We start from the raw sequence: 101,611 nt of genomic DNA on the forward strand, positions 1-101,611 counted from the left end.
CTGTAACTGCAGTTTATGAAATGTCTCAAGTTTATTTGTTTTACTGTTTGGCTGCTGACATTAAAATTTCATTTAGGATCAGCAAACTCAAATGTTGTCTGACAGGAGCTGAAGATTCCAGAGGAGAAAATATCCAAAATCTTGTCAAGTTGTTCATCCTCTAATGGGAGACATATCTCCTATGCCTGTCCCATTGAATCCATTCGTACTTTGGTGATGCTTAGTCTGAAAACGAGAGAAAAAACAGTCAGAGCTGATAAAATTTGATCGTGTTCTTTTATGCTGAATATTAGGCCATTTACAAAGTAGTTGTCCTTATTAACCATCACCAGTCCTATTACTATCCTTTTTGATAAAGTCCTTAAAGCCAAACAACCTGGTATCAATTATATGTGGGAGACATACACACAGACATCATAGTTTTCATGGAGTTATAGATTTGTAGGTACAAAATACGCTGCAAATAGAAGACCACATTATTCACATTTACTATAAAGTCTCTCATTCTATTCTTCTACATGGGCATTAATGTGTTTTTTTCTGCTTGACAACTGATAACCAGGTATAAATCTGTGAGGAACTGTACAAATGCTACAGACATTTGTTAATTTCATATTCTAAAGCCTTAAAATTCCGTTCTGGTTAAATCATTATCATGGGCCTGTTTATTAGACATGCATCCTAAAGTGGCTGGTGTAATATTTGATAATGCGTTCAGCATCCTCACATAATCTCTGGTGAGAACATTATTGTGACAGCTTTGCTACAGTGAAGTTTAAAGACATTTTAATACAGTATTTATATAATAATAATCAGCCCATCATGAAGTGATTAGCTGCATTTAACACAGAAACAGCTTTGTTATGTAGTTACAGCTGTGTTCATTTGGCTGACATACTAAACCAGAGCAGTCTACAAGAGGTGCTTTCAATCTGACATGGAAAACAACAACAGATCCCCATTATAGTATGAAACCTCTTCTATGAAAAAAGTGCCAATGTTGATTACCAAAAAAAACCAATGCATTGTTTTGCTGGTTTGTTTGCTTATTTTGGATTCTACTTGTGATGAGGTGTAATTGGGTGTTGTGGTATGTCTAGAAGGAGTGCAGAAGATGAAGATGTTGTGACTTCAACAGGAAGATTGTTCTACCATTAGGATATGTGCAGTGAGACAAGTTGTGTTCCTGAGGAATATGCTCTTGGAACGTGCAGTGATGGAACTGTCACGTGTCTGGATGAGGCAGGGCAGAGTAGTTATGCCAAGATTTAAAGGCAGACACCATGGACTGTCAGTAGACTTTGATTAGTCTGTGCCCTTGTCCTTACGCAGTGCTATGATGTGGAGGTCAGTGGCTCAAAAGAAACGAGGGGATTCTTAGGGAACTTCACCCCCTCTTTCTACAATGGGGTCAGACATAAGATTAGGGTTGTGTCTGCTAAGTGGTTGATTACTAGGAATGAATACACTTCAGAAAAATAAACTGCACAAATATTACAGACTATACTTTCCAAACGTCCAATATTATAGACTATACTGTTCCAGAAAACGTCACACCCAGATGTAGTTATATATCATTATCTTACTTCGGTGTGTTGCATTTAATGTTGTGGCTGCAGTATCAACCACTAATTCAAAGGTAGAATTACAAGATTTAGTGCTATAACTGACCCTGATTCGTTTTCATCTCATTTTATGATAACCTATAAATTACTCGGGTGAGAGAGATAAACACATCAGGGGATAGTGCCTCGCCAAGAGAACGAGGCACACACAGACAGAATACTTTTCAATAGAAAGAGCTACTCCATAGCGTCAGTGTTTTAATTAAAGGTTAGTTATATCATTAGGGCTTGACGTAGTATACATTCACACTGAAGTCCCGCCTCCAGATCACTGTTTACGATTCGATAGTTCGCCGGTCAGATGCCAACGCCATTAGGAAGTTAGCTGACCAGTTGTCGTTGGTTTAAAGGGTAAGAGAACGCATAGACTATCAGGCAAATTGCGAGGCTAAGAGAAGTATTGTTCTTTCGGACATTTTGGAATTTGGATTCCAACTGGGGTTCTGCTCGCTACTACGCATCTAGTTAGCTACTCAGAAAGCTAGCTAGCGTGCTAGCGCCCTAACGCTGTTAGCTAACCCAGGTTAACCTGATTATTCTTAAGCTAGTCAGATGGTGATGTGACTGTACAAGGGAGTTTTCCACTTGTCGTTGTTATGTGTGTCATTTGGACAAATTAGTCGCGAACATTTCAAATAACAAACTCCTCCAGGTAGTTGTTTGTAACTTTTAATCATAAAATCTGATAATATGTGTTGTTTTAACCGAATGGCTAGCTAGACGAACAGGAATATTTAGTTTGCTAATACGCTAATTATAATCTTGTAGAGTCTGTCTCGGTTGCCAGCGTGGTCGTCGTTTTTAGTGCTCAGAGCTCAACTACGTGTAACTACCGGTTGCTGTATTACTTTCACACCATAGGTACATTTCAGCATAGATAGCCATAAGACTGAGAGTGAATGTTCAATTTCGTGAGGAACCTAAATGGCCACGTCAATGGATGGCTAAATCTGTTCGTGCCTTGATTATTCAGTTGTCAGTTTACACAGCATACACAGTTGCCGTGAACATAACTAAGCTCTGTTTAAAATCTCTGTAGTCCACGAACGCCAACGTTCGGTTTGTTTTTCTGTCACAGTTTTTAACGAACACTTGTTCGTAGTTATAGATGCATACAAATACCAAGCAAAGCCAGTCTTGATATTGCAGTGTAAAGCAGTTAAACAGGTTTGACTGGCCATAACGAGTTGTTCTCGAAGTTGCTATATAGAGAGGCCAAAACCTAGTAAATAGGTCAAAAATTGGTCTTGACCGGTATTAGTTATGTAACTATGTTATTATATGTACTGTATTTCACTGTATTCCCCCCCCCCCCCCCTCAATCTTATTAACTTGTTTCTCTCTCTCTGTTTGTGTGTTTTTGTTCCTTTTTTAGTGTGTGTGGTGCTGTTTGGCTTGGAGAGCAATCGGGGTGTGGCGTGGGGACTTTAAGTTTGTCTCCCCATGACAGCCCGACTCCATGGTAGCGATGGCTCCACCAGCGATGCAGAGGACCGGATCTCTGAGGACGACCGCACCAGAGATGACGTGGAACTCGCCGAGTTGGGACCGCTGCTTGGGAGTCCTGAGAGAACCAAAGACCTTAGGGTGCGTCTTTTTAATCGCAGCTCAAGAGAATGAGCAGACTCAGTTCAAGTGCATGCAAATCCTTCACTCTGAGTGTACAACTGTAATTTGTTGTGAAAGATTTTGCTGGTCATCACTGGTACTAATAAGGGGATCACCGGACACACACTCAAATCTTTTTTACAGCAAATCATGGGTTTAAAGTTTGACTGTGACGTCATAGTATCAAATGGAATAATGAATATGTTGGATGGACAGTTCCTTGAGTGTGGGTTGAGTTTCACAGCCCGCTTCCAGGAGTTCACACACTCTAGTGCACAGTCCTTGAACATGAGCTTGGTCTGTATTTGTAGGGTGCGTCAGCGTTCCCTGATAAGGAAGAGGAGGAAGAGGGAGAGGAAGAGGGAGAGGAAAGTCTGCGGATGATCACAATACCTTTGCAGGCGCACCATGCAATGGAGAAGATGGAGGAATTTGTACACAAGGTTAGAAGGGTCATTTTTTTAACATCCGTCACTCCATACTTTGGACTGGTATTAAGCACATGCACTAAGGTCAGATTCACTGAAATTTTATCCTATTCTAAACACAAAGCACGTTTATTGTTTGGTCTGTGTATTTACAATGTACCAACTGGTCGTGCACCTGCTAATGATTTTAACATGCGCTGATCGCTTTAGTAAGCCTTGCACAGGGAATGTTAAGAACTCAGTACAGGTCTCTTTTTTAAAATATAGTGATGTATTTCAAAGCTTTTTTTGGATTTGTGCATTGTTTATCATGTTGATGAACTAAATAATTGACACCCAAATTTTATTCTCGGCTTTAATGACTAGAGTGTATTTTGCAAAGTATTGCTACTCTCAGCTCATCTGTCAGTACAACAGTATTTAATATCATTTCATTTGTATTGACAGAGAAATGCATTCACCATTTGAGATTGGGATTGGTACAGTAGATTCCCATTAATAAAGGTGATGTTAGCCAGCTCAGTGATACTCAGTGTGAGAAACAGTGCTGACTCTGTTGCTAAAGATGTACACTTTAGGAGTGGTGGTGGTGGCGGCTGACATATGGTACCATCTGATATATTCTCTGTGTCATAGGTTTGGGAGGGTCGTTGGAGGGTCATCCCATTCCACCTTCTACCTGATTGGCTGAAGGACAACGACTACTTGCTTCATGGGCACCGCCCACCCATGCCCTCTTTTCGAGCCTGCTTTGGCAGCATCTTTAGAATCCATACAGAAACAGGCAACATATGGACACACTTACTGGGTGAGGGTTTTTTTGTGTGTGAGTTAAGTTGTTTTTTAAAAAAAAAAGGTCTTCGCAGCAGTTTTGTATGTTAACATGAGCCCTTTCTAAACCATGTGTGGGTTCTTTCTTTTTTTTTTAGTCCACAAAATGACCTTTTCAGCTAAAGGTTATTGCTGTGATTGCCAATGACTAGGTACATTCTCAGTTTTTACAAGCTCTTCATGGTTGCAGCTTCAGTGGGTAATGACCACATCCTACTTTTTCTGTAGTTCTCAAACAAATGTGAAATGTATAAGTTTATATTGGTTAAAAAAAAACTTTCACAGGTGTCGTAGAAACTAGATGAGTTTACATCAGATGTGCTGTAGAAGACAGTTAATCACATTTCACGTAGTGATCCTTTTAATGACCTTTAGATTAACTGGTTATGAAAAATGACGACACAACCTAATAAAAGTTTCATCTTTATGTGTGTCTCTCCACAGGGTTAATCCTGTTCCTGTGTCTGGGCACACTTACCATGTTCAGGCCCAATGTCTACTTCATGGCGCCTCTGCAGGAGAAGGTGGTGTTTGGAATGTTTTTCCTTGGTGCAGTGCTCTGCCTCTGCTTCTCCTGGCTCTTTCACACCGTCTACTGCCACTCTGAGAAAGTGTCTCGAACCTTCTCCAAGTGAGTACGATTACGCGCATACAGTTAACATATAATAATGCTGTTGAAATCTGCTGTGTGCGTTTGCATGTGTGTGGGCACACATTATTTTACGCCTTAAAAATGTACATTAACCATGCGTGTCATTTTGTGTGTGTGTGTTGCTCAGGTTGGACTACTCTGGCATTGCTTTGCTGATAATGGGGTCCTTTGTCCCGTGGCTCTACTACTCATTTTACTGCTCTCCACAGCCGCGTCTCATCTACCTCTCGGTGGTGTGTGTCTTGGGCATCGCTGCCATTGTGGTGGCCCAGTGGGACCGCTTTGCCACCCCACGCCACAGACCCACCAGAGCAGGTACAGTGCCCAAACTGGCCCAAACCTGTAAACCTCTCTAAAACGTAATGGAAACAGACATACTCAACAGCCTGGTCTACCTGTCATACTTTAGACCATTTGACTGTTTTGGTAATGCACACACTGGTGACAATTCATCAAAACCAGACAGCATAAACGCTGTGATTGTTATTTTGGAAAGACAAGAGGGGAATTTTAAAAAACTCTCGTTTTCTTCAGGTGTATTCTTAGGACTCGGGCTGAGCGGACTCATACCCACAATGCACTTCACCATCGCGGAAGGTTTTGTCAAAGCTACCACAGTAGGGCAGATGGGCTGGTTTTTCCTGATGGGTGCCATGTATGTCACAGGGGCTGGACTATATGCAGCCAGAGTTCCTGAACGTTTTTTCCCAGGAAAATGTGACATCTGGGTAAGACATTTTAAAACTCAGTTAACATAAATTAATACTGAACGCTGCCCAACGTTGCTTTGCTTTGGCGCAGACAACATTTGACAGCACTTGGTTCTGCACTGTGAATATAAAATGACCCAATTTTATGTAAAACGGGTTGAGATAAATGCATCATTTCTCTCTCTCTCTCTCTCTCTCTCTCTCCCCCTCTCGGCACAGTTCCAGTCACACCAAATATTCCATGTTCTCGTGGTGGCAGCTGCCTTCATCCATTTCTATGGAATCTCCAATCTGCAGGAGTTTCGCTTTGGCCTGGGAGGAGGCTGCACAGATGACTCGCTCCTATGAGCAATCACCTCCTTTTTCCTTATTGTCACTGCATCCCACCATCTCAGCTCTGGTGTGGCAGCCATCTCATCACTGGAACTCTGGAACACAAAATAGATAATATGTCACTTTGGTCACCTCACTAAGAATCCCAATCAAACACTGTAATTGCTTTAAATATTTGGATGATTTTAGATATAAAATGAACATTTTTTTGAGATGGTATGTAGTATTTAAGATACTATTATTATAAATGTACTTGAAAAAAAAAAAGCTATCTTAAGGAAATATTTGCTTCGGTTTTACCTTTGCACACATTTTCATTACGTATATTCTAAATATGCAACTGGTAAAAAAATATTACTGTCACACAACTGTGGGTATCTTCATTGGAGCTATTCTGTTTCTGCCTTATTTACACACACTTTGTGGATACTTAATTTTGATCTATTATTGCCTTGAAATTTCCATGATCTGTGCTTAGAGTTTGTGAATGTTACAGAACTCATTGATCAGTGATAGTAAATTACATTCAGACGTTAAGGGACTTTGAGATTGCAATGTCTTGTCTTGATTAGCTCTGTAATAGCATATTTGGCTAATAGAAAGTATGTGTTTCAAACTGGAATGACATTCCAGTCAACCCTGAAAGAACAGCTGATATGCATTAATTCATAGCATAGATGTTTTTCTTTGTTTTTTTTGTTTTGTTTTGTTTTTATATATATATATATATATATATATATATATATATATATATATATATATATATATATATATATATATATATAAAAGAGCTGACTACATGCCTTTTTTGCTCTTTGGTCTTATGACAGATACTTTACTGCTTGTGGTCTGAAATTCAGTGTGATCTTTGCAAACTGGCATTTAGCAGACACAGAAGTGGTTTTAGCTATGAATAATGTTTGGCCCAATGACTCTTAATCTGAAGATTCATGCAGTTACAACCTTTACCATTTAGACTTAGACAAGAACGTGACTATCGTATTAAAGTATTTTATCATTTATTTGTTCACTCAGGTCAACTCTCTTTATAAACCTTTAGCTACCCAGCCATAACATTTTCTGTTTTTATATGTAATTCTTTATGCCAAGCATTCACCTTGTGTATTTTCTTCACAAAATAAGAGATGTAAAACACACAAAGATTTGATCTCTCATTGCAACGTGTTGAGTGCCTCACTGATTAAAAGGTTTACATTTCAACAGACAAGTACTTGTGTATTACAGGTCTTGGGTAGCGTGATCTGACAGCTCAAGTTCTGTGTAGCCTGGAGTTGCATATTCATTTTCCCTTTACACTTCACTTATTCTGAGACAGCTATCTTCGCCCACGTCCATAAACTTTACAATAAGTTCTTAGTGATAGTTTTTTTCCCTCCACATCCAACTGATAAATTAGGTCATTCTGATGTAGTTGTCTAAGATGAATGACTCAGCAACTGAGCTGTACTCAGATGTTTATAAGAAGCAGTTAACAAACAACTGATCCAAAAAAATAAATAGTTTATGTTATGATAATACTGTGACATGCTTCTCTTCATCTGTCAAACTATTATACGTCAGATGAGCATCTGGACAAAATATACACAGTAGGGGTGGCATCGAATAGTCGATTATTTGATGATTCGATCTAAGGAGCCCGATTCGACTACCAATCTCACAGCCGAATCGTCGCAAAATGTGGTTATGAAACAAGGATTGTTCCATTCCAGCTATATGGGGGTGCTGAATGTCTGATAAAACAAACTCTTATGCCAAGTGTTACTAGAATAAGGGGTAGGCTGCATGAGAGAGAGGCACAGTGGGTAGCGCTGTCACCTCACAGCAAGGAGGTCTCAGGTTCAATTCCCAGCTGGGTGGCCAAGGTCCTTTATGTGTGGAGTTTGCATGTTCTCCCCACGTGTGCGGGGATTTCTTCCCACAGTCCAAAGACATGTAAGTCAGGCAAATTGGAGATACTAAATTGTCCCTATGTGTGAGTGTGTTGGTCTGTGTGTCTGCCCTGTGATGGACTGGTGACCTGTCTGGGGTGTTTCCCCACCTTTTGTCCAATGAATGATGGGATAGGCTCCAGCACCTACGTAAATGGGTGTTTTAACTCGTTTGTCTGGTGTGAAAAAATGGAAGCCAGTGTTGCAAATTAGAATGGATCAATGAGCATGAAAAAAAAGAAAACATGATTCAACGATAGGCATGATTCGACTATGTAAATTCTTTGTCGAGGACACCCCTAATACACACACACAACCCGAAACACCTGAAACGGATACCCAGACTTTCTGGCTAAAAATGTGAGGCCCACACAACCTTTACCTCGTGTACTGATAGTTTCAACAGTGCAATGCGCGTTCGTGACGCTGGACAGAACGCGCAAATGATGACGTCGCTCTGTTTTGCTGCCTGTGAGTTGTCTGAATCCAATGCCTGTGGATGTATGAGATACATGATCTTTCTCAACTTTCAGATCATCGTTTAAACGCATACTCCTACTGCTCAGAAAAACATTTTTTACAATACTGTATGGTTAAAGTGAACTTTGGACACTCCTCGTCTCCAAGCGGCTGGAAAGCAGCTTTTGTTCTGCTGGGAGTGTGAGGGTTTTGCAGGACCATGGAGCTCCAAGTGTAGCTGCTTGTAGACCTTAAGTTCTCGTTTCAGTTACCGGTGAGTTCAAACATGGGATTGGCTGTATAAGTATAGTGGTTTACATACCATACTAAATTTTAACTGTTCCTTTATTTCTGTGTTGTTGAAAGGTACATTCAGTAGTTAGCTTGGCTGATACCGTAACCATACTTGCCACGCTAGCCAAGCTATCCAGGTTAGCTAACTTAGAAGGTTAGCCTGTGGCAGTTTCTGCATGTTAACCTGTCGTTTGGCAAGCAAGTAGTCAACAAAATAATACTCCTTCACGACTTTTTAAATTATTCATTTCTGTTTCAAGTGCGTATGTAATGTAAGGCACATATTAGCATAACTGCTTGTTTTTAGCAACGCTGGTATGTGACCCTCCACTGAGTCATAGCTATCTTGGTTGGCGTATAAGGCTTGTGTCATCAAAAGTCATCAATAAATCTATGCTTAATGTTGCCAGTATAGTCAGCTAGCCTGCTCAACGATGATCGAATAGTGTCTGTTCTCTACAGAATATGCCAACCCGCTTAACTGCGAGTGACACATGTTTTGAAATACCTGAGGTAACAAGATAATGACATTGAACCTAGCAAAGGGGGAAAATCAGGCTTTTAACGGTAATGACCTCTGTAGACTGTATAACGACTCGTAGAAATGCAGTTGCAAGTTAAAGCTCTGTTCTCACGACCTTGTATGTTTGCAGTTGTGTAAAATGCATGGCTTCATTCAAGTGTTCATGAAAGCACTCTTGAATTTGCTAAGCTGTGTGTATGTGGCATTGTCACCCTGGAATTAAGAAACATGTTTGCACCATATGATGCACACGGTCACCTCTGATGACCACGCATTCATTGGCTGTAATTTTTTTCTGTGCAGAGCAATAAACAGACCTAACCTGACTCCCACGAGATGGCTGCCCATATAGTAATGGATCTACCACTGTTTTTAACAGTTGGGAATAGGCATTGTGTGTTGAAAGCTTCGTTTAGCCTTAGTCACCTATAAACCCTTTCATTTGTACCAAAAATTGTATAGGGCTGCTCATTAGACCATGTTATTTCTCAAGAATCCATTTAGGCATGGAGAATAAGCAGTTTCTTTACAGCAGCCCTACTGGTGTTTTGATGTTTAGTTTTTGTTAAGACTGGTTCGTGATTTCAAAATCAGTAATGTATCTTGTATTGGTGTAGACATAAGGCTACATATCAAAATGTTGCTTTTGACATTTCTTTTTTCGGTAAAAGCTTATTAGTTATTAGGATTGAAATTAAGGTCACACCATTTTTTTTTTCTTGGATATTTCCATTATTTTGTGTGCTGCTTTGTCATCATAATATGTTGTTTAGCCTGCAAGGAAGAAAGTTCATTTTTGGAACTCTTATAAGTGGGCTTATGAGTGGGTTGAAAGATGCTTCTCATCAGAATAGATTATTTGTTCTGCTGCTAAAATATTTACTGTATCTGCTGGCTTAAAACTCCTTGAAATCACGATTCTTTGATCTGCTTGAATAAGATCATTGAAGAATGATGCCAGCACATTCGTATAGGTTTTTTACCACGTTTGGTGAACAAGTGAAACTGAAATGCTATTAATTTTCATTGAACAAAATCCTAAAAAAAAATGTGCATTTATGTTGTGCTGACTGCCCCCTCCAACTGATCCTGCCAGCAGATCTTGATCCATCCTGAGGTGCTGGAGGCAGTGTCTCTCCCCCCCACCCGTTGCCATGGCTCCCAAAGACATCATGACCAACTCTCATGCCAAGTCCATCCTTAACGCCATGAATGCCCTGCGCAAGAGCAACACATTGTGTGACATAACACTGAGGGTGGAGAACACAGATTTCCCTGCTCATCGCATCGTGCTGGCTGCCTGCAGCGACTATTTCTGTGCCATGTTCACCAGCGAGGTAAATGTGGAGCCGTCGTACCTCTCGCCCCCGACGTGCAGGGGCAGTCTGAGGAGAACAGTAGTTGAGGGAACAGCTGAGGTGAATTTAGTTAGTGTAAATAGATTTAGTGTATATGAAAAAATCTTATTTGAAACAGTGGTCTGTGGTTTTGTGGTTGCTTGTGGAGGGCGGGAAAAAAAAAATGACAGTGAACAAAACAAAAGTCGTATCATACCTATAAATGTTTCAAGAAGTGCAGTCTAACCCTTATGCAGTTAGGCTCTAAGGTTTTGCACTTACAACCAAGCTCATTGTACCCTCAGCTGTGTAGAAGATCACTATCTCTGATTGGGGTAAAGATAAACCAAATATTTTTGCATCAATGGCCACCAAAGGGTTGCAGTGAGACTACTGTGGTGTAATTGTAGTTTCTGGGAACAGTTTGAGCCGAGGTCATTCATATTTACTTGGTTTACATGGCACACGGGAGTTGTGGAACATCAAACGCTGACAGTTAAAAGACGTACACTAGTGGGTGCCACTGTGCCAGTGTCTGTTAGGCCTGTCTCAAATACGTCTGCAGCCAAGGAGAGCAGAAATACCCCAAGGCACACTCATTATTTCTGCAGATAGTCCTAATGCAAATGCTTTCTCTGGAGCTCAGTTGACCTAGTTTATCTCTTTCTCTTAATATGCTTCCCTTTCTCAGAACAACCAGGTGAACATTTCCTTTTTGCTTATCAAAGATCAAAGCTAGACTTATCCCACAGCAACTCTGCATGTTAAAGCAACTTAACCAAGAGTATGCACCAGAACTTTCTTCGGTGTTCTGTGAATGTTTTTTTTTTTTTCTTCTTCTTCTTCTGATATTAGACTTGTACTCATTCTGTCTGTAGCTTGCTGAAAAAGGAAAGTCTTTTGTGGACATTCAAGGCCTGACTGCATCCACCATGGAGATCCTTTTGGACTTTGTGTACACGGAGACAGTCCTGGTTACCGTGGAGAACGTACAGGAACTGTTGCCAGCTGCATGCCTGCTGCAGCTGAAAGGTAAAGCCAGCAAAATGGTGAAAGGAGTCATGTGACAGGAAGCAGGTCCTACCACACGTCTTCTAACACCTTTGAGCTATGGAACAGTTTATCAGTTCTCAGTCAGCATTTGATATTGACAGGAAATGGCCCCATCACCAGTGGCCTTTGTGTTTCCTGAGCACAAACATAGCACATGGGTAAAAAGTGACAACGTGTGCCATGTGGTAACTTAGTAGCTTTGCTGTTTTTCATTTTGTCAAATTAATGTCATACTTTCCATGTAACATAGCTGAAAATGGCCCTGAAATTTTAACAACCGAAACGGGTTACTGAATATAAAAATGAGAGAATGTGTAGAGGCAGATGTGAACACTTTAAACTGTCGTGCATTTCATAGGGTACTTTGGGTAAAACCTTGTTGCGGCACGTCTAAACTATAAAGATTAGAGGAAGCTGAAGATGCCCACATTGTAAATAAATACCACTTCAGGAGAGTTGAGTCAGTAAACTGTTGAATGGCTTGCTTCCGTGAACCATCAAGATTGCACAGCACTCCATGAAAACCTCGACAAGTCACTGCCTGTTGGTTGCAAGTTAGAATTACTTCCAGCTATATGATTAACGCAGGACCAAACCAGTCCATCCAGTCCAACTGAACACACCTTTTGGCACTTCATATCCCTAATACTTTACCTTAGGAATAGAAATAGGAGTATCATCCATTCTTATGGCATTTTATGGTGTACATTCTGAACTCTGATAAACTGTTATATACAGTATCCTAAAATGCATCAAAGGGCCAGCCTAAAGGAAAGGATTCTCTGCAAGATGTAAATGTAAAAAATGTAAATCTCCACGATTGCACACACACACTGTGAACAGTGAGCAGTGAATTTGTCTCTGCATTTAACCCATCCAACGCACCAGTAGTGAACACACAACAGACGCAGGAGCAGTGGGTAGCATTCCTCTGCGCCCGGGGGCGCATTAGGGTTAAGTGCCTTGCTCAAGGGCACACAGCCGTGGGTGTTGGGCCTGGGAATCAGCAGCCCTCCAGTCATGAGCCCGGTTCTCTAACCTTTAGACCACGGCTGCCCAGAGAGTCCCTGTGAATGTAAAAAGTGGGCATTTTTTGTTTCTATTTACTTTAGTCAACTTCTCTATCCCCAGCTCAATAAATATGATCAAATCAAAGCTTAATGTTATAGGGCCGCATCTCCATTGCACTGGAAGTTCCACCGTAGAAAAATGGCATCGTAAATATTGCCTCATTTTGAGGTTTTTAACATGTGTGGCATCTAGGACGCTGTTGATGTTAACCTTGTGCCCTGTGTCCTGAAACATGGTTCTTTTCTCTTGTTCTTTCTCGTTGCTCTCTGTTCCTCAGGTGTTAAGAGGGCTTGCTGTGATTTCCTCGAAAGTCAACTGGACCCATCCAACTGCCTTGGCATCCGGGACTTTGCCGAAACACACAACTGCATGGACCTGATGCAAGCTGCTGAGCTTTTCTCACAGAAGCATTTCCCTGAGGTGGTTCAGCATGAAGAGTTTATGTTACTCAGCCAAAGCGAAGTGGAGAAGCTCATTAAATGCGATGAAATCCAGGTCAGTGTGTTGAAGAATTGGTATTGGATTTGAGTGGAATCAGCACTTAGTCTTCAAACGTAATACAAGCACATCTAGATTGCTGACTTTTTTTTATTTAAATGTATAGAGAGACACATTTCATAGAGTGTTGTTTAGGACTGACACGGACCTGTCTTAAATCTTAATCTAGTTTCAGTTTGCCTGCCATTTCTACAGTGTCAAAGGTTTTGGGTGGCAAAATAGTGCAAAACTACTCAAGATACAAACACTTTTGGATGAACTAGACTCTGAAATAACAATGCTTGGTGGTTAATCTGGTTTTGCCCAGTTTCACATTCTCAGAAGAAATTGCAAGATTGTTAGGGATCTGTTGGAACAGGTCCTTTTTTTTAATCCCAGCTGACCATCTGCTGTAGGTGACAAGTAATTAGATGTGTTTTGGATTCAGAACGCACTATGGCTCTGTTTGTGTGATCGAGGTTACACAGACATGAGTATAAAAGACAGTGTTACCTGGAAGAATGTTGACCAGATCAGACTGGCTTTCAGAGCATAGGAAATTTACCCCACGACTGGAATGGTTCATGTGTTTGTTTTTTGGGGTTTTTTTTTTCAAAACCCATAACGATTGAGAGGGAAAAGAACAGCTACAAGTTGAGACCTGTGGTAATCTTTCTTAATGCCTTTTCCCCCTGCCCAAACCTCATTGCCTTGACTTCTTCTTTGTGTTTTCCCTCTTCTTTTTGCGTGCTGGAACGCAGGAGCAGATGAAAATCGAGTTTTGGAAATTCCAATTTTCCAACCGCAGCTCTTCATCTCTCGGCAGGCATAATTGTAACCTCAAGACTTGAATTTATGGCCCTTTGTCTGAGCCAAGGGAATTTGCCCAGCCTATGCCATCGTTAAAATTGCTATGCTCATTATCATAGCTAACATCGATCACAATCTTAATTTTACCTTAGACATACTCTATAGAGAACATTAATGAAGACATTCTTTAGTTCACACCCTTTCCTTCCCTGTGTTTGTAAAGTCAACACAACTGCCTCACAGAATTGTTGATTTTGGACTGATTAACGTAGGTTTGGCACCCACTGTCTGACAGGTCACTAACAGTTTTATAGTAATGACAGAACAGGACATGCAGGGTCTTTTTTGGGGTCTTCACGTGTGTCTCTTTCAGTTTGTGTTTAAGGGGGTTTGTACTATATTTGTGTGAGCAGGTGGACTCTGAGGAACCTGTTTTTGAGGCTGTCCTGAACTGGGTAAAACACAACAGGAAAGAGAGAGAGCCTTACCTGCCAGACATGCTGGAGTATGTACGAATGCCCCTCCTCACCCCCCGCTACATTACTGATGTCATCGACACGGAGGTGAGACATTTCCCATGATTCCCCTCTGCCTTACGTGTCTTATCTCTTCTGTTACGGATGGTTCATTTTAAATTAGATCAGCAGATCTGTCCTCAGACATTGTACTGTTGTGAATCTCTAGGGAGCGATGGTTGTGCTGTATTGTCTCTGACTTGCATGCTTATTCCAGCCCCTCATCCGGTGCAGTCTGCCCTGTCGAGATCTTGTGGACGAAGCCAAGAAGTTCCATCTGAGACCAGAGCTTAGGAGCGAGATGCAGGGGCCTCGAACTCAAGCACGACTAGGTCTTTCTACCCTTTTCTTCGTAATGAGAGTCAAGGGAGACGGGTTTGACTAAAGTTTTCATCGTCCCTATATGGCTACATGTGATATTAATCAGTCCTTCTACCCATTTGGTTTTCTAGGTGCCAAAGAAGTTCTGCTTGTCATTGGGGGATTTGGCAGTCAGCAGTCCCCTATTGACATTGTAGAGAAGTATGATCCCAAAACCCAGGAATGGAGTTTTTTGCCTGTAAGTGATATATCGTGTGATCAGGGTGCCAAGATTGATGATTCATGATGATTCAAACTGTGAGATAATATTCCCATAATTCATAGGCATAGAGTTCTTATGATCTGTGATGTTTAGGTTTTGAGACAGTTTGGTCAATCTGCCAGTAGGCTTGGGCGGTGTCGATTTTTTCATACCATCATACCTTCTGGACATTTCAGTGGGGTATACAGTATATGACGGTATTTGTGTTAGTTAGCTTAGCTGCTGGTGATAGCAGTCAGAGACAGAAGTCAGAGACAACTCCTTGTCAAAGAGTTAGAAAGATCACCCTTTGTTTCTTTAAACAACAACACTCCAATGCTGAGAGGTAACCTAAAACTTTTATATAACTATAATTATCTAACTGAATAAGAAACTTTTGTACTCTGCCTCTCGGCTCATAAGCACCTACATTTTGTCCTCTATTCGATTCCACTCAATATGTGGGATGCGAAATGAAAGGTCAGAATGCTGTGCATTACAACGCAAAGTGGGACATCTGGTCACCCTGCCTCAACACAACATCTCCCTATCAGTTTAATAGAAAGAGGAACGTCTTTATTTTTGACGATATTGAAAATCATACCTTTGGGATTTCTAAATACCGTGGTATACCGTAATACCTTGATACCGCTCAATCCTATCTGCCAGTAGAGTAGAGCACGACTTTCAAGTGATCTTCGTATTTCAGAACATTACTCGGAAAAGACGATATGTGGCCACAGTGTCGCTTAATGATCGGGTGTACGTGATTGGTGGATATGACGGACGGTCGCGGCTCAGTTCGGTGGAGTGTCTAGACTATACTGCCGATGAAGACGGAGTATGGTACACAGTCGCCACTATGAATGTTCGCCGTGGCTTGGCAGGAGCCACCACTCTTGGAGGTGACATTAGTTTCTATGATTGTTGAATAGAATTGCTGTCACCAGATTTCATAATGTTTGTGATGTAAAAACGGATCAAGGAACAGGAAATAGTAATGATTCCTCATGTTTGCTCAAACTGTTGCTGAAGTTGGGGGGTTATATTTAGTTTTTTTTTTTTTCCAAAGCATGTATATGTTTATAACTCTCCCAGTTTACGTAAAATATTATAACAAAACAAAATTCTAATGATAGTTCCAGCCAGAGTGAACATTTCTAGATTTCATCTCACAGCAATACAGAAGAATTTGGTAGAAACAATAACCTTGGGGAGAAGAAGGTGGCAACCATATCTACCCGTCAGTCGAGTTTTCCAAGCCTCCACTGTGCTAGATGAATGTTGGAAATGTAGACCCATTGAAAACATTACATGGCTCAGTTGCTGTATAATCTTGTTTGCCTCAGTCACACATCATTTGAAGCCTTTTTTTTTAAAACAGTGTTGTGTTTATGTCTTTCATCGTCAAGCTTGTTTGTCCATCCACAGACATGATCTACGTGGCTGGTGGGTTTGATGGCAGTCGACGTCACACTAGCATGGAACGATATGATCCCAATATAGATCAGTGGAGCATGCTGGGAGATATGCAAACAGCCAGAGAAGGAGCTGGTCTTGTGGTTGCCAGTGGGCTGATCTACTGTTTAGGTGGGTGAGACATAAGCGTGGTTGAAAATATGTTCAGATTTGCAGTGTAACTAAGAACTATAGCCTGAATAAGTTGAGGAACTGTTACCATGCATTACAGGGGGCTATGATGGTCTGAATATCCTAAATTCAGTGGAGCGTTATGATCCTCACACTGGCCACTGGACAAGTGTTACACCCATGGCCACCAAACGCTCAGGTGAGTGATTCAGTCCAACCTATACTGCATAAATATTAAGCTACAACCTTTATGCTCTCTGTTTCCCACCAAACGCATAAAGGGGCAATAGGTGTTTTTTGTCCTTTTTTGATAAAATAATGAAAGCAAGTAATAGAGTGTGCTGCTTAGTACTAAAATTTACTAAACTTCATCTGCTCCTCATTAAAATTCGCATGTGTGTTCTTCTACCTTCAAAATCGAGTGAAACATAATCTTTTAGAGAGAACTGAGCACGGGTCAGTGCCGTTTATTATTCAGTTAAACTAGAAGCAGAACGCTCACACCCTGAGTTTTTGAAACTCACTGACTTGAAAGCGGCTCTAACAAGACTTGGCATGAAGTTTTACACGTTGAAATATTAAATTGTGTTTTAAATAAATAAACGAACAGGGGCCGGGGTGGCTTTACTCAACGATCACATCTACGTGGTTGGTGGCTTTGATGGCACATCGCACCTGGCCTCTGTTGAGGTGTATAATATTCGGACAGACTACTGGACAACAGTGGCCAGCATGACTACTCCACGCTGCTACGTAGGGGCCACAGTCCTTAGAGGAAGACTATATGCCATAGCGGGGTAAAATCTCAATACAGTACCACACACTCCATACAATCTCTAGGTAACAGAGAATCAGACATACATGCATATATGCAACAGCAAGCCAGTAAGCAAAGAATGCATGGCACAGTAGGAGTTTCCTTCTCTATTTTCACCAGTAGAAACTGGAGCATCACCAGTACGACTAAGTAAAGATCTTTCGGTTATAGTAATGCAGTATACTACCACCTTTTTACCTTTTCCACTTGTTCTGTGCTCACAACTTTTGCCATAAACCTGTTGTGACAGTCTAGTTCTTTCTCATGCTGATTAGCTTTTTCTTCCTCCCTGTGACAGATATGACGGCAACTCCTTGCTCAGCAGCATTGAATGTTATGATCCAGTGATTGACAGCTGGGAGGTGGTGACTTCCATGGCGACGCAGCGTTGTGACGCAGGCGTTTGCGTGCTCAGGGAAAAATGAGAAAATACTTAATGCCTTGAAGACATTTGGCTGGGTTCAGACTGAGGGAAAGTGATGAATGAGAGGAGGGAGCAGGGAGAGATTTGGGCAGCTAACACCCGAGCTTACCCTTCCACTTGCCACGTATCAAACCGAATAAGAAGGACGTAACAGACAACAGGAGACCAGCAGAGATCAGTCGCCAACACCAACCATCTTCACACCATCTCCAGCCATCTGGGAGGTCAAATGTTCTGTTGCTGTTTGAGATGCCATCATCTTTTCTGTCTTCTTCTTCTTCTTCTTTTTTTTTTTTTTTTTAAAAAGGGGGATAAAACAGTGATGCAATCAATTGGTGTGGCCCTCCTCACCCTCCCTGTGTGACTCTGTGATTTAGTGGTACCTTTTCACCGTGGTAACCTGTGAGATTCAAGTAGAGAAGTTGTCATTAAAAAAAAAAGTGCAATATTTATATCTACTGCTGTAACTGACTGAAAAACACAAAAAGCAGAAGGATGCACAGACCTGTGCTTTGGCTACTGTTGCTGCTATATGCCTTACTGCCCTTGTGGCTTACATTTCACTTCAATATGGGGCTTCTTACCAGACTCTGACAAGAAGAAGGAGCCACATTCATGGCCTGTCACTCCATTCAGTGTGATTGTCATACTGTGATTGTGATGTATGTGCTGCGTAGTGGCCGTCAGCCGGATATGTATTAGCCAGTATACATGGTGTGTTTTTGTAAGTCTGTTTTAAGTGCATTTAGAAACAAATAAATCACAGTAAATGTTGAGTTGTTACTGGGGTGCTTAAATCAGTGCAAGTACAGGCACTGAAGGGACCTCATCACCTGTTTCTAAAGGTAATCTTGACAAATCACAAATTTCTTTTGAGTGAACTACAGCACATTATGTAGTACAAAAAGAAATGATAGCTTGAAAGTTCTCTTTGCATTATATTTTTATTTTGGTATTGGGAATGTTTAACAGATTCGGTTTGGGTTTATTAGACAGCACCCTCCCCAACACACACACACACACACACAGACTACTGCATAATGTCACAAGAGGAAATTACTTTTTGGACCCCAGCAGTTCAGAACAGTGCCATCATCAATAAAATATGTTTGTGCTTAACTGTGATGCTTATATGTTTCTATGATATTTTACAGTCTTTTCAATGAACCCCTCTGGCACCCACTGTGACAAAGTTTTAAAAAAGAAAGAGAAGATTACTTGCGTTCCAAAATAGTCTGTCATGAATTTCGCAAGTACGACAGAATTTGTCCACTCGCCAGTCTGTTTCATCACAAACTGCTGACACAGTAGCCTACAAGTACGCTTATCAGACGCGTCCGTTTAAATGCACTTTGGTAGTAACACTTGTAATTATAATCTAGAGACAGCCCTGAGTCATCATCATTATTATGAAATCGGATAAACAATTTGGATAATTATGTGACTGGGTGATAACTGAACAGAAGTGACTCGGAGTGTATTGCAGTGTTTCCCGTTTGACTTCGGAATGTTTAGATGGTTTCAACGGCTCGACAAATTGGCAGCAATACCCAATAAAATCAAGTGTCGTGTATTTACCGAATATATCCGGACTGCAACTCTTGACACTGACATTTTCATGAAGCTCAGGTACATATCTGAGGAAACAGTGGCCGCCAAAAAAGCTTTCAGCCCCAACGACGCACTTCAAAGAGAATTTGAAATTTAACGAGTACCTCCCCCTTGGATTTAAAACAGACCAGAAATATGATCTCCATGCACATTTGCACTGGGGTAATGTTTAAGATATATACATATTTCAGTAAAGTGATATGTTCAGTGTGAAAAATTCGTTAAAAATTTTAAACTATAAAGTTGATTACACCAATAGAAACGCATAGAGGGTGTTCTCTCTCGCGTTCTCCAATTGCATTGTTCGACAGGCGGTCTCAGCGCAGTATAAAAACAATACGACGCACCTTTGCGCTTGACATTGCTGTGTTGGCGGAGACACGTAACGCGTCCATAGTCAACGGAGCCAGCCTATTGTAAAACCTTTTTTTGGCGACGTGTTCATATAAATCTATTTGCAGCTTTTTAATAGATTAATTGCAACCTGACGTATCAGAAAAATGGTAAGTTGATTTGTTTAATCTTTTGTTGTGAAAGTTTTTTGGGTGCCAGGTAGAAGGGCGCCAAAGTTTTGTGATTTGGTGGGTGGTTTTCCTGCCCTCCGTAGTGTCAATGCAGTTCCATAAAACATTTGTTTCTAAACTACACTCTTGTTTTATTCTTTGTAGCTTTGTCACTTTGATTGCTTGAATTAGTGTAAACGTTATTGTTCTTTAACTCGGCGAGCAGCCAAGATGTCTCATTAATGGCACATTTCCGAGGGCTCACGCCGATTTGTCCTTTTACGGCGCAAGTAATAGTATAGTCTTGTCATATTCTAGCACGCATAGCGCTTTAGCAGGTTAACAATGTAAGGCAATGTGATATGTGTGAGGTGGTTGAACGTCGCATTGCAGGAATTTGTGGAATCTTGCGAAGAGGCCCATGTTTGCCTCGGGTGCGGAGGAGGTCTTTAGGTTGGAGCAACGTAGGGGGATGGGTGGCTGCATTTATACGATCGCGTTGACTTTCTTTTTCCTGCATTCAGGTGGCCGTGGACCGGTTCCGCAAGGCTTTTTAAAACGTTAACCGGTTAAGCAGACTTCTATGGAGGGCGCCTATCTTGAAAATCAATTCTTGAATTTCTCTTTGTATAGTTTAAGGGGCTGTAATGGTGGGTTTTGTCGTCCCTGACCTTTTCCCCTTCATGCAAACATTTCCGGGAGTGAGCTGGGAGGCTGACCTATTAACTATTGCAACATTTTCCCTGTAACACGAGGCTTTCGAGTTTTTTTTTTTTTTTCCCCCTTTATGGTACCGAGACCTGGCAATTACTGTGGATTGTCAGTAAATTAAAATACTCTACACCGTCGCTAGACATCCCATTACACTAATTCAGTACGAGTAAATGCAATGATGGTTATAGCAGGTTTGATAATGCATAAGTTCACTCAAATCACATGTTAATTGTGGAATTACTTTCGTTAAATTTGGTTGTATTTGTGTGCCTGTCACATTTAGCTTCCGTTTCTTTTAAATCAGTGACCACAGAGCATGGTGTCGAATCCGTATAACATAATCCCCTGTTGCTTGGTCTATTAGGTGGGTTGGCAAGTGTACCCAGCGGTGTACTTGGCTCCTCACGGTTTACTCACAATTTTGAATTTGCGTGCGTCTTGTTGATATGGATGGGATTCGGTGTGTGTGTGAGTAACTTTTGTGAACAGGAGTTGCTTTGTTTCAAAGTTTGGATTAAGGGGAACCGTGTGATTATTGGCCCACAGCGAGAGTGCATCTCCATCCATGTAGGCCAGGCAGGTGTGCAGGTTGGCAATGCCTGCTGGGAGCTCTTCTGTCTGGAGCATGGGGTGGGGCCTGACGGGTTACTACAGGATATAACATTGCAGCCCAATACTCGTCAAGACCCCTTCAACACGTTCTTCAATATTGGAAGCTCAGGCCACCATGTTCCCAGGGCCATTTTTGTGGACCTTGAACCTACGGTGGTGGGTAAGCAGCCAGTTTAACAGTCTGTTTTGCTCTCTCCCCACCCCTGTCCCTGCAACGTGTGTGCTTGTGTAGCGTGAGTGCATCTCCATCCACGTGGGCCAGGCAGGAGTGCAAATTGGCAATGCATGCTGGGAGCTATACTGCCTTGAGCATGGTATCCAGCCAGATGGCAACATGCCAAGTGACAAGACCATTGGTGGTGGGGATGACTCCTTTAACACTTTCTTCAGTGAGACTGGCTCTGGAAAGCATGTTCCTCGTGCTGTGTTTGTGGACTTGGAGCCATCAGTCATTGGTAAGTGGTTTTGTAGTGGTATAAGTACATCCCCCTCTAACCTCTTTTCCTTGGCCTTTGTGGAAATTACGCCGATATGCTTAATGAATGTGGGGACCTTTTTTGTTCTCTAGACTGACTTGGGTCTCACTTGACTTGATTGAGCTCACCCCCCCCCCTTTTTTTTTTTTTTTTAAACAGATGAAGTTAGGTCTGGAACATACAGACAACTGTTCCACCCAGAGCAGCTCATTTCTGGAAAGGAGGATGCAGCCAATAACTATGCTCGTGGGCACTACACTGTTGGCAAAGAGATCATTGACATGGTCCTGGAGCGTGTTCGCAAACTGGTATGTGCAGAACTTTAAAGGTCTCTGTCAGGGGTACATCCTGGCATGTCAATTAAATCTAAATTTGCTCGAACTTGCCCTTCACCTAGTGCGAAAGGTTGAAGCAAATGCTTCAAGGTATTCAAAGTTGACATTTAAGGGTTAAGTTTACACATGCAGTATCTTCAAAATTTCATTAATTTGTTCTGATCTTTCTTAGACGGATCAGTGCACTGGACTGCAAGGTTTTCTGATCTTCCATAGCTTTGGTGGGGGCACCGGGTCAGGGTTCACATCACTGCTGATGGAGCGCCTGTCTGTTGATTATGGCAAAAAGTCCAAGCTGGAGTTTGCCATCTATCCAGCTCCTCAGGTGTCTACTGCAGTGGTAGAGCCATATAACTCCATTCTCACCACCCACACTACCCTTGAGCACTCCGACTGTGCCTTCATGGTTGATAACGAAGCCATCTACGACATATGCCGGAGAAACTTGGACATTGAGCGTCCCACTTATACCAATCTCAACCGGCTCATTGGCCAGATTGTGTCCTCCATCACTGCCTCGCTGCGCTTTGATGGTGCCCTGAATGTAGATTTGACCGAATTTCAAACCAATTTGGTGCCTTACCCCAGAATCCACTTCCCCCTCGTCACCTACTCACCAATCATCTCCGCGGAGAAAGCCTATCACGAGCAGCTAACTGTCTCGGAGATCACCAGCGCCTGCTTTGAACCGTCCAATCAGATGGTTAAATGTGATCCTCGCCATGGCAAGTACATGGCCTGCTGCATGCTGTATCGTGGTGATGTTGTGCCCAAAGATGTGAATGCTGCCATTGCCAACATCAAAACGAAACGCTCAATCCAGTTTGTAGACTGGTGCCCCACTGGCTTCAAGGTGAGTGTACAGTCAAGTGAAGTAGAATGGGGCCTTATAACAGCATCTCTACTCGTGTCTTATTTTATGCTATAATCCATCTTAACCAGCTTGTGACTTCTCTTCCCAACAGGTTGGGATCAACTACCAACCTCCCACCGTGGTTCCAGGTGGAGATTTGGCCAAGGTGCAGAGAGCCGTGTGCATGCTAAGCAATACCACTGCCATCGCTGAGGCTTGGGCTCGACTGGACCACAAATTTGACCTGATGTATGCCAAGCGTGCCTTTGTGCACTGGTATGTGGGTGAGGGCATGGAGGAAGGAGAATTCTCTGAAGCCAGAGAAGATCTGGCAGCCTTAGAAAAAGATTATGAGGAAGTTGGCACGGAGTCTGTGGATGATGACGAGGAGGGTGAGGAGTACTAATCTCTCGTGCCAAGCCTGCCATGCTTTAGCCTAAGTAAAGGGAAACATCCTGTTTTTGTCTGTGTACTTGTCTCTTTTAAATGTTTGTCCTCTGGGTTTCCAGACAATTGACACTTTTTTCCTGTTCAACTGTGGTCAATGTCAGTGTTTCTGGTTTGATGACTCTCTCACTGGCTTGCAGTTGACTTCAGTGTTCTGCCATAAATAAAATGTTTCAATATACTTGTGTATCTGGATTTTTAATTATCAAGTTCATAACTGATGGTTAAAGGGAATGGTTTTTATGGTAGACTGTGCAACATGTGCTTTATTCAAATTCTGAGGAAGGCGTGAGGTCTGCTCCCCAGCTCTTATGAATGACAGTTAGTGGCTTCCTGTCCTGTGTGGTGGTTGGGTGTTTTTTTTTTTTTTTTTTTTTCTAAATGTTTATAGTTGAGAACTAAAGGTGACTCCATTCTGTTGGAGCATATACACTCAAGTGATGTGTAGTTAGACTGTGAGCAGTGTATTGGTAAGATGTTGAACATACAAGGAATAAACTTGAATGCTCCATTGAAAATGGTTTGCTCTGCTGCACTTCTGAAGGCCTCATGAGCAAAGGTTAGAAAAGGTCCTTTTGAAATCTACAAACTGTTCTACACACATTTAGGCGTATAACCATTACCTCAACATGAGAATACAAATTAAACACAAATAGGTATGGTGTGTATATACATTTGGCTATAAATGGCAGTGGAGCAGAAGCCAAAGGTACCCTTTAGTTATAGCTGAATTTTAGGTTTAGGACACCCCTTTTCACATGTACCAGAACAGTTCAGTTTCCATCCTTCTGAGGTAAGGCCATTAACTGGAAAATAACCAACACTGGAAACTTCGTCTTCACAATCCCCAAGCCTTTTAAGAACGGTAAATGTTGCTTGGCAATCGACGATATCCGACAAAATGTTGATACCTGTCTTGCTTGTCACAGTCATAATAGTTTGTTCATTTACGAGGCGAATGAACATGTGTCAGTGCAAATGTATCAGGATCCTCTCTGTTCGCTTAGTTTTCTCGCCCCTTGTAAAATTGATGTGAAAGGACAATGAGGAAACCAATTTAATATACAGGGTGCACGTGACCGCAGAAGACAGATCTTAAAACTGGATTTAAACAAACCTTGAACATAGAAAAAGAAAAAGTTCGGAAAAACTGAATTTCATTTAGGCATAGAAAAATTTGAAGTAACACTTTGCTGCAACCAAAGGTTACAATGCGTCATTTTTCTTTTTTGTAGCTTGGATCTTTGTTCCGACCGACCAAATTTCAGAAAATATTCTCCTGGTTTTTGTACATGTGAGTACTGCTATCCGCGAACGTAGACTGGGATAACCATAAAGTTTCCGTTCGTGTGTTCGTGTTTTGTTTGACTGTCGTGGAGATTGTTAACTCTTCTAACGTGGGTAACACCACGCTGTAGTAGGCTAAGGAGAGGGCACGGGTAAAAGAACTTTTATCTCAAATGGGACACTGTAACACTGAAAATAATCGCCAGTATCGTTCTTTCTCTTGTAAATCTAGATTATATAATAGTTACTTTAAAGGAGATACATAGTTTCCATTCAGTCTTAAATTGAATGAACCCATCTCCTAAGTCTGGTAAAGCATGGACCACGACTCTCTAAACGTTGTGACTACATTTTAATATTTACTGAATAAAAGACATCAGACACTTATTTAACCTCATTCATTTTTAACTTTCACATCAACTGAATGAGACTTGTGCTCAACCCGATTTTGAGCGTTTAACCACAAACTCCTCCCACGTCCTCTACCTCGACTATCGTAAAGGATTGCATCCAATCAACAACTTCTTAGAGTCTATTTAAAGAACAAGTCCCGGTCACCGTGAGCTGTCACCTGGAGATATTCATCCGCGGAAGTAAACATTATTATGTACCATGAATACGATTGGTTTGTTCTCATGAATAGAGCGCTTAGAGGCAGAATGTCCCCTAAGATGGGCTGTGCAGAGATGTACTCGTGTATAATCAATGAGTGATTATTGTCCGTAATCGAAGCCGCACTACCCTAGCATAGATACTGCAACATCGACAGTATGTGAATGCACGACGATTGTAAATTAACTGAGATTATTAATTTGTTTATTAAAAGATGAACATTTGAAAGAACACTAGTCAGAAAGACATGGTTATTTCATGACAAGTAATGTGTCAGTACTTCACATCACAAGAGGCAAAATGTCAACTATTTAGCAATACAATAATTGACCGTGTCACCCGGTCGATGCGTCGCACTAAATATTCTCAACTAGTCTCACTATTGCAACACTGTGCTGTAAAATATCAATTTTGTCTCCAGAGGCACCTCACCAGAAATTGCCTTTATAATGTGTTGCATAACGAGGGCTATATATGTACTTTGAGGCCAAGGAATAATATAAAACTTACTGTATACTGTACATACAGCCTTTTCCCTTTTCTTACAAATACAGTTGCCAAGTCCCAACTCGAGAGAAATTATTGGTGAACTTGAAATTTTAGAAGTCCAGTTAAAAGCAATCAAAATCACATAGGTGAAAATTTCTTCAGAGTTTAGTCTGCAAATCACAAATTACGCAAATGTTGTTTAATTTCACTCCTTCAACTGTTTAGATAAATTTTGATTAGACTTGTCTGGTGTCTATTTTTTTAGGCGGACGTGGAGGCTGCCTAAGAACAATCGTCTCACGGTGTGTGTGTGTCTGTGTGTGTGTTTGACTAAGCCAGTCAATGTTGATACTGATTGTTCTAGTTTAAGAGAATTATTTTGGAAAGAATCACTGGGATTGACCACTGTGCCGATCCCAACAGTCTTTACTCTGTCACATCCAAACGACTCGTGCGTGCCTAGCTCTGGAACCGGACCACGAGAATGACCCAGCCACGGCCGGACGAGTTCAAGCCTCCTCCGGAGTGTCCAGTCTTCGAACCTAGCTGGGAGGAATTTAAGGATCCTTTCGCATTTATCAACAAGATTCGGCCTATCGCTGAAAAAACTGGCATCTGCAAGGTCCGACCGCCACCGGTAAGTCCGTCCCTGTGTATGGAATAGTACAAGATACACTGTGCCATGTTCCCTCGGCAAACACGGTTATGACATTTTGCGTTCGTGTATTATACTTGGTTTAAAGGGATTCTTTCAACATGGCGGCGTAGTAAACGCTAAGCCAGTTGGCATCCTATCTTTTGTGTGTCTAAGATTCTGGTAAATAGAAGTTGACGGTTTGCTAGATGTCAGTGATGAAGTAAATTTTATGTAACAGTGGTCATTTGCACATGTTAATTTTATCAAGAATGCGGTGCAGACCATAGATGCGCTGGATAGTAATATGAATGAGCGAGAAAGCATCATCAGCTAACATAGCTAACAACTAGCTGGATAACTACTAATGTTAGCAACTGAGTTACCCTGCCTTGGATGACCATCTGATTAAGATAGCTCAGCAAGGGTAGCTTGAAACTTGTTATCTTACTAGAAGATAACTGCGGCAGTAAGGTGTCCAGTTTTTACTGCCTTTAGAAGTGGCATATGGGTACGTTGTCATATGATTTATAATACAACTGATTGTCCAGTTAGAGCACTTTGTTGATGTGAAATTGCTTGTAGACAGTGACCGTAGTGATCAGATCCCATTACTCGTGGCTAGCCCGATAATCGGCTAGGGGTAGGATACTAATTAGATATGGCAAATTGGTTATTCACTTTAATCATACGTTTGTGGTGGACTTGGAAAGCAGCCTTCACGGGCAGTTTGCTTAAGCAACTAAATAAACGTTTATATGGTTTCTTTGAGATCTTGCAACTTCACTATGTGACTTAAAATGGTCTTTGTTACACAGAGAACAGTTAACAGAATTGGTTAGGCATCAACATTGGGCGGCTTGCTGAGCAGCCATTTAACGTTATGGTGGTTAACTTTTCAAGTTCGTTGTGGCTAAGTTAGTTAGCTAATTGAGGTCACGGATTTATTGTTTATTGCACAGTCTTTCACTCTTAATGCAAGCATAGCATAAGCTTTAATAATGACCATGTTGCCTGTTTATACGGTAACAAACTCTTCCAGACTATTATTGAGTCAGATTTGATTAAGTCAATCCAAACATTCCGCAGTCTCACGATAGTAGCTTATAACAGGTACAAAGAAAGCAAGCACTGAACTCAGTCAAACGCAATTTCTTTCGGTTCTTCTGACCACAGTTTGCTGAAAAGTTGTATCAGTGAAAACTGTGTAGAACTGTTACAGTTGTCTTGAAATATTATCTTATGAAGGCTATCCGACTCGAGCCAACCGTCGTAGTTATGAACTAGCTACCCACAAGGTTTCATCTTAGTGGTCGGAAAAATGAATTTAACGAATCTAGGCTGGTTTGCTCTTCCTCATAAATAGGTATAAGCAACGCCTATTACTGAAAGGTAGATTCAGGCTGTTCTAAACAGTGGAATTCATCGCCTTTGGTCAATGTTATCAACGACTCTTCATATTGAAGTGTTAAATTGCTCGAGGTTTAGTGTTGAGTTAATTCATATCGGTCTGCATGCGACACTGAATGGTATTACGTAAATCTTACACACTGTATCAAGCCATGTAGCAAAGAATTACTTAACAATGACCGTCTTGGTTTAACGCAGTGTGTTTGCTTACGTGGATGGACATGTTTTTTTTTTGTTTGTTTGTTTTATTCCAAGACGGATTTCTTAAAATGCTCTTTTCTCACATACACCCACAATGAAAAACACATAATTGTTTCATTTGCTTCCATGCCACATTGGTAAGATATTGTACATTTTATAAGCATTTCTTGTTTGATCTTTAAGATTTGGCCCTAATACATCAAAAAGTCCACAAAGCCATATCGCCTGCCGTGCGTTTGACGCCAACAGGGTAGTAGCTACGTGACTTATTTCACGCAGTTATTGTGATTACAGACTAAAATGATGACGCCACCGTCTGTGTAAAGATTTCGATAGGAAACATAGTCGATGTCAAATTGATGTTTAAAGCATTAAAGCTAAATGGAAGAGCTATATTGTTGTAGTCCATAAAACAAGTGTTGGGTTTTGCCCGCAGATATGTACTTCGTTGGTAAAGCTTGTTTTTTTAAAAATCACATTTCTAGCAAATATAGCTAAAGCATTCGAGGTTGTTTGCTCTTTCAAACGTTTTTCAGATGTGTTTTTTTTTTTTTTACCTACCACTAGCCTTTATTCACCAGTTCTTAGCAAACATATCACGCAAACATCTAATACAAAGCGAGTGTTTACCATGTGAAAGATTATTCAGACCCTTGATATTTAGGCCTAATAATTGTTTTCTCTCGAAACATTTATTCGATATAAACAAAGTTTTAATCCGTTTGTAAAGAAACCCACTCAACAGGCCTCGTTCCATGGGTGTTGTCCTCCATGTTGCCTTTGTGGTAAACTGTGGAGTTCACCATCTGGCCATTTTGTGTGTCTGTGCTACAATTGTTATGAACGTACCAAGGATAAAAATGTTGAAATATTGTGCATCTGCAACAATACATGCTTTTGCCTCCTTACTACTGAGACTTGCCATGAAGTTGTAGGTGGGTGGGTGTGGCATTATATGCTTAAAGCATAGTCACCGAGAAAAACGAAATAAATGTGCATATCGTAACTGCATCAGAAAAGATTTTTTTCCCCACTTGATGAAGACAAATGAACAACGTTTGCTTGTTTTATTATCCGCAGAGAAAATAATTTAACGTTGTGTAAGATTAGAGTATATAGTGTATACAAAGAGTCACTCTGTGAATTTCTTGATTAAAATCAAGATCTAAATAGTTTTGGCTCTCTGAAGTAAAGATGACTACATATATGTGTGTGTGTGTGTGTGTGTGTGTGTGTGTATATATATATATATTTATAAAAGGTAAAATGTTTTGTCACCGGTCTTTTTTGTTCTTTCTTTCATTCAGTTGCTCACTTATTATAACATTTGTGTTAAATTCAGATATTTTGCTATCATAATGACCCTGTATCTGCAAATGAACACAACAGTGATCCGTTTTGATGTCCTTAGGGTTTTATACTGGTTTGTTACATCACTTGCGTGCATTACGTCAGTTGTATATATATGGCTTTGCTTTTCACTGCACAAGTTAAATTGGAGCATTGTTTGCTCCATAGGTCTAAGCTGGCGCTCTCTGAAAGACAGAAGACAATTCGTGGGTGTATTTGAAAGGGACAGAGAGTGGGCCAAGTGATGTGAACGTAGCCCCCCCACCCTACCCCCTCCTTTTTTGCCCCCCAAAGAAAGGGCTTGTCTGCATAGTAATACTGAATTTTGGGAAAACCAGTAAAAGATACAGAGCATTCAAATTGATCCTTTATGTAACCGGTTTGTGTATGCAAAACAAAGATAGGGTAGGTAGCCCAACAGCAGTTTGTTGTGAGCTTGTGTCTAAGGTCTAATGAAAATCAAAGATGCAGTGTAGCTAATGATGGTCAGGTTTTTGTCTGTTCTCCAGCACTATGGATAATTCACTTAAAGTTTATTTAAAGCTTAGGTATGGTTTCATGTTCATCTCACTACATAGGACTGAAGGAATCAAAGCACATGATTTAAATGAAGTTTGTGACTGACATCTGATCACAATAAATGGATAATTAACACTATCATACATTATCTGTTCAATACCCTATGACAAGTGTTTGTTACCTATATAGTCTTCATTCCCATTTGTTTTTTAAACATTACACTGTTACCTATAAAACTGAAGCATGGGTGCGTCTGTGTTGCTAAAACTAGCGTATGTTTTCCTATTAAACATAGGGGTGTGAGTCCATCAAACAGACCTTATTCTAATGTACACATACTGACACAGCTATGCTTATTTAATTTATGTTGTTAGATATTGCATTAGTTCATGTTTTATGTTTCCCTCCATAGAATTTAGAGTTTGGATCTACTTTCAGTAGTGGTGCACTATATGCTGACATCACGTTAGCCCCATTTCCATTGTTATACAATACACCAGTATGCTTATAAGATTCTTCCTGCCCATGGACGTTCTGTGTTGTAATGTAATAAGTACCGGAGGGGATCCAGTAAGAGCATAGACTAATTGTCTTGACAGACCATTTATTCTTTTTGGAGCATGATGTTCTTATTTTGCTTCTTCAAAATGGGGTGTAGCTTGCTTATGATGATAATTTAGTGCCCTTATTAGGCCTACTATGTTCTTTAAGAAGGAGGCCCGCTGAATATTGAAGATTTCTCAATTCTCAGATCTCCTATTACATTGAATCATTTCATTGGGATTATGTGGTCAAAGTGTGATGTGGGCGTTTTATATCATAAATATGTTCCTTCCAGTGACTCGGTGTAGGAGTGTTATCTCAACCGCAGAGAAACTGTCCCTTCCTAATCAAAGATTCCACTTTTCACTGGGCGTATTGACCTCTCCACATGATATTTCTGAGAACACAGTTGCAAAATTTCAGAGTTTCATTTCAGTAGATTTTAGATTAGTAGATTGAGTAAATTGTTTTTTTTCTGTGTGTGTGTGTGTGTGTGTGTGTGACTGAGTGCAAGGTTTTATCTTTGAGTGCTGTGCTCTTACAAACTTTGCTGAAAGTTCTTCTGACTATTTTAACCTGTCTGGCTTTAGAAATTGAATTTGAAATGCTCTTGCTGAGTGCTTTTTAAGAATGGATAAGTCAGTTGATTAGTATGATTGCAGAAAATTACATATTAGTGAAAGAAGTAGAATTGGTTTGGGGACTTAAGTGACACTACCTTCTGTTAACTTGTTGGATTTCTCCTATTGTTTTCATTGACGTGCAGGACTGGCAGCCTCCATTTGCATGTGATGTTGACAGACTTCATTTCACCCCGCGGATCCAGAGGCTCAATGAATTGGAGGTAATTGAACAGTTTCTCTCTAAATTTCACCTTCTGCTGAATAAGTGGGTTTATTTGTGTGAAATGGTTTTGTGTTCAGGGATGGGACTTGGACGGGGGGGGGGGTTGTTTTGTTCCAACCAGAATAATCCTGCTAAGGCATTAAAGTACTTGGCTGTAGACAGGTCAGAGGTCACAGTCTGATGGACCGGTCAGCAGAATTATTTTCAGTATCAGTTACAACTCATCTAATAAAGACACAAAGGAAGGTTGGTTAATGGTTCAATCACTTTGTATTCATCTGATAACAACCAGGCATTTCTTTGTTACCTCTTTGTTTCTCAGGCCCAGACCAGAGTCAAGCTCAACTTCTTGGACCAGATTGCCAAGTTTTGGGAGCTACAGGGATGCAGCCTCAAAATTCCTCACGTAGAACGCAAGATTCTAGACCTCTACCTCCTCAACAAGGTTTGGGACTTGAAGGCTCTTCTACCTTACATCATCATCAGACCCCCCACTGGTCCAGTGTTTTGATGATGCTGCTATGTGTTTACAAAAAGAATTCCAACAATAGGTATTTAAATGGATTCCCAGAGTCCTCGATGCAGTTGTTAAAGCACTTAGAAAACACTGACACCACAGGTGGCCATTAGCAAAATCACAAGTGAAAAAGCAGATGTTTTACAGCCACACACAATGAGAGTTCAAGTGTAATTAGTGCTGTTCCTAATAAGAAAACATAAGCTATAGAGGAGAAAGTTTATTTGTAATTATCAGAGCCAACTGGAGAAAATCGAGGCACTTCCCCGAGGTATGGTTTCCCTTGTCCGTTTCACTCAGTACTTTTAATGTATCTGTGTGTTCTATGGGTACTTATAATTTATAGCTTATGTAAGAGTATTTTATGCCTCTAAACCGCTGGCTCCTTTCTCCAACCATCCATTAGCTGGTAACTGATGAAGGAGGCTTTGACACGGTATGTCGAGATCGACGATGGACCAAGATAGCTCTGAAGATGGGCTTTGCTCCAGGGAAGGCTGTCGGCTCTCATTTGAGAGCCCACTATGAGAGAATCCTCTACCCGTACAGCCTGTTCCAGTCTGGAGCCAATCTGCTGGTGAGTACGGCCAATGGCATCGTCGCTTGTTCTGTAGAACCAACTAAATGAAGTTATCTGTGTTGTTTGCTGTTGCAGCTAGCTTACGCGTCTTGGTTTTACCTTGCTTTCAGTGCTGCTATACTTAATGTCAGCTACACAGCCAAAGAGCATGAAGTTAAAATATTTTTAGTAGTTCCGTTATGTTTACCTGGGTTAGTATTACACAGGGAAATGTATATATTTGTCTGTAACTTGTTTAGTCCTGATCAGAAAATCCCCTCTTCACATCGTTCAAAATAGTTTTTTTTTTTCCACATGAGAAAGCATTTGCTGTCAGGTGATTGGATATGGGTGACCTCTAATCTGGAGGTCACCAAAAATTCTTGTGTAACTTTCCAAGCTCTCTCCTGTATTAGGAGCCAGAGCTAACAGCCAAACTGATGCGTTTAGAGGCAGATCCAGAGCTGGAGAAGGTAGGTTGGTTTCCTGGTCGCTAAGCTAAATGACCTCAGGCCGCGCAGCCATGGCTGTTAGGTTGTGAGTGATAGCTGTGTCTGAGCCCCCTTTGAATACACTAGCAGGGTTAGCCTTCATCTTCTATTGCTGCACCCATCCCCTGCTTGGAGCACATTGTTATTTCTGTCCTTAGCTTGTGGTTTACGTTTCCCCCCCCCCCTCCTTTCTTCCCACTCCACCATCCCAACACCGTTTATTTTTGTGTTACTGATGTGTGTGTGTGTGTGTGTGTGTGTGTGTGTGTGTGTGTGGTAGGGGGCACGACAGTTTTGTGATTGACGGGCAGCGCCCCGTGTTGACCTCTGTGAGCCTGAACACCCTCTGCCTTTTTCTCTTCAATCTTCCCCCGCAACCTCTTTCTTTTTCTAACGCTCTCTCCCCCGCCCTCCCTCCTTTTGTTTTCATCTCCTTTTCCTGCTCTCCCGTCTCCTCCCTTTCTGCTCCTATGCCTCCTCCACTGTGTTTTCTCCGTCCCAATCCTATCACTCACTTACCTGTGGTCTGTCACTCCTTCTCTCCTCTAACCTTGAGAGGAATAACCTAGTTTCTCTGGAGAATAAGCTCTTTAAACCGGCAGCTGTTGACCATCCGTCCCTGCCTCCCTCCTGGCCAGCTTTTCTCGCTCAAGCTGGACCTCCCGGGTTAAGCACTTCCCCGCCTCTCCTTCTTTTCCCTTTTCTCTCCTTCTCTCATTTTGTCTGTCTCTTTACCCCCCCTCCCCAACCATTGACACACGGGTCTGGAAGGTTAATAGTTGCTCATCTCTTGCGATATTGCGGGGCTTATCGCTGAATTAGAGTAAAATGTATTTTAAACTTCATGTGAGGTAGACTTTGCAGATGACCCCCCTGACGTGTTTTACCATTTCACACCTACTTTTTTTGTTTTTTTGGGTTCACTAACGGAATGAAAACTAACTGCCAGGCTATGGCCAGTAAAGCTTAGAAAGCTTAATCCATCTTTGTAATCAGTCCTTGTTCTGTCTTTCCCTTAAGTGCTGTTCTGTTGTCACGGAAATGGAAACATCTGCAGTCTTTGTTGATTTGAATGACAGACTGTAATCTAACGTAACCTGAGTATATGTTAATCTCACTGGTTAGGGCGTTGTAATAACAGTATCTGTTACACGGCATCAAACCAGTCATGGAATATTGGGTGTCTTCACGTCCAATTACTGTCCTTAGACTATTTCATTACACTGATCAGATCTGTTATGACAAGAATAATACCACATTTATCTCACGGTCATTTGTTTTCAATGTACTTTGTTCCATGTGTCATAACACGCTTAATTTGACATGAGTTCTTATTGCAAAGGATGACAAGTTTTATGTTACCCAACCTCTGCGATAATTTTGAGATATGAATTTAAGTGACTCCGACCAAATTTAAGTGATTCCATAGTGTTACTGCATAATTTATGAGCACACATGCTAAATTAGAAACAGATAATTATAATAATAATACAAAAACACGTTTTCCCCCTAGCAATTTCAATATGTGTTTTTTTTACTCCACAAAAGCCATCAATTTTGTGCATGCTGGGCTGGGGTTATGAGAACCAGCCAAAAGATTACTGCTACAGTGTTTGAGAGTAGCTAACGAAAAATGAAATCATTTCCTCATTGTCCTACTCCTCACAACGTGGTTTTCACATTCAGTCACGCTCATAAGGTCTTATTTGGTTCTAAGAAATGCATGATGAGATGCAACATATGTTCCCTTTAAGCAAAGTGTCACTTTTCATTATTACTCTGATATAGCTTCGTCTTGACTAACTAGGGTATTGTTCCCCCTTTCGCAGTGTGTCACGAAAGCCAATCTACCTGTGAACAGCAGCGATAAGGAGTATAAGTCACATGACCTGGTCCAGAGGCAGTGTACACAGACCACAGACGCATGCCCACCATCACGCAGGGCCAAGCGCATGAAAGCCGAGGTAAATGTTCCAGAGCAAGGCCTAACACATTCTGTCTGAAACTAGTGAAACAGAAAACACACGCTCACACACACACACACACACAGAGCAATACACTCTGCCTCTCGCATTCCTATTTTCTACTTCCCTCATCTACTTACCGTTCATACCAAACCTGTTCCCCTTTGGACCCATTTGGACCCAGATGTAGCAGATCTCTCTCTCCCCCTGAATAAATGCCTCTATTGTCGTCTCAGCTGTGCCATACTGACTCGAGTTGTAACGTCGAGAGAAGTTATGGCTTTAATTGCACCCCATAAACATGAGTAAAGTGAGCTCGGACAAGCTCCACTGCCCGTGTAGAGAAGTATATAACAGTTTTATAAGGCTGGAAGTACACTCGCATCCCCTCATTAGCCGTCACAGCCCATCACAGAAAATTACAAGCAAGAAACAAACCCAAACAAAAAACACCCCACTTTCTCAAATATAAAATACAAATGTTTTTCTTTAGGATTCATGATAAGCGAGTGTTGGTGTCTGAGACCCGTGTAACTGACAGTCTCCCCTGCTCTTTCTGTAGTCTGTCTGTGTGAAGACTGAGCCGGGAGAGCCCTGTGAGAACAGGCCCAATCTGAGGAGGAGAATGGGCTCTTTCGTAGCCAAGTCCGAACCAGGTGAGTGCTTAGTCTAGTCTGGTCCGTCTGCCTGACCGGCATCCTTCATACCAGCTGTAGAATAAGTAAGTGAGAAAACCAAGTGTTGACGGTCAGAGGCAAACTAGCGTCATGAGAGCCCGGCAAAAAGCAGACACAGTGGAAGCCTAGGTGAGGTTTCACTTGCGTTTGTGGTTAAGTGTTTTGAAACGCTGTTGTCCACAGAAAAGGAAATACCTATTCAAGTTAAGCAGGAGCCCATTGAGAGTAAAGAATTTCTGACAGAGACTGAGAAGAGCAAGCCAAGATATAAGAAAAATGCCCCACCTTCCAGCATAGTAAGTATGGACTCTTTTTGTTTTGTTTCACTTTTGTGTTTATCATGCTCCTGTTAGCACACGAAGACAGTGAAGTAGCTCTTTTGACATTGTATTGTGTAATAATCTGATTATTCTGTAATGACTGATTAGTTTCAAATAATACAAAAGGAGGGTTTTGTAGTTCTGTTAAATTACACTGTGCGTGTGATGTCTTGCACTGTGTTTCAGCTTAAAACTGTGGTCATGGTCATACTCAGGTCGTAGTTTTATAACTATGCTAGATTACATCCTTGTCAAAGGCAAAGCTGCTGAAATGCGGCTGTGTTGTGACATTCAAAAGCAGAGCCTCTGTGATCTTCATAATTAGTGTTTTTCTTTCATGCTTTATTTGACAACGGCAGTCAAACTTCCCTTGAGGGTGAGATTCTGCTCCTTTTGGTCCCAGGAAGACTCTTTTTTTCAGCTAGAAAATAATGAGGGCTGTTTTTTCTGTGTGTGTGTGTGTGTAGGTGGACCTGTGGGTGTAAAGTGTGGTTTTTTTTCTCTCTCTCTCTCTCTCTCTCTCTCTCTCTCTCTCTCTCTCTCTCTAGGTGGATCTGTATGTGTGTCTGATATGTGGGAGTGGCAGTGACGAGGACAAGCTGCTTCTGTGCGATGGCTGTGATGACAGCTATCACACATTTTGTCTGATCCCGCCCCTACACGACGTCCCCAAAGGTGATTGGCGATGTCCCAAGTGTTTGGCTCAGGTGAGAAGAGAAGATGTCTGTCAAAAACACCTCTCAAATGAGCTCATTTACAAACCGTTCTCTGTCTAGCCCGACAACACAGAGAGACTCCAGCTAATCACTACATGCTGAATACATCAGTAGCTTCATACAGCTTCTTCAAAGTGTTTGCAGTCAGAAAATTAAGTTTCTGTTGATGTCTGCCAGTACCTGTGTGATTCTCATGTATCAGTTGCTCATAGTATCCTAAGCATGCACTCTATGACCTAGCTTAATCTGAGAGATTGTTGTTCTCCTCTTGCAGGAGTGCAGTAAACCTCAGGAGGCATTTGGCTTCGAGCAGGCTTACAGAGACTACTCCCTGCGTGCGTTCGGAGAGATGGCTGACTCCTTCAAATCTGATTATTTCAACATGCCCGTCCATGTAAGCTCAAATTCCTCATCGCGGGTATCTTTCGATGACTCATTGTTATGCAGGAAGGGGTATCATAAAATCAACCATTTCGTCAGCCCTGTAGTGTTTTGAAGAGCGGGCCGCTAAAAGAAAAATCCAGCCACAATAGATGTTTTTTTTTTTTTTTTAAATTATGCGGATCAATAGCTAATTATGTGTCCCAGACAAGTTATACAAAAGTCAGACTAGACAAATTGTAGAAAATCAGATGAGAATGAATACAGTAATGAAACCTTTTGGTTCTGTGCATGTACATGCTGAGTCGTGTTTATTTGGACTCTGACTCTGTGTCTGGGTCTGTCAGATGGTGCCCACTGAGCTGGTGGAGAAAGAATTCTGGCGTTTGGTTGGCACCATCGAGGAGGATGTCACTGTGGAGTACGGCGCTGACATCGCGTCCAAGGAGTTTGGCAGCGGATTCCCCATCAGGAATGGCAGATTTAAGGTCGCCCCCCAAGACGAGGTGAGCCAACGCACCATCATCATCTTCATAAAAACTCACATCTTCACATTAGACACACAGTGATACTCCAAAGAGTCTTTTGTCACAAAGGATGTGATTTAGACAGTCAAATGAGTTTATAATTTTATATGTCTTTATAGTTGTGTCTACATATGCAATGTTACAATCAAGATAAATTGGGACATTTTGTGTAATGGTTACTGTAACCTTAACACATATGATTTATTTCTGTAGCTTTTACTGTATTTTAACTATCTAAGCGCTCGTAAGGTTTCTTCTGGTGAGTCTTGTGAATGAAACAGATGTAACCTGTTCTGTTGCATTGTGTGTTTGTGCAGAAATATCTGAACTGTGGCTGGAATCTAAATAACATGGCCATGATGGATCCATCTGTGCTGACACACGTGACGGCGGACATCTGTGGCATGACTCTGCCCTGGCTTTATGTTGGCATGTGTTTCTCTTCCTTCTGCTGGCACATAGAGGACCACTGGAGCTACTCCATCAACTACCTCCACTGGTACCGTCCGTTTCACCTATTTATTAATCCAATTTTTCTTACCGTCGCTAATAAATGTAATTCGGCCGCTACTGCAGTCGCTTTCCCCTTGGTAGTTGCGTTTGAGATGAGTCACACATTTTTCCCCTCACCTCAGGGGGGAGCCGAAGACGTGGTATGGTGCTCCGGGCTTTGCTGCGGAGCAGTTGGAGGCTGTGATGAAGAAACTGGCACCAGAGCTGTTTGAGTCCCAGCCTGACCTCCTGCACCAACTAGTCACCATCATGAACCCCAATACACTCATGGCCCACGGAGTACCGGTGAATAACGCACACGCACTATTTTTAGCTGTTTTTCCAAGCAGAACCTGCTGAACCTGAGACAGCATCACAGTCTGCATTTACAGCAAATGCTCTTCTCTTAAAGCCATTTTATGAGCCCAACCAACACCGTAGACCAACCCTCTTGTTTTCTTTACCTCAGATCTACAGGACGAATCAGTGTGCAGGGGAATTTGTCATCACCTTTCCCCGAGCCTATCACAGCGGCTTCAACCAGGGCTTCAACTTCGCCGAGGCTGTCAACTTCTGCACCGTGGACTGGGTAAGCTGTCCGCCTCACCTGACCAGCAACTATATAATCCACAGAAGCCCAAATGAGTGATTTTTCTTCATCTTAAACATTGCGTCCGTGTGTATCCGTGTCCGTCAGATGCCTCTGGGCCGACAGTGTGTGGATCACTATCGTCTTCTGCACCGATACTGCGTCTTCTCCCACGACGAGATGATCTGTAACATGGCAGCCAAAGCGGACAGCCTGGACGTGGTTTTGGCCTCGGCCGTGCACAAGGACATGCTTCTCATGATTAACGAGGAGAGCGATCTAAGGGACAAAGTCCGCAAAATGGTAAGATGAAGCGCGCAAAATCTCAGCCCATCAATACACGCAGGGCGAGGAAAGGGGTTGAATTTTTTCTTCTTTTTTTTTTAGTACTGGGGTTGGTTATCTTTTGTGTCTAGAAGATGCAAAATCTGAGTTCCTGCTGACTTTTTTTTCTTAAAATTCCGGATTGTCAGAAATTTGTCATAATATGGTTATCTGCACTTAAATTTGTCGAAAAAATGCGTTGATGAGCATCATCTTAGCCGGTCCTAAATTAACAGCTGTTCACGTGATAACAAGGGAGAGACCCTAATCTCATTAACACTTGTAAGTGTCTGTCTAACTCTCCTTTGTTCCCTCCCAACCCCTCCTTTCTCTTTTCCTCTCTCTTTGTTATTCTGGCTTTTCCCCCAGGGGGTGCTGCTTTGTGAGCAGGCAAAATACGACCTGCTGCAGGATGACGAGAGACAGTGTGGTAAATGTCGGACCACCTGTTACCTGTCTGCGCTAACCTGTCCCTGTAGGCCAGGCGCGCTGGTGTGTCTGCATCACGCCCAAGATCTCTGCTCCTGCCCTGTCTCCAGCTACACACTGAAGTAGGTCACGTTTGTTTCATCGCAACAAAAGAAAAAAAACATACCCTTTCTCAAAATATTCGATTACTGTTAAATACAAGTGATAAAGCCTCATGAGTTAGTAAAGTTGACTCGTCAGACATTTTGTTTATGTTGTTTGTGTATTTTCCTGAGAATGTTCTTAGGTTGAATAAACAAGTGCATGAGGATTGCGGTCTCTTTCAGAAGAACAATACTGTAGAGTTTATATATGTTCTCAGAGAAAAATTCAGGTGTATAGTCATGTATTGGCACATTTGTCATAAAATGATCTACAGTGCTGCTGTCACTATGGTTGGAATCAGGACTGTTCAAAATGTCTCAAACTGTCCGTTTTCTCGTCCTCCTCCGTCCTCAGTTATCGGTTTACACTGGAGGAGCTGTACCCCATGATGAATGCTGTGAAGCAGCGATCCGAGTCCTACGATGAGTGGGCTTCCCGAGTCACCGAGGTGCTTGAGGCCAAACTGGACAAAAAACGAAGTATGAATTATTGATTTTTCTTCATAAACACAGCGTATAGTTCTGAATGCTGTTTTTAGGGTTCAGCTTTTAGGATTGAGAACACATGTTGTGTGATGTCCTCTCTACACACCATAGTCTTCAGTTTATCATGTGCTTTTGCCCTCACCTCTGCAATGAATTGTATACAGATATAGTGCATCCATCTGAATATACAAGCCTTATCATGATGCCCGGTCTTAATGATCAGCATCTAGTCACTTAGAACTCAGACAAAAAAAAAAATTCCACACAAAAACTCATTAACAATTAAAAAATGATTTCAGAAATTCACTCTCGTGGTGCTTATGTGAAGCAGCTGAGTTCTCGGCGTCCACTAGAGACTGAACAGATTAGTTTTTATTTCATCTTCCTCTCTAGACCTTGCAGTCTTCCGTTCGCTGCTCGAAGAATCTGAGAAGAACGGTTTCCCTGACAACGACCTGCTCCGTCACCTGCGTTTAGTGACCCAGGACGCGGAGAAGTGTGCATCTGTGGCTCAGCAGCTGCTCAACGGCAAGAGGCAGACGAGGTACAGGCCCCAAAACAGAGAGTTATGTTTGGCACCGATCGCATCGTGTCATCACGGCAAATCAAGATTTTATTCAGAAATGCTTTACTTTAGCTAACAAGAAAAAAGAGTTGTATACCATGCCATGAGCAAATGTAATGATACATCCAGAGACATTAGAAAGCCTGGTTTTGTAAACAGAGATGAAGATCTAATCTAGATTGAACTGCATTTCCAGAATCCGATTCAAAACTCCATTTAGTCCGGGATAAGACTTCATCTTTCATTCTTAGGATGTGACTCATAGAGATTTGAGACAAGGCAGTAGGAATAAGTAGAATTGCAGCCCTGCTTTGATGTAAAAAAGCTTCGAACGCGTTCTGAACACGGTCGTTTGGTCTCTCTTTAGGTACCGGCATGGTGGGGGCAGGAGCCAGAACCAGCTGACCGTGGAGGAAATGAGGTCATTCGTAAGACAGCTGTATAACCTGCCCTGCAGTCTCACACAGGCTCCCTTACTGAAGGTAAGTCTGGATCTCCTGTCACAGCAAATGAACTCCATGAAGTAACACAGCGTTTCGATTAGTCGCAGAGATAAATTTGTACCTTAATTATCAGGGCACTGTTGATAGTCTTAGAACACAGTTAAATGATTTGGAGGACAGAGCTCTCAATTCCTAATGACTGACTTCATCACATTATGTGCATTTCCTGTAAACGTAGACTGAAATGGATTAAGCTGTGGTGCTTGGTCATCATTATGAACACTTAGTCCCCTATTAAACTGTCACTGCTCTCTGCATAATGATCTGAATAATTGAATATCCTCTTGTTGTCTGTGCCGTTCTTATTTTGGTAACTCTTCTGAAGAAGCCAGGATGGCTGGACTTATGATCTATGATGATTTATGGATTAATCTATGGATTGCTTGCAGGGGCAGAGCAGGGGCATACACGTTCTGCCCTATAGAAGTTATAGTAAGGCTCTTTAATCCGTGTATGAGCACTGAGGAGTACTGGAGCACGCATGCACTCTGTATGAAGCGTTAAGTGTTTGTGTAAGCCTCCAGGGTGGGATCATTTACAGAACCCAGACAACAGAACTGCAGTCTAGGTTGTGCTAAATGCTTAGTGATGAAGGAGTTGGGTTAGTAACCAGAGGGTTAGGGGTTCAACCGCCTTAGCAGGGCACCTTACTGTTGGTCTCAGCCCTAACTCTGAGCACTTGTTCTAGAGTAGCTTGGGACGGCTGTTGACAGTAAGACTTGTGAATGATTCCTGAGCTTCGCTTAAATAGCCAAACTTCTCTTTTACTGTTTGTTCTCACTGAGAAGTTCTGACATGCAGTTATGCTTTTGACCATGACAAGAAATGAGGTATGAAAACTGACACTTCCTATTTGTCTCTCTCTCTCTCTCTCTCTCTCTCTCTCTTTTATCTGTTCTCAGGAGCTGCTGAATCGCATCGAGGATTTCCAGCAGCATAGTGAAAAGGTATTGGCTGACGACGTGAGCCCGGATTCGGTGGCCGAGATCCAGTCCCTGCTGGACACGAGTTTCGATTTTGACGTTAGTCTACCTGAGCTGCCGAAGCTGAGGGAGCGGCTGGAGCAGGCACGCTGGTTGGAGGCCGTCCGGCAGGCCGAGGAGGCGGCACCTCCCCCGCACGGCCTCTCGCTGGACTCCATGCGCAGGCTGATTGACCAGGGAGTGGGTTTGTCCCCTCACGTCTCCGTGGAGCGCACCATGGCCCGTCTGCAGGAGCTACTCACTGTGTCTGAGCACTGGGAGGAGAAGGCGCACGGCCTGCTCAGAGCCAGGTGAGGGCAGTATTGAGCACTGAACAAGAATAGCTACTGCATGTACACTGCAAGTGTAATGTCCAGTAACAAGCAATCCTGGAAATGTTTACAGTGCGAATTTCCAGTGAATGACTGGTAAAGCAGGAATGGAAATGACGTTGATGGGTAGTTCAGCAAACAATAGTTCATTGGTGAAGTTTGATGACTTCATACAAAATTCTAGAAAATTCCAGGATGAAAATGGGAATAAGAATCTCCCAGCATTTGACCTCCCCACTGGTAATCAATGTTTCCAAAAACTCAATGCAGAGGGCTACTTTATTCAGCTTGCTGATGTATGTCAGTGAAACTGTCCCTCATCCTGCTCTATTTATATTCCAGCCAGTGCAAAATGCTGCCGCTAGACTATTCAGCAAGACCAGCACGAAGTGAGCATGCATTTTACACTGCAGTCCTGCCTACAGGCCTACTGGCATTCAGTACATTTACACTCAGAAGCACTTGCTCGCACAAAATACATGACCCTATCAAAACAACAGACTTTGAGAGGAAATGTATTATCTCACGCAATCGCTGGCCCAGACTCTGACTCTGAAAAAGTTAGTTTATCTAAACAAACAAGGTACAGGGAAAAATATGAAAAAAAAAAAAATTCAGTTAGGCCTCAGGATCTTTTCAGTGTCATTTTGAGTGTGATTAACACAATCGTGCTTTCAAAATTGTCTTATATCAACGACATTCAGAAACGAAAACCTCTTATCAAAACAAGAATGTTTGAAAGTCGACAGAACAGTAGGGATATGCTGGATGTGGCTTAAAAGTCTACACCATGTTTTTTTTAAGAGAGCAACATGAATATAGATGTGGATTTTGAATTTTAATCAGGGCATAATATCATGAAAAAACTTTATTTCACAGCAAAATTCATACAGAACTGCAGGCTGACGCAGTGAAACTAATTAAACTGTTACTGCATGTTTGTCACTGTCTGACAGTCACACACATCTGGCTTTCTGAAAACATGAATGTTATTGCCATTATTAATTTACCTTTATATATTGTGTGTGGGCACAGCAGCCACTTTAAAAAAGAGATGCATAATGTATAGAGACATTCCATTGTAAACAGAGAAGACGCTACATTGTATTTTGTGCAGTTACTGTGTAAATGCAGTGGTATAGAGGACACCTAGACCTGCTTTAGCTCTAAAAAGGCTAACCTTTTTTGTCTTCCTCTCTCAGACCTCCAGAAAGTTTGGAGACGCTGGCCGCCGCAGTGAAGGAAGTGGAGGGCGTCCCTGCCTATCTCCCCAACTGTCTCCAGCTACAGGAGTCCGTCAGAAAAGCCAGAGAGTGGCTTCATGAGGCTGAAGCTCTGCAGGTAGCTCACAGCTCTCAGAACTGCTTTACCTTTCATATCTGTAAAAGTAATGAGATAAAGAGAAATCCCATCAATCTAAGTGTCTCTTAAACCTCATTCACCTGACACTTGACAAACCTGGTCTTCAGCATTAAGATCCGTTTTGATACAATAATGTTAGGATGGGACCGTAACTGATTAACGTTTATGATGATTTATGTCTTTCCTCGTGCTCTCTGTAGCTCGGAGGCCGCATCCCTGTGTTAGATGCTCTGTCTGACGTGGTCCAGCGAGGACGAGCCATCCCAGTTCAACTGGAGCCACTCGAGCGACTGGAGGCACTGGTGGGAGAGGTCCAGGCCTGGAAAGAATCTGCAGCTAAAACCTTCCTCATGAAGAATTCTCCCTTCACTCTGTTAGAGGTAGCTACCGAATTTGAATAAAAATGAAATAATTCATTTGTTTTAAATTTGCGATTGTAACGTGTAACTGGTTTGCATGACAACCTCAGGTCGTACAGTGAGCTCATAAGAATTTGTCTCTAGGTTTTATGTCCGCGGTGTGAGTTTGGAGGGGGCGCTCTGAAGAGGAAGCAGAAGAAAGTGAAGGGTGACTCAGTTTCCTGTGGAAAAAAGAAACCAGTGAAGCTGGAGAGTCTGAGTGATGTGGAGAAAGCCCTGTCTGAGAGCAAAGACTCTGCCTCAGCTGTGAGTCATTCACCTGACGACACATCAGACCACAGTTACATAACACCCCTCAGCGGGCTGAGAGACTGAATTTTAAAATATCTGCATGGATAAGATCATTTACTGCCCAACGGTTTACATGACTATTGAATTGTGAATCATTTTATTAAATTTTTTTTTTTTTTTTCCATAAAAGCAAACCTTAATTCCTAAGCTGCTATAATCTGCAAGATAGTGAAGATCAGGCAAAAGCTACACCCACCTGAAAGTTGTTCTTCTTTGTCTTCTCTCACTCCTACAGATGGCTACTCTTGGGGAGGTGCGTTTAAAGGAGATGGAGGCTCTGGCCTCACTCCGGGCAGCTAATGAATCTAAGCTCCTCCCCACCGCCGACTGCGCCGACCTCAAAGTGTGCGTGTGTCAGAAGCCGCCGATGGGAGCCATGCTGCAGTGCGAGCTGTGCCGAGATGCTTTCCACAGCGTGTGCGTCCGGGGGCCAGAGGATCCCCGCGTCGCCCAGGCCTGGCTGTGCCCGCACTGCCAGCGCTCAGAAAAGCCAGCCCTGGATAAAATCCTCCCCCTCCTGGCCTCGCTGCAGCGGATCCGGGTCAGGCTTCCAGAGGGCGACGCCCTTCGTTACATGATAGAGAGGACAGTTAACTGGCAGCGCCGGGCACGGCAGGTTTCGACGACCTTCAATCTCCCGGCCCTTCAGGATCACAGCGGCAGTTCCCCGCCGCAGAACCGCTGGGGAGCTCAGTATCCTACCGCTAACACCAATGGAAAGGTCGGTCGACTCATCCTGCCTGATCGTTGTTCACACCTGCCGTTAATCTGCTTTGTTTCAAAATCGGAAGCGTTTGCGTTCACTCTTGGTTCTTGCATCTGAAAAACCTGGAATGATTTCAAAACCAGTTCTCAATGGTTCATTTGTTTATGCATTGTGGATATTCAAATGACATTCTCATAGTGATGATCAACCTTTTGTTGTGTGCTGTAGCACTCCTCTGGATCCTCCCCATCTCTGGCTCAGGATTGGAACAGGTCCATCCACGCCCAGACTGTCTTCTACACCGAGCAACGCTGTATCCCTCTGCAGGGTCTGTATATGCTAACATCTCTGATTGAAGCTGAACAACTGAGTTTCAGAAAAACAACAGGGAGTGCTGTTTTATTTCCCAACCTCTGACTGAGAGTGAAGTTTATAACAATTTGCTTTGCAAGTAAACAATAGAAGACGAGTTCTTCAGCTCCCTGCGGTCATTCTCACGGCCCCTAAACAGTTGTTGATCGAATGTTTAACAAAGCCTCTTCTCTGAATGGCAGGTCTGAGTCCAGAGCTGGAGGAGTTGATGGTGGAGGGGCTGTTGCTGCAAGTTTCTCTGCCTGAGATCCAACAGCTCTACCAAGTCTTACTGAACAGCCCCCCCTCCCTGCTCAGGTCCCCTCAGGAAACGCCAGACTGCGACAAACACAAACAGTACAACTCTCAGGGAAAGCATTCGCCTCAGAAAGAGGTGAGGTCCAAGACACTGAAAAGAGTTGTTGATGAAACAGGGACAGTTTATTGCGATGAAATATCATCAAAAGTGATTTAATCAGAATAGTGGTGTGCAAAGGCTCAAGTGATCTTGGCTACAAAGGTTAATGTTCTTGAGTTAATCAGAGGGGGTGAAAAATAAGTCAAGAGAAGTAGTATCTCTTTGAAAGATGCTATGTCAAGTCAGTGTGGACATTCTTACCTTTGTAAACTATCAGGTCTTTGATACTTGTGACTGAATTTCAATGCGAATTTGAAAGGTTTCTTCTGGACTCTTATCAAGTCATGTTCTGTCTTGTTATCTAGGAGAGTATCTCAGCTCTGAAGAAGGAGGCCACGACCACAGTGGAGAAGAAGGCCAAGCGACGCGTGGAGAGAGATGGGCTCGATACGGAGGTCAGGGAAAGGGGGATGAAGCCCAAAAACAAAAAGCAGAAAATGAGTAAAGAGAAGAGGCGAGAAAGGAAAGCTGATTCCACCTCTACCTCTCCTACCTGGCACTCTGATCTCTCCCAGTCGGACGACTCTGAGGAAGACATGGTCCTCTGCCCAGCAGAGCGCTGTCTACAGCCTGAGGGAGATGAGGTTTGTGTGTGTTCTCCTTTAGTTAACTTCAATAGCACAACCACATCTAGTATCATCTTTTCACTCACAGTCATATTATTCCATACGGACATCTCTAAGAGATGTTTAAGAGTTCAAATTTGGGATGGGAGCAAAACAGAGCTAAAGGCTGAGATGGTCACCAGTCATTGGAATGGTCCAGTGTATGTAACTGTGTGTTGGTTTAACCCTACAGGTGTTCTGGGTGCAGTGCGATGGCTGTAACCAGTGGTTTCACATGATCTGCGTGGGCGTGTCGGCTGAGTTGGCAGCAGAGGAGGACTACATGTGTGTCAACTGCAACATGAACAACGGAGGCCATCGGAGGAAGTGAGGAACGAACGGCGAGAGGTTCAGGGGGGCGGCTGGAGAGTGACCCGTTCCTCCAATCCTCCTTTCTTGCCACCGTTACGTTCCTCCTTACTCTTTGTAATACCCCTTCCCAGATGTGTAACTGACCGTACTTTACCCAGTCCCCTTTACCTTTGTAACAACGGTGCTATTTCTTCCTCTTTTTTTGGATTTGTTGTCCTGAACTATAATATTTGGTCACTTTTTTGTATTTTTTACAACTTTTTTCCTCCTTTGAACTGTATGTGGTTGTGAAAAAAAAAGAGAGAAAAAAAAGAGAGAGAAAAGTGTCACAGGATGTGGAGTGTACTGCATGGGTTTCTGTCACGGGGTGCAAAGTGGAGTAAGTTGATATGTGAACGTACCCCTGTGAAGAACAAGATGTCTTATCTCTTTCCTCTGGGACCTCTCTGCATGCAGAACCAGAGACATGAGGTGCAGGAAATAAACAAAAAGAACATATAGAAGAGAAAAAAAAAACAATTTTTCACCAAATACATTCAGTAAATAATAAAGAGATACTTATTTTTTGGAAACCCACTGTTTAGTACATGCATCTGGAATCTGGATAATGTAATCCCTGCCCCCTTCTTTTTTTTTTTTTGTAGATTAGTTTTATTTATCTGAGCAATAACGTCAGTCGACACTCAATGGCTTGACCCCCTATCTGAACCGTGTGTTGGTGCTTTAGCAAAGGTTTGATGTACAGAGGGCTCACAGTTAGACTTGTGGTCTAGAGATGTAGCAGACAGAGGGATTTGTATAAATTTACTGCCACATACTTGCTTGGGCTATATTGTGGGTGAGGGCTGTGGGTTTGAGCTTGTTTAAGATGTTGCAGTTTATAGTGTGGAATAAAAAAAAAAACCCTTTGTTCTAATATTATACAAAGAGTCTTCTTCATTTTCTTATCTCTTGAAGTACATGTTGCTTCCTTTTCATCTTAGGGGTTTCAGTAACCAGACACTCCAGCACTAAATAGAGTCGAAGCATTATCCTTATCGGTTTTACACTAGACCCCTCTCAAAAGAATGAAGCTGTCACTTTGGACTTTACGCCTTTTTCCCATCAGCCAGTACTGTACTTTTATGCAAGTATTCCGTTTCTCCAGATGGATGCGATTCGCCACTAGATGTCACCACGGAAATACATCTCTCGCACTCCACTACAGTTAGGTTATGATTGGAGGCATGCCTTTAAGTGAGATAGCCCAAAAATCTGGGATGCGACAAATGTGCTCGCCATATCTTACATCCCGCCTTTCTTATTGAACTTAATTATATTGCTTTCACATTCCCTAGGGACGATTTACATTTGGGCATCGATGGGTTTTACGGAATGGCTTGGCACAGGGATTGGAGTTTATGATAGGCTAGAGCACGCGCACCGTTAAGATCGGTTTCAACAGACGTGACCAAGACTCAGCTGTCAGTTGTTCGAATCAGCAGTTGGAAGTAGGGACTTGGGAGCATATAGACTTTTTTTTTTTTTTTTTTATCGTTTATGGACATTTTGTCCATTCCGGTTTGTGTCATTTTCTTGACAATCAACTTTAGATGAGAACAGTACCTAGATCTGTCCAAGATATTGTGGAATAATGTCGGGCGAAGATTCAGATATTGACAACCTATTAGATACTCTGTCGCCAGAGGAGGTCGAGGAACTTGAAAAGGAGCTTACTGTTATAGACCCAGACCCCAACATACCCGTGGGTCTCCGACAGAGGAACCAGACTGAGAAAGTGCCGTCAAGGGGATATAATAGAGAAGCTCTGCTTGACTACTGTGAACGGGAGACGAAGAAACTCATTCGGAGGGAACTTTCGTCTGAGGTAGTAAATTGCGCAAACCGTCACTTAATAACTGTTTATCAGTTAAATTTGCGTTGTCTCGTTGTGCATTTTTTAAAACTGTTATGAACCTTGACTACACATAATTTCCCGCGCATCAAGTGTAATTTAAAAGGGCCCTTTGGGTTTAGAAGAAGAATTCACCAAGTTTTACAGAACGGTAACAATCAAATGTAACGACATATGCACATCACAAATGGAGATAAAATGGTTATACAAAGATACCCGAGCGTACACTTCTGCACGGTAGTTTAAGGTTATGCTTGCAAAGGAAAGTGCAGATCCCTCCCTTCATCAGTGCTTCGGACCGTTGGCAAGTGGTGCTTAATAAATGGGACTGCAAACAGGACTGCTAGGAAAACAGGGAACAAGTTCGTACCCCCGCCCACGACAGCCAAATACGTGTCCCAGATACTTAACCACTTTATCAGTACTAAATACTTAGCATACTATAGGGATTCCAGGAGTCAACACGATGTCCACTCTATCTAAGTGTGTCCCTTTAACTGCAGCTCTCAGATAGTATATTTGAGGAGCATTCAGTCACACTGCTTGGATTTTATTTTTTTAAATGTACAAAACTGTGAGGGGCTTCCATTGTTCATGGTGAATTGAAAAATCTGTCTTGAATAGTTAATTAATACTTAAAGGGAAATCTTTACATTACTCAGTCACAAGGCAACAGAAGCACCTCAGTGGTGCTGTTCGTTGTAGACAAGGTCTAAAATTAGTCAAAATGCAGTTTAAACATAGTTTTGCACTTCGCAATAGCATGCTCCCACAGCATTAGAGGTAAATTACACTTGATTATTTTTCCACATGGTCATTACCACTGGGTAGAGGTGGTTTTGAGATAAGAATTTAGACTAGCAGCAAACACTAGGATGGTTTGAAGTGGTGCCTTTGTCAAAGCGTCTAAAAACTATTCCCTTCAATGAGGCACTCCTCTGAAACATCACACTGGTCAAACAGAAAATGTGGTCCTCAAATGAATCTACATGTATTGGAACAAGAAACTTTTAAAAAGCTCTACAGTTGTCCAGTTTAAATGAAAATACCATGTGTTACCAAGTTTGAATCACCCTGTTTAAGAGCCTAGTGGTTGTCAGCAAGTTTACAGTAAACTATTTACATTGCAGTTCTCATGAGAGAGGCCTAAGACAACGGTGAAAAGGGCGAAATGTTCCAACCAAGTAACAGTTGAGCCCACTGAGGCAAGTGAATAAACCAAAAGAGACAGTTTGTACACTTACAGTACGTGGTGATCAGAATGAGTTTACATTCATCTTAAGTTTGCACAAGCAACCTGATGAGTGCAAGTATAAACAGGTGGTTAAAAAACAGAACAAAAAAAAAAGCTTGGTAATATGATCTGTGCTGAACCGATTGGCTGTGTGGAATCTCCAATGAGACGCCTTGTTGTTTATTTGAAAAGTCTCCAGCAGTGCGAGGACATGGAAATCATTCCTCAAACAGACAAAATGTCAGCCACACACTGGGGCCTCATCACTCTTTTCATTGCTAGGCAACAAAGCCTTTCTAATAAACATTCTTATTAGTGGCATACCATCGAGGAGCCCAGTTTAGCAAAGCTAAGGTGCCATGATCACTGTAAACAATGTCTATCACTAACATACAAGGATAATAAATGTAACAAAAATGTTTGAGCTTCTTTGGAAGCAGAGGTAGTTTTGCTCACATAACACGAATGTGCATGTAGGTGAGGTATGCAAAAAGACTGGGTTATTTCTTTATAGGTGGGGGTCCCAAAATTTGAGTAGGAATCTGGATGATTTTTACTGTTATTTTTTTTAACCAGAGGCTGATATAACATGCATTCTGTCTTTACTCAGTTCATTAAATAGATGATTGGACGAAACAAAAGAAAAATCAGTTTGAGGTCTGTGCTTTAGGCTTGAAAAAAAAAAACACTCCTTAGAAGATCCAACTAGGGCTTCAACCATATCTATAAATAACCTATTGGTGAAACAGACACTGAAAAGAGAAGTCATTTTGCATCCAATGGTTATCAAATGGGGGAGTATTACTTAAAAAATGTAGTTGTGGTAAGATGGGTCGGCATCTGTTTTTGAAATTATGAGAGCTGTGGCAGAGGTTCTAGAAACCAGCCTGAATAAATTCCTTGCCTTGCTGCTCTCTTTTTCATTACCTTTTAAGGGCACGTCTGCTAGATCTGGGAGCTCTTCAAACAATGGCTCACAAATCAGTGCAGCACACTCATTCCAGTCTAATGGATGCTAAAAATGGCTTGCTATGTCTAACTCAAACTAAATGTAACCTGTGGTAGATGTTACTTGTGTAGCTTTTATATATTTAATACACACATGCTCTTTTGGTCATGGTATGAATATTGATAATGTTCATCTCAAATATTCAGCACTAGTCACAAAGTAATTGAATACAGTGTATGTTTTTGTGATGTCATTAAAATGGATGAAAGAAACTCAACAAATGTTGAGAAATATGTCATGAATGTTGTGATCTCCTGGGGCAATCAGTGCTTGTGTGAAAGCTAAACCCCAGATAAAATAACTGGTGATTTCAGAATGTAAGATAAACTAAGACTCGGTTCTTTTCTGGATGATGTGAAATTCTGAACAAGTATGTGGAATATTAAATTTCCAAAGCTTAATAAGGTAGTTTATACAGAAGCTGAACAAAAAATTCCCTGGTGTTACAGCAGTGGAATACACAAAAGACAGCAGCATATAAAGAAGGGATTAGGATGTGCTTTTTTAAAAAACTCAGATAGGTTTTACATTTAAAAAAACCCCACTGACTTGGATAACTAGCTATAGTATTTTCACAATAGTTTCCCATGAAGTGTTTGTTCTGTTTTTGTGCTGCAGGGGGAATCTAAAGGTGATGGTAAGAGGCAGGGTCGCCTCAGGAGAATGGGTCGCAGTCGAGACAAGAGTTTCTCTCGGTCAAACAGTTGCGAGAACCCAGACAAGAGTGACCAGGATGAAGAGATCGAAAAGGATGAAAGTCTGTCTCAGATGAAAGAAGACAAACCAGATGACAAAGACAGCAAGGAGGGAGAGCTTAAAAAAGACAATGACCAGAGAAGCTTTTCTGACAGGTTTAAAAGATCAAAGAGTAGGGGGGATGAGAGGGAGCATGATGAAGATGGGGAAGAAAACCTTGAGAGAGACATGGTGAAACAGAAGGAAGAGCAAGAAGAAAGGCCCAAAAAGGAGATAGGTGGCAGCAAGACATCAGAGCTCATCTCCAAGTTACAAGAAAAAAAGGAGGATAAGAGAGAAACAGAAAGAAGGGAAGAAAAGAGGGAAGACTCAAGAACAAAGGGACTGATATCAAAGTTGCAGGGACAGACAGAGAAAGAGTTCAGTAAGGACAAAGACAGAAAAGATTCTTCAAAGAAAATGGCAGAGAGCACAACAAAATCCTTGGTCTCTAAACTTGAAGAGTATAAGAGCCAAATTGAGCGTGGCAAAGTTGAAGAGAGGAAGAGCTTGATAAAGGACAAACAAGTGGAAGAGCCACAAAGTCGTTCCAGGAATAACAAGAAGGAAGATTTGAATGTGTCTGGTCAAGGGTCAAAGAACTCTGAAGGTGGAAAGACCCCCTCTCAGAAAGAGTTAACTGGAACAGAGAAGGAAAAAGACAAGAATAATGTCAGGAGTGCTGAGAAGACCCCCAGCAGACTTACCAAATCCAAGAGTGAGATCATGGAAGACTTGGATCCCAGGGATGACGAGTCTGTCCAATCTGATGATGAGGAGGAAGAAGATGAAGAAGAAGATGATTATGATGACGAAGATGAGGATTTGGACAGCGACACAGGTTCTAGTATGTTTGATGACCTCTTAGAGCAAGTCCGTAATGATGATCCTGACCTGACAGAGGTTAATGTCAATAATTCTGATGCCATCAAAACTGACACTCTCATCCAAATTGCTGAAGGCCTACGTGCCAATACTCATGTCAAGACTTTTGCCCTTGCCAATACACGAGCCGATGATCATGTGGCCTTTGCCATCGCTAGCACTTTAAGAAACAACACGTCACTCACAGGAATCAATTTAGACTCCAACCATCTGACGGGCAAGGGTATCATTGCAATAATCAACTCCTTAGAGCGCAATGCTACTCTAACTGAACTTCGCTTTCACAACCAGCGCCACATTTGTGGGGGCAAAACTGAGATGGAGATGGCCAAAGTTCTGAGGGACAACACCTCGCTGTTGAAGCTGGGCTACCATTTCGAGTTAGCTGGACCAAGGATGACCATGACCAACATTCTGAGTCGGAACATGGACCGACAGAGGCAGCGACGCCTGCAGGAGCAGAGACAAGCTCAGCAGCAAACTCAGCCAGCCCAGCCTAGCCAACCATCTAATGAAGACAAGAAGAATCTAGCAAAACCTTCTAAGCAGAAACCAACCCAGCAGGCCAGTCACATGGACAAAAAAGACACTCCAGCAAGTAGATTCCCCAAAGCAAGAGGAACCCAGTCAAGTATTAGCCAAAAGGCATCTTCATTTGAAAAGTCCTCAGCAGGCTCTGCTTCAAAGGTGATAGATAAGAAAGAAAGACTGGGCAAATTAAGTCCAGGCGCTCCCCCACCCCCACCTCCCGTTGCTCCTGCACTAGATGTGCTCTCACTGCGAAAGTCTCTCATGCCTGTCTCTCAGAGAAAACAAGATGACCGTACAGCGGGGCGTGGTGGAGAGAGGAGTTCTAGAGACCAGCTGCTGGCGTCCATTAGGGGCAATAACTTGAAAACTCTTAAAAAGGTAACCCCTTTACTCTTTTTCGTAAGACCAACCCATATACTTATATTTAGAACATGATATACATCTTGTCTTGAGGACAGTTTCAAGCAGTTATCTTTTCTCAGGCAAGTTTTGTCCCAGTGATTTGTGCTTTTTAATTCTTCATGATTATCAGTTCATCTGGGGGGAATTCCAGAAAGCGGGTTTAGTGAAAACTCTGAGTTAGTTAACTCAGAACAAGTAGTAAACCTCCTAATGAAGAGCCACATGGCTTTGTTGTGCCAGGAGAATGAAGCCATAGGGCTCTTCTATTAGGAGGTTTACTATTTACTCTGACTTAACTAACTCTGAGTTTTCACTAAACCCGCTTTCTGGAATAACCCCTCTGTAATATAAACAAAGTTCCTTGTAATGTCTTAAGTTTGTGAAAATTCTGAAATGTCTTTTTAGAACTTTCAGAGTTAAAACACCACATTCATAGCTGAGAAACCCAGTTTCTTTCTGTACTGCACATAGGTTGAAGTTCCAAAGCTTCTGCGATAACCGTCGGATGGGGATCACAAGAACTGAAGAAACTAGATGCAACCGAAGAGTTAAAACAACAAACAGCAATATGATGGGTCCAGTGCCTTAAAAAGAAATGAATGGTTTTATATTTTCATCTATGATGTCATCTCTCACTCAGCTATAACAGTACAGATTTGGAAAGAGATTTATGGATTTGGAGAGTGGATTTATTTAAACCTTTTTGGAGGCTGCTCTGTCAGATTTTTTCTGATGATACAGACATTAGGATGTGTTGAGACAAAATCTCAGATATTGTGAGGTTGTTCCTGATATGCATGTATGAATGCAAATTCATGAACCAGTGTTTGACTAACTCTATGTAACAACCAGCAGTTATGATTTTATCATTTTGCTGTAATGTTAAATCTCAAACACTTTAATTAGTCATTTCAGATCAAGTTTTATATATCTCATAGTCATACCAAAGAATTTTCACTTTTTCTTCAAGGGTCTGAATTGTGGAAAAACCTGGCTTGTAAGCCTCTCAGCACTTCAGTGTATACACCTCTACTCAAATGAGGTTATTTTTACCCTCTTCCTTAATTAACCTGATTTTAGAATGATTCTTTTCTTGTTTCAGTGGAATGACAAAGAGATTAATGTAGTGTGATGGAGTTCGTTTTTGAAACAGCTTAGGACATTAAAGTCCACCCAAGTGTGCAATTTACATCTGATTCCCAGTTACATATGGCACATCTAATCTCTGTTTTTTTCATACTGAACACACATAAAGCTTTGGAGATGAACAGAGGTGAGTGGGCAGATTTGTTTTAGTGCAAAAGCTCTTGTTTAATTATACAGTTCTCCTCTTTAACTCTGTTTAATACCCTGCGAATGAATTTTACCATGGTAACTTGAGAGACAGGTTGTTCTTTATGCAACCGAGCAAACTGATGCCCTAGATAGTAAAGAAGTGAAAACTCAGTGAACTGGAATTCTAGATTTATTAATTTAATATAAACATGGGGATATTAACACAGCAGATTTTAAAACCGAATTAGTCTAGAAGTTGTGGCCCCCTGATTATTAATTATTATCACCTGTTGTTACTTCGCAGTCTAATCTGTGGAGAGGTTTGTTCTTGTTGATCTATTGGCTCACTTTAAGGAGAAAAAAAACTGTGTAATTAAATGTGAATTTGTACTAAATATATCACAGAGATGACCAAAGACCAAGATTTAAAAGTTTCTTGTCTTGTTATTGACATTTTGAAATCCAAAAGAATATGAGTGTGCAAGTTTCACAGGCTGGCCAAGCAAAAATAGTGTGACGTTGTGTCTTAAAGATCAGTAGTAGAAGATGCTGCTCCATCCAGCCTCCTGTGTAGATAAAACAGAACACTATCAACCAGATTATCCCCTCTGACATTTACAAATCAATTGATTAACTGAAGTATCATCTGAGCCAGGTACTAGCCGTTTTTTAATACGCGTTCTTCTCTGTACTTGTGTTCTCATGGGCTTGTGAAATGTCATCAATCACGGCTCACTGTTCCAATTCAAAGTTCGCATCTAGCCAAGTACAGATCAAATATGTGTCCTGGATGTATCCTGGATTTGTGGCTTTAATCAGGAGGTGACTTTTGTAGACTTCGGTGGTCAAGTTTCCCAGAATGCATTTCACACATAGTCTGGACTCCTGACCTGAACGTAGCAAGTCCCAACTTCCAAGAGCGCGAGTCTGTACTTGACGTTCTCAATATTGAGAAACGGCTACTGACAAAGTCCTAGCTAAACATTTTTAATGAGCCCATATGTCAGAAAGGCTGAACATCCACTTTAATGTGGAATGGTACCAGCTTTCACGATGTTTTAATGTTTTGAGATATAGTTTGTCAAAGCCACAGAAAGAGCACAAGAAGATGTTATAGATTCTGATTGTGTGATCTGTTCACTTTTAAAGAGTGCATTTGGTTGCTTTTAAATGTGGTATGACTTTCTTAATTCCTTTGGAACTGTTTTAGAAGTACTCATGAATTGTCTCTAACTGATGCAACCTGTGTCAGTAATTTGAGTGGTCAAAATAATTATGAGAACCTGTATAGCTAGCAGAGTAATGTCTTTAAAGAGGAAGATGATGGTTTAGAATAAGGTACATATGCACTGTATGTGTTTTTTGTTGTCTTATGGTTGTATTGTGGGTGTCATGAAGATAATAATTGTTGAATTATAGACTGACCACTCTGCATGTGGAAAAGTTTGATTTTTGACACAATGTGTTTCACAAATATGTTTCACTATATCAAATCAAACCCTATCTCTGTTCTCAAACATGATTAGTGATGCTCACTTAGCTCTTAATATTCTGTTTGTAATGGAATACTGGAATGCCTATTTTAGCACGTATATTCCATTTTCAGTGACTTAATTCTCTTTTTAAAACATGTTGTCCATTACTATGCATTCAGTATAAAGCAAACAAAAAGGGATTCAGTTTGGAGGACATTTAAAAAAATATTTATCCAGATTTTCTTGTTTGAGAATCAACTTTGTCAAAATTCTTATGCGTATGAGTGTGCTAATGTGTCCTGTTAAAGTTGACACTGATGCTATGTGTTTTGGGGCCTGTTTTCTTTATTAGCCTTTATGTAAATCTGTTTATTTCTGCCTCCTTACTACTTATTCATCAATGAATATCTCTGAATGATTCTTTTACAGTTTTGAGGTTGAGTAAGTTGAGAGATGGAGGAAATTCCTGTCCATACACTGTGACCTGTTACAACTTTTAGCTGCCATCGGCTTATGTTTTAATTTGCTCCTTGGATATGACCATCTGTAAAAAAATGTAATGTTGTACTCAACAAGAGGACACAGTAAACACACTGTTCTAACACATCACTCTAGCTTTTTCTTCAGTTTTTTTTCTTCCAAGGAAAGGAATACGTAGAAATTGTAGAAATATCCATCCACAGAAATATTCATAAATATACACCTGCAAATAAATAAATATACACACATGTACAGAGTATAAATGTACAGTGAAATACACATACACACATACACAGAACACAGATCTACAGAAATACACTCTACATACAGAGAAATATAGGTCATGCAAAACACACCACCCTTGTTCAATATGTGGTCATATGCACACAAATCTAATGTATTATTGTCTAACAGTGGATCAGCATTAGATCTGAAATCCCACATATGGGTAATAAGTGCGCAGTTTGCGAAAAATAATCAACTCCTTGCGCTAATGTTTCTCATCATTTAGGAAATGGCATTTTGAATTGAGTACTTCAGACAGCTTGCTGATGAATTCACAGCCTTCTCAGTTTCCTTTGTGAATGCATTGCTGCCTGTTGTGTTAATGTGTTAATACTGGTCTCTTTGTAATATGATAACAGCAAGAGTTAACTGCTTTGCTCTTGGTGGGCTACACCTGCTCACAAATGACAAGACATCTTGAATCTCTATACTGCTTTTCTAGAGAGAAGATCTGAACTCCCCCATTCTTTCACAAATATAGCAGTGGTCATAGTTACAACTCTTACCTTGGACCTCATTCATCTATGAAGTCCTGAAAGACACTAAGGATGTCATTTTATTAAATACTTAAAAAATAGGAAATATCCAATGAGTTATGTACGAATGCTTAGGGTCTGTCATGACTGAATCAAACTGAAATTTTGACACTTGCATGACACACTTAAACAAAACATGTTCAACTACCAGTGTTAACTTACGTACTACGCTTAGCACATGGCGCCATTCTGACATCAGTGCACTGATAATGATTCAGGTGCATTTCTCAGTTTGTGTAGTAAGTGACTACATAAATGTATTTTTATCTAAACCGGTGTTCTATCAAATATGACCAATAGGCACAATTTACAGTTGATATGAAAATACCAGCTCAACCTTAGTATTGCATGTGATATGAAAGTTACTATGGTTTCCATAGCAGCATCTTAATAATGGAGAAGCTGGTCAGAGACTGATTTGGAATCCAGGAATACCCAATCTGAACTCAAAGCCTGATTCAAATAAAATATATTTAACATATTGTGGTATTATAATAAACAATATATTTTTTGGAAAGTTATTGTCCTCCGTTAGTAGTATTTGCAGTGCCTTACTCATGCTGTTCGTATCTTGTATGTAGGGGGCAGCAGAGCTTAAATATGGTTTCTAAGTTTGTGTTGATACTTAATGCTATGTCTGTAAATGTTTTTTAATTTATTTATTTTATTATTCAGTCATGTTTTTTGTATGATGCCTTGTCTGTGTGTGTGTTAAAACTGTGCAAGTGTAAGACCATGAGGAGAGGTGTGAGAAACTGCAAAAACTCATGCTTGTGTTGATCAGCATGTCTGTCAAGGAAGTGGATGTTGTTTTTGTCTAATGCTGAACAATGGCAAGATGTTGGTAGGTTTATAGAGGACACTAAAGCCTCTAAGGGCTAAGGTAAAATTAGTATTTTTTACTAACTTAATTGTATAATAATACAGCATTAAGATTGGACAGCAATGTTTGAAGTTGAACTTTTTTTTATTCCAGAGGCACTTGCCAAAGAGAAGTGGCTTTTTGTTGTTGAGTGTATTTGTGAACATGACGTCTTTCTGGATTTTATTGTTCTTTCAAGGTGAGTCTTTTTTTTTTTTTTTTTTTAATTTTAACTAAAAATGACATGTCCAAAATTATTCATACCATTTGGAATTGTCGCAAATTTGTGAGAAAATGGAAGATTCTATACCATTCCAAATGGTCCTGGTAATTTCTGCCATGTTCTAGAGCATTCTAATCAACTGTAAATTGAGAACAGCTCGAGCAAAACTTGTCTAGTCAGTTACTAGTCAAGGGTAAGTCATGGCTAAAACCAAAGAGCTTAGTGAGGACCTCCAGTTGCACATTGTGGCTGCTCACAAGACGGCGGAAAGCCACAGCAATTCTGGTACCAACATCTCAAGGCAGACACTCCAGCAGACACTGCACAAAGCTGGTCTCCATGGACGCCAACCGAGGGGGAGTCCACTTCAAGACCAGGGAGGACTCCACTGCAAGACAGAAAAGAAGAAAGCTTTTGGTCGTTAATTTTGTGGTCAGATGACCAAAAGCTTTCTTTTTTGTCCAGGTGAGATTTTGCAAAGGCTAGGTGAGCCTTTGTATGCCTGTACTGGAGAAGTGGAGTCTTCCTTGGTCGGTGTCCATGCAGACCAGCCTTGTGCAGTGTCCACTGGAGTGTGCCAGCTAACTATAGAAAAAGAAGGGAGAAAAAATATATAACACTTAACCAGGAAGTGCTTTATGCACTGGCCTCAGTCTGGTGTATTTTTTGCCTGTTTGCCCTTCCTTTAAACTCAGTTGGAGGAAGCCTGCAGCACACTGCAGTAGTGATACATAGAGAAGAGATGCTTTAGTGATGAGTTCACGAGACCTGCTGTACCCGAGGATGAAAACGTCCCTGGAGATTCTGACAGTTTTTCAAGGTGAGTCTGAAAACAGAAAGAGCCACCAAAATGAAGCTCATAATGTGTAATGAATTTGTTTGATTTGCCATCAAAATGTGGTCTTCTGTAATTAATGTTTCATGCAGTCAGTCTCACAATCATAAAGTTTAGTCTAAAAGGTTTTATAACAGCTCCTATTGTACTTCTTCTCCAAGTTCTTGGCTGTGCAGTAGTGAACAGCATACCTGAGGTGACTGGGACAGAAGGCGGACAGGTGGATATCGAGTGTTCATATTCAGATGAATACAAACACGTTCCCAAATACTTGTGCCGTCATCCATGTGAAAATAAACATGTTTTAGTTAAAACTGAGAAAAGAGACATTGTAGAAATATCAGGAAGATTCTCTATATATGACCACGTGTCTGCACGCTACTTCACTGTCACTATCAAGAACCTCAGGATACAAGACTCTGGAATTTACTACTGTGGACTTGATCAGTGGTTCAGAGACACATTAAAAAAAGTCAATGTGACCGTCAGAAAAGGTATGTTCAAAATCTGTTTGACTTGATATTTAATGGTGTGTAATACAGCTGAAGTTTGATACAGTGCCTCACAGAACACTGAGACTCACCTTTGGTCTCATCTCTTTTTAAAGATAACTCTCTGGAAGACTGTACTTTACATGCAGTCATTCTTAGTTTAAGTTTAGGCAAAGCATTTACATATCTTCACATGCAGCTTCAGATAATGACTATTTGTTTCAGCTCAGCCAGTTTTCTCCCTATCCACCCGTGACCCAGAGCCCCATGCACAGGGCACCTCTGAGCCGACAAACAGCAGCAGCACTGAGGGGTCTACACAGAACACATCAACAGGTAGAGCTTGAACCATGAACCAAGACTGAGCAAATCTGGCTTCTCCCCACAAAAGAAGTACATAAGAATCTATTCTTCTGAAGACATAGAAATATAAATCAGGAAGAATAATATATACTGTAGGTATCAAATTCCATCAAATTTTATTCAAATTCAAACTTTAAACACTACAACAAATTTAGTGACTGGCAGGGGTTTGAGTGTTAGCTCTTAGTATCAGACTCAGGATATCAATATAGCACATCATTTTTAAAGGACTTTAAAAAAACAATAATGTAAATAAAGAATCTTTTTTAAGCAGTAAGGAAAATAAAGAATCTTTTTTTCCAGATAAATTTAGCTTGACTCATTTCCACTTCAATCTAAATGAGTCATCAACAGCTCAAAGGACACCAGCAGACTCCAGTGAAAGTGTTGGTGAGTCCTCCTTTCCCAGTCTCTTAAAGCAGTTCATTAACAATCACTCAGTGCATGGTCATCAGTTTTTTTTTTACCAAGACTTTTTATGTGGAGAAATACTCTAAATGTTAAAATTGGGATTTTCTGCATATGTATGACACTCATATCAAGACAGCTGAATTTTCTAAGCCACCAGACAATCAAATATAACTTATTTCTTTCTGAGACAAACTGATAACTTTTCCTAAACCTGTACATGTGTCAGGCCGACTACAAGAACATCAACTGGAATCCTTTGATTACTTTTCTCCCTGTTTCCCTAGGTGAAAAAACTGCTTTTGGATTCATTTTAGTAGTGGGTATATGTGGCACCCTAACAGCAGTTGGGCTTTTAGCAGTTGATATGAAGAGATCACCGCCGTGTAGGAAACATGACACCATCTAAACCTGAGTATTGCACAACTTTACCACAACCTGGGATGAACGTATTGGGAATACATTGTCACGTTATGATAAGCATTACTCAGAAAAAAGGCAGAGCAAAAGAGAAGTTGGATGGAGCATCTGGTACACATCTAGCACAAATATCTGCTCTACCTTTTCTGTGTTGTTTCCACTGACTAATGTTTGTCATTTATTCAAACAAGCCTTTGGACATTTACGGTAATAGATGCTCAATGCATGGTGCTGCCCGTTGACCCGTTTACACTTGAGCTATTACCGCAGATGACACAGTTTCCGTTTGAACCACAGCCGGGTCTGACGGCTACAGCTTAAACCAATCTCTTCAAACAGCCTTTTTTTGCTCCATTGTTTACTTCCTTCTCTTTTTTATTCCTTTAGAGTCAAAAGTTTGATCTTTGTACTATTTTTGATGCCCAGTCTTTCAGGCCCCTCACGCATAAACTTCTTCTTTGCACCTCAGTGCTAACAGAAGCACTTTTGCTCAGACTCTGAGGGCATTCATGAACAATTTGAAGAAACATTGATGATGCTTGATTAGAGCAAAAATGAGCTGTCTAATGGGTCTCTAAGATTTGGACTCACCAGTGACTTTGATGACATACCATATGTAACAAGAAAATAAAAATTAATAAAACTTATCCTTTGCACTGAGTATGTGTATTTTTGCTCATACTTTATGTTGCAGTACACACACTTCATCAAAGAAATGAATAGGCACTGAAGTGAGACCAAAAAAAAAAAAATTCCTCTCAACATAGATTTTGAGAATGAATATTGTGTTCCTTTTTGTATATCAACAACAAAACAGAGGGAAAATTTCAGGGGTCTCGGACAAGAACACTTAATAATATGTGTTGTGTCTCTTTGAGACATTGGTGAGTTCATTCCCTTTAGTCTCTTGTTAGTGTTTGAGCCTTGTGCATAGGGGGCAGTAGAGTCTTCTCCAATAACCCAATATCAGAATATGATGAACATGATGAAATGAAAATTGTTGTACTTCTCTGAAAACAAAATATTATTTGGAGCTGTAATATTTTGAAAAAAAAAAAACCCAAAACATTTGATCTTACTGAGTTTTAAATACTTCCTGTGCTGGAGCCCATTCAGTTAAAAAAAATGACCAGAGTTGTTTGGTATTTCCTGTACTGGTAAATATGAAACACAGTCATTCCAAATGAAGAGGCTTCACTGATTCATTTTAGTAGTTTAGGAGAAACACCCTAAACAAATATTATTTCATCTAATCAAAGTTTGTGAATGTGAAGTAAAGTCGTATCCACCTGTGGCAGCATCCTAATATAGAGAAGTATATTTGGTGACTGTACATGTTATGATTTGTGTCATTCAGCTCACATACAGTTACCAACCCACTTGTTTTTTTTCTGAAGCTTCATTGTGACCTGCCAGCTAACTACAGAAAAAGAAGGGAGAAAAAAAATATATAACACATAACCAGGAAGTGGCACATGTGCTTGATGCACTGGCCTCAGTCTAGTGTATTTTTTGCCTGTTTGCCCTTCCTTTAAACTCAGTTGGAGGAAGCCTGCGGCTCACTGATGCATAGAGAAGAGATGCTTTAGTGATGAGTTCACGAGACCTGCTGTACCCGAGGATGAAAACGTCCCTGGAGATTCTGACAGTTCTTCAAGGTGAGTCTGAAAACAGAAAGAGCCACCAAAATGAAGCTCATAATGTGTAATGAATTTGTTTGATTTGCCATCAAAATGTGGTCTTCTGTAATTAATGTTTCATGCAGTCAGTCTCACAATCATAAAGTTTAGTCTAAAAGGTTTTATAACAGCTCCTATTGTACTTCTTCTCCAAGTTCTTGGCTGTGCAGTAGTGAACAGCATACCTGAGGTGACTGGGACAGAAGGCGGACAGGTGGATATCGAGTGTTCATATTCAGATGAATACAAACACGTTCCCAAATACTTGTGCCGTCATCCATGTAAATATAAACATGTTCTAATTAAAACTGAGAAAGCAGACATCGTAGAAATATCAGGAAGATTCTCTATATATGACCACGCGTCTGCACGCTACTTCACTGTCACTATCAAGAACCTCAGGATACAAGACTCTGGAATTTACTACTGTGGACTTGATAAGTGGTTCAGAGACACATTAAAAAAAGTCAAAGTGACCGTCAGAAAAGGTATGTTCAAAATCTGACTTGATATTTAATGGTGTGTAATACAGCTGAAGTGTGATGCAATGCCTCACAGAACACTGAGACTCACCTTTGGTCTCATCTCTTTTTAAAGATAACTCTCTGGAAGACTATACTTTACATGCAGTCATTCTTAGTTTAAGTTTAGGCAAAGCATTTACATGTCTTCACATGCAGCTTCAGATAATGACTATTTGTTTCAGCTCAGCCAGTTTCCTCCCTATCCACCCGTGACCCAGAGCCCCATGCACAGGGCACCTCTGAGCCAACAAACAGCAGCAGCACTGAGGGGTCTACACAGAACACATCAACAGGTAGAGCTTGAACCATGAACCAAGACTGAGCAAATCTGGCTTCTCCTTATGAAGCAGTCACTCACTCATTATCTAAGCTGCTTACCCCAATTATCCCAGTACTCACAGGGTGAAAGGCGGGGAAACACCTTGGACAGGTCGCCAGTCCATCGCAGTATGCAGCAGTCATGTAAAACAAATAAATCTTTTTAAGTATCTCTTTTTTTCTGAAATGATATATGTGTATATTTGTTAATATATATGTATATAGAGAAGAAGAAGCTCTTTATTTGTCACACTATTACTAAGACGAAGAAGAACTACTTTATTTGTGACACACACACTGAGCAGTGAAATGCAGCCTCTGCATTTAACCCATCCTAGAACCAGTGAGCATACACACACTATGAGCAGTGAGCATCTGCTGCAGCCGGCACCCGGGGACTCACTGACAGGAGTACTAATCCCAGCATGCATGTCTTTGTGGTGGGAGGAAACCCATGCAAACATGGGGAGAACATCCACACAGAAAGGACCTGGGACGGCCAGGATTCAAACCTAGGGCACTCTTGCTTTGAGGCAACAGTGCTAACCACCAAGTGACTGTGAAGCCTCTTTTTTTCTTTTCTTTCTTTTTTTAAGAAGCACTACTTTATTTCTCACATACACACTGAGCAGTGAGCAGTGAAATGCAGCCTCTGTCTCTCTCTCTCTCTCTCTCTCTATATATATATATATATATATAGAGAGAGAGAGAGAGAGAGAGAGAGAGAGAGAGAGAGAGAGAGAGAGAGCGACACCACATATATATATATATATATATATAGAGAGAGAGAGAGAGAGAGAGAGAGAGAGAGAGAGAGGCTGCTTATACATATATACGTATACCCTAACTGACTTCACTTGCTGTATCAGAAGTGGTTGGCTGCTGTGCCCTCAGTCTGTTGTCTCAAACCCTTATTATGGCAAGCACAGTGATCATCATCTGGGTGTTAGATCAGTGCTCAAAAGGCAACTGTTACTTGAACTATTACTCCTCTCATCTGCTTTGGTATCAGAGGCTGAATATTTCACAAATACAGACATACTGGCTTAATTTTGATAAATGTGATATTTCTGAACTAATTATGCACAATGGAAAGATATGGAATATTTTTACAGATTATTTTGTCCCCCTGTCTAAACAGCTCTCTTTTTCTCTCTTATTTAACAAAAGAATTTAAATATGACTTTTAAAAACAAGGATGAAAATGAAGTTGTTCTTTTCTTTCAGATACGTTTTCCTCCTCATCAGCTTCAACCCATTTCCACAGCAGTCGAACTGAGACATCATCAGCTGAAAAGAGATCAGCTCCAGAAAACTTCAGTAAAGGCTTTGGCGTTCATTTTCAGATAGTGTCACCATCAATATGTAACAAAACGTGATTTTTGGCATGTGTGTTGCTGAAGCCTGGTTTGTATATGTTTAACCTGTTTCATAACACTCTTTGTGTGCAGGATTCCATGTCATCATCCCTTTGGGGGGAGTTCTCGTGGTGTTGATCGTATTCACCATCCTAGCCCTACTTGGTCTCCATAGAGGGTCGAAGGCTCTCTCTGCAGGTAAGATCAAGCATATCTGTCAATCATGTTATAAAAATCATCTCTGTGAGTACTTAAGTTTGCTACCATATATGATTATGAATATATGTACCTATATATATTGTAGAATTGTATGAATATCACACAACAGTATTTGCCAAAATGACTTCTTTTATTCAGGAATGTCTTTTGAAATGTTAGTGATGGCATTAATGGAATTCCGTTTTTCAGTTTTTACTTGTACAATGTTATTAATCACATAATCAAATGCATTAAATCATTGCTGCTGTTGTTTTTTTTGTTTGTTTTTTTTACAGTTTCAGGACCGTCTGCTACAGCTGACCAAATCTCAGCGTCTCCAGGGCAGGACACACTGGTAAATTAAATACTGTTCCCTTCTATGAATGAACAGGAATAACGAGAGGGAAAAAAGATGTAACTGCTAAGGGCATGTACTGCAATTACTTGAACATATAAAACTCAAGACCGTCATACTTCCAACTGAGTCTTGCCTATATTTTCCAGTGCATCTTTTTTTAAATGACTTTAAACCACAAACAAGCCACACACCACAGCGTCATGTCTCGCACGAGTGGGGTGCTAGACACAAGCCCAGCCTCATGTCTGTCTTTCTGTCTACCTGTCTGTCTGTCCCTCCCTCCTTCCCTCTCTCTCAGCCTGTGGAGAATGGTCACCATGTCTATGAGGAGGTGAACATGGTGTATAGTTTGATTGGTCCACAGGAGGATAAGAGCTCACCCAGTATATACTGCACAATTCAAGAGCTGGACTCTTCCCAAAGAGATGACGACAGCTGTCCCTATTCCCTTGCGGGCCCCCACGGATGAGGAAAATATGACTTTGAAAAAACAGAATGGTTCTCCAGCACTTCCCCAAAGCTTGCACAAGTGCATTGCTTCTGCTTATGCATTAGTTTCTGTATAATGGGAAAGTCAGCTTTTCTCATATCTACGTCCCTGGTAGCATAAGGTATTTCATTTGATTACTTATTTAATTATTTAATTTCTTTGATTTTTTTTTCCCTTAAATTTTAACCAAGCTTTGGTAGATGGTAAAAGAAAATAGAAAAGAGTGTGTGGAGTAAAACCAGCGGAAAGTCTCATTTCCACTTCTCCAAGTCCCCCCCCCCCACACACACACACATACACACTCACACACACACGCACACGCACACACACACACATGCACATGCACACATTTTCCAAAGCTCAGCTCTATTAATGTGCAGACTAACACACATAGCTCAGTGTGTGTGTGTGTATGCTCTACTGAAAGAACTGAGTAAAGTGGGTGACACTGGACTGCCTCACTGTTAAAGGGCAGAGGACAAAGAGTATTAAGAGAAACAAAGAATGTCTGTATTGAAATATGTCAGTTCCAATCGAAATGGACTGCACTACATATAAAACATGTTACTTCAGGAAACAACATAGGCCATTATGTATTGGTATCTGTGGAATTTAAATAGAATTTATACTATGTATTCATTCATTTACTTAGATTGATACTAATACATTTAATATGCTGTAATGCTTTTGGGTTAGAACAAGTTTATTTTTGTCCCTGGCTAATTGTTCATTTAACAGCTCGAAGTGTTTTTTTTTCTCCTTTCCTCTCCTTCAAGAGCAGATGTGTTGGAGGTGGTGACCTTAAGAAGCCTATGTGGCAACACTTCAGTTCAGACTTTTATTAAGTGTCACTGCAGTATTTGCCACAGACACAGAATAAATCTACTTAAAGTCTAACAAAGAAAACAAAATGACCTACTGTAGAAAAACTACTTTTTAAAAATGCCTGTGCTTAATGCTTAAGAACACAAGGTGTCAGGGTGGTATAGCGTAAGTATAATATATATAACTCTATGATATATATACAACACAATACATAGAACTGTTCACAGGAACAATATGTACTTACATCCTAACACAGGCATGCAACAGGCCAGCAGTGGTGGATATGCACCTAATGTAACTTACATAAGAATATTGATGGTTGATGTTTGATATTGATTAGCTGACTTGTATTTGAGCAGTTATAATAAGAGCTTAGTTCAGTTTTTGTTTGTATCTTAAAATGTTCTTTCAGATGTTCAGCTTTTAAAAATAAACTCATTTACTTCTAGTTTTTTTGTCAAGCTTATTACTGGGCCTCTGTGTCAGTTACAAGAAAATGAGTCAGCAAACCACAAAACTACAGTTTCAGTTGCACTACTGGTGAATTCACCCCACTCAGGATAAAGTTGAAGAGATTGTGTCCCACTATCACCACCAAAACAGCTAGTTAAATTACATCTACTGGCAGGGTGTGCTATTGATTATGCATGCGTAGTTGGAATACTTGTTGGCTGTCATTTAAATGAAAGTGAAAAAGTATACTTTTCAGATCACTGTTACCAAATTTCACCTTGCAGATAGTGTTGATTGAATTTCTACAACTGTCCAAATCTTCAGAGATAGAGGGAAACTCTATTTCTCTCAAAGTGAGGCGTAGCAACTCACTGGGTGGAATACCCTTTGTTTTGCTCAATACATATCTGATGCAACATCTCAAACAACTCTTGAACCCATTGCAACTGGAGTAGTTAATTAGCATAGGGCTTGAATTAAAAAAAAACAACAAAAAACCCCCCCCAAAAAACAAATTTGAAAAACACTACACCAGCAACAGCTGTAACAGCTCCACAACCCAGAGCTCAGGGTTACCGAAGAAATGATTTTGAGCTAATTAAACTTTCCCTGGACAAAAACGGTGTATATATGACTCAAGTGGCTGAGCAATGTTGGTGGAGGGGTACTAATGTCCTTACGTTTGCCTGCATAGGCTACCACACACAGGGCTCAGATGTTTCCTGCTGTCCTGCTACATCTGTTTCCTCTGCTATATTTGAACAATGAAATGCTAGGGCAGTTGTTTTAAGGGAAATTCAGAGAAGGAAACATGCTGCTATAGATGTGGCAGGACCTATCCAGTCCATGTCTTTGAAATCCCTCCAGAGAAATTACATATACAATACAATAACAATATTACGTACAAAGCTCTGTACAGTTTTAAATTTAACTACTGATGAACTGATGTCTTGAACTTAAAGGGAAGCAGTTTTCTGTAATAAGGCAGTGGGGCTACTCTAGCTAGTTAGTCCACTTTAGTTGGCCTACATTGATAGTGGGTAGGTGCTTACTGCGAGTTCATTTATTTATTTTTATACTTTCTTGCCTGAAGCGAGAACATTATTGCTTTGAAAGGAGAACCAGTTTTATCAAATACACAGTAAAAGCATCTCTCTTTCATTCTCTCTTTTATAAATGATCGTGCTCAATCCATTTTCAAAATACTACTAAAAGAAAGGTAACAAAACTAAAAAAAAGTGACCCTTATTCATACAGAAACTGGTTGTATCTGTTGGGCTTTGACCATAAAGATTTATGACATGCGACCACATATTTACATAATTTTGCATGTTTTCATGTTTGTCCAACACCGTAACAACTGAACGCGCCCTGAGGGTTTAAGTATACTGTCGTCCACATAGCAGCCACAGCCAATCCTTGGGTTCACCTCAGCATTTGTCCAACGTTGCCCTTTTAAGGACGCCAAGTGGGAAACTGGGGAATGACGTTTGCAGCAGCGAGCCAAGAGTTGATCTGAATACCAGTGGAGCGGCGGGGACAGCAAGATACGGTATGTAGTCAACTTTGCGCGTTTATTCTTGATTATCAAAGCAGGTCGTTCGCGTGGTCATATCATAAAATTAAAGAATTTGATGTTCAAGGGATTCTAAAACAAGTATGCCTTGGCAGACGTCCAAGAAACTGGACTGAAAACTCCAGCCCAGACGGGGATATTGACTCAATATTGTTGCTAGTTAGCATAGCTACTTTAAGTTCAGGCCGGGCGGAAGGGGAATTAGCTAGTTAGCTTGCTAGCTGTCTCACCAGCCAGCAGGCTAGTCCTTCGTCAGCTTGTATGGTTTTGGTAGGTAGCAAGCCAAGCTAACGTCAAGTGTGGCTGCCGTGTACGCCCCACTCGTCTCGAAGGTTGAATATGGCGGCGGAAGATTGTATAGCTCAACATTTATATGAGTTTCACTGTTGCTTTTCAAAAGACTGTTTTATGTGTTAGCTTATTAGAAACAAAGGAGCTACACAGTAGTTTCGTTGTTGTTAGCCAGCAACTATATCCCACTGCGAAGGCGTATTTAGACGTCAGTTAAGTCACCCAGTTTGCTTACGACTAAACTGTCCAGCCAGGGTTGGGTAAGCTAGAGCATATTCTGTCTCTTGCTAATTAGCTTGTCAGCTAGCACATTTTGGTTAGCTTAACACCAAATTAGTTAGCTTCAGAATTTATAACGCTCATCTGTTTGAGAACGACTGTACGTTATAATTTTTCTGGAAGTTTTTAATGCTTTCGTATAGAATGATGAGTTCCCTCCTTGTCATTTATGTCATTTTATTTTGACCATATATTGTCCTTGTCAATCAAGCTAACCATGCTTGTGCACTTAAAAAGAAAACTTGTGAGCATAAGCTAACACTAGAAAAATAAGTTTCCCGTGTAGTTTTATAAAGTTTTTGTCCCAAAGCTTAAGTAGTGATTTCATGTTCTTTATAATTACTCGCAGTAGTATGCAAGATATGTGGTGTTATTTCTGTTATCACTTGGTTTCCCACTAAGCTAGCCTAAATAGTATAGTGTAGAATTACTGTAAGTTAATTGCCCTTGTTTGGACAGAAGTCTTAATATATGTCTAATGCATTAGCTTACTTGTCAGTCTTTAGTAGTAATCCCTGTCTTTCTTTAAGTGTCCATTGTGACATATTGTAGTGCAGCTGTTGTGTCAGTTTCTCGTGCTCAGGTGGAAAGCAGGTTGTGTCTTTCAGATTCAACTCTCAGCTCTATGAACCTTGCAGACCACTATGGTAATATTCTGAGAAAGGAGGTGACACTAAGGTGATATATTAAACACCTTGTTGTAAGTTTTGTTTAGAGTTGGGGGCAGCCTTGCAGTTTGTACTTGGAAAGCTGGACATGTTTATAGTAGTTCAGGTTCTGAGAGACGTTTTATTTTGAGGGTAGCCAAACCATTCTTCGTTTTTGTCAGGGTGTCTAGTATTTTTCCAGGTGTTCATGGTCTTACACATGTGCATCAGTTATGGGATTTTGTTGTGTAATATGCATTTTTATGACCTAACCTTTTCAGTCCTGCACAGTCACTCTGATTTGATTGATAAGTGTGTGCTTGCTAGTCTACATTCATGGCTGTAAATTCATTTCTTAAGTACAGCACAAGAATTTGGTGAACAGCATCAGTGCAGTGAGTTCCGAATACCTGAGTGTCTATGCTTGAGCACCATAACAACTGCATACAACAGCATTCCTGAGCTTGTTTACTGTTTACAGACCAAGCCAAGCAGTTGATCCTGAAATACTGCTGTTGTTTCCTTTGCATACCAGTCACAAATCGTTGGTTACTGGATTTGGGAGCTGCATTTTGCTGTATTCTTTCCATCATCTGCTATGTGAGTGTGTGTGTGAAGTGCTTTGTTTAATGAAGGCATTTTCTAGTTTCTGCTGAGGTGGAACAACTCTGTCAGAAGTGCTAGGGTCCTTCGGACATGCGTTTTTTTGTTTTTTTTGGTTGATCGTTGCTGTCCAGAGTGGTCTTCAGAAATGATACTGACTCACAATTAAGTGTCAGTCTGTTTTCAACTTTCATTCACTCCTGAAAAGGTTTGTTTTTACTTACGAAACTTTCAGGGAAAAACTTTGACAATTTTTTTTTAAATGTGGGCCTGTGTGTTAGTTGCCTATTTTTGTCTTTTAGATCTGATCAACACTATACTAAGATCTATGATCTATCACTTTATCCAAATCTACCTCTTTAGATAGGTTCCTTTGATTTGCCTCAAATCTGTTTGATTGTAATCAGGTCGTGCTATTAGTAATTCGTCAAATTAGCATAATACTTCTTTTAAGTGTATCTTGTGTTTTTTTTATTCTAATATGTTGTGCTTAACTGGTAAATATTTAAATTTTTAGCAATGGACTCAGGCATGCATTGGGCTTCATGCTGACATTTCCAGTTTGAACTCTCCGAAGACTTGGACATCCTCATCAGTTTTCCTCAGTCTGTTAGTACACATCAGTCTTCACAGTGACTACAGATTTGTGAAAGTGGCAGAATGGCAGGATGTGTCACTCGTGTTAAAAGGCCATTGTCTCAGAATGTTGCATTGACTATTTGCAGAGATAATCAGACGGAGGGAAAAAAAATGAATGGAAACAAATGTAATCTATTAAGGCTTTTCTCATTAGGAATCTCACTAGTTGACTCAAAAGCTCAACTTCAAAGGAGCTTATCAACCATTCTCTTTGGTCCTCTCTCTGGATGTGATTTGAGAACGGGTCAGAGCCAGTGCCTGTGCCTGTAATCAGGTAAAGCCTCTTTGGAAATGAGCCCGTTTGCCCCTCTGTGCTTCTCCTTTGAATTCTGTTATTCAAGAGCCTGGAGGATTCAGAGAGTCCCTTGACTGTGTGCCTGACCGTGGCACGGACGAGACGCTGTTTTGATCAGGGCTGAAATAATTCAGGCCTGATTATGGTGATGGATTCAGGCTCATCTCTGTGGCCTGGCATCGTAATGAAGTATGTTTCCTGTGCTTTATGAAATTCATGAACTCAAAATGATCTTCTTCCCTAACTCTGAGGCTCTTTTTTTTTAAAGTCAGTAAGACAGAAGTGCAGAAAAAAAGCCAGCCTTTGAAAGCAGCAAGCTTATCGTAGTGTTCATTCTAGGTAAAAGGAAAATGGAATATCAACGTTTGGTTTCATGATATATACATAGTAATGTTATTGTAATTAGACTCCAGTATGATCTCATCTCATTGCGTTTTCCAAATGAAACAAAGTAGACCAGTGGGTTAAGTTTAACCTAAAGGAGTATTAGTATCTGTGGTGTGCTTCAGAGCTGAAGACATGTGTTCTCTTGGCTGAATGTGTAGAGGTTTGAGTTATGAGTGGGTGTAACTTAGCACAGTGTCTCTGTTGACATCATTCAATTTTGTCTGGCGACCTTTGTGTTTTTTGGCTCCCTAAAAAGAAAAGGAGGTGGGAAACAACGCAGTGTAACCTTTTGAAAGGAAACTCTTGGAGACACTTAACTAATCTAACACCAGTCTCAGTTCTCCAAGTCACCTCTTGATTCCCGTTTGCTGGCTTTGGTCAGAGCTTGGTTCAGTCGGGTTATTGATGATGCAAAGCAGTATTTAAAACGTCTTTTAGTACAGTGAAAAGTAATGGTCTACCTAAATATTCTTCCAGCTGTTGTTATCTGAGCATGCTCAGGATCAAATTGATCATGACAGAAACAGTGGTCCTTATCCTTCATGTAGTTGGTTACAGGGACGTCTTGTCACCCGTTTCCTTTTTGACTCGGCCTCAGAACTGTGACTGTGGAATTTCCTTGTCGGAGCATGTGCCAAGCTAGGCCTGTTGGAGACCATTTTTGGACAGGGCAGCAATTGCAAGTGCCAGGATAGATGCTTGGCACCATGCTGGAAAGACAGGAGTATGTTGGCATTGAGCACGTGGCGTAGTAAAAATTTGTTGGAGGGCTGGGACATGCTGTCTTTGCTGAATTTTTGTGGGAAATACCAATAGATTTAGATCATGTTTGGATAATGCACTGCATATTATCACACTCGGCATTGCACACAGTACTGGTTCGGAGGGCTAAGTGTAGAAAGAGTTGTTGGTAACGTGAGTCTAGATAGAGAACTGAAACCATAAGAAAAAGAGAGTCTCTATTATCCAATCAGAAATCTGCTCAAAGTAGAACATTTCCGTTGTGCAGATGGCATGTTCAGTATGTTTGTGAAGGGAAGTTCACATCCTTGGCTACAGTGGAATTTATTACAGCACCAAGGCTACTAATGCAAACCCTGGAGTGGAGAAAAAGCCAGCCTGATCAGACTGCTGTTTGGCTCTGTCATCATCAGTCAGTCGTGGGCTCCAGACGAATATCTTTCCCGTAATGGTTCTGGTGCAAATAACAATTGAGTACTAGCACATGAAGTAGTCACACACAAAAAAAGAGGAAAAAACGATTTGTGCATATTCATTAATGGAGCTTTCCTGTTCTGTTGCATACAAAAGCTCACTGTTCATCATATTGGCAGGAGATTATCAGTTGCATCCCAATTAAATGCAGCTGAATGTTTCTGAAAATAACCAAAGAAACATTTCACTCTTCTCAGTTCAGCTATGCCCTTCTCAAAAAAACTTATGAAAATAAGAATTTTTTCTTAGTTACCAAAAGCAGTAGTTTTGGGGTAATGGAAACTCTTTCGGACCAGAGGAACTTTTTCATAGTTCTTAGATCTGTTGGAGGAAGTACCCCCTTTTTTGTGTGTCCACCGTACAGGAATTGAAGATGAACACAGTTCTTAGAATGCCATTTTGAGGGACTTTTTTAGCTCCTACTTTAGGGTAGGTACTCTCCTAGTACAAGAGGAACCATGAGTGACCTAAGTGTATGGTGATTAGGGCTGGGCGATATGGCAAAAAATATGATCATGATATTATTTTCCATACTGATCAATATCGATATGTATCACGATATATAATTTGATAATGCTGCCAGTTTGAAGAGTATCCTGATAATGACTGAAACCAGAGGGATCAGTAGTTTAGAAAATAGTTTATTTACAAAGATAGAATAACATAACGTAAATATTTAACTATGCAGATGTGCTTTATCTGCCTTAATAAAACAATACAAGTTAGCTTGCCATGTAACTTATCAAAATAATGTAAATAAAGCTAAAAACTGTGACTACCATCAGAGATTTCTTTGGCAGGACAACAAATGCAAAAGATTTGTTGTGTTTCCCATCTTAGTTTGCACCGACCAATGACGTTTTTTGCAGACATCCAAACCACTTCCATGTAATTGACGTCATGTTACCTTTTTTGTCAACAATTTCCTCAGCTTTAGAGGATAACACCAGTTAACTTTCACTGTCGCTTTCAGGCACCTCGCCGGTTCACTCATTTTTTTCCTAGTTTCCAGAGCTTTCTTCAATGCCAGTGGCTCTAACAATGCTTTGCGGTAGGAAATGGGCGTGTAAGCTAAAAACTGCAGACTGACTGGCTGATGTTGCGTTTATTTCTGTTGTGTGATAGGCTGTTAGATCTGTCCATATCGAGTAAAAAGCTTGTCGTTATCAACACAAATTTTATCGCGATTCCGTTTCGAGATTGTTTTATAGCCCAGCCCTAACGGTGATTGGTCCAGACGTAAGTGTACGTTGATTGGAACCGCTTTTTCAAAAATCTGGCTTGCGTCACTTCAGCGTTCCTACTGGCGGTGTGAATGCAAACAGAAAAAAAGCGTTTGAAGGTATGTAGTTCTCGGGGGACCTTCCCCATAGGTAGTTTCTCTCAATGAGTCCCTAGAACTGTTTGGTTCGCAAAGCGCCTTCTGTGTGCTCGACTTATGCTTTGCAGTAAGCACAGCTCATAGTATAGCTGGTTTTGTCATACCTAAGGCAGCCATTGGGAGCCAAGTTAGAACTACTTTTCTCTCTTGCTAGGATTCCCTTTCATCCCGTGCAGTGTTCCCTGCTTGGCTATTTTGAGATTTTGTGGGGTAAAGGTGGCACTGGCATTGAATCAGACAGTGAATTCTGTTTTTAGACAAACATATCTATGGTGTGCTCATTTTTTCCTGCTTGCCAAATAGCTTTATATGACATAGCTCAGAATATTGTGGTTAAGCATGTCAGTAAGTTAGTGTCTGTAAAACAAGTACAGTAGCAGTAGGTACAGTTTCATTGCAGTATATTAATGAACGTAGTCTACATACCACAGCTGTTTGTTTTTCCAAGATGTGGTTTCATGTTTTGGGAGGGGGAAGGACTGTGACTTTCTATATTAGCTATTCAACCAAAAATGAAAACATCTTTTTTATTTTTGTCCTGGAGGTGCACTGATGTAATTTGTGTCAAATTTAAAGTCACGGATTCACAAATTGGTGACCAAATTGGTAGCCTAGTAACCTGTAGCCCTGCAGTCAAACTTCAGTTCTTTCAGTCCACTTAGTGTTCTCAGACTTGTGCCACGTTGCATTATTTTTCTGTCTCAAGTCTCAGACTAGTCAAGATCACTTCTGCTTTTATGTGTTTGGTCAGCTCAAATCATTTTTGCAAATTTGATTACTCAGCTAAAAAGTTTTTCTTCTATTCCATGGCAGTATGTACCTGCAGGGACTGTGGGCCAAAGATAAATATCAGTTGAGTGTCTTGACCAGTTTGTTCTGTTGATCTTCCCTTTGCATCAGGTTAAGCCCCAAAGCAGCCTGACTGAGACAGAACACAGCACTGTGCTGGAGGACCAGAGAACAGAGCTCATGTAATGGTTACACTCTGCCTTTTGATGGGTTTGTCCAGAGTTCATGAAAGGAGTTCACCAAAACTTGTGGATATTTGAACAGATAACACTTACTGCTGTGTGAATATAGATGGACGAGAGAATGCTTTCAGTGTTTAGGATATACATTTATCGATATCGTGCATAACTGTGGTAACGTGTGTGTGTGTTTGTATGTGGGGGTGCTTTTGTGTTTGGGGTTTGAAACAGTGAAGCCTTGTTTAGGTTTGTTCAGTAGCAGCATGTACGAAAATGAGTCTGTAGGTAGACAGATATTCAGTGGGCTCAGTGCAACTCAGCACGGAGAGAGCTGATGACTGAGAGCAGCGACATTCTCTTCAGATCATTAGTGTCTGACTGAGATCAGTTCTAGAAAAGGCGCGAGTAGCCTTGTCATACTTCTCTTTGCTTTAGCATCTTTACAATGGAATCCCCTACAGCAAAGGCACATAGAGCAGTGCTGGGCCTCAAGCCCATTAGGTCAATTGAAATGCTTATTGTTTTTCTTTGATGTGCATAGTTTTGGGTTGTCATTTGCAAGTGTATGCTGTCATTATAAGTGTGTGTGCGTGCGTGCATACATTTTGTGTACATATGTATGTTTTGGCTTGAAGTTTGAGTTTCAGAACTCCCTCCTTGAGGCTTTTTCTTTCTGAAGAGTGATACAAGAGTTTCAGCTCAGCTGAACTGGAAAAAAGAGCTGTTTTGTTTTCCCTCTTTTTGCTGTGTGGTTTCTACACCAAAAAATAACCAGCACATGCCAGTTCTGGCTTAGGACATCTCCGGTCGTTTTTTTTTAACAGCGCATGATTTCTGTGTCCTTTCAACCAAATTAGTCATCTTGTTCACAGTGTGACTTGAGATCCATAATTAAGCAAATTAATGTTAAACTGCTGCCTCAAATGATGTTGGGATTGTGTTTGCAGTTTGTTCAAAGGTCATATATAATAGTAGCGTCAGCAAATTTTAAGTATGCTCAAACTTTATTATCCTACAAGTACTGCTATGGTACTGACTGGATCCATTAACGTTTAGTGTCTTAGACCACAGAACTAGCTCTTAACACACCAGTCATGCAGTCTTGATTCCATGCTCTTGGTCACAGACTGCTTGTTTTCACAGTACTCACACACCTCTCTGGTAATGTTTAAAGGCCTCTTAAACACGGCTTGTTAGAACATTTATCAGCCGACGTGAGGAGTGAAAGAGAAAAAAAAGAAAGCGTGGCCAGATTGCTCCTGTATTTCAAGTTACCGGTTATCAAGCACCGGCCTTATCTCCACGGCCGGGTATGAACGCTGCCGTGCCGTTGGCAGCTTCCACCTCAGACCTGGCAACCTGTAAACACTTAACATAGTTCTGCTTCATTACCATGTGTGCTACTGGAATGAAGCCTGGACTCTCACTGATGTTAATGCGCCTCAAACATCGTGTTTCCACCGTATCTGCCCAACACTCTCTTATCAGCTTTACTCAAGTAGGCCCACGCTAAATGTCTCTCTGCTGCTGCTGCTGCAAATGAGCCACGCTTGTGACATGTTTATGTATTTATCTATTTTTTTTTTTTCTTTTCTTTTCCTCCCCTCAATCTGCGTCAAAGCACATCAAATGGCTCAGAAAGCACTGCGTCCTCTTTATCTGTGCCCGGTGAATTGTAGCTACGTTGCATTCTGAGACAGATTTGGCTTTGTGAAGAGACTACAAGGACAATGCTTTTTAGTCATGCTGTGCGCACTACAAAGTGCACTCAGATCTCTGCTCTGATGATGTGAGCTCTTGTTTGTCTAGTGGAGAAGGGGGAAACAATGGTAGCTTCGTGCCACTCTCCCATCAGTCTTGGGTGCCCGGGCGTACATTACCAATGCTAATGAGGACGAGGGAGGGCGGCACTGCCAGTCATTGATGGTCAGACAGTGATAGAGTGACACGGGCACACTGGTTTACCACAGACCTCCATTCTTCATTCCACAACCTTTTATTGTTTTGTTTTTTTTCTTTCTTTTGTTAAACAAAAATAGACAACGTTAAAAATGAGAAATAAACCATTATCGTTTTCTTTGCTTGAAGGTAGTCTTGTGTATTTTTCCACTGGAAATGTTTAAATATCATCTAACGATGAGGGATGGCAGTGCGCATGCATTGGTGATGCGAGGGTATGGGAACGCTCCACTTGCAAAGATGAAGTGTGTATAAACTTTTCCTCTGCGATGTGCGTACATAGGCGATTGTGGTTTGGTGACCCCCGGTTTCACTTGTGTCAAGGCCTTGTGCATAACCAGAGATGATGCATGTTGGCAAGCTGATGGTGCAATAAGTGAGCTCCGCTTTGAGGCGTAGGGTTTGAAAGTGTGTGTCCACATAAACCTGTCAAGTCAAGATGGCATCTGGTTTGTGTATACCCTTAGATGTCTTTGAAGGCATTAATAAACAGACCAAACATAATGAGGTCTGTTTCCTTATTGCACAAAAGCCTCATCTCATTCTCAGTTTTTGGTTTTGATAAGTAAAGACTTGCACATGAAAAGCAAGTTCACTGCTTGACCTCGGACAGATACGTTTTGTTTTTTGTGGACAAGGGCATGTTTTTACTTCTCTTTCCCAAGTTCTGAAATGGTCATTTTAGATACAGCCTGGACTGGCTTTAGATTCTGAGTGAACTGTTTGGTGGGAGGGATGTTAAGTTTTTTATGACCTCAGATTTCTCCCTGGATTCTCCCTGGACCCTGTGGCTCCTCTTGCTGACCCTGGTCTGGCCCTTTTGCTTATACTAGACCCCCCACCCCATGCCTCCCTCTCCATCTCTGGGTGTGTGTTTAGGACAGAGGAGTCCATGCTTTATTATTTCCAGGATTGGGTTGGGTGTAGAACACACTGCTTGTCATCTCTTAGAAAAATCTGAGCTCATTTAAAACATGTGTTTTCATTTAAATCCATCTCTAGCATTCAGCCAAATTGAGATTTATATTGCCCTAACAACAGCTCTCAAATCTCAGTGTATTAAGTGCCTGTTTGATGGAAGAGATGTGTTTAGTATCGGTGTTGTGAAAGTGTTTGCAGAATGCAGAAGAGTGCAGCTCTTGACGTGCTGCAGCAGATAACTCTGAGATTAGCAGTGGATGCTAAGAAGCACAGGATTGCCAAATTGAATCTGCCGGAGGATTTTCGAGTTGACATGCTGCTCTTTGATAAAGTGTGTCAGTTAACAGATGAGCCGAGCATGAAGGAAGCTCGAAAACGTTACCCCAAACTCAAGAAACGGCAAAACAGCAGCGTGTTACTGCCGCCAGTATAAACATGACTGTTAACCAACTATCCATGAACTTATATCTGGAAAATGTGTAAAATGAAGGAATGGCCAGACAGACAGACAGACTGAGACAGTGAGAGAGAGACAGACAGAGAGAGACAGACAGAGAGAGAGAGAGAGACTGAGACAGTGAGAGAGGGAGAGAGGGGAAAAAATAGAGCTGTCCTTATATGGCCTGGCCTTAGGCTAAGCAGATGAGTTTATGTATGCTGCCTCGGACCATCCGTCATATTTCCCCAGAATAGTAATATTACAAAAGCAAGGGGAGTAAGAAACTAGGCTCTGAACCACAGAGTCATTTTCACTCTCTGACGGCTCCCGCTCCTAACGAGAGAGAGAGAGAGAGACAGAGAGAGAGAGAGAGAGAGAATGAGAATGGTGGAAGGAAGAAAGAGAACAGAGAATCAGAAACAAGGGAGGGTTTTTTTTTGTGAGATGCAGGTCGCAAAGGGGAAACTTTGTGTTTACGTTTATGGAAGATCTTAATTCAACTGTTTGACCCAAACCATCAGCTCCCCACTTAGACCCAGTGTGGTATGACTGTGGAAACCAGAGAAAGCAAGGTGGGCTAGGGCCAGACAAGCTTCAAATGCAAATTTAAATTCAAACCAGAGAAAGCAATGTGGGCTAGGGCCAGACAAGCTTCAGTGTGTAGAGCTGCAGTACATGCTTTTGTTCAGTTCAGTTCTGTTTTCAGTTCAGTTCAGACACGTGCACAATAGGCTAATTAAGGTCTTCAGGATGTGGAGAAAAAAAGATTAAGATGAGATGTTTAAAATTAGAGTTAGGGAGAAAAAAAAAGTAGACCTTGTAGAGCAGGGTTGTGAAGGAGGTGGATTCATTCTGGTGTTTTAGTAGGAGAATAAATACTATTAGAAATCTGGTGTTGTGTAACAGGACACTGCTCAGTAACTGTAACTGAGAATAAATTCACCAAATATGTTTTTGGCTTTTGACACACAAGAAATAAACTAGCTTAGTCACTTCCGAACATGACAGCGAAAGGAACTCGTACAAATGTAAAATACAGGCTTCTGAACAAGGCAAATCAGGTTTTTCCAGCAAAGGTATTTTCGAAACGAGAGAAGTCTTCGGTCCAAAGCTGACGTTACATTCAGATAAGGGAACATAGATCAGGGTGTGGCATCCTAAGTCGCTCTGACCGTGTCTCTTGGTCGGTTTGATACGTTTGTTGAGATCCTGTAACTCCTCACTCCTTTAATAATGACCAGATGCTGTTGATGACCTGATTTCATGTTTTGTGGTTTAGATGTTTTGTGGTTTTCCTCCTGCAAGTAGATGTCTTTGAAGTGACTGTGAAATACACAGCCTTTAAATGTGGAGCTAAACTGTTTGTGTTTGTTTTGTGACCCTGTAGACTGTTGCGTTGTCCAGTGAAGTGACCCCACCATGCGTGAATACAAGCTAGTGGTGCTAGGTTCTGGAGGTGTGGGGAAATCAGCACTGGTAAGTAGAGAGAACCGTCTGATGGTAATAGTCATGTTCCAGTTGGAAAATTTAAGATATGTGTGATTGTATATACAAAGGAATGTATGTATAAAGTGTGTGTGCGTATACACATACATAAATAAGTAAAAACATATATCTTTTTATATTTTTTGTTGTTGTTGGCAGAGTAGCAGTGTGGATGAATGAGACAACAGTGGCTTTTCAGTTGCTATAAGTCCAACTGACAGTGCTGTATGATCATTATTATTCTCTCTTTCTGCCTCTGTCTGTCTCTCTCTGCTTCTGTCTGTCTGTCTCTGTCCCTGTCTTTCTGTCTGTTTCTTGCTCTCTGTCTCTCTGTCTCTCTGTCTGTCTGTCTGTCTGTCACTCTCTCTCTCTCTCTCTCTCTCTCTCTCTTGCAGACAGTCCAGTTCGTACAGGGAATATTTGTTGAGAAGTATGACCCCACAATAGAAGATTCATACAGAAAGGTAAAGCACCACTGTAGCCTTTCAGACCTTCTGGCATTATATTTACAGTACACACTTGGGATGTGACGATACCAGAATGTTGGCAGTCAGTTCCAACACTAGTGAAGTTCCACAGTTCTCCATATGTGATTCAATACCACAGCTAAGTAAAGAAAAGCATCCTGACAGAAAATTGATTTCAAATGTGAGGAATTGTCCTAAATGTTGAGCTGTAACATATTTTTTTTGTACATATATATTTGAGTGCAAGCAGTAGTCCAAATGTACTGACATGGTGACAGACCATTGTTGTGTGTAAATATTGACTGAAAAGGCTGCCTATATATTCTGTTGTGACTTGGCTGAATGGTAAGAATGCTTCTGTGAGCTACGGCCTAAACCAGTCAAGTCATTTTGCACTTAGTTATATCAGTTTCAATTAGTGTTAATGTCTTTTATTGCTACAACAGCACCACTGCACACCATGTTCATGTGGTGTTTTTCTCATTTTTCTCACATGTCAGTGGGTGTTTTCAGGTTTTCCTCTGCGTGCAGTCTGTCAGACAAGGGTGCGGTAGCAATTTAAACTCAGTACCTGCTGATGCTGTAGAAGAACTAGTTCCGATACTTTTTCTGAATTTTGGCATCGACTTGGGACCAAAGTGTCAGTTCTAGTGACATCTCTTGCGTGTGCGTGCACACACGCGCACACACATACGCACATGAAAATATGGTGCAATTATCTTTTGCATTTTTTCCCCCTTTTGCAGCAAGTTGAAGTGGATGGGCAGCAATGTATGCTAGAAATCCTGGACACAGCAGGAACAGTGAGTGAAACACACCCATTTTCCCATGTCCCCGCATGTAGTCTCAGCACTATGTTTTTTTTTTTTTTTTCTCTTTCTTTTTTTCAGTTTACACAGGAAAGCTTTCCGACATAACACAGAGAGTGTGAACAGTTTCTGACACTTAGGACTTTATTGTCAGACTGTGACTTCTGCGACACATACCGCACAGCCAGAAACCTCACAGCTCCCTCAGCATGTAATGCTCTGTGGTACTTAAAGAAGTCTGAACTTTGGCCCTCTTCACAGTGTGGTGTTTACATGAACCAGCTGTAAAATCAAACATGTCATATCTACAAATAAAGTTAACCTTTTTCACGATACTACCTCAGACACGGCGGCTCATCTACGCTAGGTAGCTACTAGTGGTGGCTAGTGAGCTGGAAACAGGGGAGGAACAAACCTCCCCTTTAAATCTATCATTTATTTCAACCTGTACCCGTTAATCTGCCTTGATTAACAGTAAAACTAATGATTCACATAATAATTAACACCAGTCGAGTAAGTAGAGTAAATGATTACCAGTGTCATTTCATGATAGTATTGTTTCTCCTTTCTGAACTGTGTGGCGAATGTTATACCCACATGTTCTTGTAATTTGTGGATAATTGTACTTTTCGCTCTCTCCCCGATGTCAGGGAATATTAATGTCAAATGCGGCCGTTTGATTTGCAAGATTCTGCCGTTTAAATACTTTGCGAAACATTGTCTGGATTGCCTGAAGCTTGTGTGCTTTAGTGAAAGCTACAGCGTGAAACTGTTCACCAAGGATGGCGATTATCCGAATACGTACTGGAAACCTAATCCCTCAATGTGTTATACGTTGTAGCTTTCTTGTGTTGCGAAATTCAAATTTAAAAAAAGAAAAGGGAAGCAAAGTTATTGAAACTGATCTTAATTTCTGAGAATAAACTTTTTTAGGTTAGAAAAAACAGGGTCTCTTATCTGTGTAATGCAACAGCATTGAGTGCAGTGCACAGTAAATTTTAGCACTCAGGCCTCAGCCAGTTTGCAATAAAAAGTAACTCTCACAAAATGACACTGATAATCATTTACTCTCTTTACGTGATTGGTATTAATTATTCAGCAAATCGTTCGTTTTATTGTTAATCGAGGCGGATAAACGGGAACAGGTTGAAGTTAACAACAGATTTAATGGGGAAGTTTGTCCCTCCTCTGTTTCCAGCTCACCAGCCGCCACTGGTAGCTACCATATTGTGGATTGTCATAAAGTGAAATTTGACGCATAGACGATGTGTCTGAATTATAAGAACACGTGACGTGTTTTGGTACTCTGCGCTACAGGAGCAGTTCACGGCTATGAGAGACCTGTACATGAAGAACGGCCAGGGCTTTGCTCTGGTATACTCCATCACGGCACAGTCCACGTTTAACGACCTGCAGGACTTACGAGAACAGATCCTACGAGTAAAGGACACAGAGGACGTAAGTGCTGCTATCACTGCAAAAAAAAAACCCCCAAAAAAAGACCTAATGGAAGAAATCTGATGAAGTAGGACAACCCACAAGTCTGAAGCCATTAAAGAAAGTGGAGATTATTTTGATGCTAAATTAAAATAATGAACACAGTGGAGGTTATCTTTAGATTGGTAGATTAGACCCTGGATCCCATTTACACAGATGCTTTATCAGCAGACATATGTGGTCCCTTGTTGGTAGACATGTGTTGTTGTTTTTTTTTTTTTAAACTCAAGGCCTGCTGTTTTCCTGATGTACATGCACGCATATCCGTGAAGATTTAACACCTAGTGGTGGGCATGTGTTGACAGTGTAACTTATGTCTTTATTGCAATATGCAAATATGAGCCTAATCTGCCCTCTAGTCACTTTGAGTCATTAGTCACTTTGAGTGGCATTAACAGACCGTCAGAGAGATCAGTAATGTCAGCCGTTTAAAACCTGCCCACTGGACACACACACATGCGCACACTCATGGTTGGATTCCCATTCGTTGCTCTGAAGCAGACTGTAGCCTCATCCTGCCGGTCTGAAGTCACAGTGCCATTCACAACCGTTCACACTGGGTTGAGATTGTTGTTTTCAGTGGTCACAGGTCCTTGATCGATACAGAAATTCAGTCCCCTTCAAACAAGGTTGTTTGTTTGTACCTCTGCTGTTGTTTGCTGGTCTCCATTTGTACCCGCTGTGTGGCACCATGGTGTGTGTGTGTGTGTAGGAGCTTAGAGTATAGAGATCTTTAACATCACAGGCTGAGTGACACAGCAGCTGTGCTTTTTTACCCTGTTTCTGCTTTGTGCCAGACAGCCACAGTTTGCCACATCAAGACTTGATGCATTATTCATTCTCTGGACTAAACCTGTTAAGTCCTCCAAGTATCCTTGGCAACAAGCTTAAGATATAGTTTAAGCCCTAAGGAATACTTATATATAAAAAAAAAAAAAAAAACCTGCACGGTGAAAGCTGTAATAGTGTGTAGACCATGTGAAGCTTTGACTAATATGGTATTTGGTAAATACGGCTGTAGAAAACTCTCTTTTTTTTTTTCTTATTGTTTGGTGCTCAAACAGCTCTTCCTCCTCTCCTGTGGCTGTTTTGTGAATCTTAATGCTGTAAATGTATTCATCACATCTTCACATAACCCAGTTTGTTAATGCAAACGCCACTCTTTTTTTTTTTTTTTTTAAACATCTCAACCCAAGCATGGTCACAGCTCTGCTGGTCAGAGTTTCCATTCTATACAGGCCACACAAGGCCTGCAGAGGTTTTTCTTGAGTGCTCTTCATGGAGCATGCTGTGTTTGTGTATAGACCGCATTACCCTGTGTGAAAGCCAGTTTCCCGTCAAAACTCTGAATGCACTGAGGAGAAAATGGCCCGCCACACACCAGATTGTGGGGAATTTCATGAATATCAGTGGTTAGATTTGTGGTGCTGTTGCCTCATAGTTTCTCTTTCTGTCTCTCTCTCTCTCTCGTTCCTCTTCTCTTTCATTCTTTTTTTTTTTCATTACCCTTTTTTGGTTTCTTGTACTATTTGTCTGTATTTGTGCTTTTCTCTCCTGTTAACCTGTCTGTCTGTTTTTCTTTCTTTGTGCTCTGTCTTTCTTTTATCTTTTATTTTGTTTGTGTTCTCTCCTCCATTCCCTCGCTCTCTCCGTTGTTTAATCTCTTTCTCCTCCCTGCCCGTGTCCCCAGGTGCCCATGATCCTGGTCGGGAACAAGTGTGATTTGGAGGATGAGAGAGTGGTGGGGAAGGATCAGGGCCCAAACCTGGCCAGACAGTGGAACAACTGTGCCTTTCTAGAGTCCTCAGCTAAATCAAAGATCAATGTTAATGAGGTGAGAGACCATGGCCACGCCATTTAACCTTCTCCTCTGGCCTCTTTCTCTGTGTGGAAACCACCACTGCCCCCTATCTGTCTGAAATGGGTCCTGTTCCATCTGTCTGTTCTGAGCAAAAGAAAGCTTTCTGTCTAAAGAGATGCACCCTGTGAAATGAATTGTTTACAGTGTGAGATCAGATCTGTCTGATGCGCTGTTTCCTTTAGCTTACCGCATCCTGTTTGCCATAAAACATCCTGTGGAAAAGTGTTTTAATGGTCTTTTACAAGTTAGACTTTTCACCCCTTTTCCCCCCGTCGTGTCCCAGATCTTCTACGATTTGGTCAGACAGATCAATAGGAAAACGCCGGTGGAAAAGAAGAAGACAAAAAAGAAGTCAAACTGTACACTCCTCTAAGGCCTTGCCCCAGCAGCAGCTCTGAGCCAGGTCTGCACAGCACTCTTCACTCACTCCCATTCAAACCATCATCTCTCCTTCACTTTTCCTCTTGTCTCTCAAATCCACCGCTTACTGGCCTTACCGAGTCTTACTTATGAGAAAACAACAAGACAGCTGTAGGGCTCGCAGTAAGAGTGTGGTACATTACATTCTGTACTGAACACACAGATTTGCGATATTGTGTTCTATGAGTTATGAAGTCTATTAATAGAATCCCTAGCAGCGTGTTAAGTGGGCCATTAGTTGAACCCAAAAGCAGCCATCTGCCTAATAACTCCCTTTGGGATCGTCACTTATTTAATACACTGATTTGGATTGAGCTCAGGAGAGAAATGGCTCCACCTGCTGTTGGTTTAGCTTTACTGTTTCTGCTAGTATGGAGAACATGATTCCTTTTTTAAAAGATTGCCTGAATAGAAACTCAGCCTTAAAAAATGCACTTTTTTGAACTTGTGTGTTCTTCATTGTTTGTGACCAGTCCAATAATTGCGCTTATGAACTTAGTTCTTCTTTTTCATTCATGTTCAGTCTAGTAATTCAATGACTGTTTTCATGGTGAGGGGGAAAAAAATCAAAAGCTGAGAGAGCGATAGTTTACTCCTCAGCCTGTAGAGGGCAGCAGTGGACAAATGTCTTCACTGACAGTTTATGGATTTACTTTTTTGTGATATTCGAACAGCTTGTTATGCCCAGCAAATGTTTAGAACAGGAATGAAAACCATTTATAAGCTGAAAGCTTTTACCCAAGAATATTTTAGACCTGTTCACGTAGGCGATTCTTACCATTTACCAAAGTATTGTGGCGTCCAGTGTTCTTGAGAGACGGCGTGACAGGCTTGTAGTTTAATAAGGAGGAGTTGGTGTAGACTATTCACTTGTACACCCTCCTCATTTCTTAATGTTTTGTCCTGGTGGTGAAATGTTGTCTTTTCTTTCTCTGTCTGTTAGAATGCTGTAATGAAGAACTGTTGCCCAATTGGCCAGCATTCCAGTCCCTTTCAGCAATTGGAAATCAGAAAAACGTCGGGGGTAAAAAGAAAAAAGTGCAACCGACCAAGATTCACTCCACGACCCAAACGGACCTGTGGACCAGAAGGAGTGAGAGAGGATTCAACATTTCTCATATACTCTCTTCTGCTTTTTATACTAAACACCTCTGACAACTCGCCCCCCGCCCTCTCATTTTTGGACAAGGAACAGTTGTGAACACACTGTAGTGGAAAAAAAAAAGTTTTGACTTCATCAAGCGCTTACATTTTTTTGAAATTGACCATTTTTTTAAAAGGTTTAAAAAAGGATACCTGTTGACATTGGGTTATTCAGATCAGTGTGATTTCTATATACCCTCAAAAGAGTTATGGGCACATGTCAAATGATATTAATATCTGCGAGTGAAATCAAGTTTAAGTAACAGAATTTGTATTATCATCCTGTACCCGCTGCACTAATTGTGATAGATCAAAGTTCATAGCTGATGTTTCTCCCATTTTGCCAGGACTTTTTCTTCATCAAATAACATTTTTTTCTTCCTGAGTGACTTTGTTTTATATTTCAAAAATCAGAGCTTTCATATTTCCCATAATATATTCTAATTCCATTTTTTTGCATAGGGATGTTGTGGAAAAATGGTTCTTTTATAGAGAGATGTGGAAAATGAAGTGATTTCTGTGTCTCTCAAAGCTGAAAATATATTGTACTAAAACCAACTCTAATATTTCTTCTTGTGTTTTTCCTGTCTCATAAAAAAATAATAATTTTTCCGACTTTTATGAACGATTAAATTTTAGTACGTTTTCATTATGCTCTTTGGTCATTGCATTTTGTTTTAAACCTCAGCTCTGACTTTACTGATATTTTTCTGGTTCCGTTCTCAGTGGGGAAGGATGATATCAAATGTTTGAAGTAGCATTATTTGAAACTGACTTCTCCGTGTCTCTCAGAGAGTACTCTTGCAAGACCTAACTATCAAGATGACAACATTGAGAAGAAATCATGCTGCAAATGTTTTATTTAGTTATCCATCATGTCTCAGTAATTGTTTTGATTTGGACCTAGGTGTGATAGGCAGACCTTTGATATACATTTTAAACGTTTTGTTTCGCTATCTTATTATTATTTTTTTGATTATGTTGATTAAATAAATGTATTTCATATTGATTTTTTTTGGGTGTATTACTCATGAGGAATGTTCTAATGCTTTTAGGGGTTTGATTAATCATATAATAAAACACCAGCTTCGTTGCAGCATTTCCTGAACGGAAGGAGTCTATGGGAGGCGAAATGGGTTAATGGACTAAATATCTCCCTACAACCACAGATAAACGTTTTTGAAGCCATTTGCTTATCTGCTCTGTAGATTATTTTGACCAGTCAAGTGAATGAAGTGATTCAAGGTTTTCAGCTGAGATTGCAGATCAGAAGCAGAGCCATGGACAAGAATATGTAAGTGTATTGTACTGTCTGGTTTGAACAGTAATTGGGATTGAACAGGAACTTGGAACCAAAATGGACAGTGCTTATGTTTGACAATGTCATTCAAATTTTGGCCCAGTAAGATAAATCTAATATCTGCCACATTATATAGTGTGCTGATCCGCTGTCATGCTCTAATAGAGAGACTGTAATCTTTTACAGTAGTGTGGAACATCTTGCTGCCTCAAACTCAATTTCCTTTTGATTTGTACACTGCAGCCAGTTGTCTTGCCTTTTTTTGACATCTTACTGAAAGATTCTTTTGCCTCTCTGCAAATTGCAGGCTCTTCTACATCAGTGGAAACTCACGTGGGTTAATTGATTAGGAGCGAGAGAAAGGGAAGCCATTAAAAGTCAATTCACTTGTGCTCTGATGTGCAACCCAAGAGGACAAAAGCCTACACACAGTATGAAACCATAAAATCACATACAGTTAAACTCTGACTAGACATTGCTATTGTACCAGCTCTCAGGTTGTGAAAAATGGCCCTTCATAAAGTATGATATTTTGGTACTGTTTATATTTGAATGCTTTAGCCAAATGCTCTGTGTGTGTGTACATGCATATGCACACACACAAACACGAAGTCTTATTTTGTGATCTGGAGATGTGTGTGCGATAGGAATTAGCTGGGCCTTGAACATTTCCTGCCCCTCGCCCAGTCTGGACATTTTAGATATTCATAGGACATTCTCATGGGAGTCAACATTTTTAAGATCAATTTGTTTTCAAGCACCTCTACCATAACTATTAATAGTTATGCGGTTGCTATAACGATGCACTGTGGAGTCAGCGGTAATCAAGAGAAAAATAAAATCTATTAATAAGATCTTACGTATGTCCGCCCATCTATGGGTCCCATGCAGGCCAAACTGTAGCTTGTGATTATGTATTTTCTGAAGGATCTGAGTGAAAGCCTGCTCTCTGTTTGGTGTCTTTTTGTGCTTTAAAGTGGATGCTGTAGAGTTTGCTGTGTAGTCTCACCCCCCCTGTGCCTCAGTGTCCCTTCTGCAGAGACCAGGGCCTCTGCACTGACTCTATTCTGGGCTTGGTAGCAGAGGTAGAGCAGACGTGCTAATTAAGTACTTTGTTTAGTTTTGTTTTTTTGTTTTTTTTCTTAACTTAATCTGATGTGCCCATTTGTTTTCATGAACAATGTGGGGTTAGAGTGTTGATGTGGAAGTCCGTCTTTGTTTAAATGTAGGCAGATGGTTTTAATTTTATGCTCTATAGAGGCCTGGGTGGTAGACTGGTCGGTGGTTTTCACTGAATGGCCGTTTTCAGTGCTGATGATGGAGTCAAATGGGTGTCTTGAATCGTTCCTAAGTTTTGAGTAAGCCTTTTTTTTCTTTTTTTTTTTTTTAAATTTGAGGAATTCATAGAGACCTCTGACCTGTAATTTCGTCATATCGGCGGACGGATGCCAGAGAGGGATTTAACATTGCACAGGACTTGTGTTGTTTCAGTTGTTGAAGATAACTGTTTTAGAACTCTTTTCCATTCATCATGTGAGGTTGTTCACCTTAAGAGATGTGTGAAAAGCTGACCTATTTCTCATATGCCTGCATATCTGAGCTCCACTTTGATATTAATGAACTGAGATACTTCACACCATCCTCTTCTGTCCTGAGTTAATTAAGAGTTAGTTTACTGCATATCTGATCCCATGTATTTTACACAGACTTGAGTTTAGTTCCAGGGCTGCTGTCTCCATAGAGCAACACCACAGTGTCTGACACAAATGGGAACAGTTATCCTCATGTGAGAACTGGGCCGGATCACACAGGCAAGCTATGAGAATTCTTCCCGCAGATAAACAAACATCAGGCCCCAAAAACGGCTCATGGTATTCAGTACTCCGTGCATAAACTCGTGCCCTTTGAACAGCCTGCCTTCATGCAAATTACTGTCTGATCTTAATTTTAGAAACGAAAATCATATCTGGAATCATCTTTTACATATTTGAAGGTCAAATGCAAACCCCACGGCTTCAGTGTTTTTCCTTTCAGCCAATGGGATTGAGTCTAAATCGGTACTGTTAAATAAACAAAAGGAAACTGCACATGAATGGAATGGTATCAGCGTTTCTATGCAAACGGCCTCTGGATCTCTGGATTTTGGAATGATGCCACACATTCCAATAAAGCCGTGTGCGGTACGGTGCGTGTGGGGGCACGAAGATTCTTTTCACATCCTGTTTAACTGCAACAGTCGCAGTGTGAGAGATTTTAATTCTCAAAAGGTTTCAGAAGACTTTTTTTTTTTTTTTTCTTTTCCGTGTCTCATTTGCATTTTTTTAATTGGGTGTGAAAAGAAACTGTTGGAGAGGTGATGCCAAGAGGGTGCCAAAGGGTTTAGTTCTACCTCTCGTGTCAATTATTCTTCCAAGTTGCAAGACAGTTACTTTATTCACCTTTCATATCAGTTAACACATTCCTCACTTCTCACAGATTTACTTTGTAGCTCATTTGCAGAGCACAGTATATTTCAGCTGGGGTTACAGAGGAGTTTTGCTGGCAAAGACTCTAATTAGGGTACGAAAAGAAGATCATACTATATTAGCTGTCTCAATAGGAAACATATCACTGAGATTTTGTGAACAGAATATACTCTGATTCATACTGCGCAGCGATCACATTTTCACACTGCACTGATCTACTCCATACGTGTGGAAAGGTTTCGCACCTAAGTCTTTGTCTTCTTTCCTGGAACATATTTAAGCTCTTTCTTCCTTGTCAACTGGAAACTTACCCATTAAAACAATGCGGTGTTGTCTCTCAATTCCATCTCATTACCGGTATGGTCTTTCAGTCAGTGTTTGATGTATGTTATTGACGTTGGTCTTTCTCTGTTCCCTCCTCCATGGACATGAGTCCACCACATGTCAGCATGTTCAGCAGTCGAGACTGCAGTGGAATTGACCAGAGATTGATGTTGCTAAACGCTGTAGCAACAAAGACCAGGTCAAACAAGCAGATAAGATCTGAGTTAAATATACTGTATATACATGCTTGCAGAATCAAATAATTTACGGTTTCATTTTGTGTAAGTGTGTAAAACCAGATGATATCTGTGAATTATCTTAAGCTGTGAAATTGAATATTGAAAAAAACATCCAGGTCTTCTGAAACCTCTTAAAGACAGCAGAACCATATAAAAACAGGCAAATGGAAAATGAAGGGCAGAAATACTAGCAAAGTCAGAATCCAGCATCCCTTTCTCCCTCGACATCTACAAATCGTAATGTAATCCTCCAAATCATGGAAAAAAATCCCCAACCGAGTGACCTCTGTACTCTCAGTTCTGTGGTGGAAATTCTAATATGTCTCCATCCATTTTACCAACGGCGTGCATTTCCATGGTTATTTTTGGGCTTTTTAAGACATAGGACAATTGTTTTTCTGTGCGTGAACACTTTACGTGAATACATTTCTGGTTCATAAAAGTGACTTTAAAAGTTTGTATCCTTTTGTTGTGTGTTTTTATGAGTCTTACATGAGAGATGGAGGGGCAGGCAACAGCTGTTGAGACAGGATACTGGAGGGCATGTGGGGGTGCATTTGGTTTCTGTTTTGTCTCTTTCCTCTGGGAGAGACTGTACTAAAAGGCAGGGGAAGTGAGCAAACAGCTGCTGCTGTCTCTCATGTGCTTATGGATGCCTATGGAGAAGGGCTGTTTCCCTTCAAGGCTAATACTATGACATGGTCATGACCTTGGGAAGCCTTGCATCTGTGTGACCTAGGGCAGTCACCTTCGTTAGTCTGTTATTAAGTGTGGTTAGTCACCGTTCTATTCACGATACTGTCGTTTTCCTTAGGTGAATTTGTCGTTCTTGGAGTGTTGATATATCTATGACAGCATGCAGTAAACCTTGCCCAAACATGCAGCGTATTGTCACTGATTTCTTAGTCTATGACAACATGCTGTGACTCATGAACTACTGAGTATGTTTAAAGTTTTAACATACAGCTGATATGGTGCAAAATTCTCTTTTTTCGTGCCAAACTGCATGGGTAAAATGTAAAATGTTTTCGGTAACATTTGGAATTTTCCCGATGCAGTTTAATAACATGCTCTTTTCTTTTCTTTTCTTTTCTTTTTTTTTAAATTTTATATGGAATATTCAGAAGATTTACACTATTCCCATGCGTTTGGATTAATGTTGGAGATGCTGTGGTCTGAGAGAGGAAATTTCTGACATGACATGGGAATCCATGAGTCAGGCGTCGTCAGCAGGTCTGGAGGCACAAACCTCTGGCGCACTATAGTCCTCTGGGTAATCTGATTTTGTGCAAATCTAAGCAGACAAGATCTTGTCTTTGTATTTATCATGACTCACTTTCAAAGATTTGATTCATATGAACTAAACTAAAACCATCTTAAGTATTGCTGAATTATAACAAAAGAAACAAGATATGAAATCGATTTATATATATATGTATATATTTTAATCAAAGAAAGTGTGTCATGGTACATTGATTTTATGAGTATCTTCTTGAGACCGTTTGTGCGTGATCTCTGACTAAGTCAGATGTTTCCTCACTGACCTCTCTAATAACTCTGTATGATGTTGAAGGTCAGAGAGAGTGTTGCCCTTTCCCTGAATTAAGAATCCATAAACAGGAAGCAAGGCCAGATGTTAAGCCTGTCAAGAAACTGACTGCTCACTGAAGGGAAAAACTCTTAGAACCAACGAGTACACTTAAGCTACATTCACAAAAACTTGGTGAAATACTCAAAGCAGACTGTTTAAGTAGCAGAGGCACTAAGTAAATATTGTATGGATGTCAACTGTAAGCACAGTCATTGAGTATCAAATGTAATGTACATGTTCAGATTTCATCTTAATCTTTTTGCTTACAGTACAGGTTTAAAATAGTCAAGCTTGTTTTAGTTTGTAAAACCATACTGGTCTTTAAAAATGCATGACAAACATCAACACTGTACTAAGTAAATGCTGGAAACATTGTCAGTTCCCTGTACTACTTCCTGTTTATATAACAGATTTCACACGAATGTTTTCTGGGGAGCACAAGGAAATCGAGACATTGTGATTCAAAACAAATTGTCATTCCCTTGAACACTAGCTTTCCTTTCACAGTGTCTTTAAAAAGTTAGACTTGGTCACTAAATGTGGCATATCTCGTTGGTTTAAGACTTTTTTTCTTTATGACAAATGAATGAATATGTACAGTCAAGTTGCTATCTTTATTTAGGATCCATATGCAGTGTTCATAGAATACGCTTGTATAGAATTTTGTTCCTGAGTGCATGTTTAAACATTTTAAATTAGAAGACTTCTGTATTCTTTGGCAAAAAGAATATAAAATAATTACAATAGACCAGGAAGGAAATGCAAAACAGACAAAGGTGCTGATCATTGAATCAAAGTACCAACCCCACTTTGCAAAGATAATAACAGTTTACAGGAATGTTTTCACAAAAGCATTCTTTAAAATGGTGTAAGTGGTCTCTCTATTCGAAGACTTTAGAAAGTACGCAACTGGTCTTCACTATGCTTTCCAACCGACACAAAAACACATACCATTGTCAGCTTAGGCTTTTACATTAATTCAACAGTAGTTCAGTTTAACACATTTAAATCTTATTCAAGTCACTGTGTCTTTGTTTCAAGGGCCAATGCAGGAACACATCCACATTACACATCTCATTCACAATGAGAAAGACAAAACAAGTTCAGTACACTGTAGCAGAACTATTCCCACACTTCAGTTGCAGTAACATGCAATCCATGACACTGTTGCTGAGGAATTTACCAGTTATCTGGCTGTCAACCAAAGGTAACTCGTTATCTCTAGATTGATGAAATGTTTTCCAAGCAGTTCAACTGACCAAACGTCTTCTTTGGAAAAAATAGTCACACATTATCAGCAGAAATTATTCCAGATCTTACTAGCAGGACACTATTCCACCAATGATAGAGCATGCTCGTGTTTATGGTCATGCCATCCAGTCTCTTTCTTAATGCTTTCATCACGATGCATTTGCTTATCAAGGGGCTCCTAAACCCAGATGGCTGAACTGTAGTCAAATATAGGTTGGTGTTTCTTTACAGTCTCTGACCACCCTTGGCCAACGTGAACCTCTGAGTTCATACATTGTTCTTGAGAGGGCCCTTGAGCTGGTCTACTTTTGCTCTTCTGTCCATTGGTGCGTGCCCTGAAGGGCCAGTAAAAAGTTCCTTTAGGTTTAGATACTTTTTTATTCTTTGGCCTTTTGAGGAGCTCAGCTTCTTCCTCTTCCTGAGGCATCCATCCAGGCCTCTCCTTAAGGAGTTTGTCCCTATCGGGTCGAACGCTGCGTAAAACCTTCTTGAAGATGTTGGTTGTCAAGGAGAGCCTCCTGCAGAACTCCTGAGAGCGGCTAAGTCTGAGTGGGTGGGCTCCCTCTCCCAGACTTTCGCCTGCCTCTCCATCCCCTGTAATCCTGCTCTCCAGCTCGGGCAGGTCCAACCAATTACCCACCAGGTCGGCAAAGAAGTTATCTCCCAGGACTAGGGGTTGTCGGTTGCGGCTGAGGTTCATAAGCGAAGATGTCCAGTCACCAGAGTCATTGGGATCGTCTTGGGAGAAGTCGCTGTCGATGGAAGGACCTTCTCGAGAGAGACTGTCCAGAATCCCCTGTAGCTCTGCCATCTGAAGTGGGTAGAAATGTGGCTGTGTTTCCTCCAACGGCATTCCTGAGATGGGACTGAGGGGCACATCCCACATGGTGGTGCTCTCTTGTGAATAGCGATGATCGATTGGAAGGCTGTCATCTTCGGAGCTGGAGAAGGAGGGTTGTGTGCTAAGGCTGCCCCTGTGCAGAGCTTGTCTGGGTCCCTGATGCCTGGGCATTCTGGGTGAAGGAGGACCATGGTCTTCCACAGGGGAGCTGGTAAAGAGCAGCATTGGTTCTACTTGGAGGGCAGTCGGACTTGGGCTCGATTCTCTTGAGAACGACTGGACCGTCTGACTTAATTTCCCTGAGACTGGTATGGCCTTTTGACTCAGTCCCCTTGAGGTCTGCTCCATCAGCTGCTGATCTAAAACCTGCTGATCCAAGGGCCTATGTGATTGTGTGTCTTGAGGGATTACCAAACTTGACTTATTGGAGATTTCCAGCTGTTCCAGAGCGGTCTGAACCTGCAGCAGTTTCAGTTCCTGCAGGGCACCCATCATGGAGTTCATCTGAGCATGGAGCCCATCCCCTGCCTCTTTCATGGAGAGCTGAGAATGAGAGACAGAGAGGAGACGTCAGGCAAATATCATAGTCATCAAATTACAGATGTCAGTACTAAGAGATTTTGTAGCATGATCATTCTCTTGCTCTTCTTCCTTTTTTTTTTAAGGATGAATTTTGGGTGCTACGCGAAAGGTCATCACTGGCAACCGCATCAAAGCTACATGAATTTTCAAAGAGAGAGAGAAGGAAAAAAACACAGGTGGGGGTGGGATGACACACTATTTCCTTCTACCTTGCCTTCTTTCCTAGTCTTCCAGTGAGAGTGACACCAGCTTTTATTATCTTCCCGTTCTGAGGAGTGGCTTCACCTCAGTGTTCATGAACAGAACCTCTGAGACTATAACAACCTCAAAACCCTGCGAAGGAATCTGATTTTTCTAATTTAACAAAAGGGGAAAAAAATCTCTCCTTGTGTTTTGCGGTTTAAACTGGCGTTATGATACCTTGACTAAGCCTCATGTCACGCCAAGAACGAGGCATAACACCTGGAGTCAGTTTATTCAGAGGTGGATCACTTCACATCTGTCACCTGTGCGTATCATTTTGATCCTCTCTCAGCCTCTTTGTCACAAAGCCAATGAGGGGTTACTCCAGATGGTCTGATCCTTGACTTTAAAGGCCTCTAGGGGTGTGTTCAATGACTCAGTGAATTATACAGCAGCCAGAAATACCGAAAGTTCACTCATAGGGTGAAGGCTCTGTCTACAGCTGATCTCTAAATGTGCTTTCCATTACAGGGAAACAATCCAAAATAATCCACAAAATGTTTGAAGGGAAGGCTGGCTGTGATTATTCCTTAAATGTTTTAAACTTGTAAGCCAACAAAAGATTATCCTATACAGTATAATTAATGGTGCATCCATATAATTTATGTTCTGTTTCTTTCTTAAAATTGCGAGTTCGCCAAGGTCATGTCTTCCAGTCTCACTGAATACGTGACCTCTCTAGGATTTTCAATCAATAAACAGTTTTTGGTTACATGCACTGTGGAAATCGGGCCCTTTTGTAGCTGTAACCTTAGTGTCAGTAGATTTGGATACTGAGGGAAAAGAATCAGCATATTTCACACACACTTCATATTTTGGTACAAAATTTTATAAAGAAACTATCAGCCAACATTAATCATTTCATTAACAACCTGTCCAAACACTCAAATAGAAACTACTGGGTCAGCAACGCTGAGAGACAGATTCTGATCGGACAGAATGAAGTGCCGTCTCATTAGCTCAGCAGAGAGAGTAAGAAATTATAACTCTGCTTCTCTGAATCTGACTTAATTGACATTCTATTACCATTGGTCTAACAGTTTATAATTTACTTAAAAGCAATAACAAATGAACCAAAGACTTTGATGACATCAGGTTTTCTAACAATCAGCTCGAAACAGGCACATTTGTACAAACCAGATATCAAGCAACATCATAAACAAACCCTCAAAGACCACACACATTCATATATTAGCACTGCTGTCATGGTTAACAAATATGGCTACTAAACTAAAAAAAATCCCATGTTTCAGAATGATGAATAATAAATGATAGATTTTTTTTTTTATCATTTCCAGCAGTTTTATTATAAATATTAATTTATCCTTTCTTAGGTGACGCACCATGCTTTCAGTGACAAATTTGATGAAACCACAGTGGCCACCTTGGCCAAGCATTAGCAGAAATCAAGTGCTATCGTCTTACCTTGTCTCCCAGTCAACTGCCTCTCCCTCAGCGTTAGCCTGTCTATCTACTCTTTCACCGCCCTCTAAAGAATGTATGTGACCAACAGCCAATCAGAGCTCCAAACCATCCAAATGAGGCACACCATCGATTGCAACTTACCGTAACAGTCAATACAGAGCTGTGCCAGAGTAAGGGGAGATGGGAAATGGAGTCTTGACTTACGAGTAGGGAGCCCTTAATCCATAATGGTTTAACAACTGAGTCACCTCTTTTATAGGTCATTTGTTATGGATTCATTTGGTTCTAAGCACTGGATATGATTCCAAACCCGTTCTAGATGTCATAATCAGATAGAAATATGTTTGAGAGGTATTATCATTATGTGAATTGTTTGTGCCTCGACATTAAAGTAAAGCAAAGAGCATAAGATCAATAATTAAAGGCACGTGCAAGGAAAAGAACCGGTTGCTCACACAGGTGGACAGACTTAAAGCTGCTTAAATGCCAGAAATCTGAGGTGAAAAAGAATCCTTGTTTCAGCATAGCAGTCGGAGATACTTTAAGATGTCTGAAGCCTGAATCACATTCTTATGATCCTTTTTTTTTTTTTTGGACTGGCGGCATTATCGCTTTCATGTGACTGTGGAGTTAGCCAAATCCTTTCACTGTAGCATGAAGTGACAAAACAGGGTCAAAGAAGCTTGAATCACCCCAGCACATACAATGTACCGTGTGTATAGCTCATACAAGGAGGGGGCATCATGCAGTTTCCTCTAGTTCAGGAGCCTACATAATCAGGAGAACCATAAGGACTCATAAACCAATGCTGACTTTAGGACACCCTGGGTGACAATTCAGCAGTAAAGATTATTTAGAAGTTAAATAGTCAAAACCTAAAGCTTTTTACATGGAGTCTATGGAGACTAAAAAACAAGATTGCAGACAAGACGATCACGGCATTTCTCAATGATTGAGAGGAGCTGTGCTCTTTTTGAGCAGCTCATTGAAAATCAATGTGGTGAAGTGATTTTAAAGGTCACAAAATGAACCCCCCCCCTCCCCCCCACACACACACCCTCCTCCTCCTCCCCTTCGAGGACAGAGGGTTCATGCTGAGAGGAGCAGCTCCGTTGTCCTCATCTGCTAGTCATATGGAAGACAGTTCTATGACTGTCTGGGAGATAATGACTTTATAATGGCCCTCTGGAGCCTGTGAGTGGTCATAATGAAGATCTGAAGAATCAGCTCTTTGTGGGAAAATGTCACAAATCGGCAGAGAAGATCCTTAATATCCAAATAAAACGACATTTTCAAATGAGGCCATTTATGAGTTGAATGAACTTGAGCTTCGAAAGACATTCAAAATGATGATGTGGGATCCATCAGTATTGCCTTACAACCCTGATAAATATCATTATTGCTAGTTTATGGAGCTTGTGCAGACCACCTTTCAAATATTATCACCCTTAATCAACAAGTTTGAAAGTTTTATAGAATAATAGACATTGTGGATGATTTTCAAATGGCTGGTTTCTAATTGATTGTTGACCATTGAGGCGTGTGAAAAAAAACCTTAATCGGAATGTAATGCTTAGATGTGTAATGACCTGAGCTGCTTTGCTGTTAACCTCAGCAGACAGGAGTTCAAACCCATGTCATTGCACAAGGCTTGTCATGATGAATGTGTTTGTGAGTAATATCCCTGGATACCATCTCATTCAGTCAGCAGAGCCACACAAGGAGGCATTCAATCCATATATCTATTATCAGTCAGTCTGTCCTTTTATGGAAGTGTCTTCATAAATTCTTGCCTTTTCTCATTACTCCTACTGACCAGCCAAATAATCTGGTCAGGGAATCAGACTGATTAATAGGCCAATTTCCAGTTAATTAAGGAGTCAATCTTCAAATCAAATTAAGTTGAAATTAAAGTCATAATTACTCATGTCTGAAATGATTATTTGTGTCCATTCTGATGGCTGGTGACCGGGATGAGGGAACCATGGCAGTTTTGCACCCTTAGAGAAGGCAGTATGTGGGTCCCACATTGACTTTCACACCTTTTTACTGCATCCATCTAATGACTGATGCCTAAGGAATGATTGAGAGTTGAAAGTTCAAAAATAATGACTCCCCAACCGTTTCTTGGCAAACATAACTACTATCATTAAATTGATCTATCCACTATATTCTTCTTTCTTCTTGGCCAAGGAAAGGAGATTTGGAGGAGACTCAACAGTCACAAATATGAACCCTCTAATAGAACATAGCGAGAGAGAGAAAGAGGAGAGAGAAAGAGACAGACTTACAGGGTCCAAAAAACGATTTGTTACATTTATCTAAACTTGAGCTACTTGGAGCAATTGAGTGAGGAAATATATTTCGAAATCCACACGATTCATCAGTTTTTCAGTTTATGGTTGACAGTTTAAATAAAGCTTAATATATTTGACCCAGTTTTGCTCCTTCACACGCATACACCAAAAGCTATAAATGGCCTCATGCCAGCCCGGGGGAAGAGGATGTGAGGAGAATGTTGCCAAAAGAATGCAGGAGAGAGCGGAGCCCAAAACTCAAGCTCTCAGAGGGCTAAGCTATGATGCACTTCAACATGCAGCACACAAGAAGACTACTTTTACCCAGCACCTTCTCAAAAAAATGCTATTTAATGTTATTTATTTATTGTTTACAAAAATGCAAAACAAAACAGAACAACAACACCAAAAGAAAAGATGTATGTTGTATGGTGGAATTATGGTGGATCTGAAGACCAAATCTGACTCTAGAAAGCTCTAATGAATATTCGTTATATAATGTGTCATTTGAATTTCATTCAGTACTATTCATATTATAAGCAAAGCAGACAGCCTAAGGCAATGCTAAAAATGTTCCATCAGTAACCAACGTTTTGGTTGTTTTGGAGTTTTAATAGGTCAAAATATTTCAATAGAGATAAATAGCTAAAACTAAATCAAAATACTAGCCAACACTCCTTAACATTCACGGGGCTGTCACATCTAGGGAGACATACTTAATTTGCGTCTGACATTCCTGTTTCTAACTACTCTACTTGGCTGCACATTTAGAGCAGTTCTAATGAAGCACACTGGATATTTCATCATTGCGGGCTACAGTGATAGCACAGCTGAAACCTGGGGCATAGGAAGACTAGAAGGAACCTCCTCTTCATTTTCCACCCTATAAAATTAATCATGTCTTGAAAATTCTTAAATAACGTCTTTTTTTCCTGTAAATTAATTTAACTTTTATTGGGTTATTTTGGGTTGAGTCAAAACTGCTGTGGTCAAAAATGTAGTGACATGACTGCTGAGATTAATCGGAATTCCAGTTTCATATACCAGGCACTGTGACCTACATTGTTCCACTGTTCATAACTTCCTCACAGTAACACAGCAACTTTGTACTATAAGAATAGAACAAATTACTCTGTGCTATTCTATTCTATTCTATTCTATTCTATTCTATTCTATTCTATTCTATTTGTATACTTTAGGTTTTACTGAGAGGTTTTACCACTAAGCTTTGTCATTTCATTCTTGCAAATGTCTTTCATAGCTTTTCCTTAAACTGTCATGAATAAGATGCAGTGCTACTGTGACATTGCAAAACAAACCCTCTGAATTATCAAATGCATCACAAGTCATATAAATGGAAGGGACGCTGATTTCTCATTCTGGTGATTTTCTGCAGTCTGGAATATCATTGCTGCATTGTTGACACGCTTGAACCATTAAGGATCAGGCATCTGTAAAGAGCTGTACAGGTCAAAGAGCACTCAAGTAAGTCACTGCCTGTTAGTAGAGCAACTGACTTATCCAGACCACAAAGCTAGTCTTTGTTCTCCACAGAACAAGCCATCTTCTCCCACTCTACATGAATTCTCTTGAAATATATGTTGTTCAAAACTGTTGAGGGAACAAACTTAAAGTGTGTGGGCTCCCATTGTTTTGCAGCAATCTAATGTATCCAGGATGCTGTGTTTGTGGAGACTAAAGCCTTTGGAACTTTTGCCTAATGTTTGGCATCATCCTTTGCAATATTGGTTGACATTGGGAAACATCTAATTCCATATATCAAATGGAGTTAAGACAGTAGTTTGACCCTTAAACACAAGTATGTTTAGCTCTCAAGACCCAACCAATGCATAGAACATGTCTGTAAATTGTACTGCTCTTGTCTGAAATCCTGCATCGTTTTTTTGTTTTTTGTTTTAAAATTAAATTTACGATCAAGCTCACCCTTAGAGTGTAGTAGGTTGACATTCACATTGCTACCAGAAAAAAAGACCCATCAACCAATCACAGTCGTCCATTTCAAATCACAGCTTCCTCTCCCACGTAACTTACCTTGCAACATCTGCTCAGTTCAAGGAAGCCAGTTTGACAAAGTACAGTCCCCAAATTCCCCTTCAAGTTTTCACACCAAAACTAAAACTTTGAAAGTATATACTGAATAAACTAATTCGTTCTTACCAGCTCCTGTTTCAAGCGTCTCAAGCAGTTGTCCATATTCTTACGATCCTGAGGTACATCAGATTTATGATCCATCTTACAAATGACTGTAACAGC

At 40.9% G+C, this 101,611-nt stretch overlaps 7 protein-coding genes across 10 annotated transcripts; 6 read left to right on the top strand and 1 right to left on the bottom strand.

Annotated features, from left to right (window-relative positions):
* The first annotated feature begins 1,903 nt into the window (after nucleotides 1–1,903).
* Nucleotides 1,904–6,879, top strand: adipor1b (adiponectin receptor 1b). Its single transcript, XM_030784680.1, has 8 exons — nucleotides 1,904–1,976; nucleotides 3,001–3,212; nucleotides 3,545–3,676; nucleotides 4,298–4,469; nucleotides 4,937–5,123; nucleotides 5,272–5,459; nucleotides 5,679–5,872; nucleotides 6,074–6,879. Exons 2-8 carry the CDS (start codon nucleotides 3,069–3,071, stop codon nucleotides 6,200–6,202), a joined length of 1,146 nt encoding a protein of 381 aa, XP_030640540.1. The 5' UTR covers nucleotides 1,904–1,976; nucleotides 3,001–3,068; the 3' UTR covers nucleotides 6,203–6,879.
* A 144-nt stretch (nucleotides 6,880–7,023) lies between these two features.
* klhl12 (kelch-like family member 12) lies at nucleotides 7,024–18,315 on the top strand. Of its 2 annotated transcripts, none has more exons than XM_030784475.1 (12): nucleotides 7,024–7,034; nucleotides 10,539–10,749; nucleotides 11,628–11,781; nucleotides 13,151–13,368; nucleotides 14,574–14,723; nucleotides 14,893–15,007; nucleotides 15,128–15,234; nucleotides 15,947–16,142; nucleotides 16,669–16,827; nucleotides 16,928–17,026; nucleotides 17,438–17,624; nucleotides 17,943–18,315. In XM_030784475.1, exons 2-12 carry the CDS (start codon nucleotides 10,567–10,569, stop codon nucleotides 18,067–18,069), a joined length of 1,695 nt encoding a protein of 564 aa, XP_030640335.1. In that variant the 5' UTR covers nucleotides 7,024–7,034; nucleotides 10,539–10,566; the 3' UTR covers nucleotides 18,070–18,315. The 2 variants fall into 2 exon arrangements, with proteins under 2 accessions (XP_030640335.1, XP_030640334.1); XM_030784474.1 differs by lacking the exon at nucleotides 7,024–7,034 and adding an exon at nucleotides 8,829–8,869 and having other exon boundaries at nucleotides 10,512–10,749.
* A 1,743-nt stretch (nucleotides 18,316–20,058) lies between these two features.
* On the top strand, nucleotides 20,059–23,800 carry tuba5 (tubulin alpha 5). 2 transcript variants are annotated; one of them, XM_030785670.1, is made up of 5 exons: nucleotides 20,059–20,182; nucleotides 21,741–21,963; nucleotides 22,144–22,292; nucleotides 22,492–23,172; nucleotides 23,285–23,800. In XM_030785670.1, exons 1-5 carry the CDS (start codon nucleotides 20,180–20,182, stop codon nucleotides 23,576–23,578), a joined length of 1,350 nt encoding a protein of 449 aa, XP_030641530.1. In that variant the 5' UTR covers nucleotides 20,059–20,179; the 3' UTR covers nucleotides 23,579–23,800. The 2 variants fall into 2 exon arrangements, with proteins under 2 accessions (XP_030641530.1, XP_030641529.1); XM_030785669.1 differs by lacking the exons at nucleotides 20,059–20,182; nucleotides 21,741–21,963 and adding an exon at nucleotides 21,312–21,668.
* A 2,551-nt stretch (nucleotides 23,801–26,351) lies between these two features.
* kdm5bb (lysine demethylase 5Bb) lies at nucleotides 26,352–47,834 on the top strand. Of its 2 annotated transcripts, XM_030783823.1 has the most exons (28): nucleotides 26,352–26,644; nucleotides 31,431–31,508; nucleotides 31,833–31,955; nucleotides 32,434–32,604; nucleotides 33,003–33,059; nucleotides 34,907–35,041; nucleotides 35,604–35,697; nucleotides 35,902–36,014; nucleotides 36,587–36,745; nucleotides 37,029–37,148; nucleotides 37,483–37,641; nucleotides 37,980–38,161; nucleotides 38,298–38,460; nucleotides 38,624–38,743; nucleotides 38,852–39,046; nucleotides 39,437–39,618; nucleotides 39,995–40,119; nucleotides 40,519–40,669; nucleotides 41,058–41,172; nucleotides 42,096–42,466; nucleotides 43,690–43,828; nucleotides 44,050–44,229; nucleotides 44,353–44,514; nucleotides 44,795–45,280; nucleotides 45,494–45,593; nucleotides 45,820–46,010; nucleotides 46,340–46,618; nucleotides 46,833–47,834. In XM_030783823.1, exons 1-28 carry the CDS (start codon nucleotides 26,492–26,494, stop codon nucleotides 46,968–46,970), a joined length of 4,641 nt encoding a protein of 1,546 aa, XP_030639683.1. In that variant the 5' UTR covers nucleotides 26,352–26,491; the 3' UTR covers nucleotides 46,971–47,834. The 2 variants fall into 2 exon arrangements, with proteins under 2 accessions (XP_030639683.1, XP_030639684.1); XM_030783824.1 differs by lacking the exon at nucleotides 33,003–33,059 and having other exon boundaries at nucleotides 46,361–46,618.
* Nucleotides 47,835–48,584: 750 nt separating this feature from the next.
* lmod1a (leiomodin 1a (smooth muscle)) lies at nucleotides 48,585–54,139 on the top strand. Its single transcript, XM_030785203.1, has 3 exons — nucleotides 48,585–48,818; nucleotides 51,707–53,617; nucleotides 54,113–54,139. Exons 1-3 carry the CDS (start codon nucleotides 48,585–48,587, stop codon nucleotides 54,137–54,139), a joined length of 2,172 nt encoding a protein of 723 aa, XP_030641063.1.
* A 14,884-nt stretch (nucleotides 54,140–69,023) lies between these two features.
* rap1aa (RAP1A, member of RAS oncogene family a) lies at nucleotides 69,024–87,430 on the top strand. Its single transcript, XM_030783965.1, has 8 exons — nucleotides 69,024–69,049; nucleotides 80,485–80,573; nucleotides 80,978–81,046; nucleotides 81,796–81,852; nucleotides 83,176–83,316; nucleotides 85,046–85,189; nucleotides 85,500–85,619; nucleotides 86,580–87,430. Exons 2-7 carry the CDS (start codon nucleotides 80,517–80,519, stop codon nucleotides 85,587–85,589), a joined length of 558 nt encoding a protein of 185 aa, XP_030639825.1. The 5' UTR covers nucleotides 69,024–69,049; nucleotides 80,485–80,516; the 3' UTR covers nucleotides 85,590–85,619; nucleotides 86,580–87,430.
* Nucleotides 87,431–94,127: 6,697 nt separating this feature from the next.
* inka2 (inka box actin regulator 2) lies at nucleotides 94,128–101,566 on the bottom strand. Its single transcript, XM_030785655.1, has 2 exons — nucleotides 101,516–101,566; nucleotides 94,128–95,333 (listed from the first exon to the last, which is right to left on the bottom strand). The coding sequence occupies exons 1-2, from the start codon at nucleotides 101,549–101,551 to the stop codon at nucleotides 94,128–94,130; spliced, it is 1,242 nt and encodes a 413-aa protein (XP_030641515.1). The 5' UTR covers nucleotides 101,552–101,566.
* Between the last annotated feature and the right edge of the window lie 45 nt (nucleotides 101,567–101,611).

The sequence above is a fragment of the Chanos chanos genome, chromosome 9, assembly GCF_902362185.1.
Source record: "Chanos chanos chromosome 9, fChaCha1.1, whole genome shotgun sequence".
Lineage (NCBI taxonomy): Eukaryota > Metazoa > Chordata > Actinopteri > Gonorynchiformes > Chanidae > Chanos > Chanos chanos.

Excerpts from the sequence above, each read along its gene's own strand:
- adipor1b (XM_030784680.1), top strand. The coding sequence starts at position 3,069 with ATGACAGCCCGACTCCATGGTAGCGATGGCTCCACCAGCGATGCAGAG. Across the intron at positions 3,677-4,297 it reads TGGAGGAATTTGTACACAAG|GTTTGGGAGGGTCGTTGGAG; the intron begins GTTAGAAGGGTC and ends TCTGTGTCATAG. Across the intron at positions 5,124-5,271 it reads GTGTCTCGAACCTTCTCCAA|GTTGGACTACTCTGGCATTG; the intron begins GTGAGTACGATT and ends TGTGTTGCTCAG.
- lmod1a (XM_030785203.1), top strand. The coding sequence starts at position 48,585 with ATGTCGGGCGAAGATTCAGATATTGACAACCTATTAGATACTCTGTCG. Across the intron at positions 48,819-51,706 it reads GGAGGGAACTTTCGTCTGAG|GGGGAATCTAAAGGTGATGG; the intron begins GTAGTAAATTGC and ends TTTGTGCTGCAG. Across the intron at positions 53,618-54,112 it reads ACTTGAAAACTCTTAAAAAG|GTTGAAGTTCCAAAGCTTCT; the intron begins GTAACCCCTTTA and ends TACTGCACATAG.
- inka2 (XM_030785655.1), bottom strand. The coding sequence starts at position 101,551 with ATGGACAACTGCTTGAGACGCTTGAAACAGGAGCTG. Across the intron at positions 95,334-101,515 it reads GACGCTTGAAACAGGAGCTG|CTCTCCATGAAAGAGGCAGG; the intron begins GTAAGAACGAAT and ends TCTCATTCTCAG.
- klhl12 (XM_030784475.1), top strand. The coding sequence starts at position 10,567 with ATGGCTCCCAAAGACATCATGACCAACTCTCATGCCAAGTCCATCCTT. Across the intron at positions 11,782-13,150 it reads ATGCCTGCTGCAGCTGAAAG|GTGTTAAGAGGGCTTGCTGT; the intron begins GTAAAGCCAGCA and ends TCTGTTCCTCAG. Across the intron at positions 16,828-16,927 it reads TGGGCTGATCTACTGTTTAG|GGGGCTATGATGGTCTGAAT; the intron begins GTGGGTGAGACA and ends CATGCATTACAG.
- rap1aa (XM_030783965.1), top strand. The coding sequence starts at position 80,517 with ATGCGTGAATACAAGCTAGTGGTGCTAGGTTCTGGAGGTGTGGGGAAA. Across the intron at positions 81,047-81,795 it reads TAGAAGATTCATACAGAAAG|CAAGTTGAAGTGGATGGGCA; the intron begins GTAAAGCACCAC and ends CCCCTTTTGCAG. Across the intron at positions 83,317-85,045 it reads GAGTAAAGGACACAGAGGAC|GTGCCCATGATCCTGGTCGG; the intron begins GTAAGTGCTGCT and ends CCGTGTCCCCAG.
- kdm5bb (XM_030783823.1), top strand. The coding sequence starts at position 26,492 with ATGACCCAGCCACGGCCGGACGAGTTCAAGCCTCCTCCGGAGTGTCCA. Across the intron at positions 33,060-34,906 it reads CAGATCCAGAGCTGGAGAAG|TGTGTCACGAAAGCCAATCT; the intron begins GTAGGTTGGTTT and ends CCCCTTTCGCAG. Across the intron at positions 46,011-46,339 it reads AGCATTCGCCTCAGAAAGAG|GAGAGTATCTCAGCTCTGAA; the intron begins GTGAGGTCCAAG and ends CTTGTTATCTAG.
- tuba5 (XM_030785669.1), top strand. The coding sequence starts at position 21,347 with ATGGGATTCGGTGTGTGTGTGAGTAACTTTTGTGAACAGGAGTTGCTT. Across the intron at positions 21,669-22,143 it reads CCTTGAACCTACGGTGGTGG|ATGAAGTTAGGTCTGGAACA; the intron begins GTAAGCAGCCAG and ends TTTTTTAAACAG. Across the intron at positions 23,173-23,284 it reads GGTGCCCCACTGGCTTCAAG|GTTGGGATCAACTACCAACC; the intron begins GTGAGTGTACAG and ends TCTTCCCAACAG.